We start from the raw sequence: 137,054 nt of genomic DNA on the forward strand, positions 1-137,054 counted from the left end.
CATATGCAGTTTGAGTTATTTCTGTAGCATCTGTAAAACGGAAATGCCATTGGATATAACGTTAGCAGCTATTAGCCCTATATCTAGCCTTCCAGAAAATATACTAGACCAAATCCTGTATAAGGCTTATATTCACGGCGCTATAAAATGAGAACGTATTGATGAATTTTTTCTTTTCTTTAATTAAGCCATTTTGAAGGGACGGTTTATGGACTCAATTGACAATGAGAATGGACAGATAGCAATACTATAAAGTATAGATTTAGCTCTACAAACAGCCCCACGTCTGTTTACATTTCCCGGTCCTCTTGAGATTAATTAGATTCATCCCAGTGGCCGCGATTGTGTTAAGATGTTGGCTTGAAATGTGTATCCCTCTCATTTTCCAACGTATTGTAACAAAGAGCTAATCACCTATCAAAGACACTCTGACACATTGTGACAACCAACCCCATCATGGGGATGGTTGTCACACACTATGCTATGCTATGGGGTTGGTTGTCACCATGTGTTTTAATGGGGAAAATCTTAAAAAGAAGACAAGAAGGCAGAACTCAATTTGAAAGTTTAATTGCATTGACAAGTTGACAAATACATAACTTAATGCCTCTTAACATGAACATAAACAGGAAACACATCTTTAGGCCATATATAACGAAATAAGAACACAATAAATCGGCCTAACAATAATAGCCTACACAACATGTGACAACCAACCCCAAAGAAAATGTGACGACCAACTCCAACTGGAATGTCTTGATAGCATCAAGGCTAACAGCCATCTAACAACTAGTTAGCTAGCTAACAACAATCTCTAAACTATAGCTATCCCTTCACACTTTTTAAGGGTAATAATTGTTTCATTATAAACCAATTGTGTAAAAGCCTAGAAGAAAAATACTGAGGAGCGGAATATTTACAAATGGACATGAAAAACACAAAAAGTCCTCTCACCTCAAATTCAGCTGTTTCACTCCAAAAATGACAATGTAGGTGAACTCTGACCACAATTCTGGACATTTAAATACCAAAGTATGGGAGACAGGACCCTCTGGTGGTGAAATATAATGAATGTGACAACCTACCTGTGTGACAACGTCCCCCGTTCTCCCCTACCATACCACAGACCATCTGTCATTTAAAACTCTCAATATACTTTCCTTGTGACATGCCTTTACAGTTTTGTGTACTCATGTCAGATAAGTGTATTAGAACGTATTAGAATGTAGAATGTTTGGGGTGAGGGGGGTGGGGGGGCATATTGACATTTAACTGTAGGTAAATGTCATCATAATGCAAGCAGAACAATAGGCCCTTTTCAGAGCACACATGTTGACTCATGTTGGCTCATGGGTAACAACACAGGTGTAACCATAGATGTAGAATAATTAATAGTTCATATTTAACATATTCTCATTCTGCTATGGTTACACCTGTGTTTACTGATCTACGATGAGACAGAATGTCTGCCGTCAAAGGGCCTATATGCAAGCAAGCAGTTTCTCGTTTCATTCCTATATCTCCATAACTGCATCATCAGCATGGAATCAACTTCACCTGAAAAGCATTAGAATGCATTGACATGCTTTTCCTCTTACTAGTTAGTGTTTAGTGTGTGAACAAAAAAATGTCTTTATACATTCATGGCTGTCACGGTTATCTAACTGTTTCCTTTCTTACAGGCTGAAAATGGCCCACCTTGTCTTCTGTTTGCACCCATCCCAGACCAACTCCCATCAGTCGATGGCACACTGTCCCCTACCGTGGTGCCCGAAAACAACCACAAAGATTCATCCTTCTTATCCCGAGCTGACTTACCTCTTCCGCCAGCTGAGTCAGAGCCTTTGCCAAAACCTCACTGTGAATTAGATGACCGAACCCCGGCGCAGTCCGGTGACGGTAGTCCCCCCGCATTCCCATCAGTCGATGGCACACTGTCCCTTACTGTGGTGTCCGAAGACAACCACAAAGATTCATCCTTCTCATCTCGAGCTGACTTACCCCTTCCCCCAGCTGAGTCAGAGCCTTTGCCAAAACCGCCCTGTGAATTAGACGACCGAACCCCGGCGCGGTCCGGTCACGGTAGTCCCCCCGCACTCCCGTTTGCTTTCGGCCCTTACCCGTCTGTGTGTAGCGTTAGTATAGGCACGGCGGATAGCGAGCGGAGGAGAGACGAAACCCCAACACTCGATGACCCCGAACCAGACGCTGTTGCCGACTCATCCGTCGCCAAGATCCGAGCCAACAACGCAGCTTTGGATAAAGCTGACCTGCCCGCGCCGCGCCCTGCCACTGTGATCCCGCGCGAGCGACTGCACCGCCGCGTCTCTCCTGAAACCACGCGGGAAACCGCCGGCGAGGAGGAGGACCGAGCTTCCAAGCAGGAGGAGCCAGAGGCACGGGAGTCTCTGGACGATGCCGTCGCTCGAGGCCCAGAGAATCGGTTCGATCTGCGGGCAGAGACGGGACCGAGGTCAGACCGCCCGGACGCTGGAGGAGAGGATGGTTCCAGGTCAGAGTGCCCAGACGCTGGAGGAGAGGATGGCTCCAGGTCAGAGCGCCCGGAGGCTGGAGGAGAGGATGGCTCCAGGTCAGAGCGCCCAGACGCTGGAGGAGAGGGTGGTTCCAGGTCAGAGCGCCCGGAGGCTGGAGGAGAGGATGGCTCCAGGTCAGAGCGCCCAGACGCTGGAGGAGAAGATGGCTCCAGGTCAGAGCGCCCGGAGGCTGGAGGAGAGGATGGTTCCAGGTCAGAGCGCCCGGAGGCTGGAGGAGAGGATGGTTCCAGGTCAGAGCGCCCAGACGCTGGAGGAGAGGATGGTTCCAGGTCAGAGTGCCCGGAGGCTGGAGGAGAGGATGGCTCCAGGTCAGAGCGCCCGGAGGCTGGAGGAGAGGATGGCTCCAGGTCAGAGCGCCCGGAGGCTGGAGGAGAGGATGGCTCCAGGTCAGAGCACCCAGAGGCTGGAGGAGAGGATGGCTCCAGGTCAGAGCGCCCGGACGCTGGAGGAGAGGATGGCTCCAGGTCAGAGCGCCCAGACGCTGGAGGAGAGGATGGTTCCAGGTCAGAGCGCCCGGACGCTGGAGGAGAGGAAGCCCCTGGTCCGGTGGCCTCCTGTGCACGGTCGCCGTACACAGCGGCACGCAGTGGGCCAACGCCGGGGGAGGATGGAGTGTCACGCGGCCTGGCCACTCACCATCGCCCTGCTGAGCCGGCCTCCTACTCTGTGTCCTCCGCCCCTGTGGCTTCACAGGCCGCCTGGTCTGAGCCGCCCTCCTACTCTGTGTCCTCCGCCCCTGTGGCTTCGCAGGCCGCCCGGTCTGAGCCGCCCTCCTACTCTGTGTCCTCCGCCCCTGTGGCTTCGCAGGCCGCCCGGTCTGAGCCGCCCTCCTACTCTGTGTCCTCCGCCCCTGTGGCTTCGCAGGCCGCCCGGTCTGAGCCGCCCTCCTACTCTGTGTCCTCCGCCCCTGTGGCTTCACAGGCCGCCCGGTCTGAGCCGCCCTCCTACTCTGTGTCCTCCGCCCCTGTGGCTTCACAGGCCGCCTGGTCTGAGCCGCCCTCCTACTCTGTGTCCTCCGCCCCTGTGGCTTCACAGGCCGCCCGGTCTGAGCGCGGCGTGTGGAGGAACGTGATACTGTCCGTCGTCTTCCTGTGCGCCGCCATCTTCTTCTCCATAGTGCTCCACTAGCTCAGTGCCCTCCTTTTCGTCGGACTCTTCTTCCTCTCACTCTGTTTCTGATTATGTCAGAGAGGCTCTACTTCCTGACAGGACTCTTACACTCTTTTATCTTTACCCATTAAGTGCCTTGGTGCCTAATTCCAAAACGAGCTAAACAATTAGAAGTACATGTGGTTCCTCTGGTTCTCATTGTTGTTATTGATGTTTATGTGTGTGTGTGTGTGTGTGTGTGTGTGTGTGTGTGTGTGTGTGTGTGTGTGTGTGTGTGTGTGTGTGTGTGTGTGTGTGTGTGTGTGTGTGAGTGTGAGTGAGTGAGTGTGTGTGTGTGTGTGAGTGTAAATGTGTCTTTGTTTTCATGTAAACAGAGATATGGTGCTCCACATCTGAATATTTCCGTAAAATGTCCAATGAGAGGAGAGTTGGTAGAATTGGCAGTGCAGCTTATCTCTGCCATGCATTTCTGTCAAAATGACAATTTATGATGTTAGCACAGCGCACTTAGTGACTGAAATAAAGGTATTCAATTCTTGGCAAAGTGGTTAATAGGTTTACTTTAGGTATAGTTCATAATAATCAATACAGTTTACCTTCTAAAATAGCCATGTGATGTACCAACATCTATGTAATTGCTTTGTAATTACTTGTTGTAATGAAGTGATACTGCACCCGGTGTAAAATCCCAGTATACTAACTTTTTTGTAAATACAGCAAATGTTGTTATCGGAATAACTACAGTCTGACTCGAAAGGTGCGCTCAGTAGAGTGCAAATCTCCACCAGGCGGCAGCACAGACCAATGGAAGCAGATGATGTAGGGCTGGAGTAAACAAGGAGGCTAAAATCAAGTCACAGTGACATATTGCGTCATATCATTGGAGTACTGCACATGCAGAATTATAATTTGGCCACGTTTCCATAAAATTTGGTCCCCAAACACTCAACCAGTGCAATCTGAACAATGCACTATACCCCCATCTCCCACTGGATGGCTGACTGCTGACATCTCCTTGATTTTACCCTCCTTGGAAGTAAACAGGGAGTGACAGATGTTATATTATTAAGAAAAATAGACCAGACTGGAAGTCTTAGCCACTAGGTGGCATTCCAGTTCCAAAAACTAAGCAGAGCTGGGGTAAACAGGAAACAGGAAGTGAGTGACAGACAAAGAGGCATGAGCAGAGTTTTTACGGTGTAGCGTTAGCATGCTAATGCTAGTGACTATAATTGGAGTGCAGTCAGTGTATGTTTCTCCACACTTGACTAAGGCTGCGGTTACACTATAGCCAAAACGAAGCGTTTCATTTAGCTTTTCAGAACGCTGCGTATTGGCAGGCAAGTTAGACGTAATTTTGTCTCGTGAGCACCGAGTGATGTATATACATGTAGTACAATGCCAAAGCAGTAGGTGGCGATGTAGTTCAAACATGAAGGCCATTTTCAACCAATCAGAAAGGTTGAACGCGTCACTACACTTCCTGCTCAAAAACAAGAAAAGCCACCATCTTTAAATACCTCGCGTGGCCATTTAGCAACATAGCATTTATTTTTCAGCAAGAAACAAAGTGCAATAAACAAAAACGGATACATTCACTGTGTGTTCTGCCTCATTTGTTGATGAAACAAAACCAACATCAACACAATTTACCACCAAGAGCCACCAAGAGTGGAGAGTTTAGTCTCACAAAAAGATCTCTGATGTTGTTAGCTACATGCTAATGTGATTGGCGTTTTCCATGTATATAGTTAGCATCGACGCTATCGTACATTAACGTAGTAACGTTATCGCTAGTAGAATAAATGGATGAAAACGTTATTTAACAGATTGCAGAATGGGTACAATACAATACGGCTAAATACAAACAATTGTTAAGGGGATGCAGACTGTTGTAGTTTGGACTGGGCTCCTTATAACAATAACTTGACAACACATGAAATAACCGTGCGTGTGGACACCCTTACATTAGAGTTAGCCCTACCACTGTGGATATAATTCACCTCTTGGTTTTGGGTTTAAACGGGGAAGATCAATGGAAAACAGTTGTAATCTTGTGGCGAAATTAAAAGCAAGTACAAAATCAATCTCTGACGGTGTCTGGGAGGATGGAGTCAAATGGTTATCCATCTGCTCCGTTATAAAGCACATGAATAAGCAATCTGAGGAGGACGCAGCTGATATCCTAGCCTCCCCATATGGCCGGTTGGTGTCGGGAGACAGCTAATTATATTAATTATAGCGCGATATTGCAAGTGACTCCCAGAAATAGTTCTGATGTTTGGACTAATGGATGGAGTCGAGGTCCAGCCAGGGGAGAATTTGGCGTCGGTGTCTACTACTGCGCATGGGCGTTGGGTATGAACGGCTCCATATCTGGCTCGCGCAAATTACATGGCACTGTTGTCGGGGAGTTTTCAAAACGAAAACACCCTTTGAGCGTTGCCGCTAGGAAAACGCATTTTCCTGCCAAAACGCTGTTGCCCTTTAACTTGGACATGCAAACGAAATAATTCGAAAATGAAACGTTGTAAGTGTAACCATGGCCTAAGTGCGCTTGGGTATCTACTAGGGGTGTAACGGTACACAGAAGCCACGGTTCGGTAGTACCTCGGTTTTGGGGTCACGGTTCGTTGTGAGTTCGGTACAACAGGATATATTTTTTACTGATTATTCTATATTTATAATTATTATTATTATTCAATATAATTTTTTTTTATTAAGTTATACTTAGTTCCACCTAGGCGTGTCGCGGTCAGTCAGTGATAACGGTGTCATTCTGTGTTCAGGAATCCACTTGAGTAAATGAATTGCCTAATGCCCCCACCCCCACATGGTGTATACTTTCAGTTTCACTTCTAGAGTAGATTTAACTTGACGTGAAGCAGAGAAAGAAGACTCTATAGAAGAGATGCCATGTTACACAACAATGGCAGAGGATTTATCAATATTTTGGATTTAAACACCGCAGCTCGACTGGAGAGGAGCTCAGAGGACCAGTCCAGATCAGCAAAAGTATGTTTGCGTGTTTGTTTTTTCTCGGATCAGCTGTAAGGGGAAAGTAGCGTGAACGTTGGTCTGTGTGTGTGTGTCTTTCCATTGGTTAACATTATTAGGCGAACAAGAAAACAATGAAAATTTTCAGCCTATTGTAATGAACCTGCTGTGTTACAAACATATCATTCATTCATGGTTTTGTTTCAGGGACACCTGTAGTAAGGGCAGACCAGGCTGCAGAAACAAATTAGTGGGGGGGCATAAAATGTTCTCGGGGGGGCACAATGGTTTTTCAACACAGGTTCCCTTTTATACGTTTCAGCTGGGACAACGGCGCTGTGGCTTGCTTGGCGCTGCCCACGGTGCTGAACTAAACAGCAGAGAGGCCATTGAAAAATATAATTTCTCTCTATCTTAAGAACATTCACTTATACAAAAACAGACTGAACGGATATATATAACAGACCTGCTGGGGCAGCGGACTGAGAGCAGGGGACACAAACAGGCTGGATAAGCTGGTCAAGAAGGCCAGTAGCGTGGTTGGGGTGGAGCTGGACTCTCTAGCGAGGGTGGCGGAGAGGAGGAACCTTGCTAAGCTCCAGGCCATCAGGGAAAACCCCTCCCACCCACTATACACAGACTTGGCTGACAGGAGGAGCATGTTATAGGCTCACACTACCTAAATGCAGCACTGAACGGCACAGGAAGTCCTTCATTCCGACAGCCATCAGACTATACAATGCATCACTGTGCCTCACTGCATCACTGAGCACAGAGTGACAGTTACCACCTTCCTGGACTCTTACTTTTTAAACAGCACTGGGCAATATTACACCTACTGTAGACTTCAGTATATTTTTACTGTATTTATTTACTGTATCTTTTATTCTATTTTTATTCTATTTCATTTTATTCTATTCTTAGGCCATTTGTTTTGTTATTCTTATTCGTGACTTGTTCTGTCTAAATGTTTAATGTTGCAGTTTGCAGTGTCAAATTTCCTTCAGGATAATACATTTCTATTCTATTCTATTCTATTCTATATCTTTGAAAAGTCTCCATTTATTCAACACTTCTGAATTCACTGACAAACTGAACTGAACTGACAAAAATAAGGTGCATAAAAAAGCAAACAAAATTCCTCCACAGGCTACTCACCAACATTAGTAGAGCGGCAAGCGGCGTTTGGGGAAAAATATAAAATTTGCCAGGGTGGGCACAGCTGACTCAGTGGGCGGGCCCGGCCCCCTAATGCCCGCCCATGGCGCCGGGTCTGAGTAAGGGGAGGGGAGGAGGGGATAAACAGCCCAGTGCGCGGTTGTTTAATTTGTTCTGTCGTACCGTTACACCCCTAGTATCTACACACGTTGGTGATGTATTGTGAGGTGGAACGTACTAGGTGGCGCGCTGTGTTCTACAAATGGCTGTATCTTCAGACTTCCTCGGCCGGTCTTTCACTTTTTATGTTTTTTCTCCAATCCCAATTTAGTCGTGCCAATTCCCCCCTCCCCTGTCTTGATTGTTGCTCGCATGTGCCCCCCACTGGTCGGTCGTAGGGAGGGACATCAGTTGCTAAAACTAAAATAACATTTTACATTGTAGGGCTTTGGCAGGCTCTTTTCCAGAGTAAATTATAACTAGTGTAACAGTAGAACAAGTTGCAATGTACCGTCGTGTGTAACGTTAACACTGTACAGTAGGCTAAGTACGTAATGAAAATTAACGAGTGAAGGGACTAGATCACAGTCCACGCGTGCGGAGACACATATTCCGGGTGTGAACAGACATACTTTGAAGAGCTGCCTATTTGTGATCGGATCACCCAGATCGGATCTTCATGCCAGGTGGAAATAGCCTCCTACAGTGAGAGAATACATTCCAGAAACACTTTAGGGGTCATGTAGAACCTGATGAGGAACTATATGTTAACTGTTGATTAGCCAATATGTTTTTGTGTATCTGATGTCTCAATGCGTAGCCTACTTCACTTCCTTCCCAATGACACATCCAGTAAACAATTATCCATTTTCTACCTGCGTACCTTGAGTTATAAAACGTACCTATCAATTCATAATATGTGTTGCTATGCATTATTAATAATAACTGTGTTATTGTGTGTCTGAGGTGTTCTTATGTTCTCTGTCTGTCCGTCTGCCTGGTTCCCTGTCTCCATTGTCCTGTCCATTTATTCGTATTCTTTTTTTCCCCGGGCTGTGCCCTGGACCGATGTAAAAATTGGCTGGGGGGGCGCATTATAAATATCATATCATATCATATCATAACTGGACTTTGGAGAAGTCCTTATTCGGCATGCAGACACACATGCGATGGGCGGCACACACACAGGAACACACACACACTTGCAATTAGTTGGGTCGCCGATGTGATTGAGTCTCTGCACTTGACCCATCCCGTCGTCATTACCCCCAAGGGCAGCCGGGAGCAGATAGGGGCGTCGGCGTGGGGCTGCGCCACGGGGACCATTCCAAGTGCTCCTGTCCGTCTTCGTCGCTAACGACAGCGTTAGTGATCTGTTGTGCATGTTTTTCTCTTATCAGGAGGGGAAACCCGTGCAAGCACGGGGAGAACATGCAAACTCCACACAGAAGGGCCCGGGAGATACCCCACCTGGGTACCTGGCAACGCGGAAACCTGGTCCCCAAGCGGGAATCGAACCATGGACCTTCTAGCTGTGAGGCGACAGTGTTAACCACTACACCACCGTGCTGCTGTTAACATAGTTCCACGGTTCCTAGGTACTTTGTCATTATTTTTGCCCCTTTAAGAGTAATGTTTTACCCACATTTCGGTGCCGCCAGTAATACTCATGTATCATCAAGTTTCAAGTTTCAAGTTTCTTTAATAGTTGTCATACAGAAGTACAGAATACTTTTATACAAAATGCTTCTTACTGTTACGCTCCAGAGACTGTGCTAGACAAGATAAGTATGAAATAAAATAGTATAGCATGTAAATTAGAAGTAAAAATAGAGGTCACAGTGTTCAGTATAGACATATGTACAATGTTCGATGCAGAATAGAAGTAACTGAGTTACCATATAATATACAATATACTATGCAGTGTACTAATATACAATACTATATAGTGCAAAGCAGAAATGGGATGAGGTACAATTTAGGTACAATTTACAGTAAGGTGTACGAGTTGTAGTGCAAATCCTTTATCAATAAATATAAAGTGTGTTTAGGTGATCTAAATTGTGGAGAGTGGGTGCTGCAGTGTGTTGTTTGTTTAAAGTGAGTGTGTGCATGTGGATGTGTGTGCTGTGTGCATTTGATGGTTGTTGTATAGTGTTTATTGTTCGTTGAGCAGCCTGATGGCCTGGGGATAGAAGCGTCTTCAAGTAAGTAAAGTAACGTTTATTTGTATAGCACCTTTTCACAGATACAAAATCACAAGGTACTTCATGGAATTAAGAGCAAAAAGCAATAACAGATAATACAGTAGCTAATAGTAAGCAGATTAAAACAGGCTGAAACAGGACAGAAAGTGAAAGACAGTGACCAAGGATGCTTTTGATTAAAAGCCTGTCTGAATGAAAATGTTTTAGCTGGCTTTTAAAAGAACGACGGGATTCTGCAAGTAGCTACGAAACAACGTCAGAGCTGAGTAATACTGGGTGTATCATCAACAAGCAAGTAGCCATGTAATGACGTCAGAGCTGAGTAATACTGGGTGTATCATCAACAAGCAAGTAGCCATGTAATGACGTCAGAGCTGAGTAATACTGGATGTATCATCAACAAGCAAGTAGCCATGTAATGACGTCAGAGCTGAGTAATACTGGATGTATCATCAACAAGCAAGTAGCCATGTAATGACGTCAGAGCTGAGTAATACTGGGTGTATCATCAACAAGCAAGTTGAACGGCTGCAGTCAGGCAAACGCTACCGGAGTCTCATGGCCAGTACAGAGAGACTCAGAAGGAGCTTCTATCCCCAGGCCATCAGAATGCTCAATGACACTATGTAACAACCCATCATCTACACTCACTGCACACACATCCACATGTACACACTCACTTTAAAAAAAACACTCACCTTAACACTCACTTTAGACACTTTAACACCACATTATATGTATCTATTATTAAAGAGATTTGCACTACATTCATACCTCATTTGAATTAGCACCTTACCCTAAGTTTTGTAACTAATTTCTGCATTGTACCTCACTGTTACTCATTTTACTCTGTATTGTATATTGTATATATATATATATATATATATATATATATATATATATATATGTATATTGAATATTGAATATTCCTCTTTACTTACTTTTGACTTACTCTTACTTTTATTCTATTGTGGCAAACAATAAAGACACTTGAACTATCATCAACAAGCAAGTAGCCATGTAACGACGTCAGAGCTGAGTTGGAGTCTGTCTCTATTATCTGGAGGCGGCGTGGCTGGCAGGCGCGCGACATGCCAGGTTTGCATTACTGTAAGTGTGGGAGTACAGTGGAGCAACATGAGCGCGGCAGATATCTGCCAAAGGTCACGCATTGCACTGAAGTCACGGTGTCACAGCGCAGAGGGCAGGGTGGCCTGTAAAACGAGACCAGTGTTTGGGGGGCTGACAGTTCCTCAGAAAAGCCCCTGAAATGCTACAGTATACATGGTTGACTAAAGATGTCACAGGCTATTTCTGATTATTCCACTTACAGCATAAGCTTATTATTTCTCATTCCGCAACAGCCTGGTCTATGATCTGTCACAGATTATTTTGAGATCCAGGCTGTTGAGGAATGCATCTACTGTAAGAGACAAGAGTCGAGAATCATATTTAGTAGTTAGTGTAGATTATTTTGGGCTTTTCTGGTTCATATTATATGAATGAATGAATGACCTTTATTTATTATAGCACCCTTCACAGCACGAATGCACAGGGTGCTTTACACTACAGCTAACATATAAATAAATGACAACAACAACAACAACAACAACAACAACAACAACAACAACAACAACAACAACAACAGACAGCAGTTAAAAACAGTGAACCGAATAAAATAATAGAATAAAAAGAATTTAAATAAAATCATCAGTCAATAACTAAAAACTATAGGAACAGTGAGGACAAAGGATGCCTATATATGACCAAAAGCCTGTTTAGCTGTTTTTTAAAGGAGTTTTCTGAGGGGGCAGTTCGCAGGTCTATGGGGAGAGCGTTCCAGAGCCTTGGTGCTGTCACCTCGAAGGCTCGATCACCCCTTGTTTTGAGCCTGGACCTGGGGACCACCAGGAGGTGCTGATTGGCAGATCTGAGTGAGCGGGTGTTGGTGTAGGGATGGATGAGTTCAATGATGTAGATAGGGGCCTGACCGTGGAGTGCTCTGAAAAGTATACAGTTTATATATTGGTTTATATACAGTAGACTCTGAGTAGAGGGTGTGTTTGTGTGTACATATGTGTGTTTGTGTGTAGGCTACATACATTTAGTGCTATGTAGGCCCACCCCTCCTACCCAACCCCCCCCCCCTACCCAACCCCCCCCCCCCCCACTCCTAACGAACCCCCCCCCCCCCCCCCACTCCTAACCAACCCCCCCCCCCACCCACCCAACCACCTCCAATGTACAGTCCCCCCCCACCTACCCAATCCAATGTACAGTTTCCACGCCTAATGTATATACTCCTTTCTTTCTGGACTCTTTTTGTATCACAAACAGTACTGTAATTGCAAATCTGGTATGATAAATGTATAGATGTAGCAGTACTGTCTATCTGTATGTCATGTATGTCATATATGTTACGATGAATTGAAAATGGGGGACCCTGATGTAAACAAGACAAAAGTCTTTCTCTGGTCTGCATCCCCTTAACAATTGTATGTATTGAGCTGTACTGTACTGTACCCATTCTGCAATCTGTTAATAAAGTTTTCATTCATTCATTCATTCATACATCAGTGTTAGCGCAAGGCCTTTAAAAAAACATTTGTTTGATTTCATTGTTATCTTATTCTGAACCGCTCATTGATATTCAAGAATGTGATGTATACAAAAATATATTGTAAACTGAAATCATATGCATGCAAAGTAAAATCACAAAGAGTGACTTTGATTTGTTATTCCCGTTTGCTCTGATGTCATAATTCCCCCTGAATAATACTGCATCATTTACCATTAAAACGCAAAATAAACAAACAAGGGATGGAATCCACAGCTGACCCCTACTTCGACAGTGCTCCCTCTCTCTCTCCCTTTTCTCTCTCTTTCTCTCTCTCCCTCACTCACTCTCTCTATCTCCCTCTCCCTCACTCTATCGCTCTCTCTCTCTCATTCCCTCTCCCTCACTCTCTCGCTCTCTCTCATTCTCTCTCTCCCTCAGCTCGGAACTAGGCAAAATCTGCATATGGCTCGCTGATAACAAACTATCATTACACATGGGCAAAACAGAGTCCATTCTCTTCGGTTCAAATAACAAACTCAGCAAGACCGACGGCTTCTCTGTTACAGTGGGTGACAATATTGTCACAAGGAAAGATGAAATTACCTACCTGGGTTCCATCCTAGAGGCAAATCTTTCCTGTGACAAAATGGCATCCAATGTAATAAAAAAAAGTCAACCAACGAACTATAGATTCTTGTACCGGATCTCCTCTCTGGTAAGCAAGAATACCCTGAAGACTCTGGCAGGAGCACTCATTCAAGGGTACTACGACTATGCTTGCACCTCATGGTACCAAAGCACCTCAAAGGCGCTAAAAACAAGATTACAAACATCACAAAACAAACTGGTCAGACTACTACTTGACCTTACTCCTAGAACCCACCTCACCCCTGCCCACTTTGACAAACTAGGATGGCTTAGAGTAGACGACAGAGTACAGCAACTTGCAATGGGCCTGGTCTACAAGATACACTATACGACCAAGGTAAATCAAATCAAATCAAATTTATTTGTAAGGCCCGACAACACGCGTTAATGTCCCCATGGGCCGGACACGTCTTCTTTAAACAAGTCAAGAAGAAACATAACAATAAGTCAAGAACAAAACAAGAACACCATAAGGTCCAACAAATTTAAAATAAATGCAAATAAATAATAGAATGCAAGCACTCCCAGACATACCTCACGCGAAGGTAAGGAAAAACTCACTAAAACCTAACAATAGGGAAAAAATGCTCCACAGGCAGTGTGGAGGAGAGAAACCTTAGAAGGGCCATTCAAGGGGGGATCTCCCTTCTTAGATGTCTGTGATAGTAGTGTTGCAGACTAACAGTTGGTAAGCATGCACTCATGTGTGTAGTGAAACACAGATGAGTGCATGCAATAGCAACTGAACATTTAGAAAAATTAAAGATAGAACTGATAGCGATAGCAACTGAACATTTTGAGAGATTAAAGATAGAGCTGATAGCGAATCTATTTGAGGCACAGGGGCGACGCAAAGAGGGTCGCGTCCTCCCCGTCTTAATCACGGGACGTACCCAGGTACCCATGTACATGTCAAAATACTTCCCAAAGGTCAGTGAATACCACGACCACAACACCAGAGGAAGCTCAACAAATCATGTTAAACCCAGATTCGGCTCAAACAAGGGACTAAACACGTTTCGCAATTATGCCACATTAATGTGGAACGCCCTACCCAAAGCTGTAAAGGAATGTGAATCCCTACCCACATTCAAAACCGCTCTTAAAGAGCACCTACGGGAGGCTGCAATTCGAAACTGGCCACCGTAAGTGTCCAAACCCCCACCACCTCCTAATAGACAGTCTCCTCCCCAACGCATGTATATATTCCCTCCCCGCCGTATATGTATATTTCTCTCCCACCCACCCCCTCCTAATGTACAGTCCCCTCCCCATCATATGTATATACTCTGTCAGGATCTATGAGTAAGAGTACTGTATATTTGAATACCGTATATGTCACAAATGTATCAGTACTAAATACCTATATGTCCCTATGCCATAAATGTCATGTATGTTGAGTATGTCTTTGTTGACAGAATCCGGCTATAGGGGCGACAATAATGTGGTCAAGAGGCATGGTTTCTATCTTTAGCCTTTAACTGGCGTGGTTTATTTATTCACATGGCATGAGCAGCAGTTCTACAGTTCTCCTCTCACTGAGAGGCTGGGGGGAAAGAGGAAGAGTGGGAGGAGACATCTCTATTTATACTCGCCACCTGGTGATGTTCCTGAGTGGCTCCGCCTAAAGCGCCCTCTAGTGGAAACAGTTATATATGCAGTTAGACAGTTACTAACAATCCTACACAGAACCTCTGACTTCAACAGTCTTAAATGTCAATATGAAATGAAAATGGGGGACCCTGATGTAAACAAGACAAATGTCTTTCTCTGGTCTGCATTCCCTTAATTAACAATTGTGTGTATTGAGCCGTACTGTATTGTACCCATTCTGCAATCTGTTAAATAAAGTTTTCATTCATTCTCTCTCTTTCTCCCTCTCATTCTCTCTCTCTCTCCCTCTCATTCTCTCCCTTTCTCCCTCCCTCTCTCTCGCCCTCTCTCTCCCCCACTCTCTCTCTCTCTCTCTCTCTCTCTCTCTCTCTCCCTCTCTCTCCCCCACTCTCTCTCTCTCTCTCTCTCTCTCTCTCTCTCTCTCTCCCTCTCTCTCTCCCTCTCTCTCTTCCCCCGAACAGAACCGATGGATTCGGCCAATATGCGAACTGCTTCCTTGCGAGCAGCAGCCATAATTGGGATTATTCAGAAATAATTCGTTTAACCCGGTTACCCGGGCACATTATTTTCGAGTTTCGTGGTGATTTTGAAGTCGTTTGCGATATGAATTGCAATAGTGTCATTGCTGGATTTGTTCAAATGTATTTGTCGTGATGGAGGCGTTTATTATGGACTATTATTAAACTGTCGGCTGCCTTCGCCATATGGGCAGCCAAACAAAGACTGCATGTATATTTCTGTGCAGGGTAAATAAAGCCTTTTCGACTCAAATATGAAAAGGGACATTTAACAAGGCTATTATGGATGTGGAGTAATTATTCTGGTGGCATACACATGCATGCCAAAAAGACGACATGCAATGAGAGGGGATCTGCGCGGTTTGTGGGTGGGTGATTATAATCATTGAAAATCTGACATCATTTGGATATTATGAACAGAACAAGATGGGGTTTTCTTCTTTGCGTCTGTAAGGTCTTCTGACAAATCAATCGTCGACGTGATGCAAAAGGACATTTGTTTTCTTGGATGATAACATGATGGCTCCAAATCCAACACATCCTCTCCCTGAAACAGCAAAAGGGTGGCAGTGGATTATTTGTCTACCTAAACTGTGCTTCAACCCTTCAATCCTCACCCTGGATTATTTGATCAACTGTTGATTATTATTCGATCGCAAATAATGTAAGATGTTTTTTGTTTTTTTTGGTTGCTCAATGCGATTTCTGCATAACAAGTGTTGTCTGAGCTTGACAACATATCTAGAGCAGGGGGCTTTATGGTGTTTATTTTCCTCTCAATTCAACAAATTGTGAAACAAAGGGACTCGGATACATTTGGACCATAATACGAATAATAAACCCAGAAATGAACGGTAGGTTCTCTCTTGCAGCCTCACGCACACAGAGTATAGGATGGACACCTGTTCGTCTGTTTTTCACTTTAGGCTGCATGGTTAAGGCCTGTAGCTGACATGCCAGCCGTCAAAACAGGCGATTTGTCATTCGACAATGAGCTAAAAGTCTGTTATTCGTGAAGAATACAGGCCTATATTCACGTCAAATCAATCAGTTTGTCATGGCCTATATATATATAGCACCCACCCAATCACTGCACTACATTCACTGATATACCTTACAACGTTACTACTCTCTTATCATCTAATCTTTAGCTTGAAATATTATTAAGATTAAGTCCTGTATTATTCAGACTGCTTTGAAATGACAGTAATCTCATTGATTCGCCTGATGACAAGGGTGACAATTGAGGTTCCTTACCAAAAATATACACACACAGTGCTATGTTAATTAACATTACAATTCCTGTCACTGTAAAACTAATTGGATTACATAAATGGCACTGTATATTCTCACTGAAATGAATGGACTATTATGCTGCGACACCTACGCAGATTAAGCTAATCATTCTGACATAACACACACACACACATAATGTGATCGGTTCTTTACTCATTTACAATGTCACTGTGTGTTGGACCATCTTTGCCTTGTGGTGGTTGTGTTCTTGTCTGCTCCACCCCCCCCCCCTGTACACCCCCATGCATTCACTCAAACACCCACACTTGCACAAAGTATGTGAGCCGTTGTATCTTAGCAACGGGCAAGGTAATTACTGAGAGAGCCAAGGAGCTGGCATGCTGTAGAGCCGCTGATGTGATCACAGAGAGAGAGACAGGGAGGCAGAGATCTCCACACACAGTGTTGCCCGCAACGAACCACTTTGGAAGCCACACTTTTTAGCGTCCTGTGTTTTTGTATTTGCCTGTGGATTGTTTTCCGTTTGGGAAGAACGCCAGTAAGGCCTCTTGGTTTACATCGCAGTGGCAATGAGCAGGAGCCTTCATGTCTTGTGTCTCTCTCTCTACGTTTACAGGTGGTGATGGTTCCGGACCGAGTGGAAGAGGATGAGTCTGTCGTGTAGAGTAGATCCTCGCCGCCCCGCCCTGTAAGGAAGAGAGCCACAACGGAACGCGTGGGGAGACGACGACGACGGCTGGTTAGAAGGACCGGCGGGGTGTTGAGAGAGGACTGGTAGAAATGTCTAACCAGAGCTTCGCCATCGATGGCCCTGGTAGTCTGCTGGCGGTGTTGGCCTCACAGAGTGGCGTGTCGCGAGGGGGCAGCAGCAGCAGCAGCAGTAGCAGCAGCAGCGGCGGTGGGGGTGGGATCACGGCCTCAGATGTATCTGCCTACTTTAAGCTGGTCTTCTTGGGCCTGATCATCTGCGTCAGCCTGGCGGGCAACCTCCTGGTCTCCATGCTGGTCCTCCGAGACCGGTCCCTCCACAAAGCTCCGTACTTCTTCCTCCTGGACCTCTGCCTGGCCGACACGGTCCGCTCCGCCGCCTGCTTCCCCTTCGTCCTGGTGTCGGTCCACCACAGCTCGGCCTGGACCTACAGCGCCTTGAGCTGCAAGGTGGTGGCTTTCATGGCCGTGCTGTTTTGTTTCCACGCCGCCTTCATGCTCTTCTGCGTCGCCGTCACCCGCTACCTGGCCATCGCCCACCACCGGTTCTACGCCAAGCGCATGACCATCTGGACGTGCGCCGCCGTCGTCTGCATGGTGTGGACCCTGGCCGTCGCCATGGCCTTCCCGCCCGTCTTCGACGTGGGGACGTACAAGTTCATTCGCGACGAGGACCAGTGCATCTTCGAACACCGCTACCTGAAGACCAACGACACGCTGGGCTTCATGCTGATGCTGGCCGTGGTGGTGCTGGCCACGCACGGCTTCTACGCCAAGCTGCTGCTGTTCGAATACAGGCACCGCAAGATGAAACCCGTCCAGTTGGTCCCGGCCATCAGCCAGAACTGGACCTTCCACGGCCCCGGGGCCACCGGTCAAGCGGCGGCCAACTGGATCGCGGGGTTCGGCCGCGGCCCGATGCCGCCCACTCTGCTGGGCATCCGGCAGAACCTACACAACCAACACCGGCGGCTGCTGGGCATGGAGGAGGTCCGGTCGGAGAGGAGGCTGGGCAGGATGTTCTACACCGTCACCCTGCTCTTCCTGGTGCTCTGGGCGCCCTACATAGTGGCGTGCTTCTGGAGGGTGTTCGTCAAGTCCTGCGCCATCCCTCACCGGTACCTCTCCGTCACGGTGTGGATGAGCTTCGCCCAGGCCGGAGTCAACCCCATCTTCTGTCTCCTCCTCAACGAGGACCTGAGGAAAGTGCTGAGGGCCCATCTCCCCACCTCCTGGAGGACTAAACAGCAGCTGCCCCAGGACGAGGCCTACTGCATCATGTGACGGGACCCTGGGGGACCTGCAGTGTTACTGATTCATCCTCACGAGGGGAGTGTTTCATGAGGGACATTTTAGAAAGTAGCGTAATGCACCTTTGTTTAAGAGTCAATGTCAAACATGTTAAGTTTGACAAGGAATGCAGGCACACAGTGCCCATTAAGTTAAGAATGTTGATATTTTAAAATGAATGCTGATGCTGGTCTTTATGACAAGTCATAAAGGTTTTTTGGACGGGGGGGGGGCAATAGACAACAACAGCCCCTGGCAACACTTTCATGGATTGTGTTTCTGCTCATGAATAATAATATGTACGAAAAGATCACAACAATTACCATATACCAAGTCAGTATGATGACATTTTAAAAATGACGTTGCCTTAGTTCAGAGGGGAAACACCCTGGAGAGAGAATTCGCTTTTGTGTCACATTTGGACACGAGACGAAACACACAAAGAGGGTTGAAAAACCCCCTCAGTGGACCTGCTGATAAAGACCGTCAGTTACTGACTTTGAAACGTATCAAAGAAACCTCATTGGATTCTTACACCCCACCCCTCCCCCGCGACGCCCTTTTCATGTGGTTTCAAAGGAGACTGTGACAAACACCATGAGGGCATGAAGACTTTTCAATAGCTGTCGTGAAACCCAAACCCCCGACATGCTTGATTTCTTTTTTTTTGGGGACGTTAGTTAGTTGGGGGTCGTCAGGTTAATTTGTATCATATAAAATTGCCTGTTTTCTTTTTATTTGTAAACTATACATGTTAAGCAGATGACACTATTTTGAAAATATGACTTGGTTTCAAATTGTACAGACTGTACGGGATAATATATTCCTGCTTGTGTGTTTTTATAGAGCATTGGTGTGTGAGTGAGTGTGAGAGAAAGAGAGAGAACATGTTAAGAGGAAAAAAGAAGAAGACGACGACGACGACAGAAGAATGGTTTTCAGAATCGAGACGGGATGGAAACAGCCTAATTTTCAATTATGACAAACTTGAGCAACTTTGGAACAATTAATCCTTTGAATCGAAGAGACTGCTGCAACCCGACGACAATGTGTCGATGTTGATGGCAATGTACATCAACTCGACACACAGATTAAGTCAAAAACCTTTTTAAACATCCAGTGTACGTGGGCTGTCCGTTTGCAAGGGTGGTATTAAAATGCACACAAGGAAGTGAATTAGCAAACAACCCAGAAGGATTTATTTGGAAATTATGCTCGTCTAGGGGGGCCTCTATGTTATTGGTATCGGAGGAATTGAGATTTCAGTGTGACCAGGACCCACTATACTTGATTGATTGAAATTTTATTAACAGATTGCAGAATGGGTACAATACAGTACAGCTCAACTTACAGTGTGACCAGGACCCACTATACTTTCCCCTCAACTGAAATGTCAACAGTCGAGTGTCTGGATTACATTACAGTATCAGCATTGTGGCTGAACGTGAGCTCGGGGGGCAACTGTCGGTGCACAGGTGCAGGTTTAAAGGAACACGCCAACCTTTTGGGAAATTTGCTTATTTGCCATCTACCCTGGAGTTAGACAAGCAGATACACACCCTGTTCTTCTCGGTGCATTGCATTAGGCTTAGGGAACAGCCGCACATTTAGCCTAGCTTAGCGTCATTCACTGGAAGTAGGTGTGCCAGTGTAGCCTAGTCCCCAACAGTCACAAAATACACTCCAAATACAACTCCAAAACATTCCCGTAAACATGTTGTGACCTGTGTATTTACCACGTGGAGAAAAACGGGCACACCTTCCAGTGAATGACGCTAAGCTAGGCTAATGCTGCGGCTGTTCCCTAAGCCTAATGCATGCACAGAGAAGAAAAGGGTATGTATCTGCTTGTCTAACTCCAGGGTAGATGGCAAATAAGCTAATTTCCCAAAAAGTTGGTGTGTTCCTTTAAGTCTAGTCTACACCAGGTCGGCTCTACAAATTCAGATCTATGTCATGAAAACATGTCTGACCTACGTTTTGGCATTTATGCATTATTTGTGCGGTCAATTCTCTTAAATGTGGACACTTGGCACAGCGAACTGTAATAGCATGCATTCCAATGTATCTCATAGTTGCAAGACGGGTCTGGACATTGTATTAGATGTTGATTATGGAAAGACAAACCGAGGAAAGTGAGGTCCATGATTTATTTTTATTTATTTAGCGTCTGGCATTCCTTTTTGCAAGATGATATCCCGTTATCTGTACAGTTAAAACCGAGGAGGTTCTTTTGTCCACTCATCAATAAAGAGTCTACTTTTGATGCATTGAAGTGTTTTGACCAGACTACTGTTGTAATGATGACCAGACCACCCGGAGTCCATCCAACACTAACCCCGTTCTCAGTTTTATCTCCTCCGTCAGATAAAGCCTGGTAAAGAACTAGGGCCGAAAGTGTGTATGGGGTAGAATTTCCGGTGTATGTACTTCCCCTGGAAGCTGGCTCCGAACAGACCAAACTTTCCCTGAATCCTGTCAGAAAACACACTAGAACATCCCGGTCATGTAGTAAATTCTTCAGGCAAAGCCGTTGCTGTGGCTTAAACGAGGAAATATTGTGCACTTCACATGTTTCTATAATTGTTTTGTCGAAACCGGAAATCCTGTACTTCCGTTTACACACTAGGAGGCATATCTTTACCAGCCTAATCCAACACAGAAAGCAGGAAACGGCAGTAGTGAATCACAAAACACCAAATCATCATCTACAGGCACGTTTTATTTGCAAAAGATTTAGTACAAAAATAAAATGATTCAAGTACAAAAACCTTTGACAAACTTGGGACGATGTGAAATTATATCATTGAAGCTTTGCACACCTGAAAATTGTATATACATATATTGATGGCTGAAACGCAAAACCGCCTATCTGCAAAATTCTGGATTTTCTGATTTCACTTTGGATGATGAGAAACCTATCTGCACCTATTCAGTCGGTCTGCAAGATATTTTCCAAAAGCAGTGTATTATATTTGGGTATCCTTAGAAAATAGCATTCTGCAAGAAAACTAATTGTTTTAGTAAAAAAAATAATACATTTTCAGAGATACGTTTTGCGTTTCAGCCATAAATATATATACACACAATACACACATATATATATATTTTTTTTTGAATAAATTTTCCCCTCCAATGCACATTTGACCAAAACCTCCATGGGGTTGAAAACATTTATTTAACTTGTTTTTTTTTACTCCAGTACTAATCTTTTAAATCCATGTGAGGGAGAACACAAGAGGACCCCTGGGGGTTAGGAAGGCTGGGATTGAACAAAAAGTTGTTCCAGATTTTGAAAGCTCACACAGTGAGTGAAAGGTCTAAAAATAAAAATTAAATAAAACTACTTCCTCCCTCAAAGCAACAATAACACATTTAATGCTGTAGCAAGACCTTAAGCTATAGGGATGATTTACTTTTTTGATTCGTTTTGGGGGAAATCGACTTTAAAAACACTTATTTCACCGATTCCTATTCACATTTTGTACCAATTATGTAACAGACAATGATGTTATCACCGAATGACCAAGGATTCAAATATAGACTAGAGAATTCAACCTACAAACATGACACGCTCACAGTACTAAGACATTTTCCCAAAAAAATAGTACAATTTCAAAAAAAAAAAAACATTACCATGTTTAATGTTATGCTCAATTAAGAGTAATAACTTGACACTTAGATAATGGGCAATGTTTTCCATCACGACACAAACCAAAGTATCATTGGAGAGATTACACACTACAAATACAGTAGTACTCGATACTCTCCACAGACCAAAGTGGCAGCTCTGGAAATGTGTCTTGTGTGACTAAAGGGATGCATTTGCGTAGGAGGGACGAATCACTCAAGTATACAACAAGACCGGCACATGCGGGTACTTTGCCTTTTTTTTTTTTGCGGCCACACCTACTTTTGGGGGAAGCATTGTATTCACCCTGTATAGAAACAGGATATTTCCTCATTTCCCTACCTGGACATTTAATATCACGCTTATGAATCTCCAAGTGACCTAGAAAACGAAAAGGCAATGACTATGTGTGATTCATATCCCTGTGTTTTGTAGGGCTGCACGATTAATAGATTTTAAATCGAAATCGCAATTTGGAATGATGCAATTATCAAATTATCAAATCACAAATTTATTTTTTTCATTTATTTAACCAGGAAGTCCCATTGAGATACAAGATCGGTTTGGGAGAGGGAGGTAAGGGGTTTTAGATTGTGTGTTGTGAAGTTTAGACTTCAGAGAGGGAGAGTAAAGTACAGAAAAAAGGTACCGTTGGGTACCGGTATCGATTTCCAGGTAAAAAGAAACATTTTCAGACTCGGTGTCCTGAAAAGACCCACAGCGTAGGCCAGATGCAAGCCACATTTTACAATAAATCTCTGTGGGGCTGCTTTAAAAAATATATATATTATAATCGCAAATTTTATCACAATCGCAATATCTGTCCGAAAAATCGCAATTAGATTATTTCCCAAAATCGTGCAGCCCTAATGTTTTGTCCTAAACAAATGCCGTCTAATCCCCCAAAAAAGAGGCGTGGCGATCAAAATCCAGTGCAGATGACGTATCGCTGCTCTGATGTATCGTTAATCTGGAATATGACCGTAACGTCCAAAAATGCACTGAAACATAATTATGAAACTACATGCATGTAAACAAATGACTGAAGCATAAATGGTACAGGTCACATTTCACACCAATCTAAATATATCCTTACTTCCAGGAGACAAAATATCAAAACATTTTCACGGCTGTGCCTGTACACACTAAAAGATATCTTTGAAAGATAGAATAAAATATAATGCTAAATTGATATTAATTTAAAATCAAGCTTTGCTCTCTGAAAATCTTGAGGGGGGGGGGGGAAGAAATGTCCCCAAACCAAATAAAAGTGTTAAAATAGACATAAAAAAAGAAAAAAAGGTCCACCCTGGTTGGAACTCCAGACATGTCCAGAGATTGCGTTTTCAGAACAGGTATTTTCGACAGGAATCCACTCCACACTTACACTCCACCCGTAACCGCTTCTTAGGCGACCCTGGCAGACCTGTCAGGCTAAAATTAGAGTCCATCTTCGTGCTCTCTACGTCTATCGGATCAACTGGGGAAACAGAAGGGAAAAAGAATTATGAATAAATGAATATTATGGGACATTATATGAAGGTGAATAAAGGGTGGTTCAAAAAACATATTATACGCTATTGATATATCCTGGAAGAATGAAAGCACAAGCATCCTAGATCTGTTCTCTACAGGTTTCCCACAGACATTGCAAAATGAAATTAAAGGACTTTCAAGTACTTTCCTATGCACTATTTTTCATTTTAAAAGGGCATTTAAAAGGATACAATTCATGCTGATTTTTATAGAAAGAAAATATCAAATCAAATATTTATGGCTTAAAATCTATTTCCGACAATTAGTTACACTTTAATTAAAATAAATTCTATTTCTTGATTCAGAACAATTTCATCATGGATGAACAAAACGTTCAATGCGAATGGTTGATTTGAATTTCAAGGACTTTTTGAGCACCTTGTTAAAAAATGGGTTGTTTCCAACGAATTCCAGGCCTTGACTTTCTTTTGTAAAAAAAGAAAATCAAGCACTTTAAGCACTTCAAGGACCGTGTGCGAACCCCGTCTCTAGACAGAAACTAAAATAGACAATTATAATAGATATATATACTTTGCATGTTGTAGTCGAACGTTAACTCCTCTCCGGACTTGATGCTCCGCGTTGAGAAGAAAGCCAGGCGGGGAAGTCTCTCGTCCAGGTTCTCTATGAACACGTTGTAAACCTGGAGGTTTGGGTCACACTGGAGAGAGGGCACAGGAGAGGGATTCAATGCTGTAAATGGTATCTTTTTGCTTGTTAAAATAAGTGGTCTACGTGTTGAAATAAAAGCCCTACACTCCTGACTGACAGCCATCACTGATATAGAGTGTCTGGTCAGTAACATGGGTCTCCCAGTCCCTCCACTCTGCAGTAAACAGCCATCACTGATATAGTGTCTGGTCAGTAACATGGGTCTCCCAGTCCCTCCACTCTGCAATAAACAGCCATCATCACTGATATAGAGTGTCTGGTCAGTAACATGGGTCTCCCAGTCCCTCCACTCTGCAATAAACAGCCATCATCACTGATACAGAGTGTCTGGTCAGTAACATGGGTCTCCCAGTCCCTCCACTCTGCAGTAAACAGCCATCACTGATATAGAGTGTCCGGTCAGTAACATGGGTCTCCCAGTCCCTCCACTCTGCAATAAACAGCCATCATCACTGATATAGTGTGTCTGGTCAGTAACATGGGTCTCCCAGTCCCTCCACTCTGCAATAAACAGCCATCATCACTGATACAGAGTGTCTGGTCAGTAACATGGGTCTCTCAGTCCCTCCGCTCTGCAGTAAACAGTCATCACTGATATAGTGTCTGGTCAGTAACATGAGTCTCCCAGTCCCTCCACTCTGCAGTAAACAGTCATCACTTATATAGTGTCTGGTCAGTAACATGAGTCTCCCAGTCCCTCCACTCTGCAGTAAACAGTCATCACTGATATAGTGTCTGGTCAGTAACATGGGTCTCCCAGTCCCTCCACTCTGCAGTAAACAGCCATCACTGATATAGAGTGTCTGGTCAGTAACATGGGTCTCCCAGTCCCTCCACTCTGCAGTAAACAGTCATCACTGATATAGAGTGTCTGGTCAGTAACATGGGTCTCTCAGTCCCTCCACTCTGCAGTAAACAGACATCACTGATATAGAGTGTCTGGTCAGTAACATGGGTCTCCCAGTCCCTCCACTCTGCAGTAAACAGACATCACTGATATATAGTGTCTGGTCAGTAACATGGGTCTCTCAGTCCCTCCACTCTGCAGTAAACAGACATCACTGATATAGAGTGTCTGGTCAGTAACATGGGTCTCCCAGTCCCTCCACTCTGCAGTAAACAGACATCACTGATATAGAGTGTCTGGTCAGTAACATGGGTCTCCCAGTCCCTCCACTCTGCAGTAAACAGCCATCACTGATATAGAGTGTCTGGTCAGTAACATGGGTCTCCCAGTCCCTCCACTCTGCAGTAAACAGACATCACTGATATATAGTGTCTGGTCAGTAACATGGGTCTCCCAGTCCCTCCACTCTGCAGTAAACAGCCATCACTGATATAGTGTCTGGCCAAGGTCACAAAATCACATTAGGATCACATGGACAAAAGAGTTAAAAAAGACTATCCACACAACTTGACTCTATAAAACTTGGGAACATCTAGCTAAACAAAATGGTGTGTGGCAAACGGATACAGAACTTTCCATTCTAAACACAGCCTGAATATAATCTAGCCATGACATAGCTGTGTGTTCTCTGAATCACGAATGGCCTTTACAACATTTCCATTGAGGGCTCTGTACTCGTCATGCACTCACGCTGTGGTTGATGAAGTGGGAGATGTTCCCGTGGTGCGCAGCGTCCACAGTGTACACGTCCTCCACATAGTCCAGGTCAAACAGGTAGGTGGAGCCTTGTCTGTCATAGATGTGGCCCCGCCTCTCCGCCTCCTCGTTAGTGATGACCTGGAACACGCGCACAGATATTGAAATTCCTCCCAACAGACGATATTGCGTTAAGAACAAACAAAAAAAAGGCGGCTTTTATTTTGAAAGATCCTCCTGACCATAAGTCTTATTGTTGTTGTCGCTACCTTGACACAGGCCTTTGCTACAAAGTTAACGTTACAATCGCTGAAGCATTTTTTATTCCAACTTCCAATCAGAATTGATAAAGTGAGCAGTGATGGACATCGCGCTGTAAATTAACACTTGACCACATGTCTGATCAGTGCATAGAACTATCCTACATGTCTGTGGTCAGTACATAGAACTATCCTACATGTCTGTGGTCAGTACATAGAACTATCCTACATGTCTGTGGTCAGTACATAGAACTATCCTACATGTCTGTGATCAGTACATAGAACTATCCTACATGTCTGTGATCAGTACATAGAACTATCCTACATGTCTGTGATCAGTACATAGAACTATCCTACATGTCTGTGGTCAGTACATAGAACTATCCTACATGTCTGTGGTCAGTACATAGAACTATCCTACATGTCTGTGGTCAGTACATAGAACTATCCTACATGTCTGTGATCAGTACATAGAACTATCCTACATGTCTGTGATCAGTACATAGAACTATCCTACATGTCTGTGATCAGTTCATAGAACTATCCTACATGTCTGTGATCAGTTCATAGAACTATCCTACATGTCTGTGGTCAGTACATAGAACTATCCTACATGTCTGTGGTCAGTACATAGAACTATCCTACATGTCTGTGATCAGTACATAGAACTATCCTACATGTCTGTGATCAGTACATAGAACTATCCTACATGTCTGTGATCAGTACATAGAACTATCCTACATGTCTGTGGTCAGTACATAGAACTATCCTACATGTCTGATCAGTTCATAGAACTATCCTACATGTCTGTGATCAGTTCATAGAACTATCCTACATGTCTGTGATCAGTACATAGAACTATCCTACATGTCTGTGATCAGTACATAGAACTATCCTACATGTCTGTGATCAGTACATAGAACTATCCTACATGTCTGTGGTCAGTACATAGAACTATCCTACATGTCTGATCAGTTCATAGAACTATCCTACATGTCTGTGGTTAGTGTATAAAACTATCCTACATGTCTGTGGTCAGTGTATAAAACTATCCTACATGTCTGTGGTTAGTGTATAAAACTATCCTACATGTCTGTGGTTAGTGTATAAAACTATCCTACATGTCTGTGGTCAGTGCATAGAACTATCCTACATGTCTGTGGTCAGTGCATAGAACTATCCTACATGTCTGTGGTCAGTGCATAGAACTATCCTACATGTCTGTGGTTAGTGTATAAAACTATCCTACATGTCTGTGGTTAGTGTATAAAACTATCCTACATGTCTGTGGTCAGTGTATAGAACTATCCTACATGTCTGTGGTTAGTGTATAAAACTATCCTACATGTCTGTGGTTAGTGTATAAAACTATCCTACATGTCTGTGGTTAGTGTATAAAACTATCCTACATGTCTGTGATCAGTGCATAGAACTATCCTACACAAGGATTCAATGTCCCCGATTACATCACTGGTGGCCATATTCAAACTCATTTACTCCCAATAACTGTCAAACTAAATTAATGTGTACAGAGTTTTTGGAGATGTGTGTGAGATTATGTGCAAAAATAAATCAACATTGTTTCTTTTTTGGTGAAGTGCCCCTTTAATTTCTCACTTGGTCTCGATAACTGTCGAACTAAACGGGGCACTTGCTTGCAATAACACATCGTTATTAGTATCCGTCCATAAAAAGTAGGGATGCACCGATTCGATATTGATATGGGCCCCGATATAATAATAATAATACATTCAATTTATAGTGCACTCTATATTTGGAAACCAAATCTGACTACCGGTATATATATATATATATATATGACTAAAATTGCTGGATCAGGTATCGAAAAATAAAAATAAAAATATATATAAAAAATGTATATATATACACATATCCTATATATATATCGGAATTTATATTTAAAAACAATTATAGTAAATAAAATAATAAATAACAATTTAGTACATTTAATGTTAATTTTAACGTGTTAATTTGTTACATTTTGTTTCACTAAGTTAGGAAAGTAATGTTTTAAGTCAAGCCTGATGTTGCCTTGCACAAAAGAATGATCCCAGTCTCTTCCACATAGTGAGGCGCATACAGTTTATTAATTGAACAATGGGTATCGGATGGGTACTCGGTATCGATATCAATATCGGGACTGAAAAAGTCGGATCGGTGCACCCCTTGTAAAAAGGCAACATTTTCCTACCTCTCCGAGGTACTCGACGACAAAGGCGTTCTTCCTGATGCGCTCGGTGGTGCGAACCCCCCAGCCGCGCCCGTTGTCGGTTCTGAAGATGCAGAGGGTGTGCTGGATGCCTCGCTGCACCACTCTGTTGGGACAGTCGCGGCCGCAGGCGCAGTACCGGTTGCACTCGTAGATGGGCTCCCCCGGCTTCAGCCGCACCTGGCCGGTCTCGGTGTAGGCGGCGCTGTGACCCGAGCCGCCCGGGCAGCACCCGCTCACGGGTTTGTGCCAGCAGTCTGTACATTCACACCCGACGGCAAAACCTGTCTTCGAGACACCGTCGCCGACCTTTACAGGAGAGGAAAGATACGTTAACTACACAAAAGCGGCGACCGTCGGTTGTGTGATAGTAAAGGGTTAACCTTCTGTCGTGTGGCAGTGAAAGGGCTAATATATATATATATATATATATATATATATATATATATATATATATATATATATATATATATATTTATTGTGGCTTCATTTGTGAGGCTTTTTTTTATTTAATTTTATACACACCTTGTAGTCACCGATGTAGTTGAAGTCCCTGGGAGGGCCCTCGAGGTCCACGTGGTTCCGCACCAGGATGCGCCGGCTCAGACCTCCGAAGCTGTTGATCTGAGCCTCCCACTCCTGGAGCCTCTTCTTCTGCACGGCCTTCTGCACCATGAAGGTGGACAGCTCCGGGTCAAACCTCACAGGGACCACGCTCTTGCCCTGCCGGCGCAGCTCGCAGCAAACATCCTCCCAAAACTGACTGAGAATGTCGGCACACCGGAGGTGTTGCCGAGGCTCCCAGGTGTTCCGGGACGCCGGGAAGCCCTTCCACTTGACCAGGTAGAACTCTTTTTCCTGTGACACATCATCAGAAGCCAGAAAGAAAGCCAAGTCAGTCAGCGTGAACATGTTTAACCTACAAAAGCAGATGTCCCCCGTTAGTGATACATACAGGAGAATGAATACGTTTATTTTTGAACATGTATTCTCCATATACCTCAAGCTCCGTCATACATAACAATCATAATGAAAAAGAAATTAAGCAAAAAGTCAAGAGCAATGTAGTTAGTTTGTTGACGTGTTCAAAAAAGGAGTAGAGGGAAGCTAAGCTTATTGATCCCTACCCCCTTACATTTACATTATTTTTTCTTCCATTACATTTTACTTGATTTAACATAATTTAGTATAATACATTATATACTATACTTTGACTTATAGTACAAAAAGAAAAAACTTGAGTCACTTGACAGCAGTAAATAGTAGGGATGCACCGAAATTTCGGCTACCGAAAGTTTTCGGCCGAAAATGGCAAAAAATTGCCTTTCGGCTTATGGCCGAAAGAGTTTTTTCACTGAAAATATAATACCGAAACAGAAACAACCTGTAACCTAACGCGTGTTGTTGTGATGATGTCGCGCTGTCGGGAGTCGCGCGGTTTCTATGTAAACTCTGCGCGCAACGTGTCCAATATGTGCATCTTTAACATCCTTATTTACTATATGCCCATCGCGGTTAATCACTGAGTGATCTAATATGCATATTATTCAGAGCGAGAGGGGGGGGGATAGTGTTTCTCACATTGACGCTGTCTGTCGTTGATAATATAATCTTTCTCAAGCATACACGTCGCGCGTCTACTGTGCCGAGTCAAGAGAGCACATTCAACTGGGGACTAGAAAGGTGCACTCAGTAGAGCACAGATGTCCGCCGTGGCAGCCAGAGAAAAGATGGAATTAATGTGCTGTATGCATTCAGAAGTGCTGAATAAATGTTTTATGGACCCATAATAGTGATTATTTATTATTTAAGTTAGGTTTTGCCATAATCATATATTTTTCCATAATCATAATGTTCCACAACATTGGTAAAAAAAATTCTATTCTATGAATCATTTTCGGCCTTTCGGCATTCGGTTTTCGGCCAACTGTTTTCTATTTTCGGTATCGGTTTCAGCCAAGAATTTCCCATTCGGTGAATCCCTAGTAAATAGTAGGTGTTCTGAAGGGCCAGATTAACACTGAGAATCTACGTTTTATTGTTTTATATAACTTGTATATTATATATATATATAAGCTATATCCCTTTAAGCCTCCGTTTGAATCATAGCATTATTCGCCTTCCTCATTGGACAACGCCCTTGACACCCACGGCGCCAACAATCGCGCCCCCCAGACAAGTTCAAAGACGAGTTCGGACAAGTCGAGACATGCCCTTGGCCAGCGCATTGATTCCGGACAAGAGATTTGGTTGCGCCCTAGAAAGCACTCTAAGTATATATATTGTGGAAGGCGCGAGCAGCAGAAGTGTGTGTGCAGTTAGTTCGACCTAACCTAACGTGAAGTGAAGAGTTCGTCATTAGAGTTCGGTGTGCAGAAGTAACGTGCAGTTCGACCTAACCTAGTGCGAAGTGAAAGTGTGAATCTAATGCAGTTCGTTCGGCGTTCGTCTAGTAGCAAAGTGAAGCGTGAACCTTAGCAAGTGTGTGTGGACTTAATGTAATTAGTAGCAGAACACGAGGTGAACCTAGCAGCCGAACTATTGGACATGTGAGCAGTGGAACCTACAGCGGTGTATCGTTACGGATAATTAGTAGCTCCTTAGATACGACCTTGATATTGTAGAACCATTATTGGTGGATTATAGTGACTTGTGGAAACGTAGTACCGTGGAGAAGAGCATCGTTAATACCATTGTCGTTTGGATTTAACTACCCTGAAGATCTGCATCGGGCTAGCCGGATTCGATACCGGTGTCTCACGCGTTGGTGACGAGCGCTTAGACCGCTGCGCCACCCAGTCGCCTTGCCTGGGATTCATTTAAATCAACAAGGCCCATACATTTTAATGTTTGTAGCTTTATAAATAAGTTATTTGTGGGTTCATAATATCCATCATTGTTGACTATTCTTATTGCTTTTTTCTTTTTTCATGGTGCACATTGGTTGTAGAATGCTTTTGTAGGGGTTACCCCACACTTCCGCACAGTAGTTCATATATGGAAGGAAGAGCGTACAGTACAGTGTATACAGTGTTTTTTGGTTTAGAATGCATCTTATCTTACATAAAACACCAACACTTCATGCCAATTTTGTTCTGACATATTTGACTTGAGGTTTCCAGTCGAGCTTTGTGGTCTATTATTACACCCAGAAATGTATTCTCAAATACCCTTTCTAGTTTAATACTATCAATCAATAGTTCAACCGGTGTGTTTTCTTGTATATCACGTTTACCAAATATCATGAATTTGGTTCTTTATATTTAATGATAATTTATTTGCATCAAACCACACTTTCAGCTTGGATAGCTCAGCTGCCACATTCATTAACAACTTTTGGAGGTTCTCTCCCTCATAGAAGACATTTGTATCGTCAGCAAAAATTAAATTTTTCAAAATGTTTAACGCATTACCTATATCATTTATGTACAGTATGAATAATTTAGGGCCTAGACTTGACCCTTGCGGCACACCACAGCTTATGTTTGACTGAGTGGACCTGTACTACCCCAACTGCACAAACTGTTATCTTTGTTCTAAGTAACTTTTTAACCACTTGAGCCCTACTCCTCTGATCCCATACATTTCCAATTTTAGTAGCAGAATATCATGATTTATGGTGTCAAAAGCCTTCTTAAGATCTATGAAGACCCCTATTGCAAACTTCTTATTATCAATTATTGAGAGAATTCCTCAAACTAATTCTCACTTAAAGCAGATACACTGGGTGCATATTGATTGAAAATTGTATTAACAGATTGCATAATGGGTACAATACAGTACAGCTCAATACACACAATTGTTAAAGGGGATGCAGACCAGAGAAAGAATTTTGTCTTGTTTAGATCAGGGTCCCCCATTTTCAATTCATCGTAACATACATGACATACAGATAGATAGTACTGCTACATCTAGACATTTATGACATACCAGATCTACAAATACAGTACTGTTTGTGATACAAAAAAAGTGTCTAAAAAAAGAGAGTATAATACATTTGAGGGGTCATTAAAGTGCTTAAGGGATTGCTATTTGCTACCCATTTTGGCAATAATAACCTGAAGTTCTAACCTGCAGTTCTCCCATTGCGTTTCCTTTCCTTCGACCGCGCATGAAGGCCCTCTTGTAGTCACACAGGTATTCCACTTCATAGCTGTGCAGTTTGAGTCTGTTGATGCCCAGGTCTGTGCAGGTGACGCCCTCATATCGACACAGGTCCTCCAGCTGGCTCGGGATCACTTTGCACGGAACCACGCATTGCAGCAGTTCTACAAAAGAATAACGAACACACAGATACATCCCCATGAATTATTAAAGTGAATGGTCAGTGTAATTCATGACTATTTCAATACATACATTGATTGATAGATTGAAAACTTTATTAACAAATTGCAGAATGGGTACAATACAGTACAGCTCAATACACACAATTGTTAAGGGGATGCAGACCAGAGAAAGACTTTCGTCGTGTTTACATCAGGGTCCCCCATTTTCAATTCATCAGGACATATGACATACACAGGTAGACAATACTACATCTAGACATTTATGACATACCAGATTTGCAAATACAGGCGTCTAACTACAGGACACCCACAAGAAGTACAAATATAAATACGTTGAACATTTAGAATATCAACATCACAAAACATTACTTTCAATTCCACTCTTTGTCTCTCTCTCTGGGATGTTGTCTGTTAATAATAATAATAATCTGCATTTACATTTATTTTCGACACTCAATAACCAAGTCGAGTTTGCACTGCATGGTTTGATTGATTGAAAACTGTATTAACAGATTGCAGAATGGGTACAGTACAGTACAGCTCAATACATACAATTGTTAACACTTTCAGTGCCACAGACAACATATCTCGTTTTATTAGGCCCCCCACTGAGTGCCCACAACGACAAATATCATTTTATTTGTTGGTGGTGGTGGAATGAACTACCCACCCCAGTTAGGACAGCCGAATCACATCCAATCTTTTGCCGTTGACTAAAGACGCACTTCTTCAACCATTATCTGAATTTAAAATAAAAAAAAAAAACAATAAAAAAAGAAAAAAAAATCTAACCCTAACTAACCGTACTGTCATGCACTTGTCCTAATAAACTAACCTACACTGTAGCACTCAACACTTTGATGAACATTGTTGCTCAGCTGATAGAGTTGTGCCCTTCCTGATGGCTTGTCGTACAGAACTTGTAAGTCGCTTTGGATAAAAGCGTCAGCTAAATGACTAAATGTAAAAATGTAAATCTGATTTCATATTTCATCAACCGAGTCTCCCGTTGGTACAGCAGCTCCTCCAGCAGCTCAGAATGGAAAAAAGCGCCCCCTATCGTCTATCCCTGTGTAACTGCAGGTCAGTTGCTTAGACTGACCTGGGATCAGTCGATATGTAGAGGCGGAGCCAACTGGCTCCTTGAGCTGGCAAGCTGTCTGCTCAACATGGAAGTCAACCGCAAGACGGGAATCAGCCTGGAATATATATTCACAGTAGCCAATACTCAATCAATAAGCGTGATCGATATTTGGAATGGCGATCAGGAATTGGAATGATCTTTTTGGAGAACATCTGATCTGAGGTAAGGAATCTATTTAACAGTATTGGGATAATCAGAGTTGTATTCGCTGAGATCTCAGCGTTTGCCCTATGTGTGTGTGTGCGATCGCTGATGAGGACATAAGAGAAGCGATTTTTCAGCCCGCGTCCATAGCGTGCATACGTACACATAACATATACTATCGATAATCTAGCGTTTATTTGAAAACGATTCATAAATAGGCCGAAAATGACAACGTTTTTGTGTATTCTAGAATATTCTAGTAAACGTCTTTTATCATGGAATCTTTATTTCCTTGAAAACGAGGGCTTTTCAAAATGCTATAAAACGAAAATGAACCGATAAAAAAACAATCCGCTTCGACAATGTTGACTGGAAAACGAGTCATTGATTAATTAAGCTATGGGCAGATTAGACATACAGAAAAAATATAACGCACATCCTCCGTTTGTTGGTGCTGAGCTGAGCCCAACTGTAAAAACAGTAGTACATAAGAACAAAGCGGGGCTCGCAACTCACTTGTAGTTCCAGGTGATTTTAATAAACAAAACAGGCAGTAGATGCAACGTTTCGACCTCACGTTGCATCTACTGCCTGTTTTGTTTATTAAAATCACCTGGAACTACAAGTGAGTTGCGAGCCCGCTTTGTTCTTACAGATTAGACACATAGCCATAATTTAAAACATAGATTAGGCGTTTTTAACGCTAACATTGAAGTGGATGGTGGGCATTCAACCGGTAAATCAAGGTTAAGCAAGGGCTCTGAAAGGGATGCAGACCAGAGAAAGACTTTCGTCTTGTTTACATCAGGGTCCCCCATTTTCAATTCATCATAACATATATGACACACACGACATACAGATAGACAGTACTGCTACATCTGTACATTTATGACAGTAGTCTACCCCGTGGCATCTGACAAAGCGAAATTAATCATATATTGTAAATGAGTTTATGATCATAATCGCAAACACGACGTGGTCAGGGTCGATCTACTAACTAGCACAGACCGCGGCGGCAAGCAACTAAACATTGTCACCCGGATGTTTCTACAACTCAACTTCAGACCTATGTTACTCTATCACGTTAGCACTCAAATGTAATTTTCCTTCTGGAATCAGAAACTTCAGAATGTCATCTTTCAAAAGAGACCAGGCTCATGCATGTGCTAGAAGTATAAATCATGTTGTTTTGGTTTGCAAAAAAAAAGTATGCAGTCCTCAAAAAAAAGAAAACTAAAAGGCCACTTTTGGGGGCGGCAGGTTAACCGGTTAACGTCGCGCACATTTCGACAATCATTTGAAAAGCTCTCTCAATGTGCATACTAGATAATTCATGAAATATATGTTTTTTTTTAAACAATGTATGTATGAAATCAATAAAAGCGAGTTTCGCCTCACGGTACCTTTTAAATGTTCCGCCATGTTTCCTTCGCCGCCAAATCCTAACAAGGGGTGGAAGTTCGTGGAACGACTGAGCCAATGGGTGCGCACGCATTTCAAAATGACAAACAAACCAGCCAATCACCGGCCATCCTTTCAGCACATGTGACTTAACCCTTTCACTGCCGCGCTACCAAAACGGTTAACCCTTTCACTGCGGCGACACGACAGCCGGTTAACCCTTTCACTGCCACACGACAGCCGGTTAACCCTTTCACTGCCACCTACAGAAGGTTAACCCCTTTACTATCACACAAACTGACGGGTTAACCTTGTCGTGTGCCAGTGAAAGGGACAGAACATTGTCGATGACAACACAGACGACAATTACAGCTTTATTTATTTGTATATGTCTTTATTAGTGCTGTCAGGCGATTAATTTTTTTTATCTAATTAATTACAGGATTTGTAATGAATTAATCTAATTAATCGCATTTTAATCGCATAACCATTTTAGGCCTGATATTTCATATTTGCATGTGTCCGGATGGCAGAATTCAGTACTGTATCTACAAAACCTTCTGTTTAATCATCTTCCCTTTATTAATTTGCTTAGATTTTTCAGGTCTGGTAAATTTTAGCATGGTGTTATTCAGTCAAAGAAAAAAAATTGAATTGATATTCTCATTTGGTTCATTACAATTCACTCAAGCCTAGTAACAGACACAGTATTTCTGACACTGGGAATACATTCCCTGAGATCCATAGATTGAGATACCAAGAACATGCAAATGGACCATTTAAAAAAGTCTGTAAATGTTTATTTTACGTTTTAATGGAATTAATGAGATTTAAAAACTTTTTTTTTTGTAATTCATTTTAAGTTTTCACAACGCAATAATTTGCTGTGTAATTAATTAATCGAATTAACGTGATAAAGTGACAGCCCTAGTCTTTATACAATTGTTTCTAAACCAATGCTGAATCAATGATAATCAATGCAGAAATGATTACCGTTAAAAGGTACAGTAGTTTATTCAGGATGTGCATTTAATAAATATATTAATCTGCAACCAGCATGACTTGATTTGATTAACACACATACAAGCAAATACAAACACCCATACTTTAACAAACACACATCTGTCTTTCCCCCCCCTTGTTTGATGGTTGAGTTTGACATGTCAGTAGTGACTGGGTCTTGATTCAATGTCACTGATGAATTGAAAATGGGGGACCCTGATGTAAACAAGACGAAAGTCTTTCTCTGGTCTGCATCCCCTTAACAATTGTGTGTATTGAGCTGTACTGTATTGTACCCATTCTGCAATCTGTTAATAAAGTTTTCAATCAATCAATCAATCAAAGCCATGCACATCATACTACACCACCAAACATAGAAGGGAATTGCTTGCCTTGAAGGCAAATAGGAAACTGCAGAATATAAAGGAAATAAGGCGGCCTGCCTACTACGAGTAATTACTCTGCCTGATAAACGGCCACATAAATAGTTAACTAGATCTATGCCAGAGGATCTGTGTCAGTAGTGATGGAACGAGCTTGGACTGGTTTCTTTCAAAGATTGCATTTCATTATTTTCACAATGATGTCCCTAACAGGAAGATAAGCCCTGACCACATGCATGTATGATGTTGTTGTTGTTGTTGTTGTTGTGGATGTACCCCCCCCCCCCCCACACACCTGGACATCTTGAAACACCCCCTAACAACTACACAACATGGATTTCTACCTCATCATCATTGCACTTTGTAAATGCTGAATGTAGTCCGTTACATTCTAGTAAAAGGTCTACAGCCTTGTGTGTGGACGGATAAAGTATGACAGACAGACAGACAGACAGACAGACAGACAGACAGACAGACAGACAGACAGACAGACAGTCACTGTATGCAGTGCAGCAGGGAAGCGTTTGGTTGATTGGTCGGTCACTTTTGCAGCTCCCGCCTCCAGACGATGACCATGCCGGTGGAGTCGGCGGAGGCCAGTAGACTCTCGTCGCAGTTGAAGCTCACGTCCAGCACCGGTCCCCCGTGGCCCTGCAGCTTGTTCACGATGGCCTTGGTGTTCCGCTCCACGTCGAAGAAGTAGACGCAGGCGTCCTCACTGCCAGTCACTGTGTGTCGCGTGAGAGAGAAAGAGACCAAAAGGACCGTTTTAAATGGCACATTTCATGCAGTCAGTGAAATTAAATCACAGAAGATAATTGCAAAGAATAATTAAAAGAATGAAAAAGGCAAGAAACAAACACACACTACTACTACTACTAATAATAATAGTAATAATTAATTAATAAATAATAAATGAGAAAACCTAGGTAAAAGCAATGCTAAAAAGGTGCGTCTTAAGATTTATTAAAAAAAAAATCCAGATTCAGAAAGCCGTAGATCCTCTGGCTGTTCCAAAGGCTAGGACCATTAGCTAAGAGCTGCTTCTCCATCCCTTTTTGTTCTAGCCTGTGGAACACTTTTACCGTTTTAAATGGATGTTAAGTAATAACGTTGAAAAGACGAGATGAAATAGATGAGGGAATTAGAAAAGAGCAATCATCATGTATATATGATATTTATATAATCTATGTATAGAGAGACACACTGAACGATTTCCTGATTGTTTAAAGTCAGGACCATTATAGGTAGAACGACAGGTTATGTATATAACCTAGTTATATGAGTACTGGCTAAGCGTCCCGCTCTTAAGCCTATCGAGATATACCTCATCTCATGTACCTATTGTACTCCATCAACGAAAACAAAAATACGCCCATCACCTGCCGGGCCCCGCCCCTATAGAGGCGTCCTCTATAAGATACTCGGCATGGTCACCAAACACTCTTCCTCGCAAAAAACCCGTTTCCAGGAAAAGATTTCCCAAGGGAACTCAGGGCCGCTTAAGAGCGGGACGCTTAGCCAGTACTCATATAACTAGGTTATATACATAACCTGTCGTTATATTATCGTACTTGGCCATCGCGTCCCGCTCTTAAGCCTATCGAGATATGGGGTATAGCGGACGCGAGGGCCTGACAGATGTACCCCCTGAGGACCCGTAAGCCCACATCAAGGGGTTGGGGGGGAGTCCCGTCACCCCATCCTTCCTAATGAAGGGGGGGGCGCAGTGACTCCACCCGAGTGCGAGCAAGAGGGAACTAGAACCCCTTGAACACACAGCACAGGCGGAACCACGTGTGACCCAACACACTGTGGCCCATACCCACACACTCCTGCTACCCTACCAAAGGACGGGAAGCAGGAAAGGCCACAGACCCCAGAACCGCCTGGGAGACAGAACCCCCGGTCATGTCCATGAGGTAAAACCTTATAAAGGGGCCCGGGGAGGACCATGAAGCTGCAGCACAGATGTCCTCCACCGAGGCCCCACCCAGCAGAGAGGCAGAGGCAGCCACCCCACGAGTGGAGTGCGCCCTGACGCCCCCAGGGGGATCCAGCCCGGCCAACGTGTAGCAGAGGGCAATGCCCTCGCACAACCAATGGGACAGGCGCTGTTTCGATAGTGCCTTACCGGCACGAGAACCACCGTGACAGACAAAAAGCTGATCGGTAACCCTGAGGTCCTGAGTACGGCTGAGGTAAATTCCCAAAGCACGGACCGGACATGACAGGTGAAGGCCCGCATCTAACTCACTAGCGTGAGGAGGCGGATGAAACGCCTGAACCACAATATCCCTGGAGCGGAAGGAACTCCGGATATTTATAGGCAGGATTAGGCCGCAGAGTGGCACCGCAATCGGAACGAAAGACAGGCACTCTGGTCGTACCGAGAGAGCACAAAGCACACCCACGCGTTCAGCGGAGGTGACGGCCAGCAAGAACGCGGTCATGAACGACAGCTGTTCCAACGGTGCTTGCTCAAGAGGCTCAAACGGGGCCAAGGACAACCGACGAGGACCAATTGAAGATCCCAACTCGGAGCCAAAGAGCGTTTTACCGGCTTAACGCGTCGGGCGCCAAGCAGGAAACGCTTCACAAGAGGGTGGCTGAACAAAACATCACCCTCAAATCCCTCATGATAAGAGGATATAGCTGCTGCATATACCCTCACCGTCGAAGCCGACAGTCTATCAAGGAGAGACTGGAGGTAACAAGGACAGTATCCAGGGGGCAGGACGCCGGTCCCTGCCCCCCGCCTTACACCACTCTTGGAACCAAACAGATGTATGGGGAAAGAATCCCAGGCGGCACGGCATCGGCCCCAGACCTGCCTGGCTATGTCCGGACGTAATCCCCACCCGTCAGGATGAGGACCGCCCCGCGACAGTACACCTGTACCCACATACACCCTGCCGGGGATGTGGGGAGCCCTCAGGCCGCGCAGATGGAGGACGCCCATAGCCAGCCGCCCGCCTGGTGCAGACGGGGGAAGCGTACTCCTCCCTGTCTGTCGATATACGACACTGACGTCGTATTGTCCGTCCTGATCAACACCGTTTGAGGACCAGAAGGACCGCTTTCAATACCAACACATTGAACGTAGCGCAGACCGGGCAGCATGGTTTGCCAGCTGCCCCCTACTGCGTTGGCCCGACGCGTCTCCAGTGAGGGAGGCGTCGGTGAAAAACGTGACGTGAGACAGCGCCGTAACCGTCCTAGGACGGAACCTCCCGAGCGTGTCGACAACACGCTCTGAGAGGGATGCCCATAGCACTCCAACCGTTGACTGGGAAGAGGAGTACTCTACTTCCAGTCTACAGCAAACCCCAGGCTGGTAGGGACCTGCCTGGTACGAGACCCGACGATCCACCTTGACCGCGAAGGACCAGAACGTTGTCAGGACAGAACACACTTCGTAACAACTGACGACGCAGAGGCCCCAGTGCGGCCTCCACGCACTTGGTGAAGATGCAGGGAGCCAGAGAAAACCGAACGGCAGCCTCTGGTACTCATACGCTAACCCTGCAAAGGAAGCGTAGGTAAGCCCTAGGATGGAAGATCGGAGATGCGAATACGCATCCTACAGGTCTATGGAGGAAAACCAGACCCCCACCTGACAGTGTTCAACAGGTAGGAGACGATCCAAAAAATGCTGAACCTTCCCATGGGACAGGTCCAGCATGGGTCTGACACCCCCCCCTCCCGATTTCTCAGGCACCAGAGAACACCGGGAGGAGAACGCCACGACGATGGCTTGCTTCGTCCACAGAGATTGGATCTCGTTGACCAGGGCTGTCACTGCTGGTGACCCTGACAATAGGGTCTGTACCAAACCTGAAAACGGGTGGGGTTGTGTAAACACAAGTCCCCGCCTCAGCGTTCTCTCCATCCACCTCGACATATGGTACTGCCGTAGTCATATGTGATGACACTCACAACGCACCCGCCGCCAGGAACTGTAGATAGGCGGCCCGGTCCCACCCGCTGTGCGTAGCCAACCCTGGACCCTTGCGAGCAGAGCGTTCTGTGGAGACGGGTCAGAACCTGACACTACCCACGAGGCAATCGCACCCAAGGGGGGGACCCCGACAGAAAAGGGCCGGTTTTATACGGGGGAAGCTGACATCAATCTAGGTGACAAAAGCCCCCCCCCCCACTGAACACCCCTCCAGAACATGCTGAGGAGTTGTTCTGCAGCCGTGCATGCAAGGCGTGAGGACCCCATGGGTTCCTACACACCGTAGCCCTGCAGTGATATTACTACCACCCAAATCACGCGCGCCTGCGAGACCACTGCCAATCTTTCAGGAGTGGGAGGCACCAACATGATACCTGGCCTGGCGAAGGTGAGGCCGGGGAAGCCCGCACTGTGTGCCTCAAAAGGTTTCGAGCCCCCCTGCTGACAACACTTATAGTTGACAGACGTAACACCAGACTCAACCAACACAGCTTATGGTGTGGGAGCCGCTTGACAGCACAACATTCTCACGGACAGACCCAGGCTCAGCCATCAACTGGGTGTCAGCCCCTGTCCCCATGAGAAGCGAAAAGTGGGGCCGCCCGCGCTTCAACAAAGGCACGCGGCCCGCAGCCAAAGGAAACAATCAGAACCCCCTTTTTCCGCTGGTGTTGGGGGAGGGAGTGATCGGAGAGCGGGCTGCTCGCGGCAGGACGGCGACGGCTTGTTTTTCAAGCCGAGCCCATCCAACATGGCCGATCCCTCGGCCGCCAAGGCTGTCGGCCTTGTGGACACCTGTCGACTCAACGCCCAGGATACCTCTGGCGGGGGAAAACATGGCCGCCTGTCGAGGGCCTCGTCATCGCTGCTGACGAGGCCGTGCTCTCTCTTCTTCTGGCTGCGCGGTGTGAGGCGGTGTGGGGCCTAGGACAATACCGCCCGCGCTCCAGCAGAAGACCAAAATCCCCTGCGGAGAGGGGAACCCTGAGCGGTTATAGCTTGCGGCTAGGTCAAAGCTAATAACGTCAACAACCTCGCGCGATGTGTCGACGTCGGCTGGCCCTCAAGGCCCTGCCACCAGACACAATTTTTTTGATAGAAAAAACAGCAATTCGAACACCGTTCTAATCGCTGCCAATTCCATACCGTGGCGGTACAGGCTTTAGCAGCCCACCAGCCACTCGCCAGGCCGACCCACCCATGGCGTCGGCCGGGCGGGGCACTGTTTCAATATGTCAAAAGCAAAAGACTGATGTTAACACGGAGCACCAGTGGTGGTTGCAAAAAGCAACCTCCATTGTGGTGTGCACCATGCAGGGGTTAATGAATAAAATAACTAACACCACGAAAATACTGTAGAATGAGCAAGCCCATGTACACAACGTTAAGGGGAGGCGGACCAGAGAGAACCAGTCCCGCATTCATTCATAATATTCACAACAGCACACCAGCCCTAGACCTTAGCCCATTTACCCAAAAAGGTAAACAAAGCCCCCCCCCGCACTACTCCCCCAATAGACACCGATTGACCGTCAGCATAAATGGTTGAGAGGAGAGAAAGCTGTAGCATAGACAGACATTCTCGTAGCAGAGAGACAGAACAAAACAGTAGCCCACTACACTACTATAGCATAGCGTTCAACGCTACTATGGACAGAAAACAGTCAGCTGAGCCACAACACGGGCCGCCGCTAAGTCCCATCCTGCAGTAGTATAGCTCTACTGCCACCCGCCGAGCCTCAAGCATCGGCTTCCAGGTGGGAACACCGTTCAAAACCCCGCCGGGGCACAGGATTAACGCTACCTGGCTAGGCTACCTAGCCACGGCCCACCCTGTTGTCAACCCATTTACCCGTAAAAAGGGTAAAATAGGACTCAGCAAAACCCCCACAATAGCTACCGACTGACCTTCATTGATGAACCGGGCAAGAGGAGGGAAAAGCGGCAACATCCCACGGCGGAGACATTAGAACAGCGTAGCAGTAGTGTTAGCATTAGCATTTAGCTTAGTTGTTTAGCAGCACGCTTCCAGGACCGCTCGGAACCCGTCCACTGCAGTGAAACGTTCACCAAACCATCCCGCCCCTGGCGCAGACACACAACATGGTTGTGTAACAAAACAAACCAGCATTACTAACACCAACATCAATGCCTGTTGACACAGGGCCTACCTGTGTACAAGCCGGCTCGATAGCCAACCTTGCACGCTGCTCCTTGATCTGCTGTCACCAGACGAGGAAACATCAGAATAGGCCCGACGTGTCGCTGAAACATGCCCCGAAGATTCCAGGGGTAAGCAAACCTCCGGTAAGCATTCAACATTACGCAATTTCTCTAATCTTTTCATAACAACTAGTTACATAAGGCGCCTTGCGACCGATTTATGATGGAAACGAAAATAGAGGAAGGGTGTTTGGTGACCATGCCGAGTATCTTATAGAGCACGCCTCTATAGGGGCGGGGCCCGGCAGGTGATGGGCGTATTTGTGTTTTCGTTGATGGAGTACAATAGGTACATGAGATGAGGTATATCTCGATAGGCTTAAGAGCGGGACGCGATGGCCAAGTACGATAATATAACTGACCCATCTCCATCTCAATCCCGCCCTCTTTTCTTGATCCTCCAAATCACAACTGTTGCTTCCCATGGAGAAACTTGAGCAACAGTTGTGATTGGAGGACCATGAAAAGAGGGCGGTGATTACAATAGGTAAATTCCATGTAACAAAGTGGCCACATGTAGGCAGAGAGTCTATATGGTCCTCATTACAAATGATAAAAATATATATATATGAGACTATGAAGACCATATTCACATGGACGCCATTTTGCTCTCATGTTTAAACATTTTAAAATAACCCGAGCCTTCTTACTGTCTTTTACTATTATGTACCTTAATACTATGCTACGATACTTATACTACTACCTATCATGCTAATCTGTCTATACTACTTTGCACTCAGAATGTAGCACTCAAGTTCGACACTATTTGACGAACAAGAACCCACCGACCCTTAGCTGCCAGTGATTTACCCCCCCTGCTGACTTTTTGTTCACAATCTGTAAGTGGCTTTGGATAAAAACCTTCAGCTAAATGACTAAATGTAAATATAAAAAAATTTCATGCTCAGGCTAGGAATCCCAACCTGAGCACGACATAAGAGCAAAATGGCCACTGTGTGAATATGGTTAATTGCCGTGTGTTGAGCTAAAGTATAATGTACTTCAGGAGGATCCAGTGTCAAACCAATCTCTTACTATCTGGTTTTAAAGTCATTCGGTTTTCCAGATCTGTACCGAAGTGAATCTGCACCACATCATAAGAGTGAGGAAGAGAGCAACCAGACACGCAAGCAAGCAAGAAAGATTGCTTCGATTATTGCAGCTGCTTTCACGAACTCTATTGCTTTAATTTGTTTCGGTTCAAGGTAGTTTCACAGAATACAGCATCTTTTGACATTCGCCAAGTACTTAGCAAGCCCCGCTGCACGCAATTAATTATGTAACAGGCATCGCAGACTAATTACTTCAAACCAAGCGGCAGATATCTTGGATGCACCTTGTTCATTCCGGTGTTGTGCCGAATTCGGACTCCCTGCCAGAATCCGACTCCCCCTTGCGTAAACGCGCATACACTCTATCAGCCTACTACCCAGCATGTAATATGTTCTTTGTTAGAACTCAACTCGTTATTATTGGCGCATACACTCTATCAGATTTCTGTCATAAAACGATAAAGAGGCCAGAAATGTGGGAACGTTTTGATTATATCTAAAAGGCTTTGACATTGGGCGGCTAAGTGGCGCAGTGGGCGCTCGCCACTAACGCAGGAGATGCTGGGTTTGAGCCCAGCTCTTGGTGTTGCTACCAGCTTGGCTGGTCGTTCATACTAACACAATTGGCAGTGTTAGTGGTGGGAACGCTGGTGGGTGGGGATCGGACGTTGTGGACAGCGACTCCTACAGGTCGGTTGGTGCGCCTGTACAGCAGAATCAGGAAGTAACAGGGGCAGCGTGAGCCTCCCACGCGTTACTCCTCGCCACTGAGAGATTGCGCTGTTCAGGTGAAAAGATGCGACAGCTGCCTCCTCGTGTACCGGAGGGGACACGTGATGCAAGGCTTGGTACTCACTGCAGCCGACCAGTGGGAGGCATAGTCTAGCAACGTTCGAGACAGGGGAGGGGAGAATTGAAGGGAGAATTGGCGAGGCGAAATTGGGATGAAAAAATGAAAAATAAGGAGAAAAAGCGGATAAAAAAAAGGGCTTTGACATTGTAAAACGAAATAAGTGGAGTTTCGAAGCTGTAAGCAGAATACAAGTCATAGGAACACCCACAATATAGTGTTCTTCCCCCTTCCTACTGTATAAGAAAGAAATTAAAAACGCATTGCAAGGAGAACAGAGATTATTTGTTGAGTTTATGTGTATACAAAACCCTTGCAATAAATGTGTCTTAAATGAATGAAAATATACATAGCACCTAATGCTGCTCTGGATACAGGTAGCCTATATCGTGGGTGTTCCTATGACTTGTATTCTGCTCACAGCTTCGAAACTCCACTTATTTCGTTTTTTACAATGTCAAAGCCTTTTAAATATAATCAAAACGTTCCCGCATTTCTGTCCACTTTATCGTTTTATGACAGAAATCTGATAAGAGTGTATGCGCCAATAATAACGAGTTGACTTCTAACAAAGAGCGTATTACATGCTGGGTAGTAGGCTGATAAGAGTATGCGCGTTCACGCGAGGGGGAGTCGGATTCTGGCAGGGAGTCCGAATGCGGCACAACACCGGCGCTATAGCAAGAGAGAGACAGTGGGAGAGACTCCCTCCTCACCGACACAGGCTCCCTGTCTGAAAGACATGAGGGGGCAGAAGATGCTGTGGAGCGGCTGGGAGCCGTGTTGGATCGGGAAGCTCCTCTTCAGCTGCAGGGTGCCTTCATTGTCGACCACCCTGCCGAGACAACAGTAATATTGTTAGACTAGAAGTCTTTATTTGTCATGCAGTTTAACACACACACGCGAGATGGGCGATCCACAGGAACACACACACACATGCACTGAGTCGCCGATGAAATGTCTCTCTGCACTTTTCCCATCCCGTCGTCCTTCCCCCCATGGGCAGCCGGGAGCAGATAGGGCGTCAACGTGAGCCGCGCCGCGGGGACCAATCCAAGTGCTCCTGTCCGTCTTCGTCAAGGACGCCACAGCGTTAGCGATCTGTTGTGCATGTTTTTCCATTTGGGTTTATCTTATCGGGGGGGGGAAACCCTTGCGAGCACGGGGAGAACATGCAAACTCCACACAGAAAGGCCTGGGAAATACCCCACCTGGGTACCTGGCATCATGGAAACCTGGTCCCCAAGCGGGAATCGAACCCTGAACCTTCTTGCTGTGAGGCGACAGTGTTAACCACGACACCGCCGCTGACGTGGATCGGTCAATAGGGGTGGGGGAAGAAAAATAACAGTTTTGTGTGTCGATATTATATCAACACAGTGACGCAAACTATAGATATTTAATTTATATATATTTTATATGTATTATATGTATATTTTGGGCTTGATAATCCCATTTTACTGCAATAAAAATTATTGGAATGAGGTGAACAGTCTGAAAATGTTATCTTGTTAGATACAACAGATTATACAGTATATATATATATCTTTATTTCTTTATTGCAGAGGGTAACAACGTTTTGCGTTGGGGACATAATTAATAGTTAATAATAATCAAGTTGCAGTCTGTGTGTTAAAGAAGCACAACTGTATGCAATTTGTCGTACATTGTTTCATACAACTGGTCAGTTTGTGATGCACACTAAATAACCTGTTAAGCTGTAAATGGAAATGACTACAGATTCAACACTGCCATTTGGGCCGTACGGTGAAGGCTGAGAAGTGGCTAGAAAACGATTCTCGTTCCCACCTCGGCGGACTACACAATTTTCACTCTGGGCTAAAGATATATTGGTGTAGATTTAGGAATAAAAAGTTCTCCATTTACAATCCTGCCCGATACGTGACCGAACTCGCACCAATTACGTCAAATAAAACTATGCTACGTGACTACGTGACCAACTATCCGTTCGCGAGGAAAGATCTAGTCTCGACTTTAAAATTACGATTGCGCAAAACAGGCAGGATTGTAAATGGAGAACTTTTTATTCCTAAATCTACACCAATATATCTTTCACCCAGAGTGAAAATTGAGTAGTCCGCCGAGGTGGGAACGGGATGAAACGATACAGCCTTCACCTTACGGCCTAATTGGAAAGAGGAGCTTTTCCTCTATCCATAGATGTATGACGTGGCCATAATAAGGTAATTTATAATTCATAATTCAATTTTGAATGTATAATTCAAATGGATTATAATTCAGTACTGTATCTACAAATCCTTCCGTTTAATAATCTTCCCTTTATTAATTTGCTTAGATTTCTTGTACACTTGATCTCAAGAAGGTGCTGGATGAGCTCAGTGAGCGAAATCTCTTACCCCACAGTTTTAACATGGTGTTATTCACTGTCAAAGATGCAAAAGAACATTTTAATTTATATTCTTGTTTCATTACGATTTACTCAAGCATAGTAACAGACACAAGCGACTTCGGGTCATTGAGAAGAGCTATATAAATAAAATGAATTATTATTATTAACGGAACGTAAGCCATTATCGTCCACTCAGAACCAACCTATCCAAATTCGGCCACGCCCCCTTTTGCGTGGCATTCTGGGGCTTTACTCAAAGCCCAGTCGGATTTTGACGTCGAAAGGTAGGTGATGTGAAATAATACTTATTTTAGAGTATATATATCAAATTCCACGAGTATTCATCTATATTTAGTCATCTAAAGACTATTAGATATGAACGTATGTTACCAGTAAGAAGTGGGAATCTCTAGAATGTGTTTTGGGCGACGGGGGTCTAACGTTATGTACACTATCTTTCTGTTGTCATTAGATGGCAGCATTGGTTTAAAAGGTGAAAATGGTATGTCAAAACAAAATGACTACAAGTCCCAAGACCTTTGTCACCTTAGTTCACAGGTCAGCACCGGATTAAAGGTGAAGAAAACGCGATCTGAACACGGGAGCGTTAAACTATTAATGCAACCTCAGTACAGTGACCGAGAATGGTCACCTAATTATCTTAACAAAAGTGCATCATTAGCATTATGTTTGTTGTCTAAAGGGAAACATAATGGTACAATTTAAGATTTTAAATGTTATCCGCATATAAAGGACAAATAAAACATTGTTGATTTGTAAGAAACCTCAATGAAAACGGTGCAGGGTAAGTTATATTCGCTATTGTTATGAAAATATGATAGAATCCTATAAAAATGTGGACGCATTTGGTCACCGTGACGTTAATATTTCTGACACTGGGAATACATTCCCTGAGGTCCATAGATGTTCCTCGATACCAAGAACATGCAAATTGACCTTGTAGAAGTGGAGCAATCTCCCATTTGAATGAATGAATGAATGAATGAATGAATGAAAAAGTTTATTTATTGGACATGTTATTCTTCTTATTTCTTCAAACAACTCACAGTGTCTTGATTCGTCAGACCAAACAATCTTAACAACAAGTTAAAAAAAATCCTTAAAGGAAAAAAACATTTAAAAAAGAACAAAGAAAAAAACAGGATTTATAAACAAAAGAGCAATGTGTTTGGTTAGCAGACATGTCCAAAAAAAGGAGTAGAGGGAAGCTTAGCCTATTGATCCCTACCCCCTTACATTTGTATTTGTTCTTCCATTAATTTTACTAGAATTTACATAATTTAGTATATTACAATATAGAATATTATTTTTACTTATATTAAAAGTTTACGATAAAAAATATGATTCACTTGACAGCAGTGAATATAGTACCATGATTCACTTGACAGCAGTGAATATAGTACATCACTACATACACAATATACCATAACTTTGTTTATCCTCACTACTCATTTCTGTATTTTTCTAATGTGTATTTTTTTAGCTGCTTTTTAAATTGTGCCACATGTTTACTCATTTTGATGTATTCGGGTAAATTATTCCACAACTTTACTCCACACACCGATATGCACATGCTTTTCAGCGTGGTGTGTACCATTGGTTGTTTGAGATTCCCTCTCCCTCTTAAATTATATTCACCTTCCCTGTCTCTGAACCATTTTTTAATGTTGCCTGGGCATGTACTTTTAGGTGGATTTTCTGAAAATAGGGCTACAGCTTAACAGGATAATATGATATGCTTTCCTGTTAATTCTGTGAATAAATACATAATTCCTGCTTTTTTCCCTTTTCTGGGTATTTCTTCTTCAGTTACACAGATATCATTACGTATCGTAGATTACATTTCTCGTAGTATATCAATTATCGCAGATATTGCATATCGGGATATAATTGGCACCAAGGGCCAAATATCAGTTTGTTACTCATATCGTCCCACCCCTATAGGGAGGTGTAGTCCGACGTCACTTTAGTTTCCCACGCGGTCCACCCGTATAGGGATTTATCAGAGAAAATGTATTATCAGCTATTGTAATCATTCTGCCTCATGAACATTGGCAAGCTTTCCATTTTTGCACAAAATTTGTTCCCTTCTGTCATTATACTTGAAAAAGGCCGGAAGGGTCGAAACATTGTATCTGCTGCTATTATTTGTCACAATTAAAACACCTTGGAGCATCAAAAGTGAGTTGCGAGCCCCGCTTTGTTCCCTTCTATCACTAACATTATTGTTGAAGCATTTTTGGTTGAAATAAAATTATACATAATTATTTTACGATTAATTGCAAATTGTTTCATGTTGAGCTATATAGATTGTGGATGAATACACACAGAAAGGTACACCGTGCCAATGTTCATGCTATATTTGTTTTAAAACGAGACGATTTCTAAATGGGCCCATTGGAAATGCATTGCAATTTCAAGCGAGGTGGACCGCGCCGGAAACAACAATGACGTAACCACTACACCTCCCTATAGACCAGGAAGTAACCACTACACCTCCCTATAGACCAGGAAGTAACCACTACACCTCCCTATAGACCAGGAAGTAACCACTACACCTCCCTATAGACCAGGAAGTAACCACTACACCTCCCTATAGACCAGGAAGTAACCACTACACCTCCCTATAGATCAGGAAGTAACCACTACACCTCCCTATAGACCAGGAAGTAACCACTACACCTCCCTATAGACCAGGAAGTAACCACTACACCTCCCTATTAGCCAACAACACAGAGTTGCCTCTCTGACTATATGGGACACCGTCTCTCTCATGGACTAACCTGTAGAGAAGAAGCTTATTGACACAGGCGTTGACCAGCAGGGAGGGATCCCTGGCCTCTCTGCTGATCCAGGAGCGGGCAGAGATGCTACAGATGGAGCTGCCTTCGCTCACCACCAGGCGCTTGGCTTTGGTCAGCTTCCCTGTGTGGGGGTTAGGGTTAGGGTTAAGGTTGGGGGAGAGAGCCAGTGGAACCACGTTAGGCCAGCGGGAAAACATCCAACGTCATTCCATCGCAACCGGCGTCTCCCATCAGCACGTGTGTCCACCAGTAGCTGAGACTCAAGTGGTGTGTAGGTGGTGTGTAGGTGGTGTGTAGACGGTGTGTAGGTGGTGTGTAGGTGGTGTGTAGGTGGTGTGTAGACGGTGTGTAGGTAGTGTGTAGGTGGTGTGTAGACGGTGTGTAGGTGGTGTGTAGGTGGTGTGTAGACGGTGTAGGTGGTGTGTAGGTGGTGTGTAGGTGGTGTGTAGGTGGTGTGTAGACGGTGTGTAGGTGGTGTGTAGGTGGTGTGTAGACGGTGTGTAGGTGGTGTGTAGAGGGTGTGTAGAGGGTGTGTAGGTGGTGTGTAGGTGGTGTGTAGAGGGTGTGTAGGTGGTGTGTAGGTGGTGTGTAGGTGGTGTGTAGGTGGTGTGTAGGTGGTGTGTAGAGGGTGTGTAGGTGGTGTGTAGGTGGTGTGTAGACGGTGTGTAGGTGGTGTGTAGGTGGTGTGTAGGTGGTGTGTAGGTGGTGTGTAGGTGGTGTGTAGACGGTGTGTAGGTGGTGTGTAGGTGGTGTGTAGACGGTGTGTAGGTGGTGTGTAGAGGGTGTGTAGGTGGTGTGTAGGTGGTGTGTAGGTGGTGTGTAGGTGGTGTGTAGACGGTGTGTAGGTGGTGTGTAGGTGGTGTGTAGACGGTGTGTAGGTGGTGTGTAGACAGTGTGTAGGTGGTGTGTAGACGGTGTGTAGGTGGTGTGTAGACGGTGTGTAGACGGTGTGTAGGTGGTGTGTAGACGGTGTGTAGGTGGTGTGTAGGTGGTGTGTAGACGGTGTGTAGACGGTGTGTAGGTGGTGTGTAGGTGGTGTGTAGACGGTGTGTAGGTGGTGTGTAGGTGGTGTGTAGGTGGTGTGTAGGTGGTGTGTAGACTTCAGTGGAGTTGCCTTGCTAAGGAACAGCTTGGGACTACAAGATTTGCTGTAGTGTTTTCTAATATGAAGACATTAAATAATCATAACTACCTACCTCAGATTTTTATAGTCTACCCCTAACTCTGAATGATAGGATGCACAATAGTGCTGTATATATATATACATTTATATTTACCGCATATACAGTCAGGTCCATAAATATTTGGACATTGAGACAATTTATCACTTTGGCTCTGTACACCACCACAATGGACTTGACATGAAACAATCAAGATGTGCTTTAATTACAACAGTTTCTACATGTACACACACCCTTTTTGAGGAACCAAGAGTAATTGGACAAACTAACAATCCATAAATAAAATTGTCACTTTTTAATACTGGGTTGCAAATCCTTTGCAGTCGATGACCGCCTGCAGTCTGTACCTGTAGCCATGTCGAACAGGAAGGAGAAGATGCTGCCCCGGTCGTCCCCGGCCCAGAGGATCCTCCCCGGGGCGTCGAAGGAGAGCGACAGCACCCGGCCCGTCAGCTTGCTGGAGCCCCCCTTCACCTTCTTCCCTGTGGAGATGTTCACCACCTGCAGATGGTGCTTGCTGTTCCCCACCTGCGTGACGGAGAGCGGGGCGTCAGCGGTTACACTACATCAGCGGTTACACTACATTGAGATTCAGATTCCTTTATTGTCACTTATTTCAGTACTTTACAGCAAGAAGAGTGAAAATCTATTTATTGTGGTCCCTCGAATAAAATAACATGACTAAAACAGATCAGGATGTAGATATTAGGGCTGACCTTCAATCATTTTTTTTTGGAATTCGAAGCTTCGGGGCCGAGATTCGATTTTAACACTTTAATCGCCAAAAACGCCGTATGACGTCTTTCCCCGCCATGCTCATTCTGCCAAAGACGCCGTACCACGTCTTTGATATCAATATTTCAAAAATCTGTGATCGAAATCATATTTCTCCCCCGGAGACTTGAGATCTACTGTTGATCCCCTCTCAACTCTCCAACGGTTCAAGAGCGCCATCTGGTGGCCGATCGGCGGATCGCCCAGAGCGGAAACAGGAAATGGAAGCTGGTGCTCATTTCAATTCGGTCCGATCACTCGGTAATAGTCCCAGGACTCGAGCTAGACACAACGGATAGCAATCCGTTACCAATAACTCGATAAACAACATGATTTGGACATATATACTATTATACAACCTGGAAATGGATCGCATATTTCTACATCCCATAATAGGAATATTTCTGTTCCACGCTCATCGCCCAACGCTATGAGGAAGCTACGGTAAGATTCAGCGTTATTTTGGGCGCCTACGTGGCGTAGTGGGCAAGGCGCTCGCCACGAATGCAGAGACGCTGGGCTCGCCTGTTCGAGCCCAGCGCTCCACATTGCTTTCAGTTTAGCTGGTCGTTCATACTAATACACATTGGCCGTATTAGGGGGTGGGAAACTGATGGGTGGGGATCGGGCGTTGTGGACAGCGACTCCTACAGGTCGGTTGGTGCGCCTGCGCAGTAGAATCAGGAAGTGTCGGGGGCAGCGTGAGCCTCCCACGCGTTACTCCTCGCCACTGAGAGATCGAGCTGCGCAGGTGAAAAGATGCGACTGCTGTTACCTCAAGTACCGGAGGGGATTTGTGCCATGTATGACTTGTCTTAGTCCACATTGCAGCCGGCTTGTGGGAGGCAAGAAACAGCGTTCGTGACAGGGGAGGGTTGAATTGGATGATACGAAATTGGGATGGGAGAAAAATATAGAAAATGGGAGAAAAAGTGGATAAAAAAAAAAGATTCAGCGTTATTTTTTAACGTGTTCGATACCAACTGCTCTAATGATCCATATCACCCACACTAGATGAATCATCTAACGTTGGCCACGGAATTATAAACGACCCCCCCCCCCCATCCGGTCAACATCAGATGATCAGTAGTAACTTCTAGAAGCACGTCCATTTGAATTTTTTTTTATCTCGCGCAGATTCCTATCAAACTGTATTTGATCATCAATATAATGCATTTGGGGCTATAAATCACGTTCTGGAGAAAGCTGCAGAAAACGATAAAAACATACTTATACTTTAGACCGTATTTTAGTATGAATATGTGAATGAAAAAGTATAACGTTGCTACACCCTGAACAATAGATACTTGACGTTGAATGGGCCATAGTAATGTCAATTTAGCAATACAATTTAAAAAGTTATAGCCCTGCAAAGAAGGTAAACATCCCCATAGACAAATAGAGCTGGCGGAGGATGGTATATTAAGAATATAAGCCTGGCGACCAAAGTGTTAATTCGAAGCTTCGAGAAAAAAATTAAAATAAAAATGTATTTATTAAAAAAATATATAATTATGTTGTGGGACTTGTACAGCACTTTGTTCAACTTTGTCAGTGCTGTAAAGTTTAAACCTTTTTAAATCTTAGACAAACTAAACACTTTGCTTCCATGAAATATTGTAAGCCGTCATTTGAGGCTTTATAAAAGCAGCACAATGAACACAAATCTGTCAGTGCCGAGTCCGACCTCATCTTAAATAACAAACAGCATTGCTTGTTGTAATTAACAAAGAGAGGCAGAGTTGATTTAGCAAAAGATTTTTTTTTTTTTTTTTCATAATCTAATTTTATTTTCATATTCGAATCCCATGCCCATCGAACGAAGCTTCGAAGCTTCAAAGTATTTAAGACAGCCCTAGTAGATATACTATGAAATTGTATAAAAAAGTTTGAGAACCCCTGCTCTAGTTAAAACTCAGCACCATCTTGTTTGAACATCCTGGAGAAAGCCCTGCCTGCAGTCTACGGGAGAGTGATCCTCTGCAAACAGCAGCTTCCCACAAAGCCCCATCGTAAGACGCTGTTTGAGGAGTGGAAGAAAAGGGTCGCATAACTTGCAACACGTGACACCGACCGCGTAGTAGTTAATGTGCCAAGTTTGGGAAATCTATTCGCGGTGGATCTACCTGATATTGCGGTGGGCTGCCCGGCCCGCCGCCACAATTAAATCTATGCTGTAGTAGTAGTAGATCTAGGTTAACTGTGTCCTGGAGTGGTAGTTGTAGAGTAGAGTAGATCTAGGTTAACTGTGTCCTGGAGTGGTAGTTGTAGAGTAGTAGTAGCTGAAGTACAACCACACACACACACACACAACACAATAAACACACATACACACTAAACAACGATGCATACAGGATTATTTATGACTATTTTTAAACTGAATCATTTTATTCTTATTATTTGCTAGATCCAAATGTGAAACACTGTGATTATTTGTTCATGAACTACAGGAGTATTACTGAATAGAGAGCCTATTAAGATGCTAGATCCTAATGTGAAACACTGTGATTTGCCATATCTTGCTATGCTCGCTCATGCCTGTATTTTTTATGTCCGTTCTATTTTATAATTTTTTGACTATTTTTAAACTGAATCATTTTAAACTATTTTTACTATTTGTGTTACTGAAAACTGTAAGCGGAGAGCCTATTGGGATGCTAGATCCTAATGTGAAACACTGTGATTCTACCCGTCTATCTTTTTATGCTCGCTTATGCCTGTATTTTTTACTGTTGTGAAGCACTTTGAACTGCAACCTCTGTATGAAAAGTGCTATACAAAAAATAAAGTTATTATTATGCGGGGGGGGGGGGGGGGGGGGGAGCGGTGGCGTGTTTTGAAGGCTGCTTAATCAGGAGATATCCCATGGGTCTGGTGGTGTGACCCAACAGAACGGTGTGGGGTGTCTTATGATGCCATACTGTGGGTGGGTAGATAAGGCTGCTGCTCTGGGAGATGGGGGAGCCTAATTAAACACGCATATATTTCAACAGTCTGGGCTGTAAGTAATGCACAAGCAACCCATCTCCCTTCCCCTACACACCATCTTTTAATAGGCCATACTGTAGGTATGGATCATCTATTCTAGTTGAAACAGGTCCTTCTCCCAACATCGTACGTTTCATTTAATGAGGCGTAGACTCTTAACTCCACTTTCTTACATTCTGCTCATCGATACACCCCCCCCCCCCCCCCTACAAAACAGGACACAATTAAGAGTCATCTATATCACGCACTGCTTCTATTCTGTCTGACAAGATTTGTCACCTTAATAACTTTACAAGGTTTACACTGTATTGTATTGATGCTGTTGTTTTGGAAGGAAGGCAAGACAAGACAGGAAGGGGCCGTTTCTACCTGTGTAGTTTAGTGGTTTACAAAGTACAATGAGAACCATGATAATGTTATATTGACAATATATGCCTATGGATCTTAACTAATGACTACATAACCAGTAATATAGATAATATAAGATATAATATAAGATAATAGCCAGAAAAATAAAGGCAGCAAATGGACTGCATTTTAACAGCTTTTATCCAAAGCGCTTTACAACTTATGCCACACACTCACACATTCACACACCGACAGCGGGAGGCGACCATGCAAGGTGCCGACCTGCTCATTGGGAGCAGTTAGGGGGGGGGGGGGGGGGGGGTTAAGCATCTTGCTCAAGGACACGTCAACACGCTGTCTGGGAGGAGCCTTATGACTACCAGACGACCGCTCTACCTCCTGAGCCACTGTCGCCCCTACGAAGATGTACTATCCTCACAGCGTCACCATTTTACATACAATGAGAGAACAGGACCGACTGTGTTACAGATCGTGTGGGATAATGACTCACAGGTGCAACAGGTACAAGCACAGATACAGGCGGGGGAGGGGAGGAGTGTGTGGGGAGGGGAGGGGGAGGAGCGTGTGCGTGTGGGGGAGGGGAAGGGGGAGGGGTGTGTGGGGAGGGGAAGGGGTAGGATCGTGTGCGTGTGGGGGAGGGGAAGGGGGAGGAGCGTGTGCGTGTGGGGGAGGGAGGTGTGCGTGCAGGGGAGGGGAAGGAGCATGTGTGTGCGGGGGAGGGGAAGGGGGAGGAGCATGTGCGTGTGGGGGAGGGAGGTGTGCGTGCAGGGGAGGGGAAGGGGGAGGAGCATGTGCGTGCAGGGGAAGGGGGAGGAGCGTGTGCGTGCAGGGGAGGGGAAGGGGGAGGAGCATGTGTGAGCGGGGGAGGGGAAGAGGGAGGAGCATGTGCGTGTGGGGGAGGGAGGTGTGCGTGCAGGGGAGGGGAAGGGGGAGGAGCATGTGTGAGCGGGGGAGGGGAAGAGGGAGGAGCATGTGCGTGTGGGGGAGGGAGGTGTGCGTGCAGGGGAGGGGAAGGGGGAGGAGCATGTGTGAGCGGGGGAGGGGAAGAGGGAGGAGCATGTGCGTGTGGGGGAGGGAGGTGTGCGTGCAGGGGAGGGGAAGGTGCGTGCAGGGGAGGGGAAGGTGCGTGTGTGTGCGGGGGAGGGGAAGGGGGAGGAGCATGTGTGTGCAGGGGAGGGGGGAGGAGCATGTGTGTGCGGGGGAGGGGAAGGGGAAGGAGCGTGTGCGTGCAGTGGAGGAGAAGGGGGAGGAGCATGTGTGTGCGGGGGAGGGGAAGGGGGAGGAGCATGTGTGTGCGGGGGAGAGGAAGGGGGAGGAGTGTGTGCCTGCGGGGAAGGGGGAGGGGCGTGTGCGTGCGGGGGAGGGGAAGGGGGAGGAGCGTGTGCGTGCGGGGGAGGGGAAGGAGCGTGTGCGTGCAGGGGAGGGGAAGGGGGAGGAGCGTGTGCGTGCGGGGGAGGGGAAGGAGCGTGTGCGTGCAGGGGAGGGGAAGGGGGAGGAGCGTGTGCGTGCAGGGGAGGAGCGTGTGCGTGCGGGGAAGGGGGAGGAGCGTGTGCGTGTGGGGAAGGGGGAGGAGCGTGTGCGTGTGGGGAAGGGGGAGGAGCGTGTGCGTGTGGGGAAGGGGGAGGAGCGTGTGCGTGTGGGGAAGGGGGAGGAGCGTGTGCGTGTGGGGAAGGGGGAGGAGCGTGTGCGTGCAGGGGTGAAGAAATATGGCACGGGATGCACAGCAGACCTCAAACTGTTCACTATTATCCTCTAATGACGTCGGCTCGAGGTGCGACTTCATTAACAGCTAGAATGGCAATCCGAGAGATGCCTAGCGACACCAGCGTGTGAGCGGGCCAAGCCTGCTGCAAGTGCAGCTCTCCCCACCATCTGGGTACCATCACCACCACCGAGCTAAAACAAACAACAAGCCTATTTTTGCTTTTGTCACTTAGAAAAACGCATTGGCCCATTCGAATGAACGGCATAGCCTATGTAGGTCGAAGCACATTGCAGCCGTATAGAGAATTGAACCTCCGCGATTCCAGAGCTTGGACGGAACGCAATGTGAACTAACGTGCGCAAGTGGGCAAAGTGCGTAAGTGCTGCTCTCCCCCATCTGGGTGACCAGTAGTAGCCCAGTACTGAGCTCAGACAAACTACAGTGCAGCAACAACTACTCACAAGAGTGTTTTTAGCCTCATGAGCAAGGTTCAAAACGTTTTACATTTAGTACATGTCACGCCACACCTCCGAAAATAATGTCAGATTGCATCGACAGATATCATGCCAACTTGGTAGCTAGTGGGGCTGTCACTAAGGGTGCCTTGCTAGCGGTGTGAATTACTATCCCTAGAGGTCCTTGCTGCTAGCAAGGCTAAAAACAAGTCACAAGCTCCACCTTTTCCTGCAACATCTCAGTGAACGCTAGGAAGCTTCATTGGGTGCCGGGAAACGCTTAAACACGTCATTCCCGGCCATGCTCAAGTTGCCGAAGACGCTTTACAGCGTCTTTAATATCAATATTTCAAAAATCTGGGATCGGATTCATATTCCCCCTCCGCTGGCCTGAGATCCACCAGGAGGACCCACTGAGCTCTCTGGCGGTTCAGGAGCGCCATCTGGTGGCCGATCGGCGCAATCGCTTAACAGGAAGTGCTATAGAGATTGTGCTGGTCGGCCGTATTACTTCTGGGCACTCGATATAGGTTCCGGGACTCGATCTCGACACACTACATAGCGATCGATTGCCAATAACTCGATAAACAACATGATTTGGACGTATATACCATTATACAAGCTGGAGATGGACCGGGTAAATCGCCATCCCATAATGATACAATTTCTACTCTACGATGATCGCCCAACGGCGCGCGGAGACTGGGGTGAGTTTTAGCGTGTAAAGTTACCGTCTTCGATACTAACTGCTATTATCAACATTTGACCCACATTAGATGATTGGTATAACGCTGCCCACGGAATTATAAACGCCCCCTAGCCCATCCGGTCAACATCAGATGACGTGTAGTAACTTCTAGAAGTACGTCTAGTTGGAATTTTTTATATCGCGCTGATTGCCATAAAACTGTATTGCATCATCAATATAATGTATTTGGGGCTATAGATCACGTTCTGGAGAAAGCTGCAGAAAGAGATGAAAACATACTTATACATTAGACCATACTTTACTATGAATATGTGAATGAAAAAGTTTAACGTTGCTACACAATGAACAATACATATAGGACTTTGAATGGGCCCCAATAATGGCAATGTAGCAATAGAATTTAAAAAGTTATAGCCCTGCAAAGAAGGGGACTTTCTCTATAGACAAATAGAGCCGGCAACCTACGGTTGATAATGAATTTAACCCATGGCAGCCAAAGTGTTAACGACAACATGACTTGCAAAGCTGCATTCTGAAATACACACATACACACAAAGCCAAGCAGAACTCTGCTAAGTGAGGCAGACAGCAGTCATTTGTCTAGTATCGCCTTTGTGCCTTCATAAGGTGTAATGTTTATCCTCAATATTGAGTTCAACGGACAATGGTGGACATCAATTCAAATTAAATACTTGTCATTGACCGATTTGAAAAATATTCGAGAATTCTTGGCCTGCCGTCAACCTATAGGAGTTATGGCTGGTACAGATTAGCGGTGTCACGATTCTCCAAATCCACGATTTCAATTTGACTTTCGATTTTAAGGTTATAATTCGATTCGATTTTCCATTGTTAGATGCCATTGTTAGACTATCGAGTCTTGATTTGTCAACAGATTATTGGTTCTATGCCCTGACAACTGTCATTTACATTTGTCTTCAGAAAGATAGGCTACATGGGATCAAGTGTGATCACCGCACTTACAGTATATTTTTTGGAATGTACCCACACAAAGGTCCTATGGTAAAATGTGTATAAATTATTTAATAATGTAATAACTTATGCAGTTTGTTCCCAATTGTCCCCACTGTCGAAAGAAAGAAAACAATTCTAATCCTGGTGGCTTTTTGCAGGTGAGCAAACTCAAGTCGTGTAAACTTTAGTACCCTTCTGCCCTCTAGTGGCTCTTCTTCTAACTGCAGTGTGCACTCTTCACATCAAACAACAGGCGCCATTCGAGCTCTCGATAGCAATTTGACTTCCGATTTTAAAAAGGTCACAATTACATTTTCGCTCATAAAAAAATAAATTCTATTTCAAAATCGGAATTGTGACACCCCAAGTGACACGCCTAAGAAGTGTTGGGACACTCTTTCCCCGACGGTTTTAGGTGCAGCTCAGGGGTACGAAGAGTAAAAGGGCCAGGAAGGCTCCAGCCTGGTCGCGTGAATACTTTCCCTAAGGGGGTTGCACTTCCATGTTCGGTTTGCGCGGCCTGATTGGCCACTGACGTTTCTCTCAGCGCCCAATCGCACACCGGCATTTTCAGTTAAAGAATGACATAGGAGTATAGACATGCATAAGACTCCCATGGTCAATGCGGTTGTTGTGTTTGTTGATGATTGTCTGTTCTTTCATGTTCTACGCGTATGTTTTTTTTAAATAAATGCCCAGTCACGTGCTATGTCGCCACCTGTCAATCTGTTCTGTTATTAGCCTACACACCAAGGTCCTTGATGGAAATAAGTTGATATAGACTTTATTCTGTCAACCTTGACAATGTGCTATTGATGTAGACTAATCAAAGTATTTTTAAATGCTTTATGTCTAATAAACAAGACTAAATATAGCCTATAGAACAGATTTTTACAGCCTAATTTTTACACATTGGTTCAAACATGATCACGGAAGGGCGACAACCCTAACATGTCATGTTGTGTCACACCAGAATGAGTAGGTGAGTGTTAGGCCTACAGAAAGTGTAATCTATTGATTGACTTGCATGACCTAGTCAATTCGGTAGAAGAGTCTGGTGGGCGAGATTATGCATGACCAGCCTGTGATCTAAAGACTCCTGCCTGTGGCTGAATAATTAAGCCCAAAGTCACGTCACGCGCAAGAGCATATTACCTCAATATTAAAACTCACTGCTCGTCCACCCAACGTAAACAGAGCAGAGATAAGCAATAATGAAGTCGTGTTTTGAACAGAGCATTTTTTAATAAGTCAGTACAAATTAATCAGAATGTTGCTCAATGTTGGGGTTTAAGGTTGAGGGACGGGGTAAGAAATGGAGAGTTGAAAAAGGGGTGAGAAATAGAAAGGAGAGGGCTGGGCGATATGGCCAAAAACGTTATCGCGATAAAATTATAAAATTATTTTCATATAACTCGATATTGATAATTATCGTCGATATAATTTCTGTCAAGTTTAATTAACTTCTTATGCCCGGCGCCGATGGACGGGCTATTAATAGACTTGTTTTGCTGCTGCGAATGTCTCGAGTTGATGTCGTCATCAGTCCGTGCACGTTAGCAGTTAGCCAGAACAAGCGGTGTATCCCATGACAATGTACTAACTATCACCCTAAAATACTCCGTTCAGCCCCAATACATTGCAACGACGTCCACCGCATACCCCACACTACTCTAACCGTGGCCTCAGAATTCACGCCACACACCCACTCGGCACGTAAACTATAAAATAGCGGCGTGCAAGCTAATTATCCTAGCCAGCCTTGTTTCCAATGTACTAAATATCACCCTAAAATACTCCGTTCAGCCCCAATACATTGCAACGACGTCCACTGCATACCCCACACTACTCTAACCGTGGCCTCAGAATTCACGCCACACACCCACTCGGCACGTAAACTATAAAATAGCGGCGTGCAAGCTAATTATCCTTTTTTTTATTATTCTTCTCACCTGGCAGCGCGGACTCTCACTGGGAGAGTGTAATGTGTGGAAGGGTCACACTACCTCTCCTAGATCCTTCCCTTGCTGTGCAGACGCCCCGACCAAATTGTAGGAGTCGCTGTTTACAACGACCAGGACCCACCCTCGCCGGGTTTCCCACCCGCTAACACTGCCAATTGTGTTAGTATGGACGGTCGGCCAACCCAGAAGCACCACAGCTGGATTCGATCCCACTGTCTCTGTGGTGGTAGACAGACGCTTAGTCCGCTGCACTACCCGGCCGCCCTATAAATGTATGTTATGGCAATTCATGATGTATTTTTGTAAGTTTGGGTAGCGGGGAAACACCAAATTTCTCTTTTGGGTCTCGAGCTGAAAAAGTTTGGGAACCCCTGATATAGAGAGATGAAAACAATACGTTATTTATATTGATGTGATGTCGGATTTGGGCTGTGGAACTGAAGGACTTGGGCTGTGGAACTGAAGGACTTGGGCTGTGGAACTGAAGGACTTGGGCTGTGGAACTGAAGGACTTGGGCTGTGGAACTGAAGGACTTGGGCTGTGGAACTGAAAGCTAGGCGCGATTGTTAGGAGTAACTGAGAGAAAGCTAGGCGCTGAGAGAAACGTCAGTGGCCAATCAGGCCGTGCAAACCGAACACGGAAGTGCAACCCCCTTAGGGAAAGTATTCACGCAGCCTGGTCCAGAGGGAGTGACTCACCACGGTCAGGTTGTTGTTCATGGGCTGGAAGGTGCAGCAGAGCAGCTCGCTGGCCTCCGGGTCCCGGACCTCGCGGATGCAGCGCCCGTCCTCCGTGTTCCAGATGCGCAGCGTGCCGTCCAGCGAGGTCGACACGATGACGTCGTTGCTGAGGGACCAGGCGAAGTCCGTGACGGGGCCGCCGTGGCCCTTCAGGATCACCTTCACGCTGGGCGGGGGCGGGGACAAGGTCATGATGGACAAGGTGCCGTCCAATGAGCAGCAGGCGAGAAGGTGCTTGTCGTCGTTGGCGAACTGCAGCCTTGGAACTAGAGAAGACGGAGAGAAAAGGGACACGATTAACAAGTCAGGGTTCCCGCAGACATTTCAAAACGACATTCAAGGACTTTCAAGGACTTTTCCAAGCACTATTTTCATTTTAAAAGGGCATTTAAAAGGATACAATTCACTTTTAAATGCTGCTTTGGGGGGGGGGGGGGGGATCGGATCCAATATTTATGACTTAATTACTTTTACTTAATTTTTTTTTTTTTTTTAACTTTTTTCTTTCTTTTTATCAAGCACTTTAAGCACTTCAAGGACCTTGTGCGAACCCTGACAAATGTTCGTTCTCTTAGAGAAAACATATACATACCAGCGGAATCCACGTGTTGGTCAAATATGTGGTGCATGCCGGCAAACGCATAGTTTTCACTCAGAGTGGTGTCTCCAGCCATGGCACGGCTGGCCTCGGCCACGGAGGTGGGCACCAAGCTGCCGGGGGGCCTGTGTGTGGAGATAAAAACAACCATGTGAGCAAATCATCATTATGAAATGATATGTATATATTTAGATTCTAGTGTATTGTAATCATATTTAACCAATAGTTATCCTAATTATATTTTATTTATCCTAATTATATTATAACATTAAATAACTGTATTAAAACCGTGACAAAAAAATATATACCATATATCAAAAACTAATAAATAAATGTGTATACGTTTTGTATATAAAACTATGAAACTTTTGTAACGTTTTGTTTTTGCTAAATTATGTACTGAATTGTGTGTGTGTGTGTTTTTTTTTAATATAATGTCATGTAAAAAGGGTAGCCAATTATAAGCCTCGGCTTCAGCCTACACCTTTTCGGTCATTTTCATTCTTTTATACATTCTACTACTGTACATTGCTTTGTAAAAGAAGACAGAAATAAAAAAGAATCATAAATTAATTTATTGTAATGCATAGTATAACTGATGGGGCATACAGACCCTCATCTGCACCTTGATTACACTGCCTACTTGCTCATATGCGTATACTCAAAGAGTTAATTATATTGTTTACACTGTCTATTTTTACTTTTCTACTGTACTATAATTTTATTACCTGTATTATGTCTTCTACTATTACCTATTACCATGTACCTGTACACCCTCCCCTATGCTGCTATGATGCCTGCATTTCCCCAAGGGGGTCAATAAAGGAATATCTTATCTTATAGATTTCTTTTAACCTTTATTTACCCAGGGTTTTCAGCAACGCCCTGCTTCACAATCACACAGTTCCATTCACACCTGGGAGCTGCCCAGTACAACCACAGTCTGACACTGTTGACCACTAGGAGTTGCCCGGTACAACCACAGTCTGACACTGTTGACCACTAGGAGCTGCCCGGTACAACCACAGTCTGACACTGTTGACCACTAGGAGCTGCCCAGTACAACCACAGTCTGACACTGTTGACCACTAGGAGCTGCCCAGTACAACCACAGTCTGACACTGTTGACCACTAGGAGCTGCCCAGTACAACCACAGTCTGACACTGTTGACCACTAGGAGCTGCCCAGTACAACCACAGTCTGACACTGTTGACCACTAGGAGCTGCCCGGTACAACCACAGTCTGACACTGTTGACCACTAGGAGCTGCCCAGTACAACCACAGTCTGACACTGTTGACCACTAGGAGCTGCCCAGTACAACCACAGTCTGACACCGTTGACCACTAGGAGCTGCCCAGTACAACCACAGTCTGACACCATTGACCACTAGGAGCTGCCCAGTACAACCACAGTCTGACACTGTTGGCCACGGAGCAACTCTACTGGAGCAGTTGGGGGTTAAGTGCCTTGCTCAAGGGCACTTCAGCGGTTGATATTGAGGGACGGGAGAGAGTTATTCGCTCACTTCCCTGCCCACATTTTTCCGGGTGATCTGGGATGATCGAACTGGCGCCCTTCATGGCCTATGGCGGCTAATTCAATATGAGAAATTTGATTTGAATTATGATAAAACTGGGACGAGTTAAATCCAGTCTACTAGAATGTAACTGTTCAAAGGACAAACCAATCTAACAGGAGGCCATTGTTCAAAGATAAGGTGAAAGGATGTTGGAGGCAAGTCAAGGATCTCCGCTGAGAATGGCTTTTCTAAAAACTGCCAGTTTTATTTCGAAATCTTGGAAACTGAGATAACCTATACTCTTTATTTTGACATCGGTGGACGATGCCGTGACAGAGTGTAAACAGCGCACAAGGATTATGGGAAAAGTAGTAAACTGGCACGATAAATGTAGGAAATTGGTACACGGTGGTACGCTCTACTATGAAACCTCAAACGACTGCGGACATGCCGCGCAGAGTGCGGTCCGCTCACAGTGTGGGAGCCGTTATCATCCGTACACAGGCGGAGGAGGTACTTTCCCCACACCTTTCTCAAATACTACTGGTCCTAAAAGTCATCAATCAAAGTGTAGTAGGCTATAGAATGAATATCCCCGGGGCGGTCAGGTGGCGTAACGGAGATTGCGTTCGTCACCAAACCCCGGAGCGGCTAGATTCGCCTGTTCGAATCCAGCTCACAGCTCCGGGGTTGTCACCAGCTTGGCTGGCCGTTCACACTAATACAATTGGCAGTATTAGAGGGTGGGAGAAGCTGGCGGGGTGGGTCCGGGTCGTTGTAAACAGCGACTCCTACAGTTCGGTCGGGGCGCCTGCTAAGCGCGGATAGGACTTGAGTGGGATAGTGTGATCCTTCCACACGCTACGCCCTCTCAATGAGAATCCGCGCTGCCAGGTGAAAAGAAGCGGTTGATTGGCTGGACGTGTGTCGGAGGAGGAAGCACGTGATAGCCTCCACTCTCCCAGACCGACTGTGGGGGGTAAGTGCGCAGCGACCAGGAAGAGGATTGGGAATTGACATAACGACTAACATTGGGATGGGAGAAAATCGGAGGAAAATGGAGGGGGAAAAATATCAAAAAAAAAAAAAAAAATGAATACCCCCCCCCCCCGGAGACCCAAGTACACCAACGTGCTCGTCTGGCTCTTTGGAAAACAGAGGAGTGGTCACTGCAGCGTACTACGTAAACACATGGTTAGTCTACATCACCTCTCATCGTACACCGCCCTGTTCATCTGGGCCTGTAGCTGGTAGGAGCCTCTGCTGACGGACCGACGGTGGCCGCGAGCCCCCTGGGCACGGGGGTCCTCCTCGAAATCCTGCAGAGAGGAGAGAGAGGAGCGGAGAGAGGAGAGGAGCGGAGAGGGAGAGGAGCGGAGGGGGAGAGAAAAGAGGAGCGGAGAGGGAGAGGAGAGAGGAGCGGAGAGGGAGAGGAGAGGAGCGGAGAGGGAGAGAAAAGAGGAGCGGAGAGGGAGCGGAGAGAGGAGAGGAGAGGGAGAGGGAGAGGAGCGGAGGGGGAGAGAAAAGAGGAGCGGAGAGGGAGAGGAGAGAGGAGCGGAGAGGGAGAGGAGAGGAGCGGAGAGGGAGAGAAAAGAGGAGCGGAGAGGGAGCGGAGAGAGGAGAGGGAGAGGGAGAGGAGAGAGGAGCGGAGAGGGAGAGGAGAGAAGAGCAAAGAGGGAGAGAGAGGAGCGGAGAGGAGAGAGGAGCGGAGAGGGAGAGGAGAGAGGAGCGGAGAGGGAGAGGAGCGGAGAGGGAGAGAAAAGAGGAGCGGAGAGGGAGAGGAGAGAGGAGCGGAGAGGGAGAGGAGAGAGGAGCGGAGAGGGAGAGGAGAGAGGAGCAAAGAGGGAGAGAGAGGAGCGGAGAGGGAGAGGGAGAGGAGAGAGGAGCGGAGAGGGAGAGGAGAGAGGAGCGGAGAGGGAGAGAAAAGAGGAGCGGAGAGGGAGAGGAGAGAGGAGCGGAGAGGGAGAGGAGAGAGGAGCGGAGAGGGAGAGAAAAGGGAGAAGGAACCTCACGGAGTGAGCACCAAGGGAGCACAATGAAAGCCACAGTTGCTACACTGTAAAAAAAAACTCTAAATGTTTACAGATTACAACCTTTATTTAATGGTTAATATTTTTGATAAAAGGTAATTTACTGTATTCTTATGGCATTTGCGCTTAAAGTAGAAAAACAAAAGTAATCTGTAATAGTGAATTTCCCGTGATTTATAAAAAAATTCATTTACAGTGTACACAAGGACACGCAGATCACGGTCCAAGACACACTTTGACAACTTTGCTAGCATGCATTTTGTATTTAAACAAGTCTATCCCACGCTTCCTTTTATATGGAATGAGGAGCAATACCAGCCCTCACAACCGAGCTGCTCAGTTTAGTCTGCCTGGGTACGGCCACATGGCTCCAGCTTACCCCCCCCCCCCCCCCCCGTCTCTTTCCTCAACAACTCCTAAATGTCAATCAAGCTTCTAGACATTAATTGCCAATCGTCAATTTCTAACTCAGCGTTTAACTTCACTGTATCTTCCCTTTCCGGCATTTCAAACTCAGTACTGACATCATTCCCCCTGTCCTCTCCCTCAGTACTGACATCACTGTCCTCTTCCTCAGTACTGACATCATTCCCCCTGTCCTCTCCCTCAGTACTGACATCACTGTCCTCTCCCTCAGTACTGACATCACTGTGCTTCCCCTCAGTACTGACATCACTGTCCTCTCCCTCAGTACTGACATCATTCCCCCTGTCCTTCCCCTCAGTACTGACATCACTGTCCTCTCCCTCAGTACTGACATCACTGTCCTCTCCCTCAGTACTGACATCACTGTCCTCTCCCTCAGTACTGACATCACTGTCCTCTCCCTCAGTACTGACATCACTGTCCTCTTCCTCAGTACTGACATCATTCCCCCTGTCCTCTCCCTCAGTACTGACATCACTGTCCTTCCCCTCAGTACTGACATCATTCCCCGTCCTCTCCCTCAGTACTGACATCACTGTCCTTCCCCTCAGTACTGACATCACTGTCCTCTCCCTCAGTACTGACATAATTTCCCATCCTCTCCCTCAGTACTGACATCACTGTCCTTCCCCTTATTACTGACATCATTCCCCCTGTCCTCTCCCTCAGTACTGACATCACTGTCCTCTCCCTCAGTACTGACATCACTGTCCTTCCCCTCAGTACTGACATCACTGTCCTCTCCCTCAGTACTGACATCACTGTCCTTCCCCTCAGTACTGACATCACTGTCCTCTCCCTCAGTACTGACATCACTGTCCTTCCCCTCAGTACTGACATCACGTCTTGCCGTCTTGACGTCTTGCCGTTGTGTCCTTGGGCAAGACACTTAACCTACTTGCCTCGTATGAATGTGTATGCATGTGAATGAATGTTGGTGGTGGTCGGAGGGGCCGTAGGCGTTGATTATTCGCCACGCTTCCGTGAGTCTGCCTCAGGGCAGCTCTGGCTGCAATTGTAGCTTACCACCACCGGTATGACTGTGTATGAACGAATAATGGACTCTGTGAAGCGCTCTGAGTCAGAGCAACAGTCAGTCAGAGAAGAGCGCTATATAAATCCAATCCATTATTACTGTCCTCTCCCTCAGTACTGACATCACTGTCCTTCCCCTCAGTACTGACATCACTGTCCTCTCCCTCAGTACTGACATCACTGTCCTTCCCCTCAGTACTGACATCACTGTCCTCTCCCTCAGTACTGACATCACTGTCCTCTCCCTCAGTACTGACGTCACTGTCCTCTCCCTCAGTACTGACGTCACTGTCCCCCCCCCCCCCTCCCCCTGGGTGTCTGACCTCCATGCGGTCCAGTGTGGTGCGGGAGCTGCGCACACTACTGGCCCTGAAGCTGCTCTGCTCCGACAGGGGCCCGTAGCGCAGGGCCAGCAGCTGACTGCGCAGCCTCAGGTACTGCCTGCGCAGCCCCGGTTCAAAGCCACACTTGGCGTTCTCTCTGAGCAGCTGGCTGCGCCGGCGGATGTATTGCGTGCGGAACTGTGGGAAGGTGGGCGTGCGGTAAGCATTGTACCTGTGGGGGGGGGGGGGGGGGGGGGGAGGAGGAGAGACAGACACACAGACAACGACGAGTCAGTCACCACTCAACGTTACCCCAGTTGCACATCTGAATAATTTCTCCATCAGTCTCTAAAACGATTGAGCCTGATGACCGTCTGGTCTTACCTTGCGTCCACTGCCAACACCTGCTGCCAAACTGCGGCCATTCCACAAGCGCTCTAAAGTAGAGAGAGGAAGCCACTGCCCGTGGTCACATTCCTGGCAATGTTAGCAACACAACAAGAAGATAAGATGAGATGGATCTTTATTAATCCCCTTGGGGAAATTCGGGTGGCGTGTCATAGCAGCACTGGAGAGAGGGAGAGGAGAGGCACAGGCAGGGTAATGAGAATAAAATGGGTCGGTTTGATTGAAAATTGTATTAACAGATTGCAGAATGGGTACAATACAGTACGGCTCAATACACACAATTGTTTAAGGGGATGCAGACCAGAGAAAGACTTTCCTCTTGTTTACATCAGGGTCCCCCATTTTCAATTCATCATACTTTGTTACTTAATATTTGTGTTACTTAATATTTTAGGCTGGCAATCATCACACAGTACCGCCTTAGTAATAACACATCAAAGGACGAGTCAATAGTACTTGTCCATTATTAATAACGCTTTAGACATCACAAGTTATTAATACAGTAAGGAGAGGTTCGGAATATGCAAGTAGCAGCTTGTGAGAACAGTGACGTCACGTTAGGCTAGCTGGTTGAAGTTAGCAGCTGTAACGTTGACGGAAAGGGTTACTTCAAGTCAAGCTGTATTGTGAATAAGATATTGTTTATCTTATGTTATGGATATAGCAGCGTCAAGACAAGCAGGGAGGCGAGGATGGGAAGAGGCCAGACAGATACATGACAGCTCAACGTTAGCTAGCTAGTTAGCCACACCAACATCCGCAATGTTCTTAGATAAACGACTAACGTTATTTTAATTTATATTTTTGACGAAGTACATAGCTACTTCGTCATTTGATATCACGTATTTGCATTTTATGAAAATCATCGCGACAATATATCATGCAGAAATACCAAGAAACACAACCCTGAACGGGCTCACCTTCCCTAGCTTGTCTCCATCGCTGGGGTTTTGACACGTCACGTGACACAATAGAACCCGCCCCCCTCCCGGGGGCTGCTGCTGTGCCAATCATTCTGAATCACAGGATCCCAAAATCTAAATAAATTTTCAATCAACTCTGTCATCATTGACATTATTGCAACAACAATGTTTTGTAGGGTTGTAATCCAAGAAATAGACTACGATGAAATCAATTAGAAGGTATGAATGAATGAATGAATGAATGAATGAATGAATGAATGAATGAATGAATGAATGAATGAATGCAAACTTTATTAACAGATTGCAGAATGGGTACAATACAGTACGGCTCAATACACACAATTGTTAAGGGGATGCAGACCAGAGAAAGATGTTTGTCTTGTTTACATCAGGGTCCCCCATTTTCAATTCATATTGACATTTATGACATACTCAACATACATGACATTTATGGCATAAGGACTTACAGGTATTTAGTACTGATACATTTGTGACATATACGGTATTCAAATATACAGTACTGTTACCCATAGATCCTGACAGAGTATATACATATGATGGGGAGGGGACTGTACATTAGGAGGGGGTATCCACGTTTAAGGACAGGAAATTACAACGTAGGACTGAATCTGGACTACAATGCATAACATATGACGTATATCACGCCATACCTTGTGTAATACTGCACCTGTGTACTATACTGTATACTTACTTACTCATAGTATATATTTAGATTCTAGTGTCTATTGTAACTATATTTATTGTAATGCATAATATAACTGATAGGGCATACAGACCCTCATCTGCACCTTGATTACACTGCCTACTTGCTCATATGCGTATACTCAGAGTTAATTATATTTACATTTAGTCATTTAGCTGACGCTTTTATCCAAAGCGACTTACAAGTTCAACAGGTCAGCAGGAAGGGTACAACTCTTTCAGCTGGCTGAGTAACAATGTCCATCAACAGTGTTGAAACTTGAGTGCTACAGTGTTGAGTGCATAGTAGTAAAGACATAATATAGTAGGTAGTAATATAGGCAAGGAAGATTATTTAGTAGCAAAGGACACAATATATTTAGTTTGTTTTAGTTTTCCCCCCAAAGTCTACTCTATAGTATCTATTTTTATTTCAGTTAAATAACGCCAACATTATGGGAAATGCACGTACCATCTTATCCAGAGTGAGACATGCAAGAAGATATTGTTTACACTGCATATTTTTTTATTTTCTACTGTACTATAATTGTATTACCTATATTATGTCTTTCTACTATACCCTGCCCATATTGTACCTCCCCTCCCCCATGCTGCTATGATGCCTGAATTCCCCCAAGGGGATCAATAAAGGAATATCTGATCTTACTTTTTTCTCATAAGGTTTTCCACCAAACTTCACGTTCACACGCACGCACGCACAAATGCTTACGGCCTACAATTCAATTAGTAGTAGGCCGCGTATTAGGTTTCAATAAAATAGGCTGCACCATCATGATCTGCACCTACAGATGGCGCAGATAGCGGTATGTCTATACTATAACCTTTGATGAAAGTGCTTTCTTGTCACCGACAATGGGCACGGCACGTGCACCCGGTTACAATGGTGCGTGGATTAGGAGGTCAGAGGTTTGAGGTTTCGCGTGGCTCAGCAAAGACCCGCAGGACGGCCGGTGGCCATGTCGCGCAGCTGACGGGGCTCTTTGCTTGTTCGAGGCGCTCTTTCCCGAAGGGGCCCCGGTGACGTGCACCATTGACGACCGAGGTCCATAAATGAGCGAGTTGAACACCACATAAGCACTCCCATTTTCTAAAAACAGCACGGACTAAAGAAGCAGCCAAGATGCCAGGAACAAAAGGTACACGGATAGAACATTAAAAACATTTCTAAAAGATTCTTTTTTTAAAGTTGGTATGGTATGAAAGGTTGGCACGTGGGGATGTTGAGTTAAAATATATATATATATATATTTTAGAGCATCCTTAATTGAATTCCAAAAGCATATGGAGCTTGAACTGACATGAAAATAATTTGTAAACACACCTCATTTGAAACACAATTAAAAAAATAATAATAATAATAACGTTTTAATTTCCCCACCATTTTCAGGTAACAAATCGGACAAGAAGTCAGCTACCAAGGTATGAACATGGCTCCTATATATTCCATCACACACCTCACTCTGGTTTCTCCCATCAAATCTTTCAAGTCTACTTTTATGTTGTAGTATTATATATATATATTTTTTTTTTAACATATTAATTTTATTTTCACAGCAACCTCAGAGTCCTAAGGAGCAGCCGAAGAAAGATGATCAGAAAGGAGATGATAACAAAAAGCAAGGAGGTAAGGAATTTAGGCAAACTAACAATTCCTGACCATTAGTGAGAGCAATGACCAGAGGCATTGCATTGTGGGGCCCGTATAGACGACACATTGTGCGGTCTGTAGACCACACGTGACGTTTTCATGTAAAGCCTAGCTTAAACAAACAAGTGTACCCTGTGTACCTAGAACCAGTAAAACCATGACCATAGGCGTAGTTTTAGGGGGTGTTGCGGGGGCCTTGTCCCCCTCAATATTGAGAAGAGGTAAATTTGTCCCCCTCAAACAATATAGCTAATATGAAAGACAACCCCCTCCCTAAAAGAAGCAAAAAAAAGAAGGGTAAAAAAACATTCATATATCCTTCTTACATATAACTATAATTATAACCAACAATTTCAGAGCCTTATATTACATGATATTTGTGTCAGCGGGTACCTGTCTTTTCCTTTACAAAGACATTTCCACCACCAAATTGATTCAGAAAAGGCACAACTTGGTGCATAAAAGTACACCGGAATGCAGGAAATTAAGTGTTTGATGCTTAAAATTCCCTGGGGGAGGAGTTCTAGCCCCCCCCCCCCCACTTAAAATGCCCCCTAGACCATGACAACATGGGGAGTAGGATGGTCCCGGCTTGCTGTGGGTCCCCATTAAAGGTATCTGTGTGTGTTTCGTCCCCTCGCAGGACAGCAGAAGGGAGAGAAGCAGTAACTTCCAGGCGTTCGTGAAGTTGGCGTTGGAGACGCTGTTGGGGTCCTGCCGTCGTAAGCACGGGGGAAGCAGAGGGAGGCAGGGCTGAGCAGCTTACCGTCCCCCCCTCGCAACCCTTTATCCCGGGCCCGCAGATTGGGGCATGCCGTCTGGCCTGACATCGCCATTCACCTGCTCACCTTCTCACAGAAGAGCAGATCCTGATTCTCAAACGTGTCACGGGTCTGTCCTCGGTGCCACCCTCTGCTACCCCACCCCACCCTCCCCTCCCCTCCCCCCACCACCCCCGCAGTGTCTGCTCGGGGCTCATTGGGTGCTTGCGAACGGGGGTCGAGGTCAAACCGGACCATCGCTCCGAGCTAAAAACTGAATTCACCCTTATCGGACCCCCCCCCCCCCCCCCCCCCAGTTCTTGTAAATACATCATCAAATAAATGACTATTTCTTACAGCAGTCCAGTCTGTGTTCGGTTTATGTTCACATCTGATATCTTGCGTTTAGCGGCTTGTATTATTATTGAGGAATCTATACTTTTGCTTTGTATTTTTACACTTGAAATTTAACAAACACTGCATTTCAGATTTCATGTAAAAAGGAAAAAAAGAAAATATAAAAACATCACAGCAGGCTTGATTAGTTTCACATTTGACAAGAAAAGATTTTTTTTATAAAAAGGGTCAATCATTTAAATAGTGATGGAACTTTGTGTTAAGACTGAGCTCTTGTGGATTTGGCAGGAAAGATGACTCCTGCTCATTTCTGGATTAGTAAATGTATGATACACTCCAGATGTAACAAAAAAAAAAAATAATAATCTTACTTTTTGTTGCAGTCAATGTTCATCATTAAAGGGGAAGTTCACCCAAAATAAAAAACAAAACATATAATTCCCTCTTACCTGGCATGCTATCTATGGATCCAGATAGTTTAGGTGTGATTTGCTAGTTTTCTGAGATGATCTGCCAGAGAGATCACTGTGCTGTCACATGCAATTCAGCTGAATGGCACTCAGCGTGTGGTGCTCAACACAACAGAAAAGTCTCTTTCCAGAAATCATGACTCGGTTATACTCAAGATAATCCACAGACCTTATTGTGAACAGTTTCATGTAGGAACTATTTCCTTCTAATTGGCCTTAAATTTAATGAAGGGTTGCATTAAAAGGCCTTAACCTTTTCACTACCAAACTACAGAAGGTTAACCTTTCACTACCACACTACAGACGATGAAAGGGTTAACCTTCTGTAGTGTGGTAGTGATTGATTGAAAACTTTATTAACAGATTGCAGAATGGGTACAATACAGTACGGCTCAATACACACAATTGTTAAGGGGATGCAGACCAGAGAAAGACTTTCGTCTTGTTTACACCAGGGTCCCCCATTTTCAATGATGAAAGGGCTAACCCGTTGGTAGCGTGGTAGTGAAAGGGTTAATAAGTCTTAATGTAACTTGCTGATGCATGTAGACACCCTGTACAAAGCGATGCCCAACAGGGACTATAATAACATTCTATATATACAAAGGGGATGTTTGAATAGGTGGACGTAAAACCCCCCCACCCAAAATCTGCTTCAGTGTGTTTCCTCTTTGTTACCCAGAGACCACCTGGTGCTGCAGGAGACAAATGAGACGAGGGACAGTGTCCAAACGACCGGGCCTCGGACCTCCAAAGGGCAACCGAGGTACCGGTCCACTTAGCTTACTAACACACCAGTCACCTGGCCCCTTGTATGTTGGGAGTAGTGTTGTGTCACGATACCAACATTTTGACTTTGATACCGATATACCAGCCTTAAGTATCACGATACCGGTTCTAAAACCATACCACAGCAAAAAAAACAAAAATATCAGGAAAAGTAATGGAATATAATATTAGATGACAGAAGGTGGAATTTTTTTATAAAGTGTCGTCACTGCTGACACGGCCACTACACAAAGTGTGGGCTCTCTCTCTCTCTCTCTCACGCACGCACGCACGCACGCACGCACGCACGCACGCACGCACGCACACACACACACACACACACACACACACACACACACACACACACACACACACACACACACACACACACACACACACACACACACACACACACACACACACACACACACACACACACACACACACACACACACACACACACACACACGCACGCACGCACGTACGCACGCACGTACGCACACACACACACACACACACACACACACACATCCACTCAACTCATAGAAAATAAAATACAGCATCAGGCTATTATTCTAAAAGTATCGATACTAATATAATGGAGTATTGGACCGTTTTTAAATGGTTGGGTATCGCAATACCTTTCTAGTATTGGCGTATAGTATCGTGCAACCCTAGTTAAGGGGTTTCATATTACCTGCATTTCTAGCACACACTTGCATTTAAACGATGCATCGATATTTTATCATAAGATCTGTGAAATGACAAGGCGGTCAGCAACACTGCAAAGCATTGACCATATTCCCACAGCAGGCCATTTTGCCCTTATGTCATGCTTACAAAGGTTCAAAGGTTCAGAACCCAACCTGAGCATGACACAAGAGCAAAATGGCCACTGTGTGAATATGGTCACCCTGGTACTAGGAATATACGTGTAGAAAGGAGATAACATGTAATAATGTGAATATACAAAATAAACCAAAGCAAAATATAATAGACTCAAATAGAAATAGTTTTTTAATGCCCTAACAGGTACATTCACATATGAGTCAGATCTTATAGATGGCCTTTTTATAATACTGTACATTTCACACATGCCAGACAGACATATCTTATAGATCTCTATAGATGGCCTTTTATATTCCATTTATATACACAGATCTAATACATCTCTGTAGATACACAGATCTTATGAATCTCTGTAGATGGCCTTGTTTAAAAAAAAAATACTGACCTTGATCTGTGTGTGTTGTGTGAGTAGGCACAGGGAGGCACTGGGTCATCACATGGCCTTAGGCGTTCACTCTCTTCCTGGCTCCACCCACTCTTCCTGGCTCCACCCACTCTCCCTGGCTCCACCCACTCTACCTCGCTACAGCGGCTTCCCTGGCTGGAACCCCTTCCCACAATATAACGAGGCCAAACAAGTTGAAGCCACTTGGGCTGATTGGCAGGCACAGCATGAAAGCAGGCAGGTTTGTCTCATTGTTGGTGAAGTTGTGGTTGGAATAACCTATTTATACAGCAGTGAAGGAGACTGGACTCACAGAGCACCAAGCGACTGAGCACACGCCCACAGCACAAATGGTAAATGACTGCACTTACAGTACATCGCGCTTTTATCCAAAGCGTTTTACAACTTCATACTCACATTCATCCATTCACTCACACACTGATGACGGAAGCAACCAATGCAAAGTGCCAACCTGCAGTTAGGGGTTAAGTGACTTGCTCAAGGACACTTCGACACACAGCCAGAATCAGACCGGGAACCTTCTGATTACCAGATGACCGCTCTACCTGCAGGGCCAATGCACAACTGACTTTGAGTTAAATGATCCCCCTTTGAGGGCCTACAGCTTGTTCTTTCTGTAAATAATATGCCAGTTTTGGTTTAACCCACAGGCCTGTCTCTCACCTTTCCTTTCCAGCAGGGGTGTAAAAAGTACCCAGAAATTACACTTAACACTTTGATTGCCGGAAGACGCTTTTAGGCGTCCTTCCCCGCCATGCTCAAGTTGCCGAAGACGCCGTAACTCGTCTTTGATATCAATATTTCAAAAATCTGTGATCGGATTCATATTTCCCATCCGCTGGCCTGAGACCCACCAAAAAGCCCCACAGAACCCTCTAGCGGCTCAAGAGCGCCATCTGGTGGCCGATCGGCGCAATCGCCAAAGAGGATGTTACTTGGACAATGTGCTATTCACCCATATTACTTCCGGGCACTCGCTATAGCAGGGGTCGGCAATTCGGTTTGGCGGCGGGCCAATTTTCCCCCAAGCCATTGAATGGCGGGCCAGAACCAAAAACAATGGCTAATTTAATATAATGATAGTGAAAAATGTTTAACTCTGTCAAAATAAACGAGCTGCATAGGTGGCATAATAAACTGTAAACAACATATACATGCACTGAACATTATACCTTTGTCTTTTTTTTATTGTATTATAAAGCGCCTCTCTATCGGTCTATCCTACATTACGCGCGTGCAACCGTCTATCTGACGGCCACGGACCGGTTTAATGTTGAATGTTAAAACTATCGATTTATATGGAATTCGTTAAACTTATCCGTTGCCTTACTTATTATTATACTTATTGAATCTCAAACAAGCCTCGTCTTGTTAAATGAGACGGTCTGGTCTACGGAGGAGACTGGGGCTGACGCATCCAGATTGGGGAATCCCCCGCGATCGATTATTGACACTTCCGCTAAATATATTAATCAAGCTACTAACTGGGGAGACTGATCAATTACGGATAAAGGAATATAGTGGGACGATCGATTATGATAGTTAACCTTGTTAGATGAGGCTGCACTGGAAATGGAGCTAATGGACTTCCGAATGTCTCGTAATTCAAATACCTATAGCGCCGTCATTTCAGGAGCTTCTTCAAGCACTCTTTTTGTTTAATGTTTAATTGCATTGTTTTTGCATTGTTTTTAATTGCATTACTGTTCACATGCATGTGTGGTGCCGTCAGTCATGAGTAAAGATAAAGCTTGAATGACTTACTGAACTGGTGTTTTTATTTCATGGACTCATGTTTCCCATTTCAGCACCACACGCTGTCCACCTCACTTTGAGCAAGCCTATATATACTGTACATTGCACCTCACTGCCTATACCTGTTATTCACTCTCAACATGGATAAAACATAAAGTATGCATATAATAAAAATAATATGATGAAAATAAAATAAATATCATATTCTCAAAATAAACTGACGGGCCAGAAATTATTGCTGGGGGGCCAATTTTGGCCCGCCGCCTATTGCCGACCCCTGCGCTATAGGTTCCGGCACTCTAGCTCGTCACAATACATAGCGATCCGTTGCGAATAACTCGATAAACAACATGATTTGGACGTATATACTATTATACAAGCTGGAAATGGACCCGATATTTCTATATCCCATAATAGGAAAATGTCTGTTCCACGCTCTTCGCCCAACGGCGCGAGGAAGATACGGTAAGATTCAGCGTTATTTTTGAACGTGTTCGATATAAACTGCTCTGATGATCATATCACCCACACTAGATGAATGATAACGCTGCCCACGGAATTATAAACGATCCCCCGCCCATCCGGTCATCATCAGATGATACGTAGAAACTTCTAGAAGTACGTCCAATTGACATTTTTTATCTCTCACAGATTCCTACCAAACTGTATTTCATCATCAATATAATGCATTTGGGGCTATAAATCACGTTCTGGAGAAAGCTGCAGAAAGAGATGAAAACATACTTATACTTTAGACCATATTTTACTATGAATATGTGAATGAAAAAGTTTAACGTTGCTACACAATGAACAATACATATAGGACCTTGAATGGGCCCTAATAATGGCAATCTGGCAATAGAATTTAAAAAGTTATAGCTCTGCAAAGAAGGGGAACTTATCCATGTTAAATAGAGCTGGCAACGGATGGTATATCATGAATTTAGCCTTAGGCAATCAAAGTGTTAAGTGAAAGTATGGACTATGGGTACCGTCTCAAAATCGTATAGTAAAAGTCAGAGTATCTGGCTAAAAACACACTTGAGTAAACGTTTTTTTTTTTAATTATTATTCCGGCGCAATGAAATGTTCCGTTTCGTCCTCTTCATCACTCGTACTATCGTTTGTGGCCATCTTCTGTAGCTTGTCACTCTGACTGTCTATTCTTCTGATAGCAGGTGTTTAATGAAAGATCCCCGCTTTCTAGTATGGGCGGGTTCATTTTCCATTGATGGGGATTTGATTGGCTGTTTTTGTGCGGCCGCAGGGTAAAAAGTGTGGTTAATGTTAGTTCGGCTAGAGAAACAAATATACTAATTAAAATGGTTGGACCTGTGAGATTTGTACTTTGTAGGTCTGCATTTTAAAAGTGATTTTTTTTCTCTGAAATGTAATTGAGTAAAAGTACAAGTATATAAACCTAATAATACTCGAGTAAAGTACAAATCCCCCAAAACAGTACTTAAGTATTGTAACGAAGTACAATTACTCAAGTACTTTACACCCCTGACTATAAGTAACAACATATGTGACACATGGCTGTTCTAAACACTGTTCCCAGGAAACTCATCCAGCACACAGGGAGTGATACGTTTCACGTCACCAGTGGCAACAGCAGTTTGTTTGGAATGAAGGGAGTTCAGCAGCACAGACAATATATAATACATTATTACGGGGGTGTACTTCGGTAGAAAATAGTTCCTGCATGAAACTGCTCACAACAATGCCCATGCCACATGCCTTCTCTACTTGAACGACCACATCAAACAAGAGGTGGACGCGGGCAAATACTGCGGCATGGTCATGCTGGACCTACAAAAGGCCTTCGACACTGTCAATCACACCATTCTGATTGACAAGCTAAAAGCAATTGGTTTTGATAGTTTATCAGTGAGCTGGATACAATCCTACCTGGAGGGGAGGGAACAGATGGTGGAGGTAAACGGTACCCTATCCCCCCCCCTCACAGTGAGCTGTGGTGTTCCACAAGGAAGCATACTAGGACTGCTACTATTCCTAATTTATGCAAATGACATGTCATCAGCTTGTGACTGCAACTTGTTCCTGTTTGCGGACGACTCAGCCCTGCTGGTCTCTGACAAGAACAAGTTACAGGTTGAAAAAGCCCTCAGCTCGGAACTAGGCAAAATCTGCATATGGCTCGCCGACAACAAACTATCATTACACATGGGCAAAACAGAGTCCATTCTCTTCGGTTCAAATAACAAACTCAGCAAGACCGACGGCTTCTCGGTTACAGTGGGTGACAATATTATCACAAGGAAAGATGAAATTACCTACCTGGGTTCCATCCTAGAAGCTAATCTTTCCTGTGACAAAATGGCATCCAATGTAATAAAAAAAGTCAACCAACGAACGCGATTCTTGTACCGGATCTCCTCTCTGGTAAACAAGAATACCCTGAAGACTCTGGCAGGAGCACTCATTCAAGGGTACTACGACTATGCGTGCACCTCATGGTACCAAAGCACCTCAAAGGCACTAAAAAAACAAATTACAAACATCTCAAAACAAGCTAGTCAGACTACTGCTTGACCTGACTCCTAGAACCCACCTCACCCCTGCCCACTTTGACAACCTAGGATGGCTTAGAGTAGACGACAGAGTACAGCAACTTGCAATGGGCCTGGTCTACAAGATACACTACGCGACCAAGGTACCTATGTACATGTCAAAATACTTCCCAAAGGTCAGTGAATACCACGATCACAACACCAGAGGGAGCTCCACAAATCATGTAAAATCCAGATTCGGCTCAAACAAGGGACTAAACACGTTTCGCAATTATGCCACATCAATGTGGAACGCCCTACCTAAAGCTGTAAAGGAATGTGAATCACTACCCACTTTCAAAAACACTCTCAAAAAACACCTACGTGAGACTGCAATTCGAAACTGGCCCCTACAAATGTCCTAACCTAGTTGTACAGTAAATTACCAAGTAAGGCTTTGTCAGTATTCCAATGTACAGTGTAAAATGTGTGTGTGTCCCCTACCCAACCCCCCCCCCCCCCCCCACCTCCAATGTACAGCCCTCACCCACCCACCCAACCCCACCCCACCCACCCAACCTCCTCCAATGTACAGTTTCTACGCCAAATGTATATACACTCTTTTTCTGGACACTTTTGTATCACAAACAGTACTGTATTTGCAAATCTGATATGTCATAAATGTATAGATGTAGCAGTACTGTCTATCTGTATGTCATGTATGTCATATATGTTATGATGAATTGAAAATGGGGGACCCTGATGTAAACAAGACGAAAGTCTTTCTCTGGTCTGCATCCCCTTAACAATTGTATGTATTGAGCTGTACTGTACTGTACCCATTCTGCAATCTGTTAATAAACTTTTCAATCAATCAATCAATCAATGGATTATCTTGAGTAACCGGGTCATGATTTCTGGAAAGAGACATTGCTTTTGCATTTTTCAAATGTATTTTTCGGCCGTGTTGAGCACCACAAACCAAGTGCCATTCAGCTTAATTGTATTGAAGTAAAACTAGGAAAATCACATCAAACCTATCTGGATGGATAGTTAAAGGAACACGCCAACTTTTTGGTAAATACACAGGTCACAACATGTTTACACTCAGGAACGTTTTGGAGTTGTATTTGGAGTGTATTTCGTGACTGTTGGGAACTAGGCTACACTGGCACACCTACTTCTAGTGAATGACGCTAAGCTAGGCTAACGGTGCGGCTGTTCCCTAAGCCTAATGCATGCACAGAGAAGAAAAGGGTATGTATCTGCTTGTCTAACTCCAGGGTAGATGGCAAATAAGCAAATTTCCCCAAAAGTTGGCGTGTTCCTTTAACACTATCAGTGCCGGCCTTGTTTACCTTTTTACCCCCTTGAATGCCATCATTCACTTCAATGTTTTAAATTATGGCTATGCGTCTAAACTGCCCGTCGCTTATCAATGACTTGTTTGCAGTCAACATTGTCGAAACGGATTGTTTTTTAATCGGTTCATATCCTTTTTATAGCATTTCGAAAAGCTATCGTTCTCTAGACAATTTCCGGAAAATAGGAAAGATTCCCCCATAAACGGCATTTATTGGAATATTCTCGAATACACTAGACACGTTGTCATTTGTCGGCCTATTTATTAATCGTTTTCAAATAAACGCTAGATTATCGATAGTATATGTGTACTTATGCACGCTATAGAGGCGGGCTGAAAAATCTATTATCCATTTCCTCAACATCACACACACACACACGGCACATGCTGATATCTCAGTGAATACAGCTCTGATTATCCTAAAACTGGTAACATAGACTCCTTACCTTAGATCAGATGTTCTCCAAAAAGATTATTCCAATTCCTGATCGCCATTCCAAATATCGATCGCGTTTATTGATTGATTATTGGCTGCTGTAAATATATATTCCACGCTGCTTTCCAACTCGCGATCAGATCCCTCATCATCAGACGGCTCGCCAGCACAATGGAGCCAGTAGGCTCCCCCCACAGGGATCTCCCAGTATAATCGACTGACCTGCAGTTACACAGGGATAGACGATAAGGGGCGGTTTTTTCCCATCGGGGCTCCTAGAGGGGCTGCTGTACCAACGGAAGACTCGGTTGACGAAATATGAATTCAGATCGCTTATAAAAAAATTAAACGACAAATCGCGTCGTCGGCACTCAACGGGGGGCATGATAAGACGACAATACACGTCGTCGGCATTCAAAGTGTTTTTAATAATAAGAGTATAAGAATAAGAGGGAACATGTGTTTTATCTTTATTATTATTTTGGTCCCTTTAAGTAATCATCAATTACATAAAAGCACATTATTAAAAGCAGCAATATAGTAACGGCATGATCATTATGTAACTCAATGGGTGAAACCTCTTTAGCATGTAGAAGGGCGTCTTGAACCCACAGTCTAAAATGGGAAGTAGTGTTTAAACACACGTCTGCTTCATATGAAATACCCTGATCAAAAACTCTATTCCTAATAACGAAGAGTGTATGCATGTTTTGAAATGTACTCGAATACTAATAAGACAATCTAAACAAAGGCAAGAAGGATACAAATCCAGGGTGACTGAAGGACAAAACAAACACCAACCTGACGTTGAACTTAAAAGGTGCTACGTGGGAGATTCATCCACTAGATGGCACACTAGAGCGCCAGCATCTCGGAGCAAAACAAAATGGGCCACACCGACCGACCCCCTCGGCAAAGTCATTATTTCGTGAATATTTCATGGAAGTATTTCATAAGAAACTATTTCTCGCCCTAAAATAAGAAACTGTTTCTTGCATTAAATGTTATCAGAAACAGAAGAAGCTGGAATAACAACACACACAGAGGGAGTGTGATGCCATTATGCCCCTATATCTTTACATAGAAAATAGTTGTTTGCTGCTATATTAATGTTCAAAATCTGCGACATAGCACCTTTAAATACTAATACAAAAAAAGTTTGCAATTTGTATTGTCAATCTAAAATTCACAAACAGGGAAATGATTGCTCTCAATAGGGAGGTGTAGTGGTTACGTCATTGCTGTTTCCCGCGCGGTCCACCCCTCTTGAAATCGCAATGTATTTCCAATGGACACATTTCTAAATCGTTTCGTTTAAAACAAATAAAGCATGAACATTGGCACGGTGTACCGTTCTGTGTGTATTCACACACAATCTATAGCTCAACGTGAAAAAATTCGCAATTAACCGTAAAGGTAGCCAAATAACGTTTATGTTTTCGTTCACCGAGGAACTACACAATGGCCGTGACGTGACAATTAGGCGACAGCACTGAACGACAGGCGTTCTACTGGTGAGTGTAGTTCTTTTTTAGCGACAAATTAAACAACCTTATAACTAACTGTATTTCAACCAAAAATGCTTAAACAATAATGTTAGTGATAGAAGGGAACTCATTTTGTGCAAAAATGGAAAGCTTGCCAATGTTCATGAGGCAGAATTATTACAATAGCCGATAATACATTTTCCCAATGATAAATCCCTATACCGGTGGACCTCGCGGGAAACTAAAGTGTCCTCTCAGACTACACCTCCCTATAATAGCACATTATAGTTCTCTTCTATCCATTTCCTGTGCTCTTTCCACCACGAAGTACGCTCTCCCGCTTCCTCAGACGAAGCCAGTTTTCATTACAACCTAAAACAAACTATTGTAAAACACTTGAGGCTGAAGGGAAATCTTCCAACAAAACGTTGATTCTGAAGCCTGGAGATTACGGTTGTTGTTCCAGGAGCTGTTTACACAGGAAGGAGTGTCTGACTGTCGCCGTGCCGATATAGGTATTGATTGCGACTCGCAGAGAGACATCTGTAGCGGGTGTCACCCCCCCCCCCCCCCCCCCCCCCCCCCCGACACACGAGGGTCACCGTGACGACCGCGGCTCAGATCTAAGGACATTGACACCGGGGGAAGGGGAGGCTGGAGTTGGGGGGGTATTATTCGCTGTGTATCAAAAATAGTCCACCAGTAGGTTACAGTAAAATATCTACAGTAGGTAGAGCATCCAGTCAATAGGCAGCAGCCTCCTGTTACAGTAAAATATCTACAGTAGGCAGAGCATCCAGTCGATGGGCAGCAGCCTCCTGTTACAGTAAAATATCTACAGTAGGCAGAGCATCCAGTCAATGGGCAGCAGCCTCCTGTTACAGTAAAATATCTACAGTAGGCAGAGCATCCAGTCAATAGGCAGCAGCCTCCTGTTACAGTAAAATATCTACAGTAGGCAGAGCATCCAGTCAATAGGCAGCAGCCTCCTGTTACAGTAAAATATCTACAGTAGGCAGAGCATCCAGTCAATGGGCAGCAGCCTCCTGTTACAGTAAAATATCTACAGTAGGTAGAGCATCCAGTCGATGGGCAGCAGCCCCCTGTCTGTATACAGGGTTGATTCTGTTCTCCTCGGTCCAGTGCATGATAAGGTCACAGTGCAAGAGCCAGCCCTACCTCTCATTATTGCTATCTTCACTCTTGTTCGGTCTCTCTCTCTCTCTCTCTCTCTCTCTCCCAGCTCTCTCTTTCTATCCCTTTCTCTCCCTCTTTCTATCCCCCTCTCTCTTTCTCTTTCTTTCTATCCCGTTCTCTCTTCTTCTATCCCTTTCTCTTTCTCTCTCTCTCTTTCTATCCCGTTCTCTCTCTTTCTATCCCTTTCTATTTCTCTCTTTCTATCCCTTTCTCTCTCTTTCTATTTCTCTCTCTCTCTTTCTATCCCTCTCTATCCCTTATGATGAATTGAAAATGGGGGACCCTGATGTAAACAAGACGAAAGTCTTTCTCTGGTCTGCATCCCCTTAACAATTGTTTGTATTGAGCCGTACTGTATTGTACCCATTCTGCAATCTGTTAATAAAAATGTCAATCAATCTCTCTCTTTCTACCCCCCCCCTCTCTCTCTTTCTATCCCTTTCTCTCTATCTCTTTCTATCCCTTTCTATTTCTCTCTCTTTCTATCCCTTTCTATTTCTCTCTCTTTCTATCCCTATCTCTCTTTACCTTTCTCTCTCTCTTTCTACCCCCCTCTCTCTCTATCCCGTTCTCTTTCTCTTTCTCTCTCTCTCTCTCTCTCTCTCTCTCTCTCTCTCTCTCTTATCGTACCTAGAGAATGAGGCGGTAGAGAACCCAGCCCCCGAACGTGAGCCAGTGGCTCGTCCAGCTCAGCTCTGACCACTTCTGAACGGCGTGATGGGTCACGTCATCCTGTAAAAAAAAGGGGGGGGGGGGGGGGTTAGAATGTATTTTACGTGCCCAAGCTTGGTCATGGTACTCTTCTTTACTGTATCTAAATATATCCTATGCTACATCCTATCCTATACCCTAACATGTCCCATGTAAGCATGTGACTGACATGCAGTAAATATAGTAACATACAGAGGGCTCTGAGCCAAAGGGGCATCAGGGCGTTACTGTACAGTATATCAGATGTTACAGGAGAGTTCAAACAAATGTTTGGTGCAAGCAAAAAGGGCGTGTGCTCGCCTTGCACCCTTTTGGCCGTGACCAAAACCCTGCTTACTGTATATAATATATATATATCTATTATCTACCCAAACTAACAATCCATAAATAAAATTGTCACTTAAAATCCTTTGCAGTCTGGAACCCATAGACATCACCAGACACCATATAACTCTGTATGATAGCATGTACAATAATGCTATATATACCATATATATATATATATTAGTGCTGTCAATAGATTACATTATTTTTTTTACTAATTAATCTCGCAATTTTCTGTAATTAATCTAGATAAAAAAATAGCATTTTTCTACTTAAGACCGAAGCTTGTAACAGATATTTACTTGAGTAAAATCATGGAATTAATGTAGACTCAACACAAAGAAAGTATATTTAGATTCAAAGACTATTTTAATAGCTTTCTTTGAATAGTTTCTCTCCTGTGAAATACAAATGTTCAACAAAACCATCAACATTGACTCAGCTAGACCACTTTCTTATGTCTTAAGATTGAAGATTTTTCACTCCATAGATTAATCTAGATTAATTTATTTTAATGCTTTAAATCATTTAAATTAATCTCCAAAGTTAAAGCATTCATTTTGACAGCCCTAATATATATATATATTTATTCTTACTGTATATATATATATCTACCCACATCTGTCTGTACCTGCATGTAATCCTTTTACATATCTGTAGATACTATATATATATCTGTACATATCCTTTACCTCCTCTTACTAGTTATGCTGCTGGCCAGTGTGACTGCTACTATATTGTCTTTATACATGTACCACTGTACATATTAATACTACAACTGTACATACAAGTTTCAAGTTTGTTTATTATTTGTCACAACAAAATACTTTATGATAAAAATGCTTGTTTCTGTACACTCAGTAGTACTAATCTATATATTTTATACCCAGTTTAGTCACCTGTACATTGTATATTACTATTGCACTTTACTGTTACATTTGTACTCTGGTTGGATGCCAAAGTAATTTTTCTTGTACTGTACTTGTGCTGTATGATGACAATAAATCTGAATCTAATCTAATCATTATTATAAAGGGGCGTAAACTCCTTCATTATTGTCACTTACTGTTACGCCTTATGTTTTCTTTTAATTACAACCTCATCGTTTCAGTCGTGTCCTTTTGGCACTGGAGCGATCTCACTGGGAGCTTTCGTTTTGATATAAGTGCCCAACGTGGCACTCGTGCCCCTTTGGCTGCAAGCCCTCGATACGGTCCTACAGACGTGTGTCGCGAACGTACCCCATCGTCATCCAGATAGTCCACACTGGAGCTGAACACGGAGCCGAGGTATGTGAGGTGGAGGATCGCCAAGGCGCTGAATGCTCCGTTAATCATTAACACCCACAGAGCCTGTAGGGGGAAGGGAAGGGAAGTTGTTTTATGTTGATGTATGTCCTGTTTTTTTAATACCAGGGACAATCAGACAGGGAATGAAAACTACAAATGATATTCTTCGTTCACTAGTCTGAATTCTACAGGGTCCTTACCGGCTGCGTCACAGCTTGGTACAGGAACTGCACTGCTCTCACAGCCGCAGAGCAATACAGAGAGTTGTTAAGACAGCTCTGAAAATCTGCGGCTGTGAGCTGCCCTGCATACAGCACATCTACAACAACCGGTGCATCAGCAAGGCCTGGAGGATCATAAAAGACCCCAGCCACCCCAACAACAGCTTGTTTCAACTGCTGCCTTCCGGGAGGCGTTACAGCAGCCTCAGAGCCAGGTCCAGCAGCCTCAGAGCCAGGTCCAGCAGCCTCAGAGCCAGGTCCAGCAGGCTCAGAGCCAGGTCCAGCAGCCTCAGAGCCAGGTCCAGCAGCCTCAGAGCCAGGTCCAGCAGCCTCAGAGCCAGGTCCAGCAGGCTCAGAGCCAGGTCCAGCAGCCTCAGAGCCAGGTCCAGCAGCCTCAGAGCCAGGTCCAGCAGGCTCAGAGCCAGGTCCAGCAGACTCAGAGCCAGGTCCAGCCGCCTCAGAGCCAGGTCCAGGAGCCTCAGAGCCAGGTCCAGCAGCCTCAGAGCCAGGTCCAGCCGCCTCAGAGCCAGGTCCAGGAGCCTCAGAGCCAGGTCCAGGTCCAGCCGCCTCAGAGCCAGGTCCAGCAGGCTCAGAGCCAGGTCCAGCAGCCTCAGGTCCAGGTCCAGGAGCCTCAGAGCCAGGTCCAGCAGCCTCAGAGCCAGGTCCAGCAGGCTCAGAGCCAGGTCCAGGTCCAGCAGCCTCAGAGCCAGGTCCAGCCGCCTCAGAGCCAGGTCCAGGTCCAGCAGGCTCAGAGCCAGGTCCAGCCGCCTCAGAGCCAGGTCCAGGAGCCTCAGAGCCAGGTCCAGCCGCCTCAGAGCCAGGTCCAGCCGCCTCAGAGCCAGGTCCAGCAGCCTCAGAGCCAGGTCCAGCAGCCTCAGAGCCAGGTCCAGCAGCCTCAGAGCCAGGTCCAGCAGCCTCAGAGCCAGGTCCAGCAGGCTCAGAGCCAGGTCCAGCAGACTCAGAGCCAGGTCCAGCCGCCTCAGAGCCAGGTCCAGGAGCCTCAGAGCCAGGTCCAGCAGCCTCAGAGCCAGGTCCAGCCGCCTCAGAGCCAGGTCCAGGAGCCTCAGAGCCAGGTCCAGGTCCAGCCGCCTCAGAGCCAGGTCCAGCAGGCTCAGAGCCAGGTCCAGCAGCCTCAGGTCCAGGTCCAGGAGCCTCAGAGCCAGGTCCAGCAGCCTCAGAGCCAGGTCCAGCAGGCTCAGAGCCAGGTCCAGGTCCAGCAGCCTCAGAGCCAGGTCCAGCCGCCTCAGAGCCAGGTCCAGGTCCAGCAGGCTCAGAGCCAGGTCCAGCCGCCTCAGAGCCAGGTCCAGGAGCCTCAGAGCCAGGTCCAGCCGCCTCAGAGCCAGGTCCAGCCGCCTCAGAGCCAGGTCCAGCAGCCTCAGAGCCAGGTCCAGCCGCCTCAGAACCAGGTCCTGCAGCCTCAGAGCCAGGTCCAGGTCCAGCAGCCTCAGAGCCAGGTCCAGCCGCCTCAGAGCCAGGTCCAGCAGCCTCAGAGCCAGGTCCAGCAGGCTCAAGGACTCATTCTACCATCAGACTCATGAACAATATCTAACAATTATGATTTTACCCTGTGTTTTTATGTATTTTTAAGTACGTACATACATTTTATTCTACTGTTGCACTTTTATATCACCTCTCAGCACTGTCACTTTTTCTTAAATCACTATTATGCTGGTTTTTATTGTGTTTCTTTCGTATGTATTCTATTGTGTATTTTATTGACTGCTGTAGGTCGAGGGGGCGAGACCCAAGAATTTAGCTCTTTTTGTCTGTGAATGTGACAAGATGCAACAATAAAACTGAATCTGAAGGTTTTAATGTCCATTTTCATGTAAAAGGATTTAATTGCATGAAGCCACAGACCTCATGTGATAAGATCTTGCTCCAGGGACGACCCATCTGGGGAGATTTCTGTTGTTTATAAATATGATTTAGTCCAGCGTTTCATAACTACCCACACTGCAGGTTTTAGATCTAGTGAGTGAAATAATAGTGAAATGAAATAATTAAACCCATGTTGGAACCACTGGGCTATGGGCACACCGCCCATGACCTGCTTTTCAGGGGCAGACCTTTATTCTCGGTTGCCTATTGAGTAAGGCTGTAGACTGCAGCTACCTGTCAGTACAACAAAGGTGCATTGATTATTTCTGGCATATGATAGTTCCAAGTTCCAAGCACTTGTATCTAGTATCAACTTGACAGAAAGCACTGTCGCATGCCACGAATAAACAATGCACCCGTGTTGTATTGACAACCTATTATTCCACAGCGGTACTTCAGAGGCCAGCGAGAATAAAAGTGAATAAAAGATCAAATGGATTTTTCAAGATTCCGCACTTTAACCTGTGGGGAGATTCATAACCCCGCGCATCCGGAGATCTAAACCGATTGCATCTAGGTTGCAAGGCACCTTTAATCTCTGGACCTAAACATTACCCTATGGATTTATTCCCAACTCATTATTCATAGCCTGCATACATCTATGAAACATACATCTGTGATACATGATAAGGTCAGTGCATTTTTGTGAAGTGTTGGTCTTCAGGCTAACTGAGGAGGCATTAAAGAGCAATACAAAGTCTTATAAGGAAAAAGAGGAAACCAGTGTTTATAATAAAGGAAAAAGAGGAAACCAGTTTTTTAATAAAGGAAAAAGAGGAAACCAGTGTTTATAATAAAGGAAAAAGAGGAAACCAGTAAGGAAAAAGAGGAAAACAGTGTTTATAATTAAGGGAAAAGAGGAAACCAGTGTTTGTAATAAAGGAAAAAGAGGAAACCAGTGTTTATAATAAAGGAAAAAGAGGAAAACAGTGTTTATAATAAAGGAAAAAGAGGAAAACAGTGTTTATAATAAAGGGAAAAGAGGAAAACAGTGTTTATAATAAAGGAAAAAGAGGAAAACAGTGTTTATAATAAAGGGAAAAGAGGAAAACAGTGTTTATAATAAAGGAAAAAGAGGAAAACAGTGTTTATAATTAAGGGAAAAGAGGAAAACAGTGATTATAATAAAGGAAAAAGAGGAAACCAGTGTTTGTAATTAAGGGAAAAGAGGAAACCAGTGTTTGTAATAAAGGAAAAAGAGGAAACCAGTGTTTATAATAAAGGAAAAAGAGGAAAACAGTGTTTATAATAAAGGAAAAAGAGGAAAACAGTGTTTATAATTAAGGGAAAAGAGGAAAACAGTGTTTATAATAAAGGAAAAAGAGGAAAACAGTGTTTATAATTAAGGGAAAAGAGGAAAACAGTGATTATAATAAAGGAAAAAGAGGAAACCAGTGTTTGTAATTAAGGGAAAAGAGGAAAACAGTGATTATAATAAAGGAAAAAGAGGAAACCAAACCAGTGTTTATAATAAAGGAAAAAGAGGAAACCAGTGTTTATTATAAAGGAACGTACCTTTTTGTGATGGTGAGTGCAGTTCGGCGGACATTTCTTTGCCAGTATACATGCGTTAAACAAAGCTGCAAGCCTCTTCCTCAGCACTGAAACATAAGATTAGAGAATAGTATTAAAATACAATCAGAAGAATACTTCCTTTAACCCTTTCACTGCCGCACTACCAAAACAGTTAACCCTTTCACTGCGACAATACACAAAGGGTTAACCCTTTCACTGCCACACAACAGGCCGTTGGTTGTGTGATAGTGAAGGGTTAACCTTCTGCCGTGTGGCAGTGAAAGGGTTAACAACACCCATACAAGTCAAATGCTCTTAAAACCACTGCAGTGAGCAGAAAAGTATTAAGTGTATTTAGTGATCACACCTTCTCTCTGAATGGACAGGTTTTAACAGCGGTCCAAACACACAGACGCTTACCGTGCTCGACGTACGTGATGAAGCCCAGCGATAGCAGCACGGCACCCAGATGGAAGCTTAGACCCTGGCGACAACAGGACACAGCGATGAGGAAAATCCACCAACCAACACAGCAACACGGTCTCATCAGAAAACGTAGATAAAGTACAATTCGGAAAGTAGGCCTACTAACCACGGGAAGAAAAGGTACATAATGTACGTTATGTTATAGCCATAAGTAATATACAGTATATATAATATATATTGTGGCAGATATCATCCCCCGTCCCATGTGGAGGAAGGGAGATACTACTGCCACGGGCGGAGGAGAGTCAATTAGGGAGTTTATTTATTGAAACTGTGCTTGTGTGGACATTTAATTAGTTTGTTTTGGACCATGTCGAGCCTGAACGCCACCAGGCTCGTCACGATATGTAATATAATATACATGTATCGTGTATAAGTCATATATTTACATTTCGTATCGGTGAAAGTCCAAAACAAACACCACGACCGGGAGTCGAACCAACAATGAGTGTGGTGGCGTGTGAGTGCGCTCACCACTAGACTAAGACACCCTGATACAAACACAGCAATACTATGATGATGGTTTGTTTTAACGGTTATAGTTAAGATATAAAATTAGGATTAAGGTTATGTTTAGTTTAAGGTAAACAGGTAAACAGTATGGTTAAGGTTAGCATTAGGGTTGGGGTGAGGGTTGGGGTGAGGCTATCAGAAAAGTGTGTCTCTGTAGTCTTGAGGTAAAGGCACTTGCCTCCCAATGCAAGCATCCCGGGTTCTGATGGTTATAACATAATGTACAATATGTACCTTTTTCCTGTGGTCGATTAGTACTTTATTCACATATTTTAAGCAAGATCGAGCTGGACACAGACACACACACACACATGAATACAGAGGAGCTGAATACATAATACACACACAAATACAGAGCGGTTTTAGTCTGAGACAGCTAGTACTCACATGCAGAAGGGCGCTGGCTGAGTACGTCACCAGGATAGCAGAAAAGGTTCCAAACTTGAGAGCACTCGTAAAAACATCTGGGAAACAAGAGAGAATCACAGTTTGCTTTAGTGTGTCTTGGTTTAAACAGAGTCACTATCATTCCCTTAACCTTCTGTAGTGTGGTAGTGAAAGGGTTAACCTTCTGTAGTGTGGTAGTGAAAGTGTTAACCTTTGTAGTGTGGTAGTGGTAACCTTCTGTAGTGTGGTAGTGAAAGGTTAACCTTCTGTAGTGTGGTAGTGAAAGCGTTAACCTTCTGTAGTGTGGTGGTGAAAGGGTTAACCGTCTGTAGTGTGGTAGTGAAAGGTTAACCGTCTGTAGTGTGGTAGTGAAAGCGTTAACCTTTTGTAGTGTGTTAGTGAAAGCATTAACCGTCTGTAGTGTGGTAGTGAAAGCGTCAACCTTCTGTAGTGTGGTAGTGAAAGGTTAACCTTCTGTAGTGTGGTAGTGAAAGGGTTAACCTTCTGTAGTGTGGTAGTGAAAGGTTAACCTTCTGTAGTGTGGTAGTGAAAGGTTAACCTTCTGTAGTGTGGTGGTGAAAGGGTTAACCTTCTGTAGTGTGGTAGTGAAAGGTTAACCTTCTGTAGTGTGGTAGTGCAAGGGTTAAACATGGGAGACAAAAGCCCAAAGGTTGGTAATAATAATATATGGGTAACTTTACAACTCACATGTGTGGAGAAAGCGAGACATGGGCAGATTCCATGAGGTTGCCACCTCCACCATAGACCTGGGGAACTCTACATCCAGTGGCTTGGCCACAGTCATATCCCTGGGAAACAGAAAAACAGCCAAGTTAATGGGGGCCGTTACAATTAGGGACGCTCGATATATCGGTGGCCATATTGGTATCGACCGATGGCGGTGATTTCTTCATATATCGGTATCGGCCCGATGAGCAAAACTGGGCAAACATATATCGGCTGGTGATAGTGCTTTTCTTTATTGATTGCATTGATCTGATGAACAAAACTGGGTCGAGGAACAACTGATGATTATTTCTCTGTCTAGCTGCCAATGTGTGTGTGTGTGTGTGGGACTCTGGGAAACTGGACTCTCGGGCCAAGGGCTTCGGGGTCTGGTCTGACTGGCCAGATCTCAATGACCTCTGCAACCAGACTGGAGTTCAGCTGAAATGGACAAGACCCACCAACACACAGACTGAAGTCCCTGTCTCTGATGAACTTATCACAGACCCCTGTGTGGTTGTGAAGGCCAACATCACAACACCGCAGGAAGAGACTGTCGAACTGCACAGAGACTCTGCAAGGAGGGTTCTGCTTAGCATGAAGCAGTCTGAGATCAGGCAGCACTGGTGTGGACTCAGACTACAGGGAAAGCTAGCTTGTTTGGAGTTTGCTGACCACTCAGTCTCACACTCAGTCTCACACTCAGTCTCACACTCAGTGTATAAGTACGCCGCTGTTGGTGAGGATGTTTTAAAATTATCATCAAAGCAAGACTGCAGGTATTACCCACTCAATACAATCTGTCCACTTGGTATCCTCAAACTCACAGTCCATTCTGTTTACTTTAAACCATCAGGATTCACAACACCTAGAATCCATTGCACACATAACAAACAGATGTAATGCATACAAACACCTGTACATCGCTCGTCATGACCGTATTGTGGACATTGTGTCTGATGTGGTACGGAACATATCACCATCTAGTGCAGCAATGTACAAACATGCCAGAGTGAAACCAGAGTGGTTTGGCCTTACCAACAATGTTTTTGCTAACATACCCAATACACCGGACGTTTTTTTTTTTTACACCAGCCACGGAGAGGTGCTGGTCATAGATGTACAAAAATAGTAGCATAATATTTGATTATCATTGATATTTAAACAATACAAATTCGACATCAGTAATATTGGTTATTGGCCATAACTGAAGTGTTAATATCGATTATCGTTATCGGCCAAAATGTTCATATCGGTGCATCCCTAATTACAATTTAGACTTCACAGACTGGACTATGTCTTAATGTATGTCATTTAAAAGGGCACTTGGCCGACAGTGGGAAGTGACAGTGCCTTAAAGTACCACGAGGGCCTCCAGCCCCAGTATTAAGCTGTGATCACATTGGACACCTTTTTGAACGCACCTGCACCATTCTCCTATTGCTTTCAACGGTTTTGTCGCGACAAGCGCGCTTCTCCTCCGAACTACGCGCCTCGCATTTTAATTTTTTTTTTAAACTTTGACCAGTCACCTGGTTCTTTTAGCGTTTATCGCTTTTTCTTCTCATTCATACTTGGTCAAGTTCGACCGACAGAAGCAGGCTGAAAGGGTTCAGATGGGGGGGTAGACACTCTGGGAAAGGCACGGCTGCCGTCCGGGATTCGAACGCGCTCAGCCCCAGATCCGCGCGGGCGCGGTTGTCCACGGCGCTGAAATAGCACTCGCAGTACGTGGTGAGCTACTGGAGCTCCCCTCGCCTCGCATTTTTTAAGCAACGCTTTTTCTGGCACTCTCAGTTGAAAAAGTTTAAACGTTTTAGCCGCGGAGCGCACCGACGTCAATGTGTCACCTTCTTGTCGCCGGGCCGATCAAATCGACCGAGGGGAGGGATTACAAATCTGAAGAGAAATCGACAGCAAAACAAACCAATCTTACCACTTAGTGAAAGGGTTAACCGTCTGTAGTGTGGTAGTGAAAGCCGGTTAACCTTCTGTAGTAGTGTGGTTGTGAAAAGGGTTAACCCTTTGTCGCGTGGCAGTGAAAGGGTTAACCTTCTGTAGTGTGGCAGTGGAAGGGTTAACCCTTTGGTAGTGTGGCAGTGAAAGGGTTAACATTATGTAGTGTGGCAGTGAACGGGTTAAGAGGTGCCGTGTTTAATGCTGACCATTTGAGATGGTCCTTCTCCTCGGTGAAGCCGGCTCCGGCCAGCGTGCTGGTGGTCTCACTCAGGTAGCCAACGAAGTAATTGCTGAAGTGGAAGGAGACCGAGTTCTCGTAAGCCAGCAGCCACCTGAAGAAGGTACAGATGGAGTGAAACATGAGATGAGTGGGAGTTGTTTCTTGCCAGGAAGAACTGGCAAACACTGAATCATTATGTCTTTATATACATATCAAAGTGAAACAACACTACCACCCTTTAACCACCCTGGTTAAAGGGCTCCTGTATCGTCACCTCATCTACCCTGATTGTGTTCATAGTAATTCTACTTAAGTCACATTAAACTCCCTTGTCAAACCATCCTGACTTTTTGTCATAATAAATGGCTTAATAAATAGACATTCAAACATCCACGTCTACAGCTACACATGGCATCAGGCCTACATAAACACCTAGACTATATCATTATCATTTAAACCGGAACACTTTATACACTATATCATACACTGTATACACTACAGCAGCGGTTCTCAAACTACGGGTCGCAACCCAAAATGGGGCCGTGGGTAGGTAAACAAGTAATGTTCTGGCAACATATTTTGGCTAAATATGCCTCGTTTTATGCATGTGTATTGATAACATAGTGCTGTAATACATTTTTCTAATAAATATGCATGATCAAGTTCAACAACGTGTGCTTTTATTTTGATATTCCTTAATTCCACGTTTGAAATGACGCAATACATTAAGTGTGGGGTTGCCAAAAGAATTCCTAAATAAAATGGGGTCGTGGTATAAAAGTTTGAGAACCCTTGCACTACAGTATATCATACACTTTATACACTATATCATACACTTTATACACTATATCATACACTATATATCATACACTTTATACACTATATCATACACTATATATCATACACTTTATACACTATATATCATACACTTTATACACTATATCATACACTTTATACACTATATCATACACTTTATACACTATATATCATACACTTTATACACTATATCATACACTTTATACACTATATCATACACTTTATACACTATATCATACACTATATATCATACACTTTATACACTATATATCATACACTTTATACACTATATCATACACTTTATACACTATATCATACACTATATATCATACACTTTATACACTATATATCATACACTTTATACACTATATCATACACTTTATACACTATATCATACACTATATATCATACACTTTATACACTATATATCATACACTTTATACACTATATCATACACTTTATACACTATATCAGGGGTGGCCAACCAGTCAGAGACTAAGAGCCACAAAAATGACTGTGGTACCACAAAGAGCCACACCATATACCAGCGTTTCTCAACCTTTTTTTTCAGTCACGGCACCCTTCATGTGTTTATAGGTCTCACCCTCTGGCCTCTGAAGTTGCTAATGTCTTTTTTATTTGGGCCTCACAGGGTTAAAAGTACCCTGTGAGACCCACGGTTGCAAAATTACAAAATCACTTTTAGCCATTTAAAAAAATAATGTTTATTTTAAAAAAATTAAAGGGGAACTATTTTACTATTTCTTTCACTATTTGGGCACTTTTACACAATTCCTGTGAGTCTATGGAACACCTAGGTTTTTTTCAAAAAAAATTTATTGTTTTGTATTTCTAATCAAGTACTAAAAACCGCATTTTTCTACCTCAAGATCTTAAGCCGTTTTGAGGCTGGGCTCCAACCACTGTGTGGCCTGGTGCCAACTGCCACATCAACTGCCATATTATTATGCAGCTGAGAAATCTCTGACATCACAGATATGCACATTTTCAGATGACTCAGTTCAGTGAGGGTGAATATTGTGAGAGGAGAATTGGAAGAATTCGCCAATATGAGAATTAGAGACATATATCCTATTAATATAAGTCCACATAGCTAAGAAACAATGGTAAACACTGAAAAAAGCCATTTATAAGATAGTTCCCCTTTAAGCACATGTATAGTCAATTGGTCCTGTTGTTCAGCCTCACAATGCTATTTGATAGTATGTCCCAGCCAGAAGTTGCTAATTTCTTTTTAATTTGGGCCTCACAGGGTTAACCTCTTAAGCCCGAGATATACAGTAAAAGTGTATATTTTCAGCATTACGTTTGTTTACCAATTATTTTAACTGTTATTAGTGAAATATAAGATTATAGAAATCTCAGGGCATTGAGTCGGAAACCGGCGCATATTGACAGGAGGAAGTGGCACAGCCAAAAGTGAGTGTAGTCTTTTGAAGGAAGAGACTCAGGGCTTTCAAATTTCGAAAAACTACCCTACCCAGCTCACACCAGCCCCTGTCAATCATCTGACTTCTGGATTTACTTTTATTTTTTGGGATTATCTCCTGCAAACCTGAACGTTATTGCCATAAAACAGAACGCAGTTAGTTTCTCTACCTTTCTGTGAACGTCTTGCAAAAAACGGTGTTGCAATATGATGAAAAATGGTGGAGAAATTTACATTATAAAAAAGATGGCAGAATTCAGTACTGTATCTACAAAACATTCTGTTTAATCATCTTCCCTTTATTCATTTGTTTAGATTTTTCAGGTCTGGTCAATTTTAGCATGGTGTTATTTACAGTCAAAGATAAAACATTTAAATAGAATTGATATTCTCCTTTGGTTCATTACAATTTACTCAAGCCTAGTAACATACACACTATTTCTGACACTGATCCATATATGTCCCTAGATTCAGATACCAAGAACATGCAAATGGACCATTTAAAAAAAAATTGTAAATGTTTATTCTACGTCCTTATGGAATGAGTGACATAAAAAAAAAAAAAAAAAAAAAAGTAAAAAAAAAAAATATATATTGAATTTTTTTAAAAAAAATTTATGGATGGAAGAGCCGCACATTGACGGGCAAAGAGCCGCATTGCGGCTCGCGAGCCGCGGGTTGGCCACCCCTGCACTATATCATACACTTTATACACTATAATATCATACACTTTATACACTATATCATACACTTTATACACTATTTATCATAGGCTTTCACACATACCTTGCCACCGAGCCTCTGCGGGAGCAAATTGATAGAAGAGAGAAGTTTACGGAAGTGTTTCAGTTAGTTAAAATGAATTGATACAAATGTGTCTTTGATAATCCATATCTCACCAAATCTGTTTCTAGGTGATGAAACGGTTGTGGTAAATGTTTCACGGGGGGAGGCAGGTGTCCGGGAACAGGTGTTTGGATGTTTGATGGGGGTAAGGACGTGCAGGTGAGAGGTCACAGGTGAGAGGTCGCGGCTGGCAGACACAGGAGAGCATGCAGTGAACAAGGACAAACCGACACAAGGAGGACGTGCAGACTGTAAGGAGCGTACAGAAGGTGGGGTGTGTTCCGCACTCCTACTCAGAGAGCTGGGCGGCGGTTTCCCCTGTCGAACGTCTCTACCGAACATCTCTACCGATGTCACTTATACTCGTCTTACTGTCCCTTAAAATGATTACTCTACATGACGATGTTGTCTATAGCACCTTTAAAGTATTGCAAACTAATTTGCAATACACCTTTTTTTTTACGTGTATGTGTATATATGTATGTATATAATTTATATTATATGAATATATTATATATATATATATATTATATATTTTCTTTTTCTTCTTATTTTCTTTTGTATGTTGTCTTCATATATATATATATATATATATATATATATATATATATATATATATATATATATATATATATATATATAAATATTGTTTCCTATTTTCAACTGTCTGTTGTTAACTCTGAAAACCCAGATAAAGAGAGAAAAAGAAGAAAAAAACACGTTGAATAAATTATCTTATCTTAACTTATTTTTTAGGCTATTTTAGAAATAAGACCGGAAATTACTTGGGGGTTAAATCATTTCACTTCACGACGTCTATTCAGCATTTGGGGTGGCTGTGGAACAGTTTACCTTTACATATTAGATCTGCCCCCAAGCTGTGGAACAGTTCACCTTTACATATTATATCTCATTGCTGGGTTAAGTACTTCTATTCTATTCACATAATATGCTTACTTCATATATCTACTCCATTCACATATATGCTTACCACTTGTATCTATTGCTATGTCCGCCCACTACAATCACATGAGCTGTCTAACGCCTGTCCCGTCTCCCTGTCCCCCTATGACTTGCTGTCCTGGAGTGCTGACCGGAGTGTCGGACATCCCGTGATGAAGGCCGGGAGGTTGCGACCCCCTCTGCGTGCCCCCCTGTCTCCGGAGGTCTCGTAGTGGTGACCGGAGTGCCGGACGTCCCGCGATGATGTCGGGGAGCTCGCGACCCTCTCTGCGCCGCCCCCTATCTCCCTGTCTCCGGCTGTCCCTGAGCAATGACCGGAGTGTTTAATGTCCCGTGACTAAGACGGGGAGGACGTGACCCTCTTTGCGCCGCCCCTGTGCCTCAAATAGATCCGCTATCAGCTCTATCTTTAATCTTTCAAAATGTTCAGTTGCTATCGCTATTTGCTTTATCTTTAATTTTTCAAAATGTTCAGTTGCTATTGCATGCACTCATCTGTGTTTCACTACACACTTGAGTGCATGCTTACCAACTGTTAGTCAGCAACACTACTAGACATCTAAGAAGGGAGATCCCCCCTTGAATGGCCCTTCTAAGGTTTCTCTCCTCCACACTGCCTGTGGAGCTTTTTTCCCTATTGTTAGGTTTTAGTGAGTTTTTCCTTACCTTCGCGTGGGGTATGTCTGGGAGTGCTTGCATTCTTTAATTTTTTTTTTTTATTTTAATTTTTTGCACTCATCTAAAAATGTTTGGACCTTATGGTGTTCTTGTTCTGTTCTTGACTTATTGTTATGTTTTCTTCTTTACTTATTTAAAGAAGACCTGTACGGCCCATGGGGACATTAACGTGTGTTGTCGGGCCTTATAAATAAATTTGATTTGATTTGATTAGATCTGTCCCCAAGGTGTGGAACAGTTCACCTTTACATATTAGATCTGTTCATTCAGGTTGAGCCGTTTCTATTTATTCTCCTTGTTTTTCTATTTTTCTCCCATCCTTAATTTCGCTTCGCCAATTCTCCCTTCAATTCTCCCCTCCCCTGTCTCGAACGTTGCTAGACTATGCCTCCCACTGGTCGGCTGCAGTGAGGACCAAGCCTTGCATCACGTGTCCCCTCCGGTACACGAGGAGGCAGCTGTCGCATCTTTTCACCTGAACAGCGCAATCTCTCAGTGGCGAGGAGTAACGCGTGGGAGGCTCACGCTGCCCCTGATACTTCCTGATTCTGCTGTACAGGCGCACCAACCGACCTGTAGGAGTCGCTGTCCACAACGTCCAATCCCCACCCACCGGCTTTCCCACCCCTAACACTGCCAATTGTGTTAGTATGAACGACCAGCCAAGCCGATAGCAACGCTCGAACCCAGCATCTCCTGCGTTAGTGGCGAGCGCCTTGCCCACTGCGCCACTTAGCCGCTTCCGTGTTTCTATTTTGACTGTGCATTTTATATAGTATTTTATTGTTATATGTGTATTACTGTTTGCAGTACTATTTCTGTTTGTGTAAATTGTGCATCTTGTGTTGTATTTTCATTAGTATTGTATTTATTAGTCAAGTCTCGACGACATTGAAAATGAGGGTGACCTCAATTGTATTTTCGAGATTAAATAAAGGTTGATGATGATTTACAATTGTATTGTGCAGCCCTTTGGTCAACCTGGATGACGACGGACCCAGCCATAAAAAGGTACAGTTTCCTTACGTAGAAAAAAAGGTTTACTTTTCCGATAACTATAACTATGTCCCTGCATAACTCGGAAATGTTCAAGTCAAAGTTATTGCCACGTTTTCTCTGCACTCATTTTGGTCACAGAGGGTCAGTAAATTGTGACAGTTATAAGATATTTGGGGCAGAGCCGTTTCGCAGCCTGCAGCTCTACATAGGAGTGCGGGTTTGTTACCAACCACAGGGGATAATTACCCTATTTCACTACTCTGTTACTATGGAAACATAAAGTCTCATGGATGGGTTAACTGGTCAGAATTAATGGTAATTTTGCTATTTTTTTCTTTTTTTTTAACTTTTTTTTTTAGCGTTTATTGCTTTTCTGGTCAAGCATGACCGACAGATACAGGGTGAAACGGGATATAGATCAGGGGAAGACATTCTGGCAAATGACGGCGGGTCCGGGAATCGAACTCGGAGTCCACCAGATCCGTGACGCAGCACGGTTTTCCCCCGACGCAGAAATAGCGCCGAGATATGCGGTGAGCTACTGGAGCTCCCCCGATTTTGCTATTTTTAACCTATGTTTGGTAAAGACCTCGTTTAGATATGATGTTTATCAATTGATTTTATAATCACTACAAGTGAAATGAAGACGTTATTTAAATTACAGCCCTCTTGTTGTTTTCAGTGATTTATCTGCTCACACAATAGGGAGGTGTAGTGGTTACGTCATTGTTGTTTCCTGCGCGGTCCACCTCGCTTGAGATTGCAATGCATTTCCAATTGGACACATTTCTAAATCGTCTAGTTTAAAACAAATAAAGCATGAACATTGGCACGGTGTACCTTTCTGTGTGTATTCATCCACAATCTATAGCTCAACATGAAACAATTCGCAATTAATCGTAAAATAATTACGTATAATTGTATTTCAACCAGAAATGTTTAAACAATAATGTTAGTGATAGAACGGAACTAATTTTGTGCAAAAATGGAAAGCTTGCCAATGTTCATGAGGCAGAATTGTTACAATAACCAATAATACATTTTCCCAATGATAAATCCCTATACGGGTGGACCGCGCGGGAAACTAAAGTGACGTCAGACTACACCTCCCTATAGCAACATGGCTTCTGTTTACATAGTAACATCACAGCGAAACAGGACAGTTCATTACCTGATCTTCCTTCGCTTTTTGCTGCAAGTAATAGGAGAACAAGAGAAAAGCAATAAACAAACCAAGTCAAACAGGAACCAGAAAATGTTGTAATTTAAAGGTGCTGTACGTGGTATTGCTTGTGTTAAATAGCTCTACATTCTGACAGCCATTACGATAAAGAGTGTTTGGTCAGTTACATGGGTCTCTCTCTGCCCCTCCGTTCTGCAGCAAACACAAAATAAATGTTCTGGTATCCCGTTCCCACTTTATCCAAACTGTCCAAAACACTCTATATCAGTTATTTTAACATGTAGACCACTTGTTTCAATAGAGGAAAATACTACTTTAAGCAATCTGAAATCATGCATTCCCCTAGGATCTACTCACCCCCGCAGCAGTTTGTTTCCATAAATAGGTATGAAGTACGGGAAGAGGTAGGGGGCCACACAGTTAGAGATCACCAGGCAGATCTGGCTTTTGATCCAGCTGAGGGACACTTTCCAAAACCAGGAAAAGCTCTGAGAAGAAGAAGAAAGAGGCAAATTCGTATATGTACCCTGCAGCCAAGACATCTGAGTGAATGGGTGAATGTGAGGAACGAAAAGAATTGTAAAGCACTTTAGATAAAAGTGATACTGTATATAAATGCACCATGTACCATTTGCTATGGATAAAAGTATATACTGTAAATGCAGTCTATTCACATGTGTTTTAAATTGCCCAACTCCCGCTGCCTCAACAGAGCAAAAAACATTACCAAGGACAGCGCACACCCTGGCTTCCACCTGTTCGACCTGGGCCCTATTCCCCGTACCTGGTTCAACTAAGTCGATCAAAAGTCCCATTATCCAGATTCAATTAACCCAATGTTTGAATTCAGGCTTTCCCTGTTCCTCGAATGCTGATTCAGTCTTGTTCATTCGAACCAGACTTGATACTCAGGATAATTGCACGCGGCCGCCTCACCTGAAAAGACAGCAGGTGTCGATCGCAGAAATCCTGATTTTCTAACGGCATTGATTGATTCATTGATTGAAACAGATGATTGATTATGATTGATTATTAACAGATTGCAAAATGGGTACAATACAGTACGGCTCAATAGCCTCGCCAACAAGTTAAATGCATAATCTATAGGCAAATTTTAAGTCCCTCATTACCCCAATCAATCAGATTATATTTCTTTAAATGTGCCTGCTGGCAGTAGGCTTAATGGAATGAATAATCGAATGAGATCTTGCTAGAGAAAATAATTAGTTCAACTCTTACAGAATAAATAGATTAAAAACAAGCCCAAAGAGTATCTAATTGATACGAATTAATAGATACTTATGAGGATATCTGTACTGTATGTGCTTAGGTATCGTGTACTATATAAATACGTGGTTCCCAAAGTTTTCAAGGCGCGACCCCCGAAATAACGTGTCAGAGAGGCTTGGAGGGATATACAGTTTCACTATTAATCAGGTTTTAATCTGTTTCGGACATCATCCATACATGCATTGAATTGATTAACTTTTGGTTTATACCAGTGACACCAGTCATGTTAATCACCCTCTTGTTCATCGTCAGATAACAGTGCTTGAACAGATATATGCATTTTCTCAAATTCATTCATCAAAATCTAATCTAATGTAATCTAATGTAATGCTAGGAGCCTCACCAGCCTACGACCCTCCAGGGCCTCTTTGTAGCTGTTGAAGCTGGTCCAGGGGCCAAAGATGACCGTCCCCACGAAGTAGATGTATCCCATGAACTCGATGGGCGACGGCACACTGGTCACAACGCCCCGGTCCAAGTCGAAGGCCAGGGAGATCGCTTTCATGGCAACCACCATCTGGGAACCTGGATAAAAACGCAAACCACAGTGCTTTTAAAAACAATTTATTATAAGTGTAATAATAATAATAATAACTGTATTTATATAGCACCATTCATACAGATTGCAGTTCAAAGTGCTTTATACACAAAAAACTAAACAAAAGGATAAAAATACATTAAAGTGATAAGAATGGTAATAAAACAATTAGATAACAGTAGGACAATAACCTACTTTGAGCCAAGGGCTGGAGGGGGAGGGCAAAAGACCACGCGGTAGACAGAGATAGCTACAGGCTAACAGACAGGCTTCGGCTAACAGGACAGGCCGCAGAAAGTGATCGACAGAGATAGAATCTACTAATCTAGTTTCTCATACCATCAAAGACTTTCATTTTGTACGAGATGCTATGTTTATGGAAATAAACATCCTTTTTGAAAAGAGACGACGACTCCAGTTACATCATTTCTCCGGATGCATTAACGGGGGGGGGGGGGGGGGGGGACAGTGTGACAGCCAGTGCGTGGGAGGACAGAATTCCACCGAAGATTGCCTTAACATCAACAACTAAGACACAACGTGGAGACTTCACGGAGGGGCAGATGAAGGCTGATAAATAAACACCAAAAACTGTTTTCTAACAATGGTAAAGTGCAGTGCAGGGTGTGGTGTGTGTGTGTGTCCAATAACAATAAGTAGTAGTAGTACGATAAATAAAATAAGATATCAAAATGAGGTAAATGAGGTCTTACAGAACACAGTGATGTTTGTGTTGATTGCACGCAGCCTACCTCTCATCTTGTGCCAGGTGGTGGTGTCCGTCATGTGAAGCTCTCTGATGAAACAAGTCATGAGAATTTCAGAGATTGACACAATTCTTACCACACGTGAACTCTTTTGAAAAATGCAGCTCTTCGGCTTTGATCCGTTTTTCATCAAAGGCTTTTTCACTTCAAACAGATACTGTAGCAACGGAGAGTGATGATGTAACCGACATATCAGGGTCACGTACCAGGTTCTAACGTACCAGGTTCTCATGGAACATCAGGGATGGAAATAAGTCTTGGGACTTATTATTGTTGTTTTATTTTTACTACTGTATTTTAATTTTGGCAAATTAAAACAAACTAGGGATGGTCAAAACTCACAAAATTACTATTCGATAGTCACTGGGAACTATTCGAATACGAATAGAAAATCGAGCTTCCATGTTAACATATGTTTTTGTTTTTTTTACTTAATAGAACGTGATATAATCCAACAAGAGAGCTAGCTGGCTACTGTCATTGCTAACAGCTAACGCTAGCGGACCAGGCTAGCGTATTTCCGGGAACAAAGGCATTAATTCTGAATGTTACATCACTGATGCTTGAAATGTGTGAACTTAGTGAAACAACATGGCAAACATACAAAACGTTGCTACTATGTAACATCTCCGGTCTCTCTTTCTTCATCTTTCTGTTCTGTTCTCCCAGCTGTTAACAGACTGTCTGTACCCAGCATGCCGTTCAGCAAAAAAATCTTGTTTTTGTCCCTCTCACTTTTTCCCCCCAAAAATAAATTATCGTGGGTATGATTTGAGCTTCACACGCATGCGTTCTTCACATTCACAAAAATAATTTATTGCGCGCACATATTTCCAATCCCATAATGTGTCCCCCCCGCGTGAAGATTTTCCCTAAGCGGGTTGTACTTCCGCGTTCGGTTTGCGCAATCTGATTGGCCACAAGACGTTTCTGGTCATGTGACATGTGCGCCAATCGTGTGACGCCTAGTTCTGCGCCTATTTCCGGGTCTAACAGCCTGCAAACTACCTAACGCCTAGTTTATCACTGGTTAAGCTTAGGCGACTCTTTCGAAGTTGGTTAAGGTTAGAGTTTGGAATCAGGGCTGGCGTTCTATCGCCCTGCTCTAAGACAAACTCTAACCTTAACCAACTTCGAAAGAGCGCCTAAGCTTAACCGGTGGCAGAACTAGGCGTCACACGATTGGCGCACACGTCACATGACCAGAAACGTCAGTGGCCAATCAAATCGCGCAAACCGAACGCGGAAGTACAACCCGCTTAGGGAAAATATTCACGCATCCCCCCCCCACTTCTCAAACTAAAGTTGCGCTCTTGGTAACAGTGAATAGGGTCCCATCTCAACACACTACACAGTGTAGGTGCCGGTAAAAACAAGAATAATTATATTTTTTGACACAAAACGATATGTGCATAAACTATTAAAAAAAAACTAAAAATTACGACTATTCGAATATATTAAAGGGGAACTATCTTATAAATGGCCTTTTTGAGTGTTTAGCATTGTTTCCTAGCTATGTGAACTTATATTAATATGATCTATGTCTCTAATTCTCATATTGGCGCATTCTTCCAATTCTCCTCTCACAATATTCACCCTCACTGAACTGAGTCATTTGAAAATGTGCGCGATTTGTGATGTCAGAGAGACACCGCTGCATGATAATGTGGCTGTGTGGCATCAGGTACATGATGAGCTGCACACAGTGGTTGGAGCCCAGCCTCAAAACGGCTCGAGATCTTGAAGTAGAAAAATGCTGTTTTTGAGGACTTGATTAGAAATACAAAACAATGAATAATAAAAAAAAATTACAGAGGTGTTCCATAGACTCACAGGAATTGTGTAAAAGTGCCCAAATAGTGAAAGAAATAGTTCCCCTTTAAATATATTTTAAAACCGATGCCCATCCCTATCTCATACGCTTGTTTTTCTTAGTTTTTTTTTACTACCGTCATATTTACATTTTGTCAAATCAAACCAAACCAAAGCAAACATACCCCAGCAGCAGGTAGATGAGGACTGTGATGGAGAGGAAGGTGCCTCGGATGCTGGAGTGTCGGCAGAGGAAGAGGATGAGGTAGCAGAGCAGGCTGAGCAGAACCACCCAGATCATGTGGAGCTCAAAGAACAGGTAGAGGGCGTAGACCCCGCCCACCGCGGTGCTCAGGTGCTTCACAAAGGACGGCAGGCCTGGCAGAACCACAGCAATCCAAAACAAACAGTGACGATTCAAATGGTAAATGGTGCATTTATATAACTCTTTTATCCAAAAAAAAGCGCTTTACAATTTCACATTTTACCCGTTCACTCACACATTCGACGGCGGAGGTGACCATGCAAGGTGCACAACCTGCTCATTGGGAGCAGTTAGGGGTTTAAGTGTCTTGCTCAAGGACACTTTGACACGCTGCCTGGGAGGAGCGGGAATCGAACTGGGAACCTCCGGATTACCAGACGACTGCTCTCTGACCTCCCGAGCGACTGTCGCCCCTGCACCTCCCCACGATTAGAGGTGGCGAGGAAGGCTACACGATGGACACGAATATAGGGATGCACCGATCCGACTTTTTCAGTCCCGATACCGATACCTGGGCTTTGGGTATCGGCCGATACCGAGTACCGATCCGATACCCATTGTTCAATTAATAAACTGTGTGCCTCACTGTGTGGAAGAGACTGGGATCATTATTTTGTGCAAGGCAACATCAGGCTTGACTTAAAACATTACTTTCCTAACTTAGTGAAACTAAATGTAACAAATTAACACATAGATATAAATGTACTGAATTGTTATTTATTATTAAAATTAAATAACAAAAAACAAAAATAAAAGTATATACAAAGATTTAAATAAAAAAAATTATTAAAATTGTCTCCGAATTGCATCCCTAGACACACGACCACGGAAACAACTCACCGAACATCCAGAGGAGGCGGCACACGAGGCAGATCACCAGCAGCTGCCACACCTGCTCCGCACCCTGCTGAGCTGTCGGCAGCAGGCAGCCCTGGGGGAGTTCCTGGAAGAACTCCTGTCTGCTGAAGGCTCCCATCGCTGGGGGAACAGAGGGGAGAAACATTCATATAGAATGAGTTCCTGGAAGAACTCCTGTCTGTTGAAAGCTCCCATCGCTGAGGGAACAGAGGGGAGAAACATTCATATAGAGTGAGTTCCTGGAAGAACTCCTGTCTGCTGAAGGCTCCCATTGCTGGGGGAACAGAGGGGAGAAACATTCATATAGAATGAGTTCCTGGAAGAACTCCTGTCTGCTGAAGGCTCCCATCACTGAGGGAACAGAGGGGAGAAACATTCATATAGAGCGAGTTCCTGGAAGAACTCCTGTCTGCTGAAAGCTCCCATCGCTGAGGGAACAGAGGGGAGAAACATTCATATAGAGTGAGTTCCTGGAAGAACTCCTGTCTGCTGAAGGCTCCCATTGCTGGGGGAACAGAGGGGAGAAACATTCATATAGAATGAGTTCCTGGAAGAACTCCTGTCTGCTGAAGGCTCCCATCGCTGGGGGAACAGAGGGGAGAAACATTCATATAGAGGGAGTTCCTGGAAGAACTCCTGTCTGCTGAACGCTCCCATCGCTGAGGGAACAGAGGGGAGAAACATTCATATAGAGTGAGTTCCTGGAAGAACTCCTGTCTGCTGAAAGCTCCCATCGCTGGGGGAACAGAGGGGAGAAACATTCATATAGAGGGAGTTCCTGGAAGAACTCCTGTCTGCTGAACGCTCCCATCGCTGAGGGAACAGAGGGGAGAAACATTCATATAGAGTGAGTTCCTGGAAGAACTCCTATCTGCTGAAGGCTCCCATCGCTGGGGGAACAGAGGGGAGAAACATTCATATAGAGGGAGTTCCTGGAAGAACTCCTGTCTGCTGAACGCTCCCATCGCTGAGGGAACAGAGGGGAGAAACATTCATATAGAATGAGTTCCTGGAAGAACTCCTGTCTGCTGAAAGCTCCCATCGCTGGGGGAACAGAGGGGAGAAACATTCATATAGAGGGAGTTCCTGGAAGAACTCCTGTCTGCTGAACGCTCCCATCGCTGAGGGAACAGAGGGGAGAAACATTCATATAGAGTGAGTTCCTGGAAGAACTCCTATCTGCTGAAGGCTCCCATCGCTGGGGGAACAGAGGGGAGAAACATTCATATAGAATGAGTTCCTGGAAGAACTCCTGTCTGCTGAAGGCTCCCATCGCTGAGGCAACAAAGGGGAGAAACATTCATATAGAGTGAGTTCCTGGAAGAACTCCTGTCTGCTGAACGCTCCCATCGCTGAGGGAACAGAGGGGAGAAACATTCATATAGAATGAGTTCCTGGAAGAACTCCTGTCTGCTGAAGGCTCCCATCGCTGAGGGAACAGAGGGGAGAAACATTCATATAGAATGAGTTCCTGGAAGAACTCCTGTCTGCTGAACGCTCCCATCACTGAGGGAACAGAGGGGAGAAACATTCATATAGAATGAGTTCCTGGAAGAACTCCTGTCTGCTGAAGGCTCCCATCGCTGAGGGAACAGAGGGGAGAAACATTCATATAGAGTGAGTTCCTGGAAGAACTCCTGTCTGCTGAAGGCTCCCATCGCTGGGGGAACAGAGGGGAGAAACATTCATATAGAGTGAGTTCCTGGAAGAACTCCTGTCTGCTGAAGGCTCCCATCGCTGAGGCAACAAAGGGGAGAAACATTCATATAGAGTGAGTTCCTGGAAGAACTCCTGTCTGCTGAAAGCTCCCATCGCTGAGGGAACAGAGGGGAGAAACATTCATATAGAGTGAGTTCCTGGAAGAACTCCTGTCTGCTGAACGCTCCCATCGCTGAGGGAACAGAGGGGAGAAACATTCATATAGAATGAGTTCCTGGAAGAACTCCTGTCTGCTGAAGGCTCCCATCGCTGAGGGAACAGAGGGGAGAAACATTCATATAGAGTGAGTTCCTGGAAGAACTCCTGTCTGCTGAAGGCTCCCATCGCTGGGGGAACAGAGGGGAGAAACATTCATATAGAATGAGTTCCTGGAAGAACTCCTGTCTGCTGAAGGCTCCCATCGCTGAGGGAACAGAGGGGAGAAACATTCATATAGAGTGAGTTCCTGGAAGAACTCCTGTCTGCTGAAGGCTCCCATCGCTGGGGGAACAGAGGGGAGAAACATTCATATAGAATGGACGAACACACCTGTTCACACTTGCCTTCATGCAACACGTCCCTGCTCCCAAGTAGCCCCCCCCCTGACTCTTCTTTTAAGCCACAGATCCCGTTGTTTTTGTTTTTGTAAATTTTCTTGATACCGTTTCATACAATTGGACAGCACCTTGCTTCCTTATTTTTTTTATCTTATATATATATATATTTCTTTGTTACTATACAACACATATATTAATTTTTTTACCCTTTCTTTTATATAGCTTCTCTCTCATTGTACAGTGTCCTTGAGTCTGAGAAAGGCGCTTCTCTCTTTAAATCCAATTTATTATTATTATTATTAAAGTAATTGAAGTATTTACCCTATTTCCTGCCTCTGATCTTGCACGCAAACGCACACACGTCTGTGTTAGCATGTGTTACACACGTCTGTTCCCTGATGCAGTGGTTCAATTTGTTTATGTACAGTATTAGCCTATATATACCATTGGTTCTCAACATGAGGTCAGGGGTCCTCGAGGGCGTTCTATGGGGGTCCATAGAATTATGAATTGAAAATGGGGGACCCCGATGTAAACAAGACGAAAGTCTTTCTCTGGTCTGCATCCCCTTAACAATTGTGTGTATTGAGCTGTAATGTACTGTACCCATTCTGCAAATAAAGTTTTCAATCAATCAATCAATCAATCAATCAATCAAGTCCCCGGATAAATGGTGAATAGTTTAACTACATTTCATTCACTAGAAGTTAAGCCCAATGAGAGAATATAACAGTGACTATTCTGATGACAGCAGGTATATCTCAACTATAGATAGCACAGCAGACAACTATGGAATTCTGGACGTGTATAGTCATAATATCAACAACAATCTTTTCAGATGGGGGTCCCTAGGCTGGGACTAAATCTTATCCCATGGCCATGGGGTTCAGTCCTTGACACAAAAGACCATTTATACAGCTCACCTCCGGCATGCAGTTAATGAACTGTATGCGTTCGTCGATCGTGCTGCTGCGGCACATATCAGAATTAAAACCTTAAAGAGACGTGGATGGGCTGCTAAAACACGTCTGAGGCGGGGCAAATAGAACAATCGGATGTTGATGTTCTGCACAGTATAGTGAGAACATATTGCTATTCTTCTGCGAGGTATATGCTGCTCTCTCCGCAATGCAGTCCACCCGAGCCACCCCGGTCTACTCGGGGGTTCCTCTGTGCACACACCGCTTCGACGCACTGACTGGTCCTAGTTAACTTACCATGAATCTGACAAGGTTTACCATTATAGCTACTAGTAATCATTCTACTTGGTGTTACTATAATAACTGGCTCCGGTGCGCAGCGCGACCCCCCACGTCCATCCATCCAGCTAACAGAACGCCAGAGACACTACACTTTATTTGCACTTTCAGGGGGAAACAAATAGCTCTCTTACCCTCTGTCTTTGGTGTTCCGTCAAGTGTGTTATTATCCGTCCCTCACATGAACTGCACACAGTACTTCATATGTCTGTGTTTATAATATTATGCACATTGATCGGTCAGATGCTCCGGTCTGGAGGATATCCTCTATTGTCACATCAGCATCATCATCAGCAACACTTTCATGGGGGCACCGCCCACAGTGCAAATAATGAACCAATCAGTCGCTCTGCTTAGATTGGGTCACGTGGGCCAATCCTTAAACCCTTCCACTGCCGCACTGACACACGGTTAACCCTTTTACTATCACACTAGATAGTAAAGAGGGTTAACCTTCTGTAGTGTGGCAGTGAAAGGGTTAAACTGCTATTGTGTGGCAGTGAAATGGTTAACCTTCTGTCATGTGCATTGTCGCAGTGAAAGGGTTAACGGTTTGCTGGTTCTGTAGCGTGGCAGTGAAAGGGTTGGTTGATTTGATTTGATGTTTTTTTTATTTTCGTGTCTTACATACAGGTGTATGCCCAGTCCATATGGGCTTACAAGACACATAACAATAAGTATAAAATAATATACTTGACCAATTACTTGACAAATGACATATAGAACAAGATGGCCACAAGAATAAGAAAATACAAGAAAACGTAATATAACACAAGCTGTACGCAATGTAAATAAACATTGGTTGGTAGTGTGGCGGTGAAAGGGTTAACCTTCTGTAGCGTGGCAGTGAAAGGGTTAATGTCGTCGAGCCCATAACCACACGGGCCAATCGTAAGAGGCACCGCGGGCATCATCGGTGCCTGTTGAACCAATGGGCGGTGTCCACCGACACAATGAGCCCGCCCACTTGGGGGCTTGTTCGCAGCGGTTGTTGGTAGGAAGGATGCGCAAAGAAGAGGTAACAGGCTCTCAGCCATCTGGACACACAAACTCGATTAGTGACTCGAAAAAAACAATAATCAAAAAGTATTGGTGTAATTAACCATTACACTGATTAGAGTAATTAAGAGCAATACAAATAAAAATAAAAAAAAGATGAAGATTCCATGCTTTACCTCAAATGCTCTCAGGGAGGCGCTATCCAGAAAGATAATTGTAATTATATAAACACTCATATCATAGATTCATAGTGTCTGTCCTACTCCCTGCTCGACATTATTTATTATTATTTACTGCCATTCTATGGTTAGCCGGATGGGGGCAGCCTACTCTACAAATTGGGAGAACTCTTGAAATAATAACAAGCTATCACTTAGCAAGAGATATTTCGACCCCCCCATACACCAACACACACACACCGAATAAAACTAATATATATATAATATTTATTTTTACAAAATTCATAGTTTTATTTACAACAAAAAAATCCATACAGCTGCAGACAATATCTTCAATGACATCACACCAAGCCCTGGTCCCTGTCTGAGCAGCTGCAAACACCTGTGCATTGATCAAAGTCAGCCCCCTCCCGTTTGGAACCCGATGATTGATTGAAAACTGTATTAACAGATTGCAGAATGGGTACAATACAGTACGGCTCAATACATACAATTGTTAAGGGGATGCAGACCAGAGAAAGACGTTTGTCTTGTTTACATCAGGGTCCCCCATTTTCAATTCATAATGAACCTCAGTGAGGTTAGTACAAGCGCCTGTATAGGTGCCAAGAATGCACGGCGGGTCTCTAGCGTTTCCCCTGACATCATTGAACCCACTGAATGGTTGACGTGGGGCCAGTCCACGTGCACCAAGAAATACAGTTGTAGTGTCACATGGTGTGTAGATATTACTTTAGAGGCCCTCACACACCAGTCCAATAACACATCTGGAGGGAAAGGTTGTAAGAAGATTGTTTCATGTTAAAGCAGGCCAACACAGACTAGTATTTGATTTGATTTTTATTTGGAAATGACAAACACATCATAAAAACAAATGATCATAACCAATTTGTATTCCTGAGGATGTCACCTAAAAGCATTCATTAAAACACTTCGAAGACATAAAAACATAAAAATTAAAACACAGCACTTAATAGCCTACTAGGAAGATTCAGTCCCCTGTCTACTCTAGCCCTGGAATCTGATTTTCTGCCCTATGGCTGCTAATGGTTTAGCTTAAGCTGTTTTACTCTTTTATCTACTGGTAATAGTTTTACTTCTTTTCTTTCTATCGGTCCTATATGTGTCCTGAGAGGGGCGTTTAACATGTATCTACACACATTGTTCTGTGCAACCTGCAGTTTATTTTTTAGCTTTTGGGAAAGACCACTATACCATGCAGAACAATCACAATCGAAATGATACTGGATGATGCAACTAATTATTTTTTTTACTTTAAGGTTTAGATCACGTGTATATCTATATAGAAATTTTACTTTCTTTGCGACTTTGGATAGGACTGTCACTGCGATTTCTTCTCTGGAGACAGACTGGTCAAGAGTGATTCCTAGATATTTCACACTTGTTTTGGACTCTATGATGTTCCCTTCACACTGTATTGTGATCGTTTTCCTTTTCCTGAGCTTCATTTGAGTTCCAAATAAAATAGACTGTCTTTCCTAAACGCAATGAGAGTTTGTTATCTATCAGCCAGTCCTTAACTAGGGTCAGTTCTCTACGGAGAGTTACCTCGATGTTGTTTGGGTCTTTTCCTGATACAAGTAATGTGGAGTCGTCTGCATAGATCATTGTCCTACAGGATACTGCTGCTGGCATGTCATTAATATACACTAAGATTAATAAAGGACCCAAAATGGAACCCTGTGGTACTCCACATGTAATTTCCCCGACTGTTGATAGAGCCTCTCCTACTTTGCACACCTGTTCTCTATTAGATAGCTATGATCTGAACCAGTTCACTGATATTTCATTTAGTCCGATACATTTTTGTTTCATCAAGAGTATAGTGTGATCCACGGTGTCAAATGCTTGAGTAGTTGCCTTTCAGTAGCCTAATTTAAAGTAGATATTAAAGCAGATATGTTGACCAGAACCAAGCATTTCACTGTAATGTTATGCGACAAATAAAACACAACTTTTTCCAGTGACTGACAGTACTAAAAAGGAGCAGAACTTTTCTGGATGAACAGAACCATAATTTAGGATTATTACCAGTAGGGATGTCCTGATCGCATTTTTTTGCTCCCGATCCGATCCCGATCATGTGATTTTGAGTATCTGCCGATACCGATCTTTCCCGATCTGATCTTTCACATTAGTAACCAATTTGACGCATTTTTGTCAGAAACTGGCGAAGTGAGACAAGCCCCTCTGTTGCCTCAATAGCCCCAGTCGAGCGCAGCGGCTCACATTACAAATAGCCCCAGTCGAGCGCAGCGGCTCACATTACAAATAGCCCCAGTCGAGCGCAGCGGCTCACATTACATTCACCCTGAGCCCCTGAGAATGTGCTTCATACGAGAAACATTCAAAGTTTCAATCCGTTTGCACATTAGTATACATTCAGTGTTCGACCTACGTAATGATTTGCTCCATTTTGGTCTGAAACGCAGACAATAATCCTCACAAAGCGAATGTTGACGTTATCCAGGTGAACGTTCTTCATTCAAGCGAGGTATTGCAATCAATACAGCTGTTTGGCAAAGCACCAGCCGCCGAGTCCCCCGTCCCTTTGCTCGCTCGAGTCACATAACGTGACATATTAGATCGGTCGTGTTGAACGCAGCTCTGTTCTTTCCTCCACGCGGAACGTCCGCCTTGCGACCTGCACCTGCCGGTGTTGCGGGAGCGACCTGCACCTGCCGGTGTTGCGGGAGCGATGCGTTGTGAGGTCTGCTCTTTTCGGCACAGGTCACTGTCGTGCGACGGTGTAAATCAAAGGAAATGCGTTTGTTTTGGCAAATTCTTCTGCTCTGTGCGACAATAAATAAATGAATGATGATATGTAATTTAAAACCAAAACTAAGGCCTCAGTATGAGTTTAAGATGTGAACATGGTCATGTTTGTTGAATAAAATAAAAAATGTAAAAAAAAATGTAGCCTACTCCCGATTTTTTTCTTCGATCCCCATCTTCTGAAAATCATGTGATCGGCCCCCGATCGGGACATCCCTAATTACCAGCTTTGACATATATGAATGTAGTGTTTGCCGTGTATGCAGTTACCATGGTAATCTTGCTGGCTGAGGTATGATCAGTGAGATTACTATCTGTTACATACCTGTATATACAAGCTCCTATCCAGCTATGTCTTATCGAGGACAATCTGTTCATATATACATCATCTACACTCACCAGTGAACAGAATATTGTGATTATTACCGTGAAAAGGTAGCTTATACGGACCGCAAATACCGTACCAACAGCAAACGGGTGGATAATAGGAATATGTGTCAATCGTCTCTGCATCCTGGCTGATAATAGCTTATCTGTACTGTTGTAAACGGATATTACATGTACAAAAAACAACTCAAAAACAGAATACTTTACATACACTATCACAAATAATAACAAGATACTGATGTGCATGTGTAATAAGCTAAAAATATTTTTTTTCAAGGTAAAAATAACAACTGATTTGGTACTGTAAGCTCCCCCCTCTGATGGAACAGTCCAGGGGGCGGGTGTGGGTGGCGTCACAATCCGTGGGCAATCTGTGCATGTGCAATAGGTACTTAAAAATGGGCTTTTTCTCTGCCAATTTCGTTCTGATCGATTAGGAATGGGTCGCACCGTGTTCAGGAGATTCAGGCGCATACAAGTCTATTGGATCATGTCTCCAGCCCCCCCCCACAGCCGTAGCTGCACTTACATCACGGCTCTCATCCACATTCATTCATTTGCTCCCCCCGCTATCTCCTCCCCGATTCGGAAGTGCAGTGGTCTATATTCTCCAACCGTTGAGTTCACAGAATGACCTCTATGTCATAAGCGATTATTAGCGGTGGTGGGAGGCTCTCGGTCCTCTCGTCTTCCTCTTCACGTCCTTCATCCTCCTCCACGCGAGAATTGGTGAACCACTTGCCGCGTGTAAAGTTGAGATTTTTCCTCACCTGAAGGAAAGTCGACGTGAGATTCACGGGTATACATATGCGACGACGTGTGGGTTTAGGACGTGGTGGCACACGGGTCAAAGACGGGCGTGAGGGGCCTGGAGGCGAGAGGGCACTGTTCTGAGGTCCTGGGAACTGTAATAAGCGTGTGGGGTACTGGGGCGGCGGGCCACCGGTGGTACCAGTGGGGTACGGGGGCGGATGTCCACCGGGTTGGGACGAACAGCCCGGGTACAGAGGAGGGGGCAGGTGGGGTCGGGGGAAGATTCCAGGGGGTGGAAGCAGGGGCGCAGGGGGGTTCCACGGCGAGGGTCCGCCGGGCATCAAAGGTGTGAGGGTCTGGGCCGTTGGCGGGGGTGGGGGCAGCGGGGTGGGGGTTCTCCGCGTGTCGTCGGTCACCGCAGAACTCTGCTCCGTCCCATACCACGTCCTGCGGGGGGAAAGCCTTTTGGCGAAGTTGTGGACCCGCTTGTGTTTCACAAACAGCGGGTAAGTGGAGAAGTGCCTTCGGCACATCGGCTCTTCACATTTAAACCACCCGGATGACGGGACACAGCCTGGCGGGAGCACGGCGGGACGGATGTGCGGCTTTGCTGGGGCTGGCGAGGTGGCGTTTGTCTCGGACGCTTTTTCCGTTTTATTCGTTTCATTGGCAGCTTGCTTAGCCATCTTCATAACTTTATATGATATCTTCACTTCCTGGAGCAAAACAAACACACAAGGAGGTACAATATCTTTAAACGTCTATAAATAACATTTCTTTATACAAGGGGAAAACAAAAACACGCTCAATGTCCTAATTGATGTAATGTGAGAAGGACACAATAATAGACTTGATGATTACAGGAAGAAAGACGGTCAGGTTTTAAACTGTGTGGGGGACCCAGGTTTTAAACTGTGTGGGGGACCCAGGTTTTAAACTGTGTGGGGGACCCAGGTTTTAAACTGTGTGGGGGACCCAGGTTTTAAACTGTGTGGGGGACCCAGGTTTTAAACTGTGTGGGGGACCCAGGTTTTAAACTGTGTGGGGGACCCAGGTTTTAAACTGTGTGGGGGACCCAGGTTTTAAACTGTGTGGAGGACCCAGGTTTTAAACTGTGTGGAGGACCCAGGTTTTAAACTGTGTGGAGGACCCAGGTTTTAAACTGTGTGGGGGACCCAGGTTTTAAACTGTGCGGAGGACCCAGGTTTTAAACTGTGTGGGGGACCCAGGTTTTAAACTGTGTGGGGGACCCAGGTTTTAAACTGTGTGGGGGACCCAGGCCTGTAGGTATCAAACAGGAGGAAAGACTGTCAGGTTTCAAACTGTGTGGGTATCAAACAGGAGGAAAGACTGTCAGGTTTCAAACTGTGTGGGTATCAAACAGGAGGAAACACTGTCAGGTTTTAAACTGTGTGGGTATCAAACAGGAGGAAACACTGTCAGGTTTTAAACTGTGTGGGTATCAAACAGGAGGAAACACTGTCAGGTTTTAAACTGTGTGGGTATCAAACAGGAGGAAAGACTGTCAGGTTTTAAACTGTGTGGGTATCAAACTAGAAAGACTGTCTAAACTGTTTAAACAGCAATTCAGAACTACACTATTGCACTATTTTGCTGCTCTTCTATATATATTTTTTTACTATATATTTAGTCTATTTTCCTTTTTTTGCAGCTGTGAAGCACTTTGAGTTTGAGCTGCAATTCTCTTATGAAAGGTGCTATACAAATAAAGTGTATTATTATTATTATTACTACTACGGTGTTGTGCCCCTTGCCCTTAACTCATTCCCCGCCAACGACGAGTATACTCGTTATTGGGCGCCAATCGTTGACCGCCAACAACGAGTATACTCGTTATTTGATGGTTATTTATTTTATTCTATATATATATATATATATATATGTATATATATATATATATATATTAAGGCTGTCAAATATATCGCGTTAATATCGCGTTAACTCCCGATTCTATTAAAGCCACAATTTTTTTTAACTCAAGATTAACTAAAAAAAAAAAAAAAAAAAAAAAAAGTTTTACTAGACTTCACTCAGGTGTATTATTGATGCTCTCATTGATACTATGTTTGTTTCTGAAGTGTGTGTGTGTGTGTGTGTGTGTGTGTGTGTGTGTGTGTGTGTGTGTGTGTGTGTGTGTGTGTGTGTGTGTGTGTGTGTGTGTGTGTGAGATATAGAGAGAGAGGGGGGTGAGAGAGATGAGGAAGGGGCAAAAGAGAAAAAGATCTGGGAGAGTGTGTGTGTGAGGGAGAGAGGGGGGTGTGTGATTAATCAGCCCTTGTGTGGGTGAATGTAACAAGTTCCTAACGTTTTCTTTCCCCTATTATTTCATGCACACTTTATTCATTGTTTTAAATTATTATTTTCTTTTAAGTTATTTTGTGCATCACTCTGTTTTGAATTTGATGCAAATTTGCAATGCATGAGGGTCATCCTTTTGTATTAAATGGCTGCACAAAGCAAGCATTTGTTGACTCGCATGTTGATAAGAGTATTAAAACTTGGAACTTGAAAAAGATCTGTTTAAGGTAAAAAAAAATTAAAAATAAAAATGCGATTAATTTGCGATTAATCGTGAGTTAACTATGGACAATCATGCGATTAATCGAGTTAAATATTTTAATCGTTTGACAGCACTAATATATATATTTTTTAATCTTTTTCCCCCTTCTTTTTTCCCGTTTTTCTCCCCTCCCAATGTTAGTCGTTATGCCAATTCCCAATCCCCTTCCTGGTCGTTGCAAACTCTACCCCCTACCATCGGTCCGGGAGGGCGGAGACTATCACATGCTTCCTCCGACACATGTGTACCCAGCCCACCGCTTCTTTTCACCTGACAGCGCGGACTCTCACTGGGAGAGTGTAACGTGTGGAAGGTCACACTACCTCTCCTAGATCCTTCCCTTGCTGTGCAGGCGCCCCGACCGAACTGTAGGAGTCGCTGTTTACAACGACCACGACCCACCCTCGCCGGGTTTCCCACCCGCTAACACTGCCAATTGTGTTAGTATGGACGGTTGGCCAACCCGGAAGCACCACAGCTGGATTCGATCCCACTGTCTCTGTGGTGGTAGACAGACGCTTAGTCGGCTGCGCTACCCGGCCGCTATTCTATATTTCTATTCATTACAGGCACACAGACTCGGGGTTAACATGGGGAATCATCCTGAGAATGCCAAAGTGCAATACCGGCCGCATCACGCTAGACGGCGGTATCGAGCACCCTGTGTAACCTTGTATCTTGGCCTGTGGGACGGCCAAATGTCTCGGGTTTAATTTTTCCTTGTCGGGCGAGGCGAACGGTTCTCTCGGTTCCATTGAAGCGTGTCAAATATCCCCGATCCATATGTTATGGTGGATCATGCCGTGGACCAAATGGACATTGGATATACCAGATGGCGATCAAACAATTGGAATATTATTTTTGGAATACTCCCGATCACAGGTAAGGACAATTTGACGTCAATTTTAGCTTGATCCTGCAATGCTTTTATACCGATCGGGCTGATAAGCGTTTTTAGTGTTCAATACTAGGGGTGTAACGATGCAACCTCACAACGATTAATTTCGATTACGATTATTCAGGCAACGATTCAATGCATCATGAAATCTCTTCATTTGACCACGATTCGATTAGATACATTTTCGAAAAGTTTTCTATCAGTTAATTCCCCAAACATTTTTGAATACACAAATGTTGCTGGGGGAACTGATTCACTCAGCATGAATGGACTATAGGTAAAAAAAAATAAAAAAAAAAAAAGATTTTATTTTTATTTCGATTAATTTCGATTATAATCTATTCTAACATTTTCAAATCGATGCAGTTGAATCGTTGCATTTCGATTAATCGATGCATCGTTACACCCCTATTTAATACGAATGCCGTTACTGACATTCAAATAATCAGAAACGACCCCCCCCCCCCTTTCATTCATTCATGATGGAACATAATACCTATGATATAGATTTGATTTCAGAATAATAGCGTGTACAGTAGGGATGTGCATCTCCATCACTGAGGCCGATGCGATGCGCATCTCGATACGGTGCCAACGATACGATACATTAACGATACATTTGAAGCACCGGGTGATGCGATACGATTCACCCCTGTTGAGATACGATACGATACGATTCGATACGATTTGATTCAACATAATGCGATTCGGGGCGATACGATGCGATTCAACACGATGCAAAATAATGATACACTGGATTTGGTTGCATTCCTTATATGCAGCTTATATTATTAAAAATAAAATAATCTACTGTAAGACAATTTATATAAAAGAGAGAGAGAGCGTTTGAGCGTTCTGATGTTCCGTAGCTAACCACAACATGATGGCATTTTGTCAACACAGTTGGAACCTGGAGGAAGCGATATTGCCAATAAATGTGAAGTTATCTTTGAACCTGTTGTCAAGCGTCGTCAATATACCACCCCATTTCCTCACTAATGGAACTGGTGTTTGCGGAGTCACGTTAGTTAGTTAGATAGTTTAATAGTTAGATAGTTTAACACCTAAGGGATATAATTCGATTGAATTTTCGCCTAGACAATTTAGCTTGTTTTGCCTTTAACAGGCTCAGGAAATGTCCTGTGAGTAAGTGCTTCTAACCCTTTTTCCAGGACAACATACATTTTCAATATCTGGCAGTCATTCAACATTACTGTATGTTATAAGAGTGTGATATCAGTTTAAATGAAGGAAAAACATAAAAACGGAATTTGATTTAAGAGCTTTTTAGTATGAAAAAAAAAACATTCTACATGTGAGGTTGATTTAACAATTTCAAATTGAACATTGAAGTGTGAAATATTATGTACAATAAACATTATCAGCCTGGGTCTCTTACTTTGTGAAATACAGCACACACTATGCAAATAATACAGGCGTTTTTGGAGAGAAAAATAGAAAATATATACAAATAGAGAGAGTCCAACGACTCTAACCTCACATGACTCTACCTCGTGCTCGGGTGGTAATCCCCGTAGCAGGGCATCTCCAGCACCCATGCGGCCTCTCTCTCGTCCGCTCTCTCGTCCGCTCTCTCTCTCAACAACTTCATCTTCATCAGACGACTCACTGAGAGAATAGAGAGTAATGATCAGCTAGTAGACATTGAACTAGGTAGGTAGACAGGCATACACACAGACAACTTACACATGCAGACATAAGAAAATAAAGGAGATGAATATCTATTCTCTCTCTTACTGCACACACACAGTGATTCCTGTAGTATTGTTTTATTGGTGTGGTGTGTGCACATTAGGCTAGATCAATGCTAGAACATGTATACTACAGTAAAAACTTACCAGAGGAATCCCTGACACACACACACACACAAACATATTATGCGCGCACAGAAAGAGCTAACTTACCTTTCTTCTGACGTCTCACTGCTGTCATCCTCCGTACTGTCGTCGAACAATAACATGAAGTCAGTTGATAAAAACCACGACGGTGTCTTCTTTCTAGAAGACCTCCTCGACATCTCGAAGGTGAAATGGTGACTTCTTTTCAACAAAATCGCCAAACTATCTATCTAACTATCCAAACTATCTCAAACAACTCTCTCACTCTGCTGCCTCTCTGCACACTTCACTGAAAACAAGCTTCCCGGCACAAAGACGCAATTACCATTACCGTAATGGCAGCTGTTTTTCTGAAAGAGCAATTTCCCAGTGTTCAGCCACACTTTGAATTTTTTCAATGGCGCAAACCGTTTCTGTGCTACGGTAATTGAAACCCGAGACGCTCGTTTAGGCGCTTAGGTGCTAAAGGATTAGTGTTAGCTGAACGGCTAACGTTAGCCAGTTGGTCAATTCAATTCTCCGTTTGTTGATAACTGTGACGCGGCTCTCGCCTTCCGTAGTAGCGAAGCAAAGATAGTCTCTGCTGTGTGCTGTGCTGACAGAAGTGGATGAGAGGAAATTATACGAATGAATCGGTTTTGACCGATGCAAAGACGCTGACAACAGATGCATCGCGAGTTCAACCTGAATTGTAGCCGATGCGCATTTTTCCCACCGGTGCACTCGCATCGTGAATGTTTATGCCGGTGCACTGATGCGAATCGGTGAATCTTAACATCACTAGTGTACAGGCAAGAAACGACAACGTCTATAGTGGAATTGACGTATACGGCTATAACTCAGCATTTCGGGAATTACCCTAGACCGCTCTAAAACCATACTTATATTCACCACGGTATAACACGGGAACGTATGGATGGAAAAATGTATTCTTTTTCCACATATTGAACGATAGATAGGTGATGTCAAATGGGCCATAGTATTGTATCCATAGCTATAATATAGAATATAGTTATAGCTCTACAAACAAGGTGATCTTTTAAAGCGTGGCAATGCTAGAGCGGGGCTAATCCCCGGCAGTCAATGGGTTAAGCGTGGTCCTGCTCCATGAGAACATACGGAGGTCTTCACCGTCGCCGCTGAAGCCGAGGGCGACGTTCTCGTCTGCTGCTGTTCAAACATGTTGTCATTTCAGTCCCAATCTCCACACCTTCAGTCAACATGTCTCCTTCCTACACTGAAACAATGACACAAAATAAAATAGATTAAAGAAAAAACAACATTCTTTACACAGGCAGAAAGAAAAAAAATACATACATTCAATTTCCCAATTCATGTATTGGAGGATATGGTATTGACTTCTGATTATAATAAGTTAAGTTGTACCTTTATTAATCCCCTTGGGGAAATTAATTCTCTGCATTTGACCCATCCTAACTATCTAGGAGTAGTGGGGGCGGCCACACAGTGCGGCGCCCGGGGACCAACTCCAGTTGTAATGCCAGTACCTTGGTCAAGGGACCAACTCCAGTTGTAATGCCAGTACCTTGGTCAAGGGACCAACTCCAGTTGTAATACCAGTACCTTGGTCAAGGGACCAGCTCCAGTTGTAATGCCAGTACCTTGGTCAAGGGACCAACTCCAGTTGTAATACCAGTACCTTGGTCAAGGGACCAACTCCAGTTGTAATGCCAGTACCTTGGTCAAGGGACCAACTCCAGTTGTAATACCAGTACCTTGGTCAAGGGACCAACTCCAGTTGTAATGCCAGTACCTTGGTCAAGGGACCAACTCCAGTTGTAATACCAGTACCTTGGTCAAGGGACCAACTCCAGTTGTAATACCAGTACCTTGGTCAAGGGACCAACTCCAGTTGTAATACCAGTACCTTGGTCAAGGGACCAACTCCAGTTGTAATACCAGTACCTTGGTCAAGGGACCAACTCCAGTTGTAATACCAGTACCTTGGTCAAGGGACCAACTCCAGTTGTAATACCAGTACCTTGGTCAAGGGACCAACTCCAGTTGTAATACCAGTACCTTGGTCAAGGGACCAGCTCCAGTTGTAATGCCAGTACCTTGGTCAAGGGACCAGCTCCAGTTGTAATGCCAGTACCTTGGTCAAGGGACCAGCTCCAGTTGTAATGCCAGTACCTTGGTCAAGGGACCAACTCCAGTTGTAATGCCAGTACCTTGGTCAAGGGCAGTAGCAGGAAACCTAGCATGCATGTCTTTGATGTGGGAGGAAACCCACGCAAACGTCTGGGAGAACATGCAAACTCCACACAGAAAGCCCTGCTGGGGTTTGAACCCATGACCTTCTTGCTGTGAAGAAACAGCGCTAACATCTGACACTCCCCTGACTAAAAGTTGTTTCAAACGAAAATGGTTGGATGTAATTTAGCCAAATCAGCATGGCTGAGAGTGTGAGTCTTTCACCTTTTACATATCTAGCTTTGGCATGGATTGATTGTTTAGATCGCTAGCATGGCTAACAAATGCAAATATATTGTCGTCTGCCCCGTTGTTCTGACCAGGATTACGTTCCTTTTTGCTCTGGGAAAGCCAGAGAAAAAAAGAAAAAATCTTTGCTGGAAGATGCCGTGAAATGTTAAAAAATAACAGACATGTTCAGTCCTAAATCAGTTTTTGTTGATCGATGATGGGGAGAGCAGTGGAGAGAAAGCAGGGACAAAGCAGAGTGGAGAGAGGTTCTGTGTCACATAAAATAAATGTTACTAGCTAGTCATCTAGATAGCCAGCCAGCTAGTGTAAGCAATTTAACTATGTTATTATTGATGCTGAAGTTATTAGGTGGAGTTGAGTGCCCTCTTGGGGTTTTGATTTGGGGTTATTTGCCTAGCCCTAGATCATTTACTAAGTTTAAGTAAGGTAAAATGTTGGCTAGGATAGCTGCCTGCTGGCGAGAGGTGGCTAGCTACCAGCTGATGCCTGCCAGATTTGTCAGCTTTAGATAGTACATTGGGTTTGAGAAATGTGTGTTATAAATAAGTCATTATTTTTATAAATATTATTTTTGCTAGCTAAGCTTTCTCACAGTATTCTGATCCATCAACAAGTTACTGTAACTTTTCTATTCTTTAACTTCAATAAAATTATTTAGCAACATTTTGCCTGCTAGTGCTAGTTACAATGAATTCAAACTATGTTGCTAAGTCCTATCATATTTAATAGTTGGCAACCAACAGTCCAAATTATGTCTGTTTTAATGCAATTTAAACAAACTGGTGCACCCGAGTCAGAAAAAGAAAGGGAAAGGATGGAGGATGGAGAGGCCTTTGCAGGAACCAGCATCATAGAAGAAACTACAGGTGCAATATTGAGTGCCATTGTGTAAAGTGAATTAGAGCATAATACACCAATGCATAGTATGTTCAGATGGACTATTCATCATGAATTTAATGAATGCAAAATTATATTTGATGGACATGTCAACCAACTGTCCAAATGATGTCCGTTTTATGCAATTTAATCAAACAGGTGAACCAGAGGCAGAGAAAGACATGGAAAGGTTGGAGGAGGGAGAAGCCTTTGCAGGGACTAGTATGGGAACAGGTGTGTGTGACGACTGACGAGTGACGACCAACCAGTGCCACTGCACAACAGAGTTTAAAAGTAATTAGAGCATAGATTATGTTCTATACGCACAAATATATTAAAGAAAAACATTTGAAAATGAGACCCATTGTTTTGCATATTAACTTGACACAAAGGTGAATGAGGTGATTGTGTTTTGTTATTTGATGATTAGCTTGATGCATTTCCCACGATATACATGAAGTAATATAATTTATATATATACGGCATATTTTTAAGTTAAATAAAATGTTTTAATAAAATATATAATGTTTCTTATGAAATAGGGCCATGCCAACTGTATTACGAGATTACAAGGCATGGGCATTGATCTACCCCTTTTCTCCAAACCTTCACCATTGTTCAGCCAGTAGTTGCAATTGATCCAAGGATAGGGAAAGATCCCAGCACTGATTGATTGAAAACTTTATTAACAGATTGCAGAATGGGTAGAATACAGTACGGCTCTTAAGGGGATTCAGACCAGAGAAAGACATTCGTCTTGTTTACATCAGGGTCCCCCCAAACTCTAGCTTTTAGTGTCTTTGTTCTATTGCACTTTATACATAAGTTTAAACATTTCAATGAACTTGCTAATTATATGCAATTCCATTGTTCTTGTTTACCTTTTGCGAGTGGAGTATACATTGTGATCGGGAACAACAACCTGTCCATTGTCGGCGGTCTTGAAAACAAATGTAGTGCAACATAATTAAATTCCGACCGGAAACGCGGCGCGGACAATGTAGGTTCCTACATCTTCACAAAATGTCCACGCAGTGTCCTAAGACTACCGCTAGATGTCGCTGTTGAATAATATGCGGAATTGGTATTCTTTATGAATTACAAAATACACAGCCCACAACAACGCCCAGTACTATACAACAGACCCATTGGAAATATGGGGGAAATAAATTAAAATAAATTAAATTAAAATAAATAATAATACATAATTAAAATTAAAAAAAAATTTAAATCATGCAGTTGTTTGTAAAATAAGATATTCCTTTATTGATCCCCTTGGGGAAATTCAGGAATTGTAATTGTTTTTCTTGCTTTAGAACGTCGGATATTCTACAAATTGCAATACAAATAATAAACCCAATCTGACTTCAACCCCCGTCTCCCTAATGTCCCCTTGCCATCTCATTATAAATTATTATTTAAGAGTCTGTAATTATGAGAGAGGTCAGTGGAGTGGCCCATAAAATATGGTGGGTGGATTATGTGACTGGGACTTCTCATGGACTCCACTCCTGGCTAAAGCGTGCAGCATTGATCTATCATGTTGCCCTTGAGAGTTAAATCAATATGATTTCATTTTTCCCTCCCTCCACACCTCTACTGAGAGAAACCACAGACTCCCGCTGTCGACCACTGCGTTTCTCTCACACAGATCAAACGGGTTCACGGTCTTTACATGAAGACCGGGGAACTAAAACCAGAGGAGATCTTGTGTGATGATATAATACAAATTATGTCCTCGCCGCCAGAGCAGACCTTCTCAATAGCATCTTTAAGATGATTGAGTCATTACTACGGAAGCGTATTGCTGCCACAACAGAAACAGAAGAAAAAAAGATCAGTATCACGTTATAACGTGATGACTTATTGTTGTAATATAAAACGCTTCACGTTAAAACGTGATAATTTACGGTTTTAACATAAAACGTTTCACGTTATAACGTGATAACTTACGGTTTTAACATAAAACGTTTCACGTTATAACGTGATAACTTACGGTTTTAACATAAAACGTTTCACGTTATAACGTGATGACTTATTGTTTTAACATAAAACGTTTCACGTTATAACATGATAACTTACGGTTTTAACATAAAACGTTTCATGTTATAACGTGATAACTTACGGTTTTAACATAAAACGTTTCACGTTATAACGTGATCACTTATATATTTTCTTTTTTACTTAAATTTTTATTAACATTTATAGACATACAACACTTAGCCAATACTTACAATGACATCAATAACATAACAATATACTAACATGGGCCTCTTGAATACGGCTGTGTTCAGCCTCCCAGACCCCCATAAGAGGGACCCCCCCCTCTCGTCATCCACCCCTAGAAATAGGGCTCCCCCACATCCCAGGTCCGTCCCACGCGGGGTCCCTTGAATTTAATTGACCCTGTCTGCCCGCGAGTGTTCCCCCGCACCCTTCATGATGTCTGCCAATCGTGTCAGCCTTCTCTGCCTCGGCCTCTCTAGAGGGTCGGTTTTTTTTGTGGAGGCTGCGACATGGTGCACAGCATACCGAATGCCCCTTCCGCCGGGGCGCTGTTTTCAGCAGACCCCTTAGGCGTTTGTCTAGTCCGCAGTGCTCCAGGCACAGGTCGAGTCTTTTTGACCTGTTGCCTGGATTGAGGGATCAACCTCCTTGGGGGTTGTCTCCCCGGTGCGCTGCCTGGTCCCGCTGTGGGGGTGTAGCCTCTTTGAGTGCTTCAGGGCGGCGTGCTGTAGGGGGGAAGGGCCTGCTCTTGGATTGGCCCTGTCCGATACGCTGGCGATGTGGGGGTGGTGTCACTAGTGACCGCCTGGTGGGGTCTCGATGCTGCGGCGTCGTTAGCCTCACCAGGCCCCCTTTTCCGGGGGGTCCTGACCCTTCCTGGGGCTGGGTCCTCCTTCGCGCTCCGCTGCTACGGACTTGCCACAGGGTTGGGTTCTTGACCTTGACCCCGTGATATTAGGGATTGTAACGTTTTTTTTCCCTTCCCGTTCGTTCCCTAGTGGCATGTGGGTTGCGCGCCTGTGTAGTCGTGGGTTCTTCTGTGGGAAGGTAAGTCCCACGATCTGCTCACCCTGTGCGTTTGAGTTGCTAAACCCTCTTTGCACAATCGGATCCGATTTCCTCCCGTCCTCCACTAGGGGGGTCCGGGGGCTCGGGTCCTCCCCGGTTCTGATGGTTGTGGGGGGTACATTTGTCGAGCTTCCGCTCTGCTCAGCTCCTGTGTTCCACTACGAGCAGAGCGTAAGCTATACGATAATATAACATACGGTTATCTTATAACCATAGTTATATGAGTATAGCGAGCGCTCTGCTCGGACTCACTGAGGACCCCGTGGTCTTCGCCTTCGGTGGTGAAAGACTTGGGAAAGAGCTGTTAGTATGGCCACATCCCCGCTTATGTAGAGGAGCGGATGGGGGTGTGGCCAGGCGGATGGGTGTGTACATGTGAAGAAATGTATTCAGTATTAGACTGATATGGGATATGTTCCACTACGAGCAGAGCGCTCGCTATACTCATATAACTATGGCTATAGGATAACCGTATGTTTTAACATAAAACGTTTCACGTTATAACGTGATGACTTATTGTTGTTGTTGTTGTTTTTTTTTTTTTTTTTTTTCTTTTTTTTTTTTTTTTTAAATCTTTTTCCCCCCTCCATTTTCCTCCGATTTTTCTCCCATCCCAATGTTAGTTGTATGCCAATTCCCAATCCCCTTCCTGGTCGCTGCGCACTTACCCCCCACAGTCAGATCATCTGGGAGAGTGGAGGCTATCACGTGCTTCCTCCGACACACGTCCAGCCAATCAACCGCTTCTTTTCACCTGGCAGCGCGGATCCTCCCTGAGAGGGCGTAGCGTGTGGGAGGATCACCCTATCCCACTCGCTTATTGCTTATTCCCAGAGGAAGAGTGCTGCCGAGTGCTTCCGCGTTTCCCCTGATTGGCTGCGACACGCCCCGCGGCAGGCGCGGCAGCCGCAGAGCTTGCGGCATTTTGTAGCCGTAATCCCCAATGATTTTCATTCGACGCTTAGCTCAACTGGCAGCGCTGCGGTCCGTTGGTGACAAGTTCGAATCCCTTCAATATTTTTTTTTCTTTTTTTTAACGTGCATTCTTTCGCCGGTTAAGTTTAGGCATGTTAACTTAAGGTTACGGTTAAGGTTAGGCATTGTTTCGGAGTTGGTTAAGGTTAGAAGGGTTAAGTTTAGGCGCTGTTAAGGAGCTGGTTAAGGTTAGAGTTTGTCTTAGAGAATGGCAATATTCTTTCGGAGTTGGTTATGGTTAAGGTTAAGGTTAGGCATGGTTAAGGTTAAGGTTAAGGTTAGGCATTGTTTCGGAGTTGGTTAAGGTTAGAAGGGTTAAGTTTAGGCGCTGTTAAGGAGCTGGTTAAGGTTAGAGTTTGTCTTAGAGAATGGCAATAGACAGCCTATTTCCGCGCTGCAGCGCGAGGCAATAGACAGCCTATTTCCGCGCTGCAGCTCTCTCGCGCTGCCGTGGTCACATGGGCGTCATGGCCAATCAGAGAAAACGCGGAAGCACGCAACGCACTCTTCCGCTGGGAATAAGCTACACGCATCCCACTCAGGTCCTATCCGCGCTTAGCAGGCGCCCCGACCGAACTGTAGGAGTCGCTGTTTACAACGACCCGGACCCACCCCGCCAGCTTCTCCCACCCTCTAATACAGCCAATTGTATTAGTGTGAGCGGCCAGCCAAGCTGGTGACAACCCCGGAGCTGTGAGCTGGATTCGAACAGGCGAATCCAGCTCACAGCTCCGGGGGTTGGTGACGAACGCAATCTCCGCTACGCCACCTAACCGCCCGATGACTTATTGTTTTAACATAAAACGTTTCACGTTATAACGTGATGACTTATTGTTTTAACATAAAACGTTTCACGTTATAACGTGATATCAACTCATCACGTTATAGCGTGATAATCAATTGTTTATAACGTGAAATGTTTTATGTTAAAAACAATAAGTTATCACGTTATAACATGATACTGATCCTTTTTTCTGTTTCTGTCTGAGCAGCATCCAGCAGAGAGCGGCTCTTGTGACCCGATACGCTTCCAAAAGCGTCCGCTCTGAAAAAGAGGCGGCTCGGCGACGCCCCTTCCCCCCCTCCCTCCCCACCTCCCTCCCCCCCTCTCTCCCCCCCTCTACCTCAAGGTGACTTCTCCATCTGCACCCCTCCTGCTCCTGCCAATCCCTCATCTCCACACAGACCTCCACAAACAGAAGCCACGGCGGCATGTTTTCACAATCTGATCCCCTTTTCTCCTCTTCTTCACCACCGTGTCAAAATCACCAGTGCTGCAGTTGTGAGCGTGAAACGAGGTTCTTTTACCATGGTGGCATCGTGTTCTGGAGTCTGTGTGTGTTTGTGTGTGTGCGTGCGTGCATGTGTTTGTTTGTGTGAATGTGTGTGTGTGTGTCTGTCGGTGTGTGTCGGTGTGTGTGTGTATGTGTGTGTGTGTGTGTGTTAGAGAGATCTCCATCTCAAATATATTTACCATTCGTGAGATACCCAAGCGGAAGGTGTGAAAGATATTTTAAAGCCCCAACCCATGTTTTTGTGTTGTTTTCTTACCATATCAATGTGGGGTAAATTCACATAGATTATATTCTTGAATGAATGAATAGTTTATTTCAAACACTATAAAATTATATATATAAAAAATGTATAAGATGTTTTTCGTTTTTTTTTTTTGTACCTTCTTTTTCTCCGCCTGATTTTTTCTATGCTTTTCTCCCCCTCCCAATTTAGTCGTTATGCCAATTCCCCCCTCCCCTACCTGGTCATTGTGCGCATGTTCCCCCTACTGGTCGGTACAGGGGAACCCTGAAGTCTACCACATGCTTCCTCCGACACATGCAGAGACAGCCAGTGGCTCTCTTTTCACCTGGCAGCGAGGACTCTCATTGGTGAAGTGTAACGCGTGGGAGGTCACGCTGCCTTCACCACTTCCTGCCTTTCGCTGAGCAGGCGCCCAGACCTGACCTGTAGGTGTCGCTGTCCACAACGCCAGATTACCACCCACGACTTCCCTCCCCCTAACCCAGCCGAACGAGTTAGTATGACGATCGGCCCAAGAGACAGCAGCCTCTTGCATTGGTGACGAGCGCAATCTCTGCTACGCCACCCGACCGCCCCATAAGATAATTTATTTGTGATAAAAGATAATTAGCCTTAAAAAAAAGAAAAGTTAAATAAAATGATAAAATAACTAAATAAAATAATACCGAAAAGGAATAGGAAGAAGCAATATTCTTATCAGGTCCTACCCCTTATTACAATAAACCTTTAACAAAAGTCTCAGTCTTTCATTATATCAACCACTTCACCATTATTAGTCCTAAGATACATAACCAAGTACACCATCAAACTCAATCAAAATGTCTTCCAACAAAATCATCTGCAAACTATGGATCACTTGACGATCAATCAGTCGATCAAGTTAATATACAATCATTGCTGTTAATGAAGTTATTGTACAATCAATAGGTTACTGTCCATCAACGATGATTTTGATCTGTAGATGGAAAATATGCTCTTTGAATATTGTAAATATAGGAATATACAGGCTATAGCTATCTTACTCCAGTGTTTAGAAACGTTACAGATGTAAACAAACCTCTCTCTTTCTCTGTTTTTCTCTCTCTCTCTATCTGTGTTAGGGTGGTGTCTGTCCTCTAGTCTCTCTGTCCTCTAGTCTCTCTGTCCTCTAGTCCCAAGAGCAGAACACAAGGCACAGGAGAATGAGGCGGTTTAGGGTATTTAACTAGGTACCAGGCAGATGACAAGGCAGATAGTGAAATGTACAACAAGGGGGTGAGGAAGGTCACTCCATGTGATCCCAGGCAACATCCAGGCTGGTGACAATCCTACACACAGAAGAGCAAGGTTAGAGCAAGGCAGGTACAGAGACAGTGGAAGCATACAGTATAGAGTCCTAGTACCAAGACAGGTGAAGCAACACTCGGACGAGGAGTGGCAGGAGCACAGGCCTCATATCCAGGCTCGGTGATGACCTGATGAGTCTCAGGTGTGTAGGATGACCCAGGTAGACAGCGTGGTGATGAGGAGTCAGGAAGCAGCCCATATAAGGGTGTGGAGACCTGCTGCCAGACAGGAGAGAGGGAGAGGCCCTGGCTGTGGTTGTAACAATCTGTTTCTTTCTCTCTATCTGTTTTTATCTCTCCCTCTTTCTCTCGCTCTGTTTCTCTCTCTCTCTTTCTCTCTTGCTTTCTCTAGTTAGAGACAGACCTTTTCATATTTTCACAGCCACACAAAAAAACAACCATTATTTAAAATATAAAATATTTAAAATGTTTCTGAGGTTTCCCCTCATTTACAGAAACGGTCATATTACAAAAAACGACGCAAACAAAGCAAGCATTAATTCACAATGAAATGAGACACTAAAGGTAAACAAAGAATAAATAAAACTCAGCCAAATATTTTTTACAAGTAGACACACAATGGTCAGAAATCATACGCTTAAACTCTCCAAGTAATGAATTGAAACGGAATGAATTTGAAATCAGAACGGCACTCTACACACGTCGCACCCCTCTCCCCTCGTCTCATCTCGCTGCACAGCATCCTCATTTTAATTACCCTCATCCTCACTCCTCCTCACTCCTCCTCACTCCTCCTCCTCCTCACACCATCCTCGGGCCAGTGCTGAATTCAGAGCAGAGGGAAGGAGGGGACTTTTATTTTCAATAAAGGAATATATCATCTTATCTTATCTTAAGGAGAGAGAGCATGAGGAATCAAGGAATGTAAAAAGGGTGGGGTGTCTGTCTGTCTGTCTGTCTGTCTGTCTGTCTGTCTGTCTGTCTGTCTGTCTGTCTGTCTGTCTGTCTGTCTGTCTGTGTGTGTGTGTGTGCGTGCACGCGTGTGTGTGTGTGCGTGCATGCGTGCGTGTGTGTGTGTGTGCGTGCGTGCGTGTGTGTGTGTGTGTGTGTGTGTGAATGGTGGCCTGTTTTGGGGTAAAGATAGAGAGATGAGAAGAGAGAGAGGATGGAGGGAAAGAGATAAGAAGAGAGATACGAGAAGAGCGAGTGAGAGGAGGGAGAGAGAGAAAGAGAGAGAGGAGGGAGAAATATGAGGGGAGAGATGAGAAGAGAGAGTGAGAGGAGGGAGAGAGAGATGAGGAGAGGAGAGAAAGAGAGAGAGGAGGGAGAAAGATGAGGGGAGAGAGATGAGGAGAGGAGAGAAAGAGAGAGAGGAGGGAGAAAGATGAGGGGAGAGAGATGAGAAGAGAGAGACAAGAAGAGAGTGAGAAGAGGGAGAGAGAGATGAGGAGAGGAGAGAAAGAGAGAGAGGAGGGAGAAAGATGAGGGGAGAGAGAGGAGGGAAAAAGAGGAGGGGAGAGAGAGGAGAGAAAGAGAGAGGAGGGAGAAAGATGAGGGGAGAGAGAGGAGGGAGACAAACCCATTCCTTGTGCCATTGTTCAGAGGCTGCTAGTTCATACCTCTCTCTATAATACCTCGTTAGCACATTCCTCCTGCACTCATTCTCATTCGGCGGTTTGGTTAAATAATTACCAGTAGTCACGTCTGCTCATTAGCTAACAGGAAAAAAACTCGACCCTCGTGTGTGATTATCATACTCCCACATCCCGTGCTTGACACATTCTGTCTGCATGGCGTAGGCAGCGGACAGGGCTATAGCGCTGTTACCTGAGCCGTGTGTTGGTGATCGTACTACACAACGTTTTGACAGCCTCCCCCCCTGTTTACACACAGCGGCTGAGCGGCCCCCGCGGGCTCAGCCCCGCCCGCCCCCGGAGAGAGAGACGCTGGCTGGCTGGCAGGCAGCCTGCGCCGCCATCACTCACAGCCGCGCCGTGAAGGCTCTGAGCCATGCACTACAGCGCAATTACACATCCATTCCACCCCGCGGGCCACCGACCGGCGTCCCCTCCCCCGCACCCCGCCCGCTCCCCGTGTACCTCCCTTCTCCTTCCTTCCCTCTCCGTCTTCTCCTTACCACCTCACCACTCGCAGTCTTCCACCCCGGCAGCACGCAGACATCTCTCTCCCCTGTTTGCGTCCACCCCCCCCCCCACCTGATACTGTATGATGGTGGAAATTCTCTTCCCTTCACCTTTTCATGCCCCTTCTATTCTATTCTATTCCTTCCATACCCTTCCCCCCCCCCCGTATTTGCAGGTTCACGGGAAAGCAGAAAGGGTCAGAATCGGGGGAAGGAGGGAGGGAGGGGGGGTATAGGCCACAGGGATGAAGATGAGAAGCGAGGTGAAGAGTAGAAACGGCATGAAATAGCGTAAAGTGGGAAAGGAGGGCAGAGCCGGCGGGGTGGAGAGAGAGAGGAAGAGGAGTTTAGAGAAACGGCAGCGCTGGGGTCCCCGTGAATGAGGAATGGGGGGGGGGGGGGGGGGGGGGGGGCTGAGAAGCTGGCTAATGATGTATTGATCCAGGGGAGCCTGGGGGCAAATCACTGTGAAGATGTAGAGGCTGTAGACTAGAGGACAGAGAGACTAGAGAGACTAGAGGAGAGAGAGACTAGAGGAGAGAGAGACTAGAGAGACTAGAGGAGAGAGAGACTAGAGGAGAGAGAGACTAGAGAGACTAGAGGAGAGAGAGAGACTAGAGGAGAGAGAGACTAGAGGAGAGAGAGACTAGAGAGACTAGAGGAGAGAGAGACTAGAGGAGAGAGAGACTAGAGAGACTAGAGGAGAGAGAGACTAGAGGACAGAGAGACTAAAGGACAGAGAGACACATCACACACGCAAAATTCTCCGCCCGGAGGAGATTAGATGTGACACACAGTCTAGAACAGGGTTTCAAAGGGTGGGCGATACTGCCACCTAGCAGGATCCGGCCGGTACTGCACTCTAGGGGTCCCAGTATGCCTTTTAACGGTAACATAGAGGTTCGTGACACTGAATAGAATATTAATATTAATATTAAAAAAAGGAAAACGGACCAAATAACGTATATACGTGATTGGCGTTCAACGATTGGCGAGCAAACACATATATATATACGTGGATGGCGCAGATTGAGTTAATATTGAAAGAATAAAGAATATAATTTTTTTTTTTGCTGGGCAGACATTGTTGCGCCCCCTTCTATATCGGCAACCAAATTTGACACTGCAAATCGCTCACATTAAACCTTTAGACAGAACAAGTCACGAATAAGAATAACAAAACAAATTGCCTAAGAATAAGAATAGAATAAAATAAAATAGAATAAAAATAGAATAAAATATACAGTAAATAAATACAGTAAACATATACTGAAGTCTACAGTAGGTGTAATATTGCACAGTGCTGTTTCAAAAGTAAGAGTCCAGGAAGATGGTAACTGTCATGTGCTCAGTGATGCAGTGAGGCACAGTGATGCATTGTATAGTCTGATGGCTGTCGGAATGAAGGACTTCCTGTGCCGTTCAGTGCTGCATTTAGGTAGTGTGAGCCTAGCACTGAACATGCTCCTCCTGTCAGCCAAGTCTGTATATAGTGGGTGGGAGGGGTTTTCCCTGATGGCCTGGAGCTTAGCAAGGCTCCTCCTCTCCGCCACCCTCGCTAGAGAGTCCAGCTCCACCCCAACCACGCTACTGGCCTTCTTGACCAGCTTATCCAGCCTGTTTGTGTCCGCTGCTCTCAGTCCGCTAATAATAATAATAATGATAACATAAAATAACACATAAAACATAAAACAAGAAACATAACCCGCCTCACCCCATATAGAACGTTTACATACCGCTACACCCGTGGATCACTGAAAATCAATGACAGATTCGACTGTGACAAAAAAAAGTGTCGGATGTGCCTTGACATATAGTGTGTGGTGGGTTTTAGTGCTTTGCTTCCGTAAAGTGCTGATGCAGAATTGGGGGAGCCTCTCTGTGATTGGATGGTTCGGCGTTAAGTGCTGTTGGGGAAGGATATTCAGATGCATTTTCCTTTCTTTATGTTACGGGAAGTGGGTGTTCAGCAAGCGCTCGGAGCAGAGTAATACCACGGCTTCAGGCAGTAAGATCAGCCGTTTTAGAAGGAAGAGGAGCCTCGGGGGATGGTATTAGTTGTGATCACTAAGGGGGGAGGGGGGGTAATGTATTCTCCAGGCTCTGTCTTCATAATGTGTCAAAGTGTTTGTGTGTGTGTGTGTGTTTACGCATACACACTTTTGTGCAAACTGTTTGGAAGGTACTGATTATTTCTTTAGACTATTGATTGTCAACTGCTTAACTCAAAATTAAAGATCCCAGACCATATAGGCTACCATCATTTTGTGCCCAAAATGATGCCCTTATGCCCATATATATATATATATCTTCTACCATTTATTTTTAAGATCTCCTTATTTTTAGCATTTAGCATTCGCTTGAATTTAAGTGGTTCATTCTATTGTGTGATTGTGTAATCTGTGTGATGTTGTGTAGGGTGGACGAGCAAAATAAGTTTTTCATTGTACGGCAAACTGTTTATTAAATGTTTAACTGTGCACATGACAATAAATCTTGAATCTTGAAACATGTATTGGTCTAAAGAGGCAATGAAGAGAAAGCAATTCAGGTTCCAAAGAGACTCTGGGAAGAATTAGAGATCCCAGGATTTAACTGGCCATATAGTCAGCATGTTTTAGCGTATTCCTGTAATAGGGAGGTGTAGTCTGACGTAACTTTAGTTTTCCGCGCTGTCCACCCATATAGGGATTTATCATTGGGAAAATGTATTATCGGCTATTGTAATAATTCTGCCTCATGAACATTGGCAAGCTTTCCATTTTTGCACAAAATGAGTTCCCTTCTATCACTAACATTATTGTTTAAGCATTTTGCAAAATGGAAAGCTTTCCAATGTTCATGAGGCAGAATTGTTACAATAGCCGATAATCCATTTTCCCAATGATAAATCCCTATACGGGTGGACCTTGCGGGCGGTCCAAAGTGACATCAGACTACACCTCCCTATACACATCCATGTAGGTGTTGTAATCACGGCGAGAGCCTTCCTCACCCCTCCTCCTTCCTCACCATCACCATCACGGCGGAAGCCTTCCTCACCCCTCGTCCTCTCACACCCTTATATGGGCAGCATCCGATCCCCGGGTTTCCACGCTGCCAGCACACTAATTGACACGGCTGAGAGGGATCCCCTCATCAGCGAGATGGTACTTCAGGCCACGGATCCTGTTCTACCCTCGTCGGAGTGTTAACCTTACTTTCTAGGACCACCGCCCCGGTACTCCGCTCACCTGGACGCCCCGTGCGGCACATGGAATGCACCATTCCTCATCCCAAGAACATTCTGTCGCACATTCCTGTTGTGAAACTGTCTGCTTGGGGAACCATAATTAAAACCCACCTAAACCGCTCCATTCTCTCTCCTCCTGTGTTCTGCAATTGGGCTCCGCCAAAACCCTTATCCTAACAGTAGGTAATTCATTTAGGTCTCGTTGAGGCTTCATTAATTTAAGGAGGAACATTAACTGCGTTATTTACAGCTCAATGAAATCATGTAGATGAAAGAACAGCGATAAGGATTTTAATAGGGATTGCTATTTCTTTCATCTACACATAATTTTATTGAGCTGTAATTAACACAGCACAAGGATTCAGTGTCCTCTGATGACATCATGGGAGCAGATATTCAAAACTCATTAACTCTCAATAACTGTCAAACTAAATTAATGCAAACAGTTCAGAGCTTTGTGATATGTGTGCGATTATGTGCAAAATAAATCTGCGTTTTTCGGCGAAGTGCCCCTTTAATAGTCGACCTTTCGAGACAATTTACCATCATTTTCTGCCTGTGCTGTGGGCCTGGCCTCGGTCCTACAGGTCCACAGGTCCAGACGGGTCCGAATGAGGATTCATCCAAAGTGTAAGAGTTAAAGATTACATGGTCCCTTCTCTCAGCATTCAAATAAATTAGCCCTCTCTCTCTCTCTCTCTCTCTCTCTCTCTCTCTCTCTCTCTCTCTCTCTCTCTCTCTCT

At 44.2% G+C, this 137,054-nt stretch overlaps 6 protein-coding genes across 7 annotated transcripts in view; 2 read left to right on the forward strand and 4 right to left on the reverse strand.

The window, feature by feature from the left end:
- Positions 1 to 3,683, forward strand: part of LOC311244196 (uncharacterized protein) — a gene marked incomplete at its 3' end in the record, with an annotated part of 15,141 nt that extends 11,458 nt beyond the window's left edge. Inside the window, exon 4 of the mRNA XM_084333603.1 lies at positions 1,683 to 3,683. Coding sequence (XP_084189729.1) covers positions 1,683 to 3,683 — 2,001 coding nt within the window. The remainder of the gene's footprint in view (positions 1 to 1,682) is intronic.
- A 13,721-nt stretch (positions 3,684 to 17,404) lies between these two features.
- On the forward strand, positions 17,405 to 18,669 carry LOC311243804 (putative G-protein coupled receptor 173; the record flags this gene model as incomplete). The annotated part of the gene is made up of 1 exon (XM_084333156.1): positions 17,405 to 18,669. The coding sequence occupies one exon, from the start codon at positions 17,405 to 17,407 to the stop codon at positions 18,614 to 18,616; it is 1,212 nt and encodes a 403-aa protein (XP_084189282.1). The 3' UTR covers positions 18,617 to 18,669.
- Positions 18,670 to 21,410: 2,741 nt separating this feature from the next.
- On the reverse strand, positions 21,411 to 35,573 carry LOC311243802 (histone-lysine N-methyltransferase SUV39H1-like). Its single transcript, XM_084333154.1, has 7 exons — positions 35,532 to 35,573; positions 32,626 to 32,822; positions 29,080 to 29,412; positions 28,537 to 28,863; positions 26,059 to 26,205; positions 24,321 to 24,450; positions 21,411 to 23,733 (listed from the first exon to the last, which is right to left on the reverse strand). The coding sequence occupies exons 1-7, from the start codon at positions 35,548 to 35,550 to the stop codon at positions 23,600 to 23,602; spliced, it is 1,287 nt and encodes a 428-aa protein (XP_084189280.1). The 5' UTR covers positions 35,551 to 35,573; the 3' UTR covers positions 21,411 to 23,599.
- Positions 35,574 to 37,183: 1,610 nt separating this feature from the next.
- On the reverse strand, positions 37,184 to 69,361 carry wdr13 (WD repeat domain 13). Of its 2 annotated transcripts, none has more exons than XM_084333152.1 (10): positions 69,321 to 69,361; positions 68,377 to 68,560; positions 67,993 to 68,224; positions 65,388 to 65,497; positions 62,651 to 62,781; positions 62,017 to 62,324; positions 51,725 to 51,905; positions 50,176 to 50,317; positions 45,717 to 45,835; positions 37,184 to 37,642 (listed from the first exon to the last, which is right to left on the reverse strand). In XM_084333152.1, exons 2-10 carry the CDS (start codon positions 68,415 to 68,417, stop codon positions 37,455 to 37,457), a joined length of 1,452 nt encoding a protein of 483 aa, XP_084189278.1. In that variant the 5' UTR covers positions 68,418 to 68,560; positions 69,321 to 69,361; the 3' UTR covers positions 37,184 to 37,454. The 2 variants fall into 2 exon arrangements, with proteins under 2 accessions (XP_084189278.1, XP_084189279.1); XM_084333153.1 differs by having other exon boundaries at positions 68,377 to 68,469; positions 69,321 to 69,345.
- Positions 69,362 to 84,686: 15,325 nt separating this feature from the next.
- LOC311243805 (protein-serine O-palmitoleoyltransferase porcupine-like) lies at positions 84,687 to 110,495 on the reverse strand (the record flags this gene model as incomplete). Its single annotated transcript, XM_084333157.1, has 15 exons — positions 110,402 to 110,495; positions 106,736 to 106,873; positions 105,816 to 106,008; positions 103,804 to 103,847; positions 102,857 to 103,038; positions 101,581 to 101,711; positions 101,212 to 101,232; positions 97,341 to 97,355; positions 94,275 to 94,400; positions 92,092 to 92,192; positions 91,384 to 91,460; positions 90,418 to 90,481; positions 89,998 to 90,083; positions 86,333 to 86,443; positions 84,687 to 84,788 (listed from the first exon to the last, which is right to left on the reverse strand). The coding sequence occupies exons 2-15, from the start codon at positions 106,869 to 106,871 to the stop codon at positions 84,687 to 84,689; spliced, it is 1,389 nt and encodes a 462-aa protein (XP_084189283.1). The 5' UTR covers positions 106,872 to 106,873; positions 110,402 to 110,495.
- Positions 110,496 to 115,251: 4,756 nt separating this feature from the next.
- Positions 115,252 to 120,898, reverse strand: LOC311244197 (uncharacterized protein; the record flags this gene model as incomplete). Its single annotated transcript, XM_084333604.1, has 3 exons — positions 115,252 to 116,097; positions 120,372 to 120,489; positions 120,786 to 120,898. 3 exons carry the CDS (start codon positions 120,896 to 120,898, stop codon positions 115,252 to 115,254), a joined length of 1,077 nt encoding a protein of 358 aa, XP_084189730.1.
- Between the last annotated feature and the right edge of the window lie 16,156 nt (positions 120,899 to 137,054).

The sequence above is a fragment of the Notolepis coatsorum genome (assembly GCF_963971535.1).
Source record: "Notolepis coatsorum genome assembly, chromosome: 17".
NCBI lineage: Eukaryota > Metazoa > Chordata > Actinopteri > Aulopiformes > Paralepididae > Notolepis > Notolepis coatsorum.

Bases quoted from the DNA above. Each gene is read 5' to 3' on its own strand.
- LOC311243802 (XM_084333154.1), bottom strand. The intron at 29,413-32,625 runs GTTAGAACTTCA...GATGTGTCACAG, and splicing joins ACGCAATGGGAGAACTGCAG to GAAAAAGAGTTCTACCTGGT. The intron at 26,206-28,536 runs GTAGGAAAATGT...CGCGTGTTCCAG, and splicing joins TCGTCGAGTACCTCGGAGAG to GTCATCACTAACGAGGAGGC.
- wdr13 (XM_084333152.1), bottom strand. From the start codon at position 68,417: ATGGCCGCAGTTTGGCAGCAGGTGTTGGCAGTGGACGCAAG. The intron at 62,782-65,387 runs GTGATGTAGACT...CTCCACACACAG, and splicing joins AGGGCGGTGTACGATGAGAG to GCCCCCCGGCAGCTTGGTGC. The intron at 50,318-51,724 runs GTACAGACTGCA...ACCCCCACACAG, and splicing joins CCTGTTCGACATGGCTACAG to GGAAGCTGACCAAAGCCAAG.